The following is a 144,179-nucleotide window of genomic DNA, read 5'->3' as shown; positions in this document are numbered from 1 at the left end:
CAGTGATGCCAATCACTCTGCGCTGTTCAGCAGGTTGGCACACCAAACACGAGCAGTGCCACCTATTCACTGCCAGGCGCCATTCAGCCACTGTCTGAAATCCTGTGCCACCAGGGCAACATAAAACAGTATGCTGCCCTGTGCCCTCTGCCAGTCTGGCACTGTCCTGCACCTGTACCATTCATAGCCCTTTAGACAGTCTGTGCCACCTATTAGGCTCCATGTGCCACTGCTGGGCACCCTGTGCCAGTCAGAATCTATGGCCCCTAGTCAAGCAGCAGGTGTGCCCTGACCCCTGTACACAAGTGTGTGCCACCCTGCTGCCAGTCACTGTCCTGCAGCCTCTGACACCCTAGTGCAGGTTGTCAGAGTGCGGTTGCCAGGGGTGCTCACCAGGTTCTGCTCCTCGCTGTGCTCCAGGTCCACATTGTCTTGGCTCTTACCAAGATCATGTGTCTTTGGCGCATGATCCCGCGAGACCCACCTCTGGAGGTCACTGGTCTCGCGGGATTGCGCGCCCGAAGTCAGGGCCGGTGCAAGGATTTTTGTCAACAGAAGCAAATCTACATTTTGCCCCCCCCATCATTTCACATTTCTGCCCCTCATGATTCATGTCCATTTCTTGCCCCCCCCCCCATCATTTCACATTTCTGCCCCTCATGATTCATGTCCATTTCTTGTCCCCCTATGTGCTAATATCATAGTGCCATCCTCTCCTCCTGCCCCCTAATGTGCCAGTATCAAGTGCCTCTCTCCTCCCCCCTCCATGTGCCAGTATCATGGCGCCAATAGCCCCCCTGCTCCCCGCAGTAAAGTAACAGTCCGGTATTAAAAAAAAAAAAAAACACTTTCAGAAAAGTTTCTCTTGGGATTCAAACTCACTACCTTTCACATCAGAGGCAAGGCATTTACCCTCACAGCTATGAGAGCTGTATAAACAGTTACTTTAAAAAAAAAATAAAAAATAAGACTTCTACTGTAGATAACTTTGATACTTAGTGTACATCCATACACATGACAGCTGCCCCAGTACACTGTGTATGGATGTAGCAGAGCTGGGTGTGTTGGGGCAGCTGACATGTGTATGGATGTACACTAGGTATCAAAGTTACCTACAGCAGAAGTCTTATATATTATTTTTTTTTATTTATTTTTTAAAGCAACTGGCAATACAGCTTTCATAGCTGTGAGGGTAAATGCCTTGCCTCTGATGTGAAAGGTTGTGAGTTTGAATCCCAGGAGAAACTTTTCTGAGATTTAAATACACCAGGGTCTCGTAGCTGTGTGTCAGCTGCGTGCCGCTCTCTCTGCCCGAAGTGAGCAAACTCATGCTCACACTCATCGGAGCGCATCCGTCAAGTACAGGAACAGAAGGAGATGATGTCAGATGGATGACAAGTAGGGGGCGGGGTGCAGGTGGCGGCCTGCGCCCCCAGGCAGAGTGCGCTCTACGTGGTGGCCTACTCTGCTTATGGGTGGCGCCGGCCCTGAATACATTACATGCCCATGTTCTCTGCTGCAATGTCCAGGGCATGTTTTGAGGTCATCATGTGCTTTATGCATTTCGCTGACAATAACACCTGTCATCCAAGAGGCCACCCTGCTTATGACCGGCTCCACAAAATTCGGCCCCTCATAGACCATTTGTCATCCAGATTTGCAGATGCGTATACCCCTAATCAAAACATCTGCATAGTACATTTTACCGGGCGCCTTGGCATAAAACAGTACATCCCCAGCAAGCGCGCCCGGTGTGGGGTCAAACTGTATAAGCTCTGTGAAAGGGCCACAGACTATACATATCGTTTTAGGGTCTATGAGGGAAAAGACTCAAAACTGGAGCCGGTCGGATGTCCTGACTACCTGGGGAGCAGTGGCAAGATTGTCTGGGACTTGGTGTCACCCTTACTCCACAAGGGGTACCACTTATACGTGGACAATTTATACTCAAGCGTGGCCCTCTTTCGGCACTTACATCTAGTCGGAATTCTATCTAGTCGCCGGGGCTTCCCCCACTGGCTCTTTAGTACCCGATTGCACGGGGGGAGAGGGCTGCCTTGTGTGACCAAGAACTGCTCGCGGTGAAGTGGAGGGACAAGAGGGACGTTTACCTTCTGTCCACCATTCACGCAGACACGACTGTCCAAATTGAAAGGGCAACTGGAGTCATTGTGAAACCCCTCTCTGTCCACGACTATAACCTTCACATGGGAGGGGTGGACTTCAATGACCAGATGTTGGCTCCCTATTTAGTTTCCCGACGCACCAGACGCTGGTATAAGAAGGTGTCTGTATATTTGATTCAATTGGCTGTATATAATAGTTTTGTTCTCTACAGTAAGACTGGGAGAACAGGATCCTTCCTAAAATTCCAGGAAGAGATCATTTCGGAAATCCTGTTTCCAGGAGGGTCCGTGCCCCAAGTCCCTGATGTAGTGAGCCGGCTACATGGCAGACACTTCCCATCTGTCTATCCTGGTACCCCAACTCAACGTTCCCCAAGAAAAAGATGTCGTGTCTGTAGCAGGGGTGGAATAAGGCGTGACACCACCATTTTTTGTCCTGACTGTCCTGACCAGCCTGCCCTATGCATAGGGGAGTGTTTCCGCAAGTTCCACACACAGGTACACTATTAGTATAGGGATTGCGTGACGCAGGACAGGCACACAGGGGTCTTAGGGCCCTTTCACACAGAGCTGCCACAAACCTCTCCTTTCACCTGGGACAAAGTGCATAATGTACTTCGCCACATCTCTGGGCGATTTGCGCTATGCATATTGTCCCATGGGGAAGGAGAGGTTTGTCCTCTAAAGGTAAAAAAAAATAAAAAATCACAGGTAAGCAAAAAAATTATTGTTCTGTTTCAAAAGTTTATAAAAGTTAATGTTCAGTTCAAATGTTATATAAAGTTAATGTTAATAAATTTATTGCGTTGCGGCCTGTTTTTTTTTTTTTTTTACCTTCTAGGTGGACCAAGCGATCAAGCAGCTGCAGCAGATTACACGAAAGTCGGTGTATGCGGCGCTGCAAGACGAGATTTCTCCTCTGCAGTAAAAAAGATACGTTTGCCGAGGCTTATGAGCTGAGGGGCGGTGTTCATATGCTTTGGCAAACATTTTTTATAAAAAAAAAATAAAAAATCCTGGCAATGATTTATTCATCCACATCGATTGATGTGAATGGAGAAATCGGGTTTGCCAGGGCATACAAGCTAAGTGGGTTTGGATGTTGGGCGGAGCTCCTATGTCCTGGCAGACGCCTTTCCCCTCCTTTTTTTTTGGCAGAGATTATTTCATCCACATTGATCGATGCGAATGAAGAAATCTGTGCCGTTCATTTTTTCTTTCAGCCCAGTGGCTGAACGAAAAAAAAAAAATCTCATTACCCGTATGCTCAATATAAGGAGAATAGCAGAAACTCCTAATGCTGGCCATACATGTAATGATTGCGGAGACCCTCAAATGCCAGGGCAGTACAAACTCCCCACAAATGACCCTATTTTGGAAAGAAGACACCCCAAGGTATTCGCTGAGGGGCATATTGAGTCCATGAAAGATTGAAATTTTTGTCCCAAGTTAGCGGAAAGGGAGACTTTGAGAGAAAAAAACAAAAAAAAAAACAATTTCTGCTAACTTGTGCCAAAAAAAAAAATCTTCTATGAACTCGCCATGCCCTTCATGGAATACCTTGGGGTGTCTTCTTTTCAAAATGGGGTCACATGTGGGGTATTTATACTGCCCTGGCATTTTAGGGGCCCTAAAGCGTGAGAAGAAGTCTGGAATCCAAATGTCTAAAAATGCCCTCCTAAAAGGAATTTGGGCCCCTTTGCGCACCTAGGCTGCAAAAAAGTGTCAAACATGTGGTGTGGCCATACTCAGGAGAAGTTGGGAAATGTGTTTTGGGGTGTCTTTTTACATATGCCCATGCTGGGTGAGATAAATATCTCTGTCAAATGACAACTTTGTATAAAAAAATGGGAAAAGTTGTCTTTTAGAGAAATATTTCTCTCACCCAGCATGGGCATATGTAAAAAGACACCCCAAAACACATTGCCCAACTTCTCCTGAGTACAGCTATACCACATGTGTGACACTTTTTTGCAGCCTAGGTGGTCAAAGGGCCCAAATTCCAAAGAGCACCTTTAGGATTTTAACAGGGCATTTTTTACACATTTTGATTTCAAACTACTTCTCACGCATTAGGGCCCCTAAAATGCCAGGGCAGTATAACTACCCCACAAGTGACCCCATTTTGGAAAGAAGACACCCCAAGGTATTTTGTGATGGGCATAGTAAGTTCATGGAAGTTTTTATTTTTCGTCACAAGTTAGTGGAATATGAGACTTTGTAAGAAAAATAAAAAAAAATACATCATTTTCTGCTAACTTGTGCCAAAAAAATAAAAATTCTAGGAACTCGCCATACCCCTCACGGAATACCTCAGTGTCTTCTTTCCAAAATGGGGTCACTTGTGGGGTATTTATACTATCCTGGCATTCTAGTACCTCAAGAAACATGACAGGTGCTCAGAAAGACAGAGCTGCTTCAAAATGCGGAAATTCACATTTTTGTACCATAGTTTGTAAACACTATAACTTTTGCGCAAACCAATAAATATACACTTATTGCATTATTTTTTTTATCAAAGACATGTAGAACAATAAATTTAGAGAAAAAATTATATAGAAATGTAGAATTATTTGAAAAATGTAACAACCGAAAGTGAAAAATGTCATTTTTTGGCAAAAATTTTGGTAAATTTCGATTAATAACAAAAAAAGTAAATATGTCAGCAGCAATGAAATACCACCAAATGAAAGCTCTATTAGTGAGAAGAAAAGGAGGTAAAATTCATTTGGGTGGAAGTTGCATGACCGAGCAATAAACCGTTAAAGTTGTGGAGTGACGATTTGTAAAAAAAGGGCCTGGTCACTAGGGGGGTATAAACCTGTAGTCCTTAAGTGGTTAAAGTGAAAAATGGCTATGTCCTGAAATGGTTAAATAGAATATAGACACATATAAACAATTTGTGTAATTATAGTTGATTTTTTCTTTTTTTCCTTTCTTTTTAAACTATGTTTCATCAGAGCTACTTATAAGCAAATTATCTAAAATGTCCCCCCTAAAAAGTACCCCCTTGAAAAAGCTAACGCGAAACGTGCATTGGGGAGTGGACTGGTGGTGGTCGTGTGTGGTATACAAGGCTGGTTGGTCAGTATTTTCTATGTGCCTACTACATTTTGCTGCTTTTTTGCTTCAGTCACTTCTTGTAGTGTGCATTTGTAACATCCTAGAGTATGTTACTAAAAACTCCTTTCTCCCTGCTGCATCATGTCAGGTGTATACACTGCGTGCAGAATTATTACGCAAATGAGTATTTTGACCACATCATCCTCTTTATGCATGTTGTCTTACTCCAAGCTGTATAGGCTCGAAAGCCTACTACCAATTAAGCATATTTGGTGATGTGCATCTCTGTAATGAGAAGGGGTGTGGTCTAATGACATCAACACCCTATATTAGGTGTGCATAATTATTAGGCAACTTCCTTTCCTTTGGCAAAATGGGTCAAAAGAAGGACTTGACAGGCTCAGAAAAGTCAAAAATAGTGAGATATCTTGCAGAGGGATGCAGCACTCTTAAAATTGCAAAGCTTCTGAAGCGTGATCATCGAACAATCAAGCGTTTCATTCAAAATAGTCAACAGGGTCGCAAGAAGCGTGTGGAAAAACCAAGGCGCAAAATAACTGCCCATGAACTGAGAAAAGTCAAGCGTGCAGCTGCCAAGATGCCACTTGCCACCAGTTTGGCCATATTTCAGAGCTGCAACATCACTGGAGTGCCCAAAAGCACAAGGTGTGCAATACTCAGAGACATGGCCAAGGTAAGAAAGGCTGAAAGACGACCACCACTGAACAAGACACACAAGCTGAAACGTCAAGACTGGGCCAAGAAATATCTCAAGACTGATTTTTCTAAGGTTTTATGGACTGATGAAATGAGAGTGAGTCTTGATGGGCCAGATGGATGGGCCCGTGGCTGGATTGGTAAAGGGCAGAGAGCTCCAGTCCGACTCAGACGCCAGCAAGGTGGAGGTGGAGTACTGGTTTGGGCTGGTATCATCAAAGATGAGCTTGTGGGGCCTTTTCGGGTTGAGGATGGAGTCAAGCTCAACTCCCAGTCCTACTGCCAGTTTCTGGAAGACACCTTCTTCAAGCAGTGGTACAGGAAGAAGTCTGCATCCTTCAAGAAAAACATGATTTTCATGCAGGACAATGCTCCATCACACGCGTCCAAGTACTCCACAGCGGCTGGCAAGAAAGGGTATAAAAGAAGAAAATCTAATGACATGGCCTCCTTGTTCACCTGATCTGAACCCCATTGAGAACCTGTGGTCCATCATCAAATGTGAGATTTACAAGGAGGGAAAACAGTATACCTCTCTGAACAGTGTCTGGGAGGCTGTGGTTGCTGCTGCACGCAATGTTGATGGTGAATAGATCAAAACACTGACAGAATCCATGGATGGCAGGCTTTTGAGTGTCCTTGCAAAGAAAGGTGGCTATATTGGTCACTGATTTGTTTTTGTTTTGTTTTTGAATGTCAGAAATGTATATTTGTGAATGTTGAGATGTTATATTGGTTTCACTGGTAAAAATAAATAATTGAAATGGGTATATATTTGTTTTTTGTTAAGTTGCCTAATAATTATGCACAGTAATAGTCACCTGCACACACAGATATCCCCCTAAAATAGCTAAAACTAAAAACAAACTAAAAACTACTTCCAAAAATATTCAGCTTTGATATTAATGAGTTTTTTGGGTTCATTGAGAACATGGTTGTTGTTCAATAATAAAATTAATCCTCAAAAATACAACTTGCCTAATAATTCTGCACTCCCTGTATGTATTGTCATTTTGTGTAATCTAAAAATGCATTTTCCTTTCTAGGCTTGTATAATGTATTTGCTGTAATTTCCATGTACACCAGCAGGTGGCAGCAATTTGTTCAGCAGACCTTAGCCAGTTTAGCATATCTAGACTGGAATAGTTCATTCCAATCTAGCTCCCCCCTCTTTGAGGAGGAGTGGAATGTTCCCACATCCTACCTCATGGGGAGGAGAGGAAGTTCTAGTTAGTGTGTACCAGCCCCCTGCTAGGGGAAGGCTGTGTTGGTAGGAGCTCCCAGAAACAGGGATCCCAACCTAGGATCCAGCCTCGGATGAGGCCAAGGATCATCCTTCCCAGACTGAGCCATCAACCTCAGTGCTGGTGGACAAGCAAGCAGCCACCTCCAGATCTACAGATCTCCAGGAAGCCATTCCCTGCGAGCAGAACTGTGAGTCCAGGAGAAGCCAAATACCTCCTCAGCTAGTCAGGCCCACACCAAGCAGAAGACAGACAGAGCAGAAGATAGATACCTGCCAGATTCACTAGGCATATGATCAGAAGCAAAATATATATTGATTCCTGCCACATATTGCCAATACCTGCTGGGACCCAAGACCTATGCTGTAACTTGTATGGATTTAAGCTGCCATTCAGTAAAGACAAGTTGGATTATATTTCCTGTCTGGATCTCATTCATTCCTCAATTACTCCTACTAACCGCACTCACATTATTGCAAGTGAGCCAGGATCCAGGAGTCCAGCCGTACCAAGGTAGGAGACACCGTTGACACAATACCTACTACACAGAGACATTATCCCCCTTTGGCATTCCTCACCTGGTACGTGAGTTATAACACCTTAAAGGGTTTCTGTCACCCCATTAAACCGTTTTTTTTTTTTTCTTTACTAATAATCACTATAGTGCGATCTCATGATACATAAGCAAATTAATCATTTTGGTTCAGTAGAATTTGCTAAAAATCGATTTTTAAAATATGCTAATTACCTTAGGGCGGCTACTTGCTGGTAGCAGCCGCATCCTCCGATGGTAATGACGCCCCCTCGGCATGCTGATTGACAGGGCCAGGGAAGGGAATCGTTCTCTGCTGGCGCTGTTAGAATTTGAAATCTCGCGCCTGCGCCGTACCTGTCTTCAATCGGCGCAGGCGCACTGAGAGGCGGCCGCTCTCTCGACCGCTCCATCCTCAATGCGCCTGCGTCGATGACGTCATCAAGTACAGCCCAACACCGTGCAGGACGTTTGGCATTTGCCAGAGAACACCAAGATTGGCAAATTCGCCACTGGCGTCCTGTGCTCTTCACAGATGAAAGCAGGTTCACACTGAGCACATGTGACAGACGTGACAGAGTCTTGAGACGCCGTGGAGAACGTTCTGCTGCCTGCAACATCCTCCAGCATTACCGGTTTGGCATTGGGTTAGTAATGGTGTGGGGTGGCATTTCTTTGGAGGGCCGCACAGCCCTCCATGTGCTCGCCAGAGGTAGCCTGACTGCCATTAGGTACCGAGATGAGATCCTCAGACCCCTTGTGAGACCATATGCTGGTGCGGTTGGCCCTGGGTTCCTCCTAATGCAAGACAATGCTAGACCTCATGTGGCTGGAGTGTGTCAGCAGTTCCTGCAAGATGAAGGCATTGATTCTATGAACTGGCCCGCCCGATCCCCCCGACCTGAATCCAATTGAGCACATCTGGGACATCATGTCTCGCTCTATCCACCAGATGCTTTAGTCCAGGTCTGGGAGGAGATCCCTCAGGAGACCGTCCGCCACCTCATCAGGAGAATGCACAGGCGTTGTAGGGAGGTCATACAGGCACGTGGAGGCCACACACACTACTGAGCCTCATTTTGACTTGTTTTAAGGACATTACATCAAAGTTGGATCAGCCTGTAGTGTGTTTTTCCACTCTAATTTTGAGTGTGACTCCAAATCCAGACCTCCACGGGTTGAAAAATTTGATTTCCATTTTTTTATTTTTGTGTGATTTTGTTGTCAGCACATTCAACTATGTAAAGAACAAAGTATTTCAGAAGAATATTTCATTAATTCAGATCTAGGATGTGTTATTTTTGTGTTCCCTTTATTTTTTTGAGCAGTGTATTTCATTTTATAGCTGCAGAAAAAAATCATTGGAAGTCAAAGCCAGGTAGGGATAGATTGTATTACTGACATATTAAACCTATAGTATGACATTTTCAAATTTTTGGTTATAATTTAAGCCTTTTATTTATTTTTTATTCCTAGTTACATAGTAGTCTTTGCAAATATAGAATATAGCAGTATCATTAGATGTGGTTTCAAGGTTTATATAGAAGTAGGGTTAGGTATACAGAGGATTCTTATTTTTAGTTTCTTAAGATGACAGCACATTTTCCTTGAGTGGATGAAGGTGCAAGATCACTAATTGGGTCCGGTTATTGCACATCAGTCAAACATCAAGTTTGTAATTTGCAAAACATGCAAAGCCAGTGTCTGCACCTTTATATTAAATGCTCTAATTGACTGACTCTCATTATCAAGGAAATTTGCTTCCATGCTCCGTGATGCTTTGTTGAAATAGGAGGCGCAGGTAAAGTTCACAAGACTTACTTAGATTGCATTCTAAAGTTTATGTAAAATTATATGCAATATTAAGTATTCAAATGAGCCCTGTCTTGAAAGTTTATTTCAGATTAAGCTGACATTTTATTTATACTCATATTAATATATATATATATATATATATATATATATATATATATATATGTAGGAAAGGCTCTATTGTTGAGCCGAAACGTTGTTTTACCATATGGGAAAATAAAAGGTTTTTACTTTATCCTTGGAACATTGGAGTGCTGTCCGTTTTTCCTTTTATATTGTGGGTAAGTGCATATTCCCATTGGACGCGCACCCATTTATTTACACCAGTCAGTGCTGCCATTTTTCTAATATATATATACTGTATATAGTGGATATAAAAAGTCTACACACCCCTGTTAAAATGTCAGATGTCAGGTTTCTGTGGTGTAAAAAAATGAGACAAAGATAAATCATTTCAGAACATTTTCCACCTTTAATGTGACCTATAAACTGTACCACTCAATTGAAAAACAAACTGAAATCTTTTAGGTGGAGGGAAGAAAACAAAAAAAATTATAATAATGTGGTTGCATAAGTGTGCACACCCTCTTATAACTGGGGATGTAGCTGTGTTCAGAATTAAGCAATAACATTCAAAAACATGTTAAATAAGAGTCAGCATACACCTGCCACCATTTAAAGTGCCTCTGATTAACCCCAAATAAAGTTCAGCTGCTCTAGTTGGTCTTTCCTGAAATTTTCTTAGTCGCATCCCACAGCAAAAGCCATGGTCTACAGAGAGCTTCCAAAGCATCAGAGGGATCTCATTGTTAAACGGTATTGGTCAGGAGAAGGGTACAAAAGAATTTCCAAGGCATTAGATATACCATGGAACACAGTGAAGACAGTCATCATCAAGTGGAGAAAATATGGCACAACAGTGACATTACCAAGAACTGGATGTCCCTCCAAAATTGATGAAAAGACGAGAAGAAAACTGGTCTGGGAGGCTACCAAGAGGCCTACAGCAACATTAAAAGAGCTGCAGGAATATCTGGCAAGTACTGTCTGTGTGGTACATGTGTCAACAATCTCCCGTATTTTTCATATGTCTGGGCTATGGGGTAGAGTGGCAAGACGAAAGCCTTTTCTTACGAAGAAAAACATCCAAGCCAGGCTACATTTTTCAAAAACACATCTGAAGTCTCCCAAAAGCATGTGGGAAAAGATGTTATGGTCTGATGAAACCAAGGTTGAACTTTTTGGCCATAATTCCAAAAGATATGTTTGGCGTCAAAAACAACAATGCACACCACCAAAAGAACACCATAGCCACAGTGAAGCATAGTGGTGGCAGCATCATGCTTTGGGGCTGTTTTTCTTCAGCTAGAACTGGTTAAGCTAGAGGAAATTATGAACAGTTCCAAATACCTGTAAATATTGGCACAAAACCTTCAGGTTTCTGCTAGAAAGCTGAACATGAAGAGGAACTTCATCTTTCAGCATGACAACGACCCAAAGCATACATCCAAATCAACAAAGGAATGGCTTCACCAGAAGAAGATTAAAGTTTTGGAATGGCCCAGCCAGAGCCCAGACCTGAATCCGATTGAAAATCTGAAGAGGGCTGTGCACAGGAGATGCCCTCGCAATCTGACAGATTTGGAGTGTTTTTGCAAAGAAGAGTGGGCAAATCTTGCCAAGTCAAAATGTGCCATGCTCTTTGCCTCATTTTTTTTTACATCACAGAAACCTGACATTTTAACAGGGGTGTGTAGACTTTTTATATCCACTGTGTATATATATATATATATATATATATATATACAGGGAGTGCAGAATTATTAGGCAAGTTGTATTTTTGAGGATTAATTTTATTATTGAACAACAACCATGTTCTCAATGAACCCAAAAAACTCATTAATATCAAAGCTGAATATTTTTGGAAGTAGTTTTTAGTTTGTTTTTAGTTTTAGCTATTTTAGGGGGATATCTGTGTGTGCAGGTGACTATTACTGTGCATAATTATTAGGCAACTTAGCAAAAAACAAATATATACCCATTTCAATTATTTATTTTTACCAGTGAAACCAATATAACATCTCAACATTCACAAATATACATTTCTGACATTCAAAAACAAAACAAAAACAAATCAGTGACCAATATAGCCACCTTTCTTTGCATGGACACTCAAAAGCCTGCCATCCATGCATTCTGTCAGTGTTTTGATCTGTTCACCATCAACATTGCGTGCAGCAGCAACCACAGCCTCCCAGACACTGTTCAGAGAGGTGTACTGTTTTCCCTCCTTGTAAATCTCACATTTGATGATGGACCACAGGTTCTCAATGGGGTTCAGATCAGGTGAAAAAGGAGGCCATGTCATTAGATTTTCTTCTTTTATACCCTTTCTTGCCAGCCACGCTGTGGAGTACTTGGACGCGTGTGATGGAGCATTGTCCTGCATGAAAATCATGTTTTTCTTGAAGGATGCAGACTTCTTCCTGTACCACTGCTTGAAGAAGGTGTCTTCCAGAATCTGGCAGTAGGACTGGGAGTTGAGCTTGACTCCATCCTCAACCCGAAAAGGCCCCACAAGCTCATCTTTGATGATACCAGCCCAAACCAGTACTCCACCTCCACCTTGCTGGCGTCTGAGTCGGACTGGAGCTCTCTGCCCTTTACCAATCCAGCCACGGGCCCATCCATCTGGCCCATCAAGAGTCACTCTCATTTCATCAGTCCATAAAACCTTCGAAAAATCAGTCTTGAGATATTTCTTGGCCCAGTCTTGACGTTTCAGCTTGTGTGTCTTGTTCAGTGGTGGTCGTCTTTCAGCCTTTCTTACCTTGGCCATGTCTCTGAGTATTGCACACCTTGTGCTTTTGGGCACTCCAGTGATGTTGCAGCTCTGAAATATGGCCAAACTGGTGGCAAGTGGCATCTTGGCAGCTGCACGCTTGACTTTTCTCAGTTCATGGGCAGTTATTTTGCGCCTTGGTTTTTCCACAAGCTTCTTGCGACCCTGTTGACTATTTTGAATGAAACGCTTGATTGTTCGATGATCACGCTTCAGAAGCTTTGCAATTTTAAGAGTGCTGCATCCCTCTGCAAGATATCTCACTATTTTTGACTTTTCTGAGCCTGTCAAGTCCTTCTTTTGACCCATTTTGCCAAAGGAAAGGAAGTTGCCTAATAATTATGCACACCTAATATAGGGTGTTGATGTCATTAGACCACACCCCTTCTCATTACAGAGATGCACATCACCTAATATGCTTAATTGGTAGTAGGCTTTCGAGCCTATACAGCTTGGAGTAAGACAACATGCATAAAGAGGATGATGTGGTCAAAATACTCATTTGCCTAATAATTCTGCACGCAGTGTATATATATATATGTATATGTATGTATATATATATATATATATATATATAATTTATCCCTGTCAAGCTTTAAGGGGTTGTCTGGGCACTGAGAAGAAAATATAAAATTGGGGATGGCCAGGCATGTTATGTGACTCACCTTCTCTGGTCATCCCAGTTCCTGTGGCATGTCTCCATCCCCACTGCTTCTGGTCCCAGTGATGTGCTGACTCCCGCACGTCAGCACTACTGGCCAATCAGTGACAAGTGCAGGAATGGCACATGACTGAGGAGCCCATGGACTGTTTTTAGGGGATGCTTTCGAAATCCCCTTTCCGGTTTAACAGTGTCACGTTCGGGTGTGGGAGGGAAACACCACACCGAACATAGGAGGGAAAGGGGTGAGGGAATAAGGCCTGGAAACTAGGGAAAGGAGACACCTCCTAGTAAAACCCTAATCAAAGTCCTGACTAACTACCAGTATGAACAGAGCTCAGAGGTAGGTGAGTTCATACCTCGGAATACCTAGTGTCCTAACTCACCCTATAGGACCCTGGTACTAATGTCAGGACTAAGACAACCTGTTCCTCCAAAAGAAAGATCAAACAGGAGTCTCCCTCAGGCTTTAAAACAAATGACAGGGAAATGCAACACACAAAATAACCCAAACAAAATACAAAAGGGAAAGAAAACACTTAACTTCAAGTGGCTATGGCAGCACCAGGAACTCAACAAAAGCTATAAACCGCATATCATAGTGGGAGAAACAACAATAAATAGAGAAGGGTAAATGACCATAATAGCCACACCTGGGGAAAGAAGGTGTGGCAGGCACCAGAAACAACACAGACGTCATTTGATCCAAACAGAAAACATGTCAGATCAAACCACATGTTGCCAGTCTCACCGATCTCCTGCCACCTGTCGCGGTAACGTCCGTGACAAACAGTGCACATAAAACAGATGATACACGGAGTACAAAAAGTGGACGCAACATGTACAGCGTCTTGGCCACAGTGGAGTATGCATGAGTGAGTGGCTAGATGGGTGTAATAGTTGTTGTACTCACAATTCTGACGCCCCCTGGGCCAGTGTGCAGTGATAAGAAGGGCACACCTTTTCTTCACTCCGGAGCACACTCCGGTTCTGGGGTTCTCCTGCCCGATGACGGTCGAGGTGCCGTAGATTTTGCAGGTTTTTGAGGTGCAAGGCAGGATCCCCCCAGGATGACTCCAACACTTTGCAGTGTAGTAGTAGTAATGCAGAAAGCAATCACAAGGCCATGTTGCAATAGATGCAACAGCTTCACAGTACATTACTGCAACAGTCAATGGTAAAAGGGGTTATCCAAGACTATTAAATGTCCCCCATATGCCCGTCCCCCTCACATTGAATATACTTACCTGGTTCCCCGCTCCCTGCGCCGCTCCTGGTTCCCACACTGCCGCTGCTGCTTCTCGCCGTGCGTGGATGAAAACATCCGGTGTCGGGGAGTGGGGGGGAGCAGCCAATTGCAGGCGGGGACGAGCCTTCCTAGCATCACCCCCAATGTACGGGGACCAGGAGCGGCGCGGAGAACAAAGTAAGTATATTCAGTGTGCATATGGGGGCCATTTAATGGATAACCCATTTAAGTCACACAGACATGGTGTGTACACTGAATGCAGCTTTCACAATTAGTAGGTGCAATTCCCAAAGCTGTGTATGGAGGGCTAGTCTCTTTCTCTACTTGACCCAACAGTGCAATCTTTCCCTTCCCGGCAAAAGAGGTGCAATATAGCTTTCTCTGGATATGCTTAGATACCCCAGTATCCTCAGTGGAATACAGTCTCTAGACAGTGGATCCTTTCTGTCTTGATTGATATGGTGGTAAACTGGAAGTTTCTTAGACTACTTTCACATCTGTGTTGTTAATTACGTTTTTGAGATCCGGCAGAGGATCTCAAAACCGGAATTATACAGATCCGTGCAATTTAATACATCAGGATGCATCCATTTCGGCCATATCCAGTTGTATTAAATCAAAACTGAACAAACCGAATCCGGTGTAAAAATCATTGTAAGTCAATGGGCACCAGATGCGTTTTTTTTTGCTGACAAAAAAACTTGATCCAGCACCATTGACTTACATTGATTTGTTCCGTTTCGCAAACCAGACATAAAACGGCAGGTTTCAGCGGTTTTGTGTCTGGCACCAAAATGCACCATAACTGGTCGCCATGATTTCTTACAACACTGGTTAAAACCAATTGTTCCACCACTATCAGAAATGATATCCCAGATGACACATTACATGTATATGGACAAACTGGACACAGAAACACAAAAAGATAAAAAGACCAGTTTTTTTTTCCATAGATGGAGGACTTTTATTGGCAAACATATACCACAAGCTGACCTTACGTCCCTCATGCAAGCTTTTCAATATACAGAATGGTATTCCAGGTAAGCTTTAAAGGGCCCTCTGGTAAACTATACATGGAGACACATCCTTTTTTTTCTTTTCAAAATTCTTTTTATTGTCATTTTAAGAATATATAGCAGTAACATCAGCAGTAAACAGGTTACCAAATTAAATTACAGTGATAAGATACAAGCATAAGCATTAAAACTAGTACTATCAAGACATCATTGAGCAAAGGCTATAAGCATTCAGCCAATCATCCTTAGGCCTCCTGCACACAACCGTTTTTTTTTTCCGTTTATGGGCCGTTTTTTGTGTTCTGTATACGGTCCGTATATGGAACCATTCATTTCAATGGTTCCGCAAAAAAAAACGGAATGTACTCCGTATGCATTCCGTTTCCGTATTTCCGTTTTTCTGTTCCGTTGAAATATAGAACATGTCCTATTATTGCCCGCAAATCACATTCCGTGGCTCCATTCAAGTCAATGGGTCAGCAAAAAAAAACGGAACACATACGGAAATGCATCCGTATGTCTTCGCTGTATCTGTTCCGTTTTTTACGGAACCATCTATTGAAAATTCTTTGCCCAGCCCAATTTTTTCTATGTAATTACTGTATACTGTATATGCCATACGGAAAAACAAAACGGAAACACAACGGAAACACAACGGAAACAATAAACGGAACAACAAATCTGTGAAAAACGGACCGCAAAACACTGGAAAAGCCATACAGTCGTGTGCAGGAGGCCTTAATGATCAAGTGCAGATAAATGGATAATGACTAAACTCAAGTCATCAGTGAACAATGCTGTAAAGTTATAACTTAACCAATCGCTTACCGACAGTAAACCTTTTTTCCAAAGTAGAAGTAGGAGAGAGGGGAAAGGAAAGGCTAGGAACACAGGGAGGGGTAGGTGTGTGTGTGTGTGTGTGTGGGGGGGGGGGGGGGGGGTGTTGGCTTATCAATATCTCATTATAGTCAGTTTTTTATAGTAAGGCCTCATGCACACGACCGTTGTGTGCATCCGCGTCCATTCCGTCATTTTTCACAGTTTAGCGGAGGTCCCATTCATTTCTATGGAGCTGTGAAAAAAAACTGATAGTCCTCTGTTTTTTCTCTGGATCCGCGATTCCAGTCCGTCAAAAAAATATAACCTGTCCTATTCTTGTCAGTGGAAAACGGAGGACGGACCCATTCAAGTCAATGGGTCCGTCAAAAAAAACGGATGCACAACTGGTATGTCATCCGTGTCCGCATCCGTGTCCATTTTTTTCTACAAGACCTTGGTGCAATAGAATTATACTTTTCATTAACCTTCCTTTTTTTTCCCCCTGTCAGACAAAAAAAAAAGGAAGATACAAGGAAACACAACTGAAGCAAAATCGGACATGGACCACTGAAGCCAAATCACTGACAGTGAAAAAACACTGTCGTGTTCATGAGGCCAAAGATAAATCATTTCAGAACTTTTTTCACCTTTAATGTGACCTATAACCTGTACAACTCAATTGAAAAACAAACTGAAATCTTTTAGGTAGAGGGAAAAAAATATATAAAAATAAAATAATATGGTTGCATAAGTGTGCACACCCTTAAACTAATACTTTGTTGAATCACCTTTTGATTTTATTACAGCACTCAGTCTTTTTTTGGGTATGAGTCTATCAGCATGGCACATTTTGACTTGGCAAGATTTGCCCACTCTTCTTTGCAAAAACACTCCAAATCTGTCAGATTGCGAGGGCATCTCCTGTGCACAGCCCTCTTCAGATCACCCCACAGATTTCCAATCGGATTCAGGTCTGGGCTCTGGCTGGGCCATTCCAAAACTTTAATCTTCTTCTGGTGAAGACATTCCTTTGTTGATTTGGATGTATGCTTTGGGTCATTGTCATGCTGAAAGATGAAGTTCCGCTTCATGTTCAGCTTTCTAGCAGAAGCCTGAAGGTTTTGTGCGAATATTGACTGGTATTTCGAACTGTTCATAATTCCCTCTAGCTTAACTAAGGCCCCAGTTCTAGCTGAAGAAAAACAGTCCCAAAGCATGATGCTGCCACCACCATGCTTCACTGTGGGTATGGTGTTCTTTTGGTGGTGTGCAGTGTTGTTTTTGCGCCAAACATATCTTTTGGAGTTATGGCCAAAAAGTTCAACCTTAGTTTCATCAGACCCTAACATCTTTTCCCACATGCTTTTGGGAGACTTCAGATGTGTTTTTGAAAAATGTAGCCTGGCTTGGATGTTTTTCTTCGTAAGAAAAGGCTTTCGTCTTGCCACTCTACCCCATAGCCCAGACATATGAAGAATATGGTAGGGATATATCAGGATACAAATAAGGCGCAAAAATACACCGGCCAGGACACTCGCATGAAGAGTAAGAATCTTCTTCTTTATTGAGTTTTTTTCTCTTTTCGGGTCAATAAAATAACATAACAAAACAACGTGTTTCGGGGGTGCTAAAGCCCCCTTCCTCAGGTTAAAAAGACTCATTAAGAAAAAAAATCAATAATGAAAAAGATTCTTACTCTTCATGAGAGTGTCCTGGCCGGTGTATTTTTGCGCCTTATTTGTATCCTGATATATCCCTACTATATTGCCTTTGGAGAAGATTGGGCATCCTCTCCGGAACTTTTGGAAACCACAGCAGCATATACCGACAAGTGGACGCACGAGTTTGCATTAATCTAGTAAACCCACAGTAGAGTTGTGCCTATTGATAGCACAACTCTTTAAGGTGAGCCTCCATTTTTTAGTTCTGTCTACCAGTCATATCTAACTGGAACATACTACCCTATGATGCACTTTCTTTATGCTTTTCTAGCCACTGTACGCCAATACATATATGAAGAATACGGGAGATTGTTGTCACATGTACCACACAACCAGTACTTGCCAGATTTTCCTGCAGCTCCTTTAATGTTGCTGTAGGCCTCTTGGTAGCCTCCCAGACCATTTTTCTTCTCGTCTTTTCATCAATTTTGGAGGGACGTCCAGTTCTTGTTAATGTCACTGTTGTGCCATATTTTCTCCACTTGATGATGACTGTCTTCACTGTGTTCCATGGTATATCTAAGGCCTTGGAAATTCATTTGTACCCTTCTCCTGACTAATACCTTTTAACAATGAGATCCCTCTGATGCTTTGTGTGCACCATGGCTTTTGCTTTCGGATGCGACTTAGAAAATGTCAGGAAAGACCAACTAGAGCAGCTGAACTTTATTTGGGGTTAATCAGAGGCACTTTAAATGATGCCAGGTGTACGCTAACTCCTATTTAACATGATTTTGAATGTGATTGCTTAATTCTGAACACAGCTACATCCCCAGTTATAAGAGGGTGTGCACACTTTATGCAACCACATTATTTTTTATTTTTTTCTTCCCTCCACCTAAAATATTTCAGTTTGTTTTTCAATTGATTGGTACAGTTTATAGGTCACATTAAAGAGGACCTTTCACTAGTTTAAAAACTAAAAACTAACTATATCAGTGAGCAGAGTGGCGCCCAGGGGTCCCCCTGCACTTACTAGTATGTCTGGGCGCCGCTCCGTTCGCCCGGTATAGGCTCCGGTGTCTACAGCTCCCTCTTTTGTACGGGGCGGACTTTTTGTATTAGGGTTGTCCCTTGCTGCAGCGCTGGCCAATCGTAGCGCACAGCTCATAGCCTGGGACTCCCAGGCTATGAGCTGTGCGTTACGATTGGCCAGCGCTGCAGCAAGGGACAACCATAATACAAAAACTCTGCCCCGTACAACAGAGGGAGCTGTAGACACCGGAGCCTATACCGGGCGAACGGAGCAGCGCCCAGACATACTAGTAAGTGCAGGGGGACCCCTGGGCGCCGCTCTGCCCACTGATATAGTTAGTTTTTAGTTTTTAAACTAGTGAAAGGTCCTCTTTAAAGGTGGAAAAAGTTCTGAAATGATTTATCTTTGTCTCATTTTTTTACATCACAGAAACCTGACATTTTAAGGGGTGTGTAGACTCTTTATATCCACTGTAAGTGTGTATCACATGAAAAATGTACCCTATAGGAACTCTAGGCCTCAAAGTACCTGTATTTAGCCCAAGGAGACCAAGTATTCTGAAAGAGAATATGCGATCTGGACTCCCATCTTGCCAGTTCTTCTAAACGATATAACTATTTTTTGTAAAGCTTCTTTTGAGAACTTAAGGTCGCACTCTCAGGCTCGGATGAAAGAGTGCTCAGTATCTATGGGTGGAGACAGGAACAGCTTGCAGAGAGTCAAGACTACCTTTCTAGGTGTTTTTAATTGGGCAAAAAGGGATTCAAACTGTGTTGCAGGTGTACATAGGTCTTTAGATAACAGTAGCTGTTTGAAGGAGAGAATGTTATATAGTAGCGGTGATAGAGATGGGCAGTTAAGTAATTTGGTGAGTGTAGTGAGAGAAGGGATTGTGCCATCTAAAATTAGGAGGTCGATAGTGGTATTGTTATTTTTAATCCCGTTCGGTATTGTGTTATTATGCGCACGGTCGGAGCTATATAGTAAGTCTTTAACTTGTAATAATGGGGAAGGGTAAGGGGAGCATATTGAGTGAACTTTGCACAGATTCCATATTCGTCTGTTCTCATTTGTAAGTACGTTCTATGTATTGGTATGTGGAAAGCTAGTTTGATCAGAGAATACACAGTGTCTGAGTGGGAGTCCTGTTATCTCTTCTTCTATACGGACCCAGAGCTTATGAGGGGGACATATGATCCAGTCAACAATTCTATTCAGATGGACTGCTTGGACAAATATTTGTGGGGTGGGTAAGTCAATTCCGCCATACTTCTGTGAAAGTTGGAGTGTAGAGTATTTAATTCTAGGTTTCTTGCAATTCCATATATATTTAGAGAAAATCTTGTTCAATGTGGAATAGAAAGTTTTGGGGATATGTATAGGGAGTGCTTGAAGTAGATATGTTTTTTGTGGCCAGATGAGGCACTTAGCAATATTTTTATGTCTGAACCATGAGATATATGGTGTTGGCCAAGAGGATAAGGTTTTGGAAATCTCCTGTAATAATGGTGGGAAGTTATTTTTGTATAGATTGTTGGGCTCAGATGAGATTCTAATCCCTAGAAACTTGATTGTAGGTTGGGACCAGTCAAAGGGGCAAGTGGTAGATAAAGTGATAGCTTTACATTTGGGTAAGGAGATATTGAGAACTTGAGATTTATTCATGTTCACTTTGAAGTTAAATATTAGCCCAAATTCAAGGAAAAGTCATTCCACAATGGGGAGCGAGTCTGCCGGGTTGGTTAGCATTAGCAGGAGGTCCTCTGCATACGCTGCCGCCTTGTGTTCCCCTCCACTACATGTCATCCTTTGTATACGGCCATCTTGTCTTATTTTTTGTAGTAATGTTTCCATTGTTAGCACAAAGAGTAGGGGAGAAAGTGGGCATCCCTATCGGGTACCGTTAGAAATGGGGAACACAGGAGACAGCACATCATTGACCCTCACTTTGGCGGTGGGATCTGTGTACATGGTGAAGATGGCAGCAATGAACATGGGTGGGATTCCAAAAGCGCCAATGAGGCTTTAAGGTAGGTCCAGTCTACTCGGTCGAATGCCTTTTCGGCGTCAGTACTCAACAGTATTAAATGTTTGGCTGAAGATTTTGCGTGGGCTATGAGCTGTATAACTCTATATATGTTATCTTTCCCTTCTCTACCAGGCAAAAAACCTACTTGATCCAGAGAAATAAGAGAGGGGAGGGTAGTTTGTAATCTTTGGGCTAGAATTTTTGCAAATACAGTAGCTTTAGGTCAATATTGAGTGAAGAAATGGGGCGGTAGTTGCTGCATAGCATTGGGTCTTTGCCTTCTTTTTGAATGATAGAGATTTGCGCTGCGAGAGTCTGTTTATGGAAGGGAACCCCAGATAATGCTGAGTTATATAGCTTGCTAAGGTATGGGAGCAAGGTTTCGGAGACACATCCTTTCTAAAAACACTTTAGGGGTTGCTATACCTTGAACAGTTTTCTTTTTATCCTTTCTTAGTATGAAAGAGGGTGGTGGACCCTACCAGATATCCAGAACAAAATGCAACAATACGGAACGTGTGCATACTTGTGCATCATGATCAGTTTTGTCCCCATTGACAATGAATAGGGACAAAACTAAAGCGTTTAATGCAGTTACCTTTCTCCATAAAGTAGTCGACAAACTCCTTTACTGTGACTGATCAACCTTCTGTAAAAGTCTCTTTCTTTCCAAGGGCTGACACGTAAATTGTCCCTTTTTACTCATTATCCACAGGCAGCTTCCCTGTTGCTCTGCTCCACACTGCCTTATTGCTGCATATAGGTCTGCAGCTCACACTACACTGAATTCTATTATCATTTAGAGAGAAAAAGGTGGTGCCAGCCTAAGCACTAGGAACCTACTATTGAACCCTCTCCATACACAAAATTTGGGACAGATAATACATGAATGCAATGCATGAAATACAGTGACATTAACACTTGCTAAGCTTTGCAATGAGCTGCATATGGACATTGTCAAAGTTTAAATATGGTTGTTTTTCAAGGAGTAAAACAGACACGGATGTGTGAACAGGGCCTAATACTAATGAAATGTAGCACTAAATGCACCTCAGATTTCATGAACTATAGACTGTTCTGAAATTTGGTCTCTGAGTTTAGATTTCAGGGTTTGTGGCTGCAGAGGTGACAGTTTTTTTTGCTCACATGTCTACAATAGCTGTGATTATATATACAGTACATTCTGCTACTGTATATATGTAATGAAAACACATCCTCCCTCTGCAGCTACACTTATAGTGTTCTGTTAACCAGTTCCCGACCGAGAACATTTTCTTTTTCTTTTTTTTTTTTGTGCATGTTTTTTCCATTTGGTGATATAAATCATTTTTCAGACTTTTTTTTCTGTGATACATGGGGCTTTATTTTTAGATTTTATTTTTATACCTGGTAAACTGCAAAAAAAAAGGGGGAAATATTCTGTTTTTCAAATTTTTTTATTATTATTTTTTAACTAGCACAAAGGGCATCTGAATTTATTTTTAAATTATGTCCCCTTTTTTATATAGACAGTGGTGTGGCTTGTGGTGTGTGGTGGCTTTTTCTTCTATTTATTAATTTTATGCTCCATAAGTTCATACAAAACCTTTGGCAGGCATTTAACATTACATTTTTTATTGCTGATTTGTCTTGTAACTTGCGCTGACATATTATCCTCAGTTAGTCCTCATGCACACGGCCGTTGTGCAGCCGTTCCATGCATTGGGGACAGCAATTTGCAGTCCCCAATGCACGGGCAACGTCCATGAGGCGGCCGAGACGGATCGAGACCCATTCAACTTGAGTGGGTCCGTGATCCGTCCGCACCGCAAAAAAATAGAACATGTTCTATTTTTTTGCGGTGTGGAGGCACGGACAGAAACACCACGGAAGCACTCTGTAGTGCTTCCGTGGGGTTCTGTGCCACCTTTCCGCTCCGCAGCTTCGGATTGTGGACCCATTCAAGTGAATGGGTCCGCATCCGTGTTGCGGGGAGCACGCGGCCGGTGCCCGCATATTGCCATGTGCATGAGGCCTTACAGAGGAATTACACCCCCCAGGAGCTTTATAATGCTGTAAAGCCTCACTTCAGAGCTGATCGGAGTCTTCTTAGACCCAGCAGTTTATATCCGGACTGGAGTGATCACATGATCGCTAGTACTGGTGTACAGTCGTGGCCAAAAGTTTCGAGAATTACATAAATATTGGAAATTGGAAAAGTATTTGCTTAAGTTTTTATAATAGCAATTTGCATATACTCCAAAATGTTATGAAGAGTGATCAGATGAATTGCATAGTCCTTCTTTGCCATGAAAATTAACTTAATCCCAAAAAAACTTTCCACTGCATTTCATTGCTGTCATTAAAGGACCTGCTGAGATCATTTCAGTAATCGTCTTGTTAACTCAGGTGAGAATGTTGACGAGCACAAGGCTGGAGATCATTATGTCAGGCTGATTGGGTTAAAATGGCAAACTTGACATGTTAAAAGGAGGGTGATGCTTGAAATCATTGTTCTTCCATTGTTAACCATGGTGACCTGCAAAGAAACGCGTGCAGCCATCATTGCGTTGCATAAAATAGATTCACAGGCAAGGATATTGTGGCTACTAAGATTGCACCTCAATCAACAATTTATAGGATCATCAAGAACTTCAAGGAAAGAGGTTCAATTCTTGTTAAGAAGGCTTCAGGGCATCCAAGAAAGTCCAGCAAGCGCCAGGATCGTCTCCTATAGAGGATTCAGCTGCAGGATGGAAGTGCCATCAGTGCAGAGCTTGCTCAGGAATGGCAGCAGGCAGGTTTGAGCGCATCTGCACGCACAGTGAGGTGAAGACTTTTGGAAGATGGCCTGGTGTCAAGAAGGGCAGAAAAGAAGCCACTTCTCTCCAAAAAAAACATCAGGGACAGATTGATCTTCTGCAGAAAGTATGGGGAATGGACTGCTGAGGACTGGGGCAAAGTTATATTCTCTGATGAAGCCTCTTTCCGATTGTTTGGGGCATCTGGAAAAAGGCTTGTCCGGAGAAGAAAAGGTGAGCGCTATCATTAGTCCTGTGTCATGCCAGAGCATCCTGAGACCATTCATGTGTGGGGTTGCTTCTCATCCAAGGGAGTGGGCTCACTCACAATTTTGTCCAAAAACACAGCCATGAATAAAGAATGGTACCAAAACACCCTCCAACAGCAACTTCTTCCAACAATCCAACAACGGTTTGGTGAAGAACAATGCATTTTCCAGCACAATGGAGCACCGTGCCATAAGGCAAAAGTGATAACTAAGTGGCTAGCTGCCAGAACGTTTAATGTCTATGGGCAGTCCTGAAGCGGTTAAACAATGTTTTATTTGATGTAATTGTAAAATACCTTTAAACAGGGCTCTGTTTTCCAGCTGCAGTGGTGACGTCACATTGCAACCCATGACCCCGGCAGCCAATCACTCACTTGCCTCAGTGGTGCAGTGATTGGCTGCATCTGTCATGTATTGCTGACACGGTCACCACTGCAGCCAGGAAAACAGAGCCCTGCGAGGAGAACTGCAGCTTTGGATCTGTCAGGTGTGAGCTGTCTGGGTTCTTCTTGAAACTAGACAACCCCTTTTAACTTGTGTGTCCAAAATAGAGGTAGTTTTTACATTTTTTTTTTTTTATTGAATATTTATTTTTATTAAAAAAAACACAACACAATATAGATACACAATACATTATAGTGATCAGAGTATAGTGGTCTACAGAGTATAGCCATTATCAACATCCAACACCTGCCCTATAGATGAAGGCAGGCCCTTGTCTAGATGATACAGATCACCATAAATTCAAAGTTAATATAGAAAAGAATAGAATTATACAGTCATCCCCCCCCCATTGGCTGTCGTCAAAACCAAACATAACCACAATAAGAATGTTAGCTGTCGCTAAGCAGTCATGCGTGCCGCTCTCCGTTTCCTTTCAATATCCTCATATATTCTAATTTGTTGAAGATATAGGATCCATTCTTTCATCAAGGGCGGGGAGGCAGAGCCCCAGTGTTTAATCAACATAACTTTTGCCACCATCAGGCCCTTCATCCAAATCAGTCTGACCCTGAGGGGGATTTCCATTTCTGAGGCAAAATCACTGTCAATATCCCCGGGTTATATATCATAGAAGACTCCTTTTTGTAGGGTTATAAAAACCTGCTCCCAGTACTTTTTTAATTTACTACAGTTTCAAAGCAAATAGCCATGATCCGCATTCACAAATCCACATTTAGGGCAGCAGCAGTCCCGGACTTTATTTTGGGGGAATTTCGCTTGCATTTTTGGCGTATAATACAGTCGGTGCAGGATCTTGAATTGGATTAATCTATGAGCATTGGAAACTGTAGCCTTTCTCACGTTCCTATACAGGGTAGACCAATGTAGTGGGGAGCAATTCAACTCTTGCTCCCACTTACTTGGGCTTTTAAAAAGTGTCACAGTTGCCAATGCCGTTCAGAGTTTACCGTATAATCTAGATATCTTCACCTTCTCATCTTTCTGAGCATAACAATAATCAAAAAATAAATTCTCTCGTGGAAATATGTAGCCTTTATTCCTAGAGGCCACATATGTATGTTTTAGGCGTGAATACATAAACACATCTAATGAACTATTAGATATAGTGAACTATTAGTGAGGCCAAATTCCATAAGCGATTTAAAGTGTCCCAAATAAAAAAGGTGGGACACATTCCTAACACCCTTACGTGACCAATATCCAAAATCTGTAATTTTGAAGAATTCTACCAGACCCCTGTTCTCCCACAGAGGGGTGAAGGCAAAAGGGGAAACAACTTTCAAAATCTCCTTAAGCTTATTCCAAACCCTCTGTAGTGACCAAGGGATCAGCAAATCCTTCCTCATTCTCATATAGCCCGTCTCCAAACATGAAAAAATATTGCCTATTGGTTTCTCCATAACTTTTGCCAAATATTGTGGAAGTAAATTCTCTTTCAAGTGACAACAACGCTGAATCTGTGCACATAAATAATACCCTTGAAAAAAAGGAAATGATAACCCACCATCTGACTCCGATAACCATAGATATCTCTGCTTTATACGCACCCTATTCCTTCCCCAGATTAGATCATTAATGAGAGTCTCCAATCTATAAAAGAAAATGTCATCAATCCAGATAGGGGAAGCACACATCGGATACATCACAATAGGCAAAATAATCATCTTAATCAGTGCTATTCGATCTGTCTGTGCCAATATCAATTTCTGCCAAGCACCTATCTTGGACTTGACTTTATTCAAAACCGGGACCAAATTGAGCTCATAAAACCTATTTATGGGAACCCCGATCTTAACCCCCAAATAATCCAACGTATCGTTAGGGGTGAGAACACGTACTCCACTCCCTTCGTCTACGGCTTTACGGTTCAGCGGGAGGAGCGATGACTTTGTCCAGTTGATAAGGTAGCCTGATAATTTACCATAATCCTCTATTGCTTCTATGACATAGGGAAGGATTTTCCACCCCTGATCCAGGAACAGAATCACGTCATCGGCATATAGGCTTATTTTATCGCTCACTCCCGCTACCCGAAGCCGTCTATACGATTATCTAAACGGATCTTACAGGCCAGCGGTTCAATGAATAGGGCAAAGAGAAGGGGGGACAGGGGGCATCCCTGTCTCATCCCTCGCCGCATCATAACAGGAGGAGAACTAATACCATTGATATTAATACAGGCGATCGGCTGTTTATATAGCATTTGAGTCATTTCCATGAATATATTCCCCAGACCAAACTGGGACATAGTAAAGACAGGACGGAGTGGTCTATACTACCCCCAACAGAGAGGTTCAAATACACCCTGTATAGACTCATCTGTATTTGCCGGCCTGGGATAAAACCTGTCTGATTGGGGTGTACCAGAGAAGATATAACCCTCTTCAAGCGATTGGCCAAAATTTTAGCAAATATCTTATAGTCCGTATTTAACAGCGATATGGGTCTATATGACCCCATATCGCACGGATCTTTCTCCTTTTTTAACACCAAGATAATCACTGCCTCTCTAAATGATAGAGGTAATGCGCCAGATAAACAGGATTCATTCAAAACCCGGAGAAGAATCGGAAGAAGCGATTTAGCATGGTATCTATACAATTCAAACGGCAAGCCGTCTGGCCCAGGGGATGAATTGTACTTTAAGAATGGAAGTATCGCTTGCAATTCCTCCAATCGAATAGGGCGATCCAGCATCTCTCTATCCTGAAGAGCTAACTGGGGGAGATCCAATTGTTGAAGATAATGATCCATATCAGAACGACTAAACAGAGAATCCGACTTATAAAGGGTAGAGTAATATTTCACAAACTCATCCCTAATCTCCTCTGAGGACCTCACCCTATTTCCTTGTGCATTCCTAATTTCCCTTATACTGGTAGCCTCTCTCTGATTGGCCACCAATCGTGCAAGGAATTTACCCGTTTTACCCGATTCACAAAAGCGATTTTGACCTTGGAAAAGAAGCTTATGTTGTGCTTTACTATACAAAAGTGTCTTGAGCTGCAAATTAGCCTCCTTTAATTGATTGATATATTGCTCCTTATGGCAAACAATTAATGCAGCGCGTAGATTCCTTATTGAGTCTGTAAGCTGTTGTTCCCTGCGACGAAGTTCAGATCTGAACCTATTAATTTTTTTAAAGTATAAGCCCCTTATATGGGCCTTCAAAGCATCCCATACATAATGTATATGTGTTGAACCTACATTGAAGCCCCAAAATTCCTGTATATCCTGGTCAATTTGGCATTGCTCCCCTATCACATCGAGCCAGTGAGAATTCAATTTAAAGGGTCTACCTGCAACTGGAGCCTCCGCCTCTCTGAACACAATCAGGACTGGAGAGTGATCTGAGATTCCATGAGGTTCATACTTCAAATCGCGGCTTGCAAAAGCCAAGTCAATACGGGACATTGACCCATAGGACTGACTAAAGCAAGAAAATATTTTCTTATTGCCATAGAGGTGGCGCCAGATATCAACCAGCGCCAGCTCCTGGCAAATAATACTTAGAGGCGATCCAGTCCGACCCTGCCCAGAAATGGCAGAGAAACGATCCAACTCAGGATCAAGAACTGAGTGGAAATCTCCTGCCACTAATAATGCACATTGATTTTTTGTGGCTATATATTTTGCTAATTGAGAGAAAACCATTGATTTGTATGGTGGAGGGATATATATAAACACCAATATCATCTCCTGGCTTTCCAAAAACCATGGAGAAAAACATATCTCCCTTCTTTATCTGTCATATTATCTACAGGTCGGAACTCCATCCCTCGATGGATATAGACGCTAACACCTCTTGCATACGAAGAGTAGTAAGCGTGATACTCAAAAGAAGCCCATTTTCTTTTCAGTGTATGGAGCCTATCTACTGTTGCATGGGTTTCTAGTAAGACCACAATAGCCGGCAAATGACGAGCCGCAAGATCAAAAACCACCGTCCTCTTCACTCTGTCTCCCAGCCCTCTCACATTCCAGAATAGAATATTACATGACATAAGCTATATATAAGTATACATCCCATTCCCCTATCTAGGAGAGAGACACGCAGGGCTACAAAACAAATTACGACAGCCAATCCCTCCCTTAAACCCACCCCCAGAAACCCCCCTGCATGGTTGACAAGGCATTTTGCAATACCCATCAACCTCTCTCCTTCCACCAAACCTCCCCCCGCCATCTCCCCTCATTAACCTCCCTCCTTGCCACCTTTCAATGCTATTTCATAGACCCCTTGAATCCAGCCATTGCACCGCATCCGCCTGTGTGGAAAAGAAACAGACAGAATCATTATGTACCACCCTCAATTTGGCGGTATATAGCATTGAATACTTAATCTTGGCTGCAATCAATTTTTTTTTCACATCAAAATAAGATCTTCTTTTACTTTGGGTCTCTCGCGAGAAGTCGGGAAATATTGATATCAGGTTACCATCAAAATATGTTTCTGCTACTTCTCTTTTACGTCTAAGAACCCAGTCCCGATCCTTTGAGGAGGTGTTTTAAAGGGGATTCTGTGAGCCCTTTCCACACAGAAGATAGATGCATCATAATCTGGCCCTAAACTTTCTACCAACCATTTTTGGATAAAATTCGACGGGTTATCCTGTTCTACCCCTTCTGGGAACCCTACTAGCCGCAGGTTATATCTGTGAGACCTATCCTCCAGCTCTACCACTTTCCTTCTTAACCAAGAACGGTCTTCATCTACTTCTTCTAGTCTCTTCTTTACACATTCTCTACAGTGACAGAGTTAACTGCAGATTCCAATTCCTTCACCTTTAGTCTCAGCTTCGTCATTTCGTCTCTTATTATGGTGACGTCCCCTACTGCGAGGGAAGAGGCTAACTCTGCAACCGAAGTACTAGTAGAATTTACTACTGCCAGTATATCCTCAAGTTTTTTATTGATACTCTCAAAGCCTTCACTCTGGGAGGAACTAATCTTTGATGAGCCCTGTTTTTACATTTTAATGGGAGTTTGTTGCCATGCTTATTCTGCCCAATCTAAACACAACATAAACTAGTGAGAGACCCTGATTACACTGCTGAAGCAACTTACTTTTTATGCAGTACTCTTCACAAAATCACACAAGCTGTGCTTGTTTTGCAGACCACAAACTGTGGAACCCTAATGGTAGTGCCACATGATCAATGCCCTGTATATACGGTACTGTCAAACACTCTGTGCCCCCTGTATGTAGTCTCACACACTGTGCCCTCTGTATGTTGTCTAACATGCTCAGTGCCCCCTTTATTTAGTGTCACACACTGTTCCCCTGTATATAGTACCTCTTGCTCTGAACCCCCTGTATTGTAGTCTGTGCCCCTTCTACCACTTATCATGTTTCCTGACCCCCATGGATTTCTGAGAGGCAGATTGGAACAATGGCCGGGACTGGCCCAGATCTGCCATTGCTGAAGTGCCTCATCATGCCAGTGTCGCTGTCTGCCTACCATCATGCTCCGTACAATATGGCTGCTGCTGCCACAGCAGCTGCTACTCACAACTACTATTCCCCCTTCTACCACTACCATTACTTTTATACATTCACAACTACTAGTAATACTACTACCCCACTCAGCTGTACACATATCTAATGTCTTGTCTGTTCCATGTAGTGCTGCTACGGCTACCAGTTATTACCCCTAAACAACTTACCCTTTTCATATCCACACTGTACCGCTGCTGCTCCCAAACAAAAGGGAGAATTTTTCCAGGCTTGTTCAACTTCAGAACAAGCCAATGTTACTTCTGACAATTAACATTTGTGTGTGTATAAATACTGACAGGTATCTGCCCCCATTAGCAGCTTGTGCAGAACAAGCCAAGTTTCTTATGACGTTAAAATGTGTGTGTATAAACAGGGGCAGGGATCTGCCCCAATTAAGGTATAACAATGTGTGTTTAAAGACCATTTTCCCCTGATAAGGGAAATTTTTGGAAGCTTATATGAAAAAGCATAACAAATGCGATAGCGCAGTGTTTTTTAAACACCATGTTTGTTAACACCATCAACCATAGCTATATACAGCCAGGTCCATAAATATTGGGACATCGACACAATTCTAACATTTTTGTCTCTATACACCACCACAATAGATTTGAAATGAAATGAACAAGATGTGCTTTAACTGCAGACTGTCAGCTTTAATTTGAGGGTATTTACATCCAAATCAGGTGAACGGTGTAGGAATTACAACAGTTTGCATATGTGCCTCTCACTTGTTAAGGGACCAAAAGTAATGGGACAGAATAATAATCATAAATTAAACTTTCACTTTTTAATACTTGGTTGCAAATCCTTTGCAGTCAATTACAGCCTGAAGTCTGGAACGCATAGACATCACCAGACACTGGGTTTCATCCCTGGTGATGCTCTACCAGGCCTCTACTGCAACTGTCTTCAGTTCCTGCTTGTTCTTGGGGCATTTCCCCTTCAGTTTTGTCTTCAGCAAGTGAAATGCATGCTCAATCGGATTCAGGTCAGGTGATTGACTTGGCCATTGCATAACATTCCACTTCTTTCCCTTAAAAAACTATTTGTGTGCTTTTGCAGTATGCTTTGGGTCATTGTCCATCTGCACTGTGAAGCGCCGTCCAATGAGTTCTGAAGCATTTGGCTGAATATGAGCATATTGCCCGAAACACTTCAGAATTCATCCTGCTGCTTTTGTCAGCAGTCACATCATCAATAAATACAAGAGAACCAGTTCCATTGGCAGCCATACATGCCCACGCCATGACACTACCACCACCATGCTTCACTGATGAGGTGGTATGGTTAGGATCATGAGCAGTTCCTTTCCTTCTCCATACTCTTCTCTTCCCATCACTCTGGTACAAGTTAATCTTAGTCTTATTTGTCCATAGGATGTTGTTCCAGAACTGTGAAGGCTTTTTTAGATGTCGTTTGGCAAACTCTAATCTGGCCTTCCTGTTTTTGAGGCTCACCAATGGTTTACATCTTGTGGTGAACCCTCTGTATTCACTCTGGTGAAGTCTTCTCTTGATTGTTGACTTTGACACACATACACCTACCTCCTGGAGAGTGTTCTTGTTTGGTCAACTGTTGTGAAGGGTGTTTTCTTCACCAGGGAAAGAATTCTTCGGTCATCCACCACAGTTGTTTTCCCTGGTCTTCCGGGCCTTTTGGTGTTGCTGAGCTCACCGGTGCGTTCCTTCTATTTGAGAATGTACCAAACCGTTGTTTTCGCCACGCTTAATGTTTTTGCTATCTCTATGATGGGTTTGTTTTGTTTTTTCAGCCTAATGATGGCTTGCTTCACTGATAGTGACAGCTCTTTGGATCTCATCTTGAGAGTTGACAGCAACAGATTCCAAATGCAAATAGCACATTTGAAATTAACTCTGGACCTTTTATCTGCTCATTGTAATTGGGATAATGAGGGAATAACACGCACCTGGCCATGGAACAGCTGAGAAGCCAATTGTCCCATTACTTTTGGTCCCTTAACAAGTGGGAGGCACATATGCAAACTGTTGTAATTCCTACACCGTTCACCTGATTTGGATGTAAATACCCTCAAATTAAAGCTGACAGTCTGCAGTTAAAGCACATCTTGTTCGTTTCATTTCAAAATTGTTAGATTTGTGTCGATGTCCCAATATTTATGGACCTGACTGTATGTCAGTGTCACCCTAACACTATTTGCTATTGCTCTCATTGAATTAAAGAGCTTAAAGGTGGGAGGGGGGTAGGTGTAAAAAATAAATAAATAAAGATAACAAAAAGATACATTTTAAAAAAAAATCTGCATCCTAGGACACCTCAAACACCTCAGAGTGTCATATATTAATTTTCAGGCCAATTGGAGCATTTCGTTCATGTAGAACTGATTCGGTCACAAATCAATATATTTTTTTTAAATTGCCAAATTGGACACTAAATTAATTTGCAGAAGTTTGCTCATCTCTTGTTTTAATCCATATGCAAATGAGCAGTTACATAAACCAAGAGCGGGCACTTTTTGCACCCTTGCTCCTCCGCCTTCTTCTTCCATCCACTCCTTCTTGACTGACAGTTTAGGCAACATGACTATGCAAGAGCCTGGCCCTGTCAATCAAGAAAAGGAGGGATGGGCTGGAAGACGAAGCAAGAGGCGTAATGGTGGCTTGTTCCTGCCCTCTGTGCGATTAACTGCATATTTGTATATGGATTAAAAGTACTTTTTCTCCAGAATGAGGCAATGAATGGCTAAGTTAAAAGCATTATTATATTCAGCTAAGGGACTGTGCCTGGCTTAACATTGAATTTCCTGGTGACAAATAAAGAGTTAATTTCATATCAGATTATAGTATAAGCACTTTCCTTCTCTAAGAGCAAATGATCAGACAGAGTACAATACCGACAGTACTGAGCCAGCAAAAAAATGCTGGGGGACTTCAGCTCTGAATCCTATAGCATTTGAAGGGGTTTTCTATGTGTTTAAGGCCTCTTGCACACGAACGTGTGCGCCCCATGATCGTGCTGCGGCCCACAAAATGCTGGCCGCAATGCACGAGCACAGTCCGTGGGGCAGCAGCAGCGGATCGCGGACCCATTCACTTTAATGGGTCCTCGATCCGGCCGTTCCGCAAAAAGATAGGACATGTTCTATCTTTTTGCGGAACAGAAGTACGGGACGAAACCCCACGGAAGCACTCCGTAGTGCTTCCGTAGGGTTCCGTGCTTCCGTTCCGCACCATTCCGCATCTCCGGATTTGCGGACCCATTGAAGTGAATGGATCCGCATCCATGATCCGCAGAGGCCTAATACCGATGACCTATCCTTAGGAATAGCAGCCGTTCTTGGTATTTCATTTCAGCCTATTTCAGCCCTATTCACTTTAATGGGACTGAGAGCTGCACCAAGGCTATGTGACCAATGAATTCTTGACAGCCTCTTCAAACAGCTGGTGAGAGGGGGTGCCAGGGGTTGGACCCCCACTTTTCAGATATTGATGGCCTATTCCTGTGATGGCTAACCTCTGACACTCCAGCTGTGGTAAAACTACGACTCCCAAGATGCACACTTGCTTGGCTGTTCTCAGAACTCCATAGAAATGAATGGAGAATGCTGGGAGTCGTAGTTTCACCACAGCTGGAGTGCCGGAGGTTAGCCATCACTGGCCTATTCTGAGGATAAATCATCAATATTAAACACCTGGAAAACCCCTTGAAAATGTTGCTCATTTAATGTAGATTCATTCATTACACAAGAAGGGCTGAACAGTGTAGGATTCATATCTCCTCAATAATGGCTAGATGTCATGGTTTCAATGTAACAGACACCATCACAGCCATAGTTATTTAAGTCCCAAAAGGTAAGTATAAAAAAATACATACGCTACACATATATAAAGAGCAAGGTCACGACCACATTTGAGTGTTCTCATTATGGAATATTTGCTTCATGGCAGGCATAATGGGACCAGAGTTTTTTGCTTCTATGTTTTTAAAAATGTGAGACAAGCATTGATGTTCTGTAGTGTTTCCTACTGTACCCACTGAACATGATGATCCACAGAAATATGAAATAATATTGATATCAAATATAGGAAAGGTGTAGTTGTAACTAGTGTGGTTATATGGCATATGGACGTTATAGAGGTGGGTGGCTTTCTTGAGATCCCTCTCAATGTGCTGGAACAGATTAGTATCAGCAGCGTTGATTACATGGATTAGCACTAATTTGAATGGCCGTTATCTAATACTACAATGGGTGCTCCTCCTGATCACTGTTGGTCTCAGAAGCTATCCCCGCGGCTAACAACTGATCTCTGTGCTGGCTTCATTTCAATGAGAAAACACCTTTAAGACGGCAGTTACTTTTTCACCCAAGGGACATGAGTGTTAGATAAATCTGTGATATATGTATCATAGTCCATCTAATTTCTTTTATAACTTTTGTGACCCCCTATACAGAAATCATTGTGGCCCCAGGTCCGTACTGCTAACCGTCCTTCTTATATTCTCATTCCCTCCATACCCCCTCTTTTCTCATCGTTCTTCCTTGTCTATTCATGACAAAAGAAATGTTCTTTCTCAACCAAGCAAAGTCTTAATGCAAAAATATAACTTCATTGCTAAATCTTCACAATAAGCAAAGCAGACATTATCAGTCAAAATGAAGAAATTACCACATTGTGGAACGAATTAGGTATTTGAAAGATGTTTTCAAAGCTAGATGGGCAAAATACCATTCTGTGTTGTCTTTTTGGATTACCCTTTAACCTTTTCTGCTAACAATAGAGAGACAGGAGGAGCCAGCAAGTTTGTTATTACTGAGAGATTAGGGTAGTTTTATAGTAGGAGAAATGAGGCGGCATATTTTATCCTTGAATGCATATAAAGCTGGCCTTCCACAAAGCGTATGTAGACCCAACATCTACAAGATATATATATATAAAGCGCTGTTCTATTGTAATTACTGTGTGTATTATATATGCTACATGCAGAAGATACATTGTTGTTGAGATACTGTGTATATTATATTTTATGGACAATGAGGATTTGCACCACCAACTTATTACCAACATTAAAAGTGATATTGCAGTTTTGGCCATGAGCAATAATCTAAGGAACCACAGCTACAGGGAAGACAGTGAGCAATCAATATGCATTCACAAACACATCTACAGTATACACATAGGTTACATGACTATGATAGAGCTCATACAAAATGTGTATGTTACGGTCCCCTCCCCTTATCCATATTTTTGTCATAGAGCTGTATAACAAATTGTAATCAATTGAACTACCAATGGAACTGGAAGTTTGCTGGTAATATCACTGCAAACAGAGGTGGCAGGATGAATCCTGAAATGTATAGAGCTGTACGTCTGCACAAATGCAGTAGCAATGATAGCAAGGGCGTAGCTATAGGGGAAGCAGTGGAAGCGGCTGCTTTGGGGCCCGAACTCAGAGGGGGCACACCCAGGTATTGTCAGGGCCCTTTCAACAGTATTATACAATGACATTGTATACAGAGACACTGTAGGAAACGGACGGAGTAGCTTCTGGGTCTCGTCTGAGAGAGCGATCTTGACTAGCCAAAGGATTGGGTTGTAAAGAAGTTGCTTGGGGGTAGTTGGGTAGGCCTATTCAAAAATTTGCTGTGGGGCCCAGTGATTTCTAGTTACGCCACTGACTGATAGGATGGCACTCCACAGTACAGATGGTTAATGACCAGCTATGATTTTCTAAAAAAAAAAAAAAATGATAAATTAAACGGGACAAATGTTATTAAAAAAACACTACTTACCTCTTGAGTCCCCCGCCAAACCAGTGCAGATGCTTCAGTCTTAGTGACTGTTGTAGCCAATCCCTGACCTCAGCGGTCATGTACTGTACTTCATCATAGCTCCCATTGCCGAGCGGTAATGCGATTAGCATGACAGTTTGTAAGACTAGCGGTGGCCAGTAAAGCATCTACATTGGATCAGGGGACTGAGTAGGTTAGTAGTGTTTTTTGAACTTGTTAACTGCAAAGTATTTGCATCCTGGTATCAAGAATAATGCTTATATTTGTAAAAATGCTAGTTTGTCCAATTGCTTTTGAGCCTGCGAAAAATGGAAGAACTAGGTAAAAAAGGGCTGTAATTCCTAAACAGTAGGTTTGCTTAAACTAACCCCTTACCGACCTCTGCCATATATGTATGGCGGAAATCGGGTCTTTAAAGATGGCAGTCGCTCCAGAGCGGAGCGAGCGCCATTGCTGCCAGGTTTTTGCTGTTTCACACAGAGACACCTAGGTCAGACATTTAACCCCTCAGATGCCATGGTAGGTTGAAGGAGCCGTTCATTCTTTGTGGTAGCCTTGGTCCCTCTAAAAAATCAGAGGCTACCACAGCAATAGTTCCTAAGAAAGTGCTGAATGTCCCATAGGCTGCAATTCATTACAGTCTATGGGACAAGCGGTCTAAGTGATCGCATGTTCAAGTCCCCTATGTGGAAAAAAGTTTTTAAAAATATAAAAATCTTAATCACCCGCTTTCCCCACAATAAAAATAGAATAAAAATTTTATGCATCGCCACATCCCAAAATACTCAAACTATTAAAATATAAATCTAATTGCACCCTACGCTGAATGCCCTAATGAAAAAATATCTAAATGGCCGATTCGTAGTTTTTTTTTTTGTCACTTCACCTATCCCCAAAAAATGTATTAAAAAGTTATCAAAAAGGCGTACACTGAATGCTACACTTTGCAAAAAATGAGCTCCCACACAGCTCCATAGACTTAAATATAAAAAAGGTACGGGGGTCAGAATATGGTGATGAAGAGCAAAAAATTTTTTTTTTTACGTTTTTAATTTTCATAAGTATTAAAACACAATGCAGTATCTTTGTTGTATCTTTGTAATTGTTCTTACTCAGAGAATGAAGGGAACAGGTAAGTTTTTCTGCATAGGAAATGCTCTAAAAACAAAATCTAAAAAACTATGGCAGAATTGCTTTTTTTTTTCTTCCAATATTCGGTGTTAAATGGTTACATTAGAAAGTGCAACTTTTCCCACAAACAACAAGCCCTGATATGGCTATGTGAAGGGAAAAATAAAAAAGTTATGACTGCGGGAAGGCAGGGAGTAAAAAATGTAAATGCAGTATGCTAGGGTCTTAAAAGGGTTAAAGTTACACTTCAATGACATCTTGATGGCTTATTTCAGATCCATTATACTTTTGTATAGAGGCAAAATTATAGCACAATGACTTTTCTTATTGATAAATCTGAGCATAAATACACACCATTAAGGTTATACATAGTATGAAAACCTAGAAACGAATTCCTCACATAAAGCTTAAAACAATGCTGTTAAAGGGGTTCTCCTATCTTGTCATTTCCAAGGGGAAATGGGACAAAGCTCTGGCCCCAGGCAGCTAGGCTTACGGAAACTGTTGAGCAAGCCATTGCTCCGTTGCTTCCGCAGCTCCCATTGCAGTGAATGGGAACTATGTAAATAGCCTAGCATTGCAAGCTAGGTTGTTTCCATAAGTCCGTATGTAGCTCCTACTCACTGCAGTGGGAGTTATGGAAAGAGCAAAGTGCCGGCCTGCTTGGCAGTTTCTGTAAGTCCGGACAGCTGGGGCTAGCACTAGTCGCATCTTGCCATGGGAACAACAAAATGAGACAACTTTTTCAAATGTATGTATAAAGCATATCAAGGCATTTCAGAGTAAAAGACAATCATCGAGAGGGGACTAGTTAAAATACGATGAAATGGAAGAAGAAAACAAGGTGGGAGGATTGGGGGTACGATGAATGAAGACAGAGAAGACTGAGGTCAACCCAGTCACAACCAGTCACATAATTAACTGGTTTCTTCAAACATAATCCAAGACTGCCAGAATTTGTTGTCAAGGCCAGCATCACCAGCAGTCATTTCCTCTATATGCCCAATCTCTTCAAAAGTGTGTAGCCAATCCTTAACTGAGAGCGTTACTGGGAATTTCCAGTGTCTTGGTAGGTGCAAGTGCATGGCTTGAAGGAAGAAGCATAATAAGCCTTTCTTTAACCGCTTAAGGACCCTGCAATTTTTCACCTTAAGGACCAGGCCATTTTTTGCTAATTTTTATGTGGTGATAACTTTAAAACACTTTTACTTATCCAAGCCATTCTGAGATTGTTTTCTCGTCACATATTGTACTTCATGACAGTGGTAAATTTGAGTCAAAATATTTCATTTTTATTTATAAAAAAATATAAAATTCACCAAAAATTTGGAAAAATTCAAAATTTCTATTTCTAAAATAGTTAGTACTTTACATTTTCCATATGTCTACTTTATGTTTGAATCATTTTGCAAATAGCATTTTCTTTTTTGGGGACGTTAGAAGTTTAGAAGCAAATCTTAAAATTTTTAAGAACATTTCCAAAACCCAATTTTTAAGGACCAGTTCAGGTCTGAAGTCACTTTGTGAGGCTTACATAATAGAAACCACCCAAAAATGACCCCATTTTAGAAACTACAACCCTCAAGGTATTCAAAACTGATTTTACAAACCTTGTTAACCCTTTAGGTGTTCCACAAGAATTAAAGGAAAATGTAGATGAAATTTCAGAATTTCACTTTTTTGGCAGATTTTCCATTTTAATAAATTTTTTCCGCTAACAAAGCAAGGGTTAACAGCCAAACAAAACTCAATATTACCCTGATTTTGTAGTTTACATAAAAAACCCATATGTGGTTGTAAACTGCTGTACGGGCACAAGGCAGGGCGCAGAAGGAAAGGAACGCCATATGGTTTTTGGAAGGCAGATTTCACTGGGAAAATTTTAAGTTGCCATTTTGGAAACTACGGGATAAGGTGGCAATTTTGTTGTACTATTTTAGGGTACATAGGATTTTTGGTTGCTCTATATTACACTTTTTGTGAGGCAAGGTAACAAAAAATAGCTGTTTTGGCACCGTTTTTATTTTTTGTTATTTATAATGTTCATCTATTGTACTTTTCCAAGTTGGGCACGTTTATACACTATATGCAAGTTGTTTTATTGTAAGTACAATAAATTATGCCTTTTAAAAAAAAGATTTGGGTATTGCTATATGATCTGTTCCTCTTGAAGGAAGTCGCTTTGCTGGTTGATATCGAGACCATATACCGGGGATGCATCTGTGAAGCTGCGAAATCTCTGTGAAGACTGCCTGTTTGCAAAACACTCCCCATTCAAGTTTGGCGCGGACCCATATGTATGTACTATTTTGGATTTTATTGGAGAATGGACTTACTCCGACGTTTTGGGACTGCTGCTCATTTTATATTCCTGGGATCACACAGAAATTTTATTTGTGTCTTTACAATGTTCATCTGACAGGTTGTTACGGACGCAACAATACCAAATATGACAACTTTTTTGTTGTTGTTTTTCAGTTTTACATAATAAAGCATTTTTGAAAAAAAATATTTTTTTAATGTCTCCATATTCTGAAAGCCATATATTTTTTTTTTTGGGTCACTGTTTTATGTAGGAGGCTAATTTTTTTCGGTATGAGATGATGGTTTGATTGGTACTATTTTAGGGTGCATATGATTTTTTGATCGCTTTGTATTGCACTTTTTGTGATGTAAGGTGACAAAAAATGGCTTTTTTGACACAGTTTTTACATTATTTTTTTTATAGTGTTTACCTGAGCAGCTTCTTACGGACGTAGTGATACCTAATATGTATACTTTTTTTATTTATTTAAGTTTTACGCAATAACAGCATTTTTGAAACAAAATAAATCATGTTTTAGTGTCTCCATATTCTGAGAGCCATAGTTTTTTTTACTTTTTGGGTGATTATCTGAGGTAGGGTCTCATTTTTTGCGGGATGAGATGATGGTTTGATTGGTATGATTTTGGGGTGTGTATGACTTTTTGATCGCTTGGTATTACACTTTTTGTGATGTAAGGTGACAATAAATGGCTTTTTTTACACCGTTTTTATTTAATTTTTTTACGATGTTCACCTGAGGGGTTAGTTCATGTGATATTTTTATACAGCAGGTTCTTATGGACGCGGTGATACCTAATATGTATAATTTTTTGTATTTATTTAAGTTTTACACAATAACAGCATTTTTTAAACAAAAAAAAATCATGTTTTAGTGTCTCCATATTCTGAGAGCAATAGTTTTTTGTTTTTTTTCCCCGATTGTTATATGTAGGGGCTTTTTAATTTTTTGCGGGATGAGATGACTGTTTGGTTGGTACTATTTTGGGGGGCATATGCCTTTTTGATCACTCGGTGTTGCACTTTTTGTGATGTAAAGTGACAAAAAAATGATTGTTTTAGCACAGTTTTTATTTAATTTTTTCTACGGCGTTCAGTTGAGGGGGTGGATCAAGTGATATTTTTGTAGAGCCGGTCGTTACGGACACGGAAATACCCAATATGTCTGGTTTTCTTTTTTTTTCTATTTTTTATTTTACAATTTTATGTGGTTTATTTGGGGAATTTTTTTTTCTTTACTTTTACTTTTATACTTTTACTTTTTACTTTTTTCTTACTTTTTATTTTTGTCCCACTCTGGGAACTTCTGTGGTCTGATCCCCTCTGCAATGCATTACAATACAACCTGTATTGTAATGCATTGGCTGTCAGCTTTTATGCTGACAGCCTGCCTGTAAGACCCAGCCTAAGGGCTGTATCTCATTGGCTTCCGTAGAAGGCAAGCTTGGATGCCTATGGAAGGCATCGAGCTTGCCTTCTCTGCCATCGGGTCCCTGCCACTGCAGCGCGGGGACCCGATGGGGAAGCGGAGGGCACCCGTACCCTCCGTGAACCCTCTGCATGCCGCTGTCATCTTTCTTTGAAAACACCGATTCCGGCGTATGAAGCAGGGGCCTGGCTGTCAGTGACTGCCAGGTCCGTGCTGCTGATCGGGTTCCTGCACCCGCACGATCAGTCCGACGTACATGTACGGCGCTGGTCCTTAAGTCACGTCCACCAGCGCCGTACATTTCCGGCGCAGAGTCGTTAAGGGGTTAAAGACGAGATTTTTTTTATTGGGAGCATGGACAGAATAGCTATATCTAAGGTCCACCTAGTTTGGGAACCTCATACTCTGCCATAAAAGTTATTGATGGAACTCCAAAATGGTTATCTTTTTACACCGCCACCAGATGTGGGCCATGTTCCCATTTTCCTTCCCATTTTCCTTCCCACATCACCAGCATACATCAGTGCAATCTGGATATATATTATGGGGTACTCTCGATGTTCTTAACCATCAGGAGAGACTTTTTAAATTATGTTCCTCTTTGCAGTTTATGGAGGACTTGTATAGAATGGTGAAAGCCTTCAACCCAGCCTCAGAAGTGAACGTCTGGTTCAACTCCTTCTCCCAGGTTGTTCATAGGATAATGGAGGTAAGCCAGAAGCAGTCAGTAGAGAAAGGACCAAAGGCTAAATTATGGAAATTCCGTCACTGCCCAGATACTTCTGGACCAAACTGTATATATATATATGTATGTATGTATGTATGTATCCTTTGACCACAACCACAGTTTCAGTTTTCTGAGAAAAGCAAAGCACACATTTTCTTAGATATTCCAGAATGTTTTAAATAAACCACATACTTTACTGCCGTGTTTCTGACTATTTGTTTGTATTTGTTTTTTTCAGTACAAATATTTTGGGTCTTGTAGCTAAGAGCTTTGTACTTAAAGATGCAGCACCAAGAGTTAAAGAGGTATTCCGGTTATTTCAAGTTATCCACAGATCAGTGGACGTCTGACCACTGGAAACCCCCACTGATTACATAGAAGGGGGCTCCATACACCACAGGGACCCAAAAATGAACAGAAAGGCAGATCGAGCATGCACACTGCTCCTCCATTCACCTCTATGGAACTGTCAAGAGCTGTACTATCTTCAGCAGTCCTATAAAGATGAATGGAGCGGCGGTGTGCATGCCTGACATGGTGCTCTGTTCGTTTCGGGGGCCCTCGTGGGATATGTGATCAGTGTTCTTGTAATGGGTATGGGTCCCAGTGGTTGGACCCCCACCAATCTAATAGTTATACCCTATGCTGTGGGAATGGGGATAACATGTTACAACTGGAATATCCCTTTTAAAACCTCTGTGTTAGGCCTAATATGTGAAAGGAAAGTAAGTTGTTTAACAATCTTCCACTGTGGATTTTGATACAAATCTGCTGCATAATCAGCAAGTCACATATGAATTTTGCTGGGGATATTCCCCTATGAACTGCAAATGGTGACATTCAATAATAATAAAAAAAACTGTGGTAGATTTGAAATTTGCTCTGATTCCCATGGAGATTTTGTCTGCCACATGCGGATGGGGTTTTGGAAACCTATTCACACATACTGTATGCTAATGGTGCATCCATGGCAATTCCTATATTCTGAATGTGAATATAGGAATGGATAAATAATGAATAAAATGATAAATCGAAAGAGTACATAAAAATGTTATATACAGTTATATACCGCGGTGATGGACCATGTGATTGGAGCATGTGATCTGACGTCACCAAAGGTCCTTTAGCCCATAGTTCATATTTTGAGAAGTAAAGAAGAGACCGGGACTTACGCGAACAAACGGAGAAGGTGAGTTAATTTTTTTTATTTTTTTTAACCCTCAACTGATCACTTACTATGCATTCTGTTTTCAGAATGCTATTATTTTCCCTTATAACCATGTTATAAGGGAAAATAATAACATCTACACAACACCGAACCCAACCCTGAACTTCTGTGAAGAAGTTCGGGTCTGGGTACCACAGTCGGTTTTTTATCACGCGCGTGCAAAACACATTGCACACGCACGATAAAAACTGAACATCGGAACGCAATCGCAGTCAAAACTGACTGCAATTGCATTCCTACTCGCGCGGGTTTGCCGCAACACACCGGGACGCATCCGGAACTAATCCGGACACGCTTGTGTGAACCCAGCCTTACAGTGCTCCTCTTAGTGCCCCCAAATAGTAATAGTGTCCCATCAGGCCCCAAACAGTAGCAGCACTCCAATTATTGCCCCCCAAACAGTAATCTTTACCCTTTTTGCCCCCACTTAAAATGCTATGACTAGTGCCCCCCAGGCAGTAAACATCCCTCTTAGTGCCCCCAAATCTCCATAGTGCCCCTTCAGGCCCTAACTTATAGCAGTGGTCCAATTATTGTCCCCGAACAGTAATAGCTTTTGCCCCCATGTAAAATGCTCCTCTTAGTGCCCCACACCCAGATATAGTGTCCCCTTTAGGTCCCACATAGTAACCATGCCGCTCTTAGGGCCCCCAAATATGTAATAATGTCCCTCTTTAGAACACACACAGTAACAGAAGTCCTATTAGTGTCTTATGCATTTGTAAGGTCCCAATGAATATAAAAATAAAATAAAAAAATCCCTGAAACTCATTTCACCCTGTTGCCGCAATGAAAGCCTGAATCCTCATTCTGTTGTCTGCGTCTCAGTGCAGGCAGTGCCATACAGAGATGTCATTGTGCCGCCTGTGTTCCATGTGTTTGATTCTGGTGTTCCATGCCCCGAATGTCAAGTAGTCCACAGATATAAAACAGCTTGCGGCTTACACAAGTAAATAGCATTGGCCGGCACTGATGGCCAGTTCGCCCGCGAACACATGCGGGCCCCCGGCGGCTGTTCTCGGAACTGCCTGCTCCCGGTGACCGCATTTGTTTCAGACCGGATCGTGGCGCAGGCACAAGTAAGGGCTTACCTGTGCCTCGCCGGACTTGTGAGTTAAGATGGCAGCCCGCATGTGTTCTCGGGCGAACACGGCGAACTGTTCATCACTGTTGCCGGGATCACATGGCCCTGGGCTTTACCATATTCAACTTGATTTGCGTCCTAAACACACAGATCCAGCTGAAATCCAAGCTCACGTAGGAATCTGACACCTTGGGCCTCCTTCCCCTCTGGACCACTGATGAGAAATTGTAGATTATGGGTATAACGCATGCGGACCCAGAAATACAGTCGTGTGAATGGACCCTAAATCTGACACATGTGATCATATACATGTGCATGACCATAGTCTACATGTGCAAGAAGGTCAGGACAATGCTGTGCATCACTGTCTAAGAAGACACTTCTCATAAAAATCACTGAACAGTAAAGCATAGGGACCATGGCGTCTCGTATGAAAAATATGTCCTGTTATTGGTTACCCGTCCAAAGTATACTCATGCAGATGTGAAATCTGTTGAGAAATTCACCACTTTTAGGGTCCATTCACACGTCCGTTTTTTCTTTCCTGATCTGTTCCGTTTTATGCGGAACAGATCTGGACCAGTTCTGTACCCATTCATTTTGGGTCCTGGAAAAAATCGGACAGCACAATGTGTGCTGTCCGTTTCCGTTGTTCCGTTCCGCATGTCCGAAAAAATATAAAACTTGTCCTATTCTTTTCCGCAAAAATCGGATCCTGGTACAATACAAAGTCAATGGATCCGCAAAAAACGGAAGACATTCGTATGTCATTACGTATGTCATCCGTTTTATGCGGATTCCGTTCCTGGAAATTAAATTTTTATTTTATAAACTTTTATTCACTTTTTTTTTTTCAATTTTTTTTCAAAGAAATCCAAACAACTTTATTTGCTTATTGAAATTTATACATGATGACATACGGAAACATTTTCAGGAACAACGGATCCGCAAAAAACGGACCGAAAATCGGGATATAGAAAAATACTGACGTGTGAATGTAGCCTTAGGCTACATCTACACAAACGTATTTTGTTTCCGTGTCCGTTCGTTTTTTTTTGCGGTTAGGATGCGGACCCATTCATTTCAATGGGTCTGGAAAAAATGTGGACAGCACACCATGTGCTGTCCGCATCAGTATGTCCGTTCCGTAGCCCCGCAAAAAAATAGAACATGTCCTATTCTTGTCCATTTTAGGCATTGTTACAATGGATCCGCCAAAAAAAGGCGATGGCATATGGATGTCATCTGTTTTTTTTTTTTTGCTGATCTGCAATTTGCGGACCGCAAAACACATACGGTCGTGTGCATGTAGCCTTATGTAGAAGAACATAGAACACACTGGCCAAGATTTACTAATGTATCTGTGCCAAAAAATCTATGTGCAATTTTGGCGCTTTTAGGGTTTCTATGCTTTTTTTTTATTACATGCTTTACAAGGGGTGCGGCTTCACGTGTAAAGGGCTAGGCCTAATATTGGCACCGCATTTCTGGAGTAAAAGTCTGTTCTAAAATAAGCCAACCAATTGGTATAGAGTCAGAGAAGGTGTCGATCCCTGCACCACATTCATCATCCAGCCTGACCACTATAATAAATCTGGTGCAGCTTGCACACACTTTCATCATCTTTAGGATTAGTAAATCTGGGCCACTGTGGTTTTGAAAATCTGCACCCCTTTTGTACCAACTTTTTGGTGTTTACATTAAAATATAACGAGTTCCCTATCGCAATAATCACTATGTAATGTATTTCCCGAGCTGCAGCTGAACGAGCAAGGCTTCTAGTAATGCGAGACTATGGAAGTCTCGCGCATGCGCCATTGCTGTAAGTTGAGGCACATGCCAGACTGTATTAGAGAATGAATCCGAACCTGGATTCATTGATTGCGGCACAATCCGGGTTCAGATTTGTTCTTTAATACTTACAGTAGTGAATACGCTGATTGGCAACTGGTTATATTTATTGCATTGTCATGTGCTGATTTTCCTAACTCTTACCAGTCTGTAGAGCGATGTGTGGCACTAGTATCTATATGGACACTGGATGCTGGTAATTAGCTTGAGCGTATCGAGCTTCAGATCATAGATTAGTTCAAAACGTTAGTTTGAAATGCTGTTTACGTACAGCTTTAAAATGTATTGGCTCCGTGGAAGAAAACTTTGTCTCGGCCCGAAGTTGCGCGAGACTTTGGTTAATAACTTCGGTATTCCTATCTGCGTATTTAAAAACATTTTAAAGGATTTATTAATTGTATCCACTTATATAGCGCTGACATACTCTGCAGCGCTTTACAGACATTAGCATCAAGCTGTCCCTAATGGGGTTCACAATCTAAGGTCCCTATGAGTATGTCTTAGGAATCCAAAGTCGAGTTCGGTACTGGCTGGTACCTCGGTACCAAAGCCCACTTCGGATTCCTATTTGATATTGTTTTTAAGTAAACAGATAGGAATACCAAAGTTATTAACCGAAGTTTCGTGCAACTTTGGGCAAGACAAAGTTTCCCTCCGTGGAGCCAATACTTTTTAATGCTGTATGGAAATGGCATTAAAAACAAAGTTTTTTAATGAATTGACTTTGGATCTATCTATATAAAGCTTGATTCGCTCAAGCCTACTGGTAATACTGGTCTTTGTATAGTGTGTTTTAATCAGTAACAGCACAGTGGTAAACAGTCATTATGTGGTGGTAGAAGGTGGCCATGGTCTGGCGGTATTATTTGGCCCTTATATAGTTGGCCTTGGTATGGTAGGCTTTGGTCAGTAGCAGTATGATGGTAATATATATGGTGATAATATTTCCTGTTTAGCGTCACTTGGTAACTTTCTATCTGTTCAGGCTCCAAAGTGCTGATTTTCATGACATGGGTATATCCGGTAGACTCCCCAGTGCACATTAGATGGTAAGCAATCCTGCTGAAATTGGTGGGTTCTGCCAACATTCTCCAACCTTTAATCATACTGATCATAGCATGACATATGTGACGCTTTTGGCAATATCTACAACACATGTAGTTTAAATGCCACTTGTGATACTGTATAAGGGCCAAGCAGGACTCCTTCACCCAAACCTGGAGCCAGCCCTGTATTTCAACATAATAAATGATACTATTGTAACATTGTGTTGCACTGTACTGTAATGATTGCACCATTTTCCCTGATCATAAGACATGACATAGGAAAACACAGGACCTTTACTCCTTTTCTACCATTCATATTCTGACCACAGAAGGCGAACAGTGCAGTGAAAGGTCCTTCCATGCATGTGTCCAAGCAGGAGAACATGTCTGTATGGAGGATGCATGGCTCAGTGCAGACAGGCCACTGATTTGAATGGCCCTGCTTCTCCAGCTGACTGTACGCTGGGGCTGTGACAACCGGCAGAGTCATGTCAATGAGGAGGATTGGCCAGGATGGAGGAGTGGGCGTGGCAGAGCACAGCTGGAGGCAGACACACTGCTGTGAGCTGAGCAGCTGGAAGGGGGCTGGCTCAGCCTGCAGGGCTCATTGGCTGAGGCTGGGGGCGCCCGCTGCCTGCAATAAAGTGAATGGCACCAGTGAATGGGAGCTAGTCGCCTGGAGCCTCTGCTCTGCATGTGAGATACAAGCTCGGCCGGGGAAGCAGGGGAGGACCTACCTATCCCCGATAAGTCTCTTCTAGCAGCCCAGGACTCTGATCTGCAGGGATTAAGCCGGGAGATCTTCATCACAGCCCTGTAAGTCATTGTCTCTTATTGTACCCTATAGGGGAAAGGCACTGTGCAGAACTCTGAAGAAGCTAGCTACACGTGTGCCTCCAGCATCTAACTTACAGGAATCAGGAGCCTGGGGGACAGCGTACATTGTATCAATCCTGTAGATCGCCTGATTAGATTCTGTATATGATACTTTCATAACATATTAACTCTATCTATATACTCTTTATGTATGTACTGTTTATAAACTATATGTATATATTATATACTTTTTATATATGTACTGTGTACATGTACACTGTATATCTGTCAATCTGTATATTAAAATATTATATATATATATATATATATATATATATATATATATATATACTCTTTATGTATGTACCGTGTACTTCTAAACTGTATATCTGGCAATCTACTGTATATATACAAATACTCTTTATATATATCTATATACTCTTTATGTTTGTACTGTGTACTTCTATACTGTATATATATATATATATACACATATACTCTCTCTCTCTATATATATATATACTCTTTATATATGCACTGTGTACATATATAACATCTGTCAATATACTGTATATATATATATATATATATATATATATATATATACATATACTCTTTATATACTATATGTATGTATTCTCTTTTTATACGTCCTGTGTACATATGTACTATATTTCTGTTAATCTATTGTGTATATATACATATTCTCTTTATAGATATACTATACGTATTATATATACTCTTTATGTATGTACTGTGTACTTATAAACTGTATATCTATCAATTTAAAGTATATATACACATACTGTGTATATATATATATATATATATATATATATATATATATATATATACATACTATATGTATGTATATGTACACTTTATATATGTACTGGGTACATATGTACTATATATCTGTCAATCTATTGTATATATACATATACTGTTTATATACTGTATGTATGTATACTCTTTATATGTGTACTGTGTACATGTACACTGTATATCTCTCAATCTACTGTATATATACATATACTCTTTATCTATACTTTACATATGTACTGTGTACATATATACTATATATCTGTCCATCTAGTTATTTTTTATATATCTATCCATCTATAGATGTATCTACCTGCTGACATACTGGCATCATTCTTTTTATCTGTTACATGGCAGGGTTAACTTATGAACTACTAACAGGATCATAACATGATTTTATTATTTTTTGGATAATAAAAATAAATAATAATAATAATAATGATAATAAGTGATATAATAATGATAAAGTAATCCTTCCAGAAATCTCATATGTAAGAAGAAGCCATAGACCGATGGGGCTTCAGTGAGGGACTGTTGTGTCGGATGATGAGAGTTGCAGCTCCCCAGTAAAGTAGTTGTGTGGCTGTAGACAGCTGCAGGAGGGCTGGTATTTATATAGAGATCTGGCTCTTGTATACACTAGAAGTGAACAATTCTTGGACTGCACAGAAAACTGTTTATGTGGGGACTAGACAGAAAAACTCGAGTTTTCCGGGTGGGAAATGCAGGATCTCAGTGCAAAATGCAGAACAAACTATTCCGAACATACAGAGCAAACTACAAAAATACTGAATGTGGATACAAAACGCTGAGAAAACTGCAAAAATAGTGAATTTTAATACAAAAAGAACAAACTACAAAAATAGTGAATTTTAATACAAAAAGCAGAGCAACCCACAAAAATAGTGAATCTGAATATAAAATGCAGAGCAAACTACAAAAATAGTGGATTTTAATACAAAAAGCAGAGCAAAGTACAAACAATAGTGAATCTTAATCCAAAATGCCCAGCAAGCCCTGTGAACGGTGTACCTGTACCTGGGCCCCGGCTTCTCGGCTGCAGGGCACATTCGGGGACAGAAGTCACTGTGTCACCTCCTTACAATTGTCATTCCTGGAACTCCTTGAGGAATAGGAGGAAGCCTTGTGGAATAAAGCCGCGTTTTACTGTCAGGATTCCTTTTGTATGATACACGGTTTGGTGAGATAATGTAATAGATATAGAGGGTTCTGGTTATTAGAGACGTGTTTACACTACGGGCAGAACAGCTGCAGCAGTGACAGACATCCCGACAGCTGCTGCGCCCGCCATGCCGAGCTGAGAACCCGCAGCCTGCCTCCTCTGAAGTAGATTCAGATATACAAGACAATCTATATAGGTATATATATAGTCATCCATTCGTTTTAGTAGATAGATGTGTATACAGTAAGCGAGTGTGTATTCTATACTAATATTGTTATCGTGATCACATTAAAATCTGTCTATTAATATATTATATACTATGTCTTATCTATTATCCTCTGTTTTGTCTACCCATCTCTTTTAACGGTCTCATATATTCTATCTATCTATCTATCTATCTATCTATCTATCTATCTATCTATCCATCTATATCTATCTATCTATCTATCTATCTATCTATCTATCCACTATCTATCCATCCATCTATATCTATCTATCTATCTATCTATCTATCTATCTATCTATCTATCTATCTATCTATCTATCTATCTATCTATCTATCTATCTATCTATCTATCCATCCATCTATGTATCTCTATCCTTCCATCTATCTCTATCTATCCATCCATCTATATCTATCTATCCATCCATCTATATCTATCTATCTATCCATCTATCTATCTATCCATCCATCTATATCTATCCATCCATCTAACTCTATCTATCCCACGTCTATCAGTGAGGGTAGGAGCAGGTCCTGGTTGGGCTGCAGCTGTGAGTTGGGGGTCCCTGGGGACATCAGGCAAAGAAGTGCAGGTTTGGGGTCAGCATTGTGTGTGCATGGCTGTGGGATTGGGCACACCTGTCACCCAGAAGCCCCTTGGACGATTTATGAATACTCAAGGAAGGAAATGCTGGTAAAATGTACTCTGAGATTTACAGGATTTAACAGGAACCAGACTGTAGCCTGGGATTCCCACCCGTGGACTGCAGGCAGGCCCTGTTCTCAGCCATCAGTCACCAGGACCGTCCATAATGTATCTAGAGTCTCTCCATCATGTAGACTTATTTCTAGTGTTAACCCCTCAGCTCCCGGCCTCGACAAGCTGTGTGGTCCAGAAGAGGCAGGGTTAATGCTTGCAGGGTGTCTCCAGGGGTCACCTCCACCAGCCGTAAATCCCCTCTCTTGTCTCTACACTTTCCTCTGCCTTCCGCTCCTGTTATCATTTTCGGCTATTATAAGGGATTTATCACAGGGTATAATATCTATATGTAGATCACGTGGTGTATGTTTATTTCTTTTATTTATTTATTTATTTATTTATTACTCACATATAGCGCTGACATATTCCCATACTCTGCAGAGCTTTACAGACATTGGCATAACTCTGTCCCCAATGGGGTTCACAATCTAAGGTCCTATCAGTATGTCTTTGGAGTGTGTCTGTATATATAATATATATATATATATATATATATATATATATATATATATATATATATATATAGGAGTCCACATTAGAATAGGCTTTGTGAATGTACAATCTGAATTGTACAGCGTTTTTCTTACCTTCAGTTTGTCAAATTCTAACACTTTTTCCAATATCGGTTGTGAAATTTTAACTTTTAACACCATTGGTGCAGATCTGCCGATCTGGTTCGATTGTGGCAGATCAGATTGTACTGTATGATCTTCACAATCCCACCTAGACATCCCTTCTACCACCCATATAGTAATACATAAGCATGCAGTGCCCCTGCACAGGGAGCAGATATGGGATCTTCTAGAGGTCGGGCAGACTGGGATCTATAATCCGGGTGAGTGGCCCGCTCTCCACCCGCCACAATAGGGACAAAGGCTGCGGGTTCAGCCCTGGTCACACAGGGAGAAGTGACAGCAGCAGGTGCGGCTCTCACCCGGGGGCTGGTGGAAAAAACGCGCTAGCGGTATCCACACTGGACGCGGCTGATCTCAGCTTCTGGTCACAGGACACATCATTTATACAGGGTTATAATATTTCATGTAAATGGGACATAATAATATCAGTCACTACAATACAGCGATCATAATCGCTGGATATCAAACGATCTGGTGATAATACACTAATAACGCTCTAAATGCCAATAATATACCTAATATGGAGGCTGATACCGATACAGGACATTGCCTGCTGCTCCTGAAGAAATAGGGGAGCACACTCCTGCACCTCAAGTACTCCGCACACGCTGACCTTTTACACCTTGTGTGTATATATATATATATATATATATATATATATATTTATTTATATATATCGATTTTGTATTTCTTTTCATGCAATACTAGGGCTGTCCACTTTCTAGATGGAAACAGTGTCACAATGAAAGGATTGGATAGTGGGGGGATCACATTAATGACACAGGGCTGATCCCAATATCTGTTCAGAGGATCTTGTTGCAGGAGGGTGCACTGGGGTTATGCATTTGGAAAGCTGAGTATCATACGGTATAAGAGGCATGCATTCCTCAGTGTTTGTGGGCAGTAGATACTGTAATAACATGTAGACTGGTGTAACATTGCACTGGATGTACCGTACCAGATCTGGTAAAACATTGCACTGGATATTACATATAAAGTAACAGATCTGGTAAAATATTGCACTGGATATTATATAAATAGTAACAGATCTGGTAAAATATTGCACTGTATATTACATATATTGTATTAGATCTGGTAAAACATTGCACTGGATATTATATATATAGTAACAGATCTGGTAAAATATTGCACTGAATATTACATATATATAGTAATAGATCTGGTAAAACATTGCACTGGATATTATATAGTAATAGATCTGGTAAAATATTGCACTGAAATATGACAGATTTGTGTTTGTTCGGATATCATATTGTAGTAGATTCTGGTTAGATATGTGTGGATGGTATAATATTGCACTGAACTGTATTATAATAGGACTTAACATACCACTACATGCGATTGTTTGTGTGGGTGGTATAATACTGCAATGGGTCATATTATAACAAATTTATATATCTGTCTGGATCCTGTTAGAACAGTTGTGTACATTCTATGGTATAGTATAGTTGTAGGGGTGATATACTGCACTAGATATTGCTGTGTGTGCTATAACTATGCAGTTGACAGTAAAAGTGCAATCAATACTAATATAGCAGATTTATATATGTATGTAATAAGGTGCAGCATCTGTCTGTCTATACACACGTGTACATGGTATTCAGTATCAGATGGTTTATATGTGTGTGTTTGGTATTACACTGCAATGACTATGAACCCTGTTATGGCTATTATATTAGTATTCAACAAAACAAATGTTATACTGTGTTGGCCAGTAATAAAGTAACATCTGCAAAATAAAGCAGTATGGGTAAAATATAAACTCAAATTGCTATAACAGGTTTATAGTTATAGATGATACTAGCAAAATATGTATGTGGTATTACATCTCACCAGATTCCATTTCACACATTTACATTTGTATATATGACATTGTATTGGAAGCTATTATGGGGGAAGGGGGTCATTTACCGGTATGGCATAACAATGCACAGGTTTATATATGTGTGTGTGGTATAATGATACTATTAGAGCATTTTTATATGTCTGTTTATATTGTAACAATACATTGGACAGTACAGACAGTACATTAGTGTGTAGCATGATATTTCAATTAGTGCTGTTCTAACAGTTTTTTTCTGTGTATGGTAGGTTTACTTCTGTTGGCATGAAGTAATAGCTTACAGGATGCTTTTATATCAGGTTTATGTTTGTGTGCAGTATATGAAGTAATAACACACTGGGTACTATTATATCTGGTTTAAAACTTTGTATATGAAGTAATAACACACTGGATACTATTATATCGGCTTTATATCTGCTTATATGAAGTAATAACACACTGGATACTATTATATCTGCTTTATATTTGTGTATATGAAGTAATAACACACTGGATACTATTATATCTGCTTTATATTTCTGTATATGAAGTAATAACACACTGGATACTATTATATCTAGTTTATATTTGTGTATATGAAGTAATAACACACTGGATACTATTATATCTGGTTTATATCTGTGTATATGAAGTAATAACACACTGGATACTATTATATTTAGTTTATATTTGTGTATATGAAGTAATAACACACTGGATACTATTATATCTGGTTTATATCTGTGTATATGAAGTAATAACACACTGGATACTATTATATCTAGTTTATATTTGTGTATATGAAGCAATAACACACTGGATACTATTATATCTGGTTTATATCTGTGTATATGAAGTAATAACACACTGGATACTATTATATCTAGTTTATATCTGTGTATATGAAGTAATAACACACTGGATACTATTATATCTAGTTTATATTTGTGTATAGGAAGTAATAACACACTGGATACTATTATATCTGGTTTATATCTGTGTATATGAAGTAATAACACACTGGATACTATTATATCTAGTTTATATTTGTGTATATGAAGTAATATAACACACTGGATACTATTATATCTGGTTTATATGTGTATATGAATTGGATGTTGGATATTGCTATATCTGGTGTATAATAATAATAATAATAATAATAATAATAATAATAATAATAATAATAATTAATGATAATCTTTATATAACACAAACTTATTCCACAACACTTTACAATCGGGGTTCATGTACAAACTGAGTGATAAATAACATAGCAACAAACTGTTAATAGTTAAAACAAAAGGAGTGAGTGCCATGCTCCCAAGAGCTTATGATCTAGGAGTATGTGAAATACTGGATACAATTATATCTCTGCTGTACTCTTGTGTATATGAATTAATAACACACTGGATACTATTATATCAGGTTTATATGTGTATGTACTAAGAACCAATTAACTGGATACTTTTATATCAGGTCTGCATGAAGCATTAATGCGTTAGATACTATATTATATCTGATTTATATGTATGAAGTAACAATGCGCTGGATGCTATTAGATCAGGTTAATATTTGTGTGTATGATGTAACAATGGACTGGATAATAGTATGAGGCTTATATTTGTGTGTATGAAGTAATAGTGAATTGGATAGTATTACATGAGGTTTATATGTGCCTCTATGAGGTAATAGCTCATAGGACACTATTATATAAGGTTTATATTTTATTTATTTTACTGGCTTTTATAGTGCTGACATGTTCTGCAGTGTTTTACAGACATTATCATCATTCTCTGTCCCCAATAAAAACCCAGGCAAACAAGTGGAGTGGAGAACATACAAACTCCATGCAGATGTTGTCCTTGATCAGATCTGAACCTAAGGCCCCAGGGCTGCAAGGCACCAGTGCTAACCACTGAGCCACCTTGTGTACATGAAATAGCAATGCACTTAATATTTGTATGAAATAACACACTGGATAATACTACATCAGGCTTAAATCTGTATGCACTGGGCACAGTTATATCAGGTTTATATTTGCATGAAATGATAACACTGAATGATATCTGCTTTATATTTATGTGTATGATGTAATAACACACTGGATAATATCATATCAGCGTTAGGCTACTTTAACACTGGCGTTTTGGTTTCCGTTTGTGAGACCCGTTCAGGGATATAGTTGTCTGCATGAAATCATAGCTCATTGGATACCATTATATCAGGCTTATATTTGTGTGTATAAAGTAATGACAATAAGCCTTCGTTCACATCACCCTTCAGCCTTTCCGTTCTCGGAAAATGGAAAGGACTGATTCGGCACATAACTGAGCCGAACAGAGCCCACGGGCCCCATAGACTATAATGGGGTCCGTTAGGTTTCCGCTCAGAAGAAGATTTTTGAAGCAGAGACAAAAGTCCTCCATGCACAACTTTTGTCTCCGCTCCAAAATCTTCTTCTGAGCAGAAACCTAACGGACCCCATTATAGTCAATGGGGCCCATAGGCTCCGTTCGGCTCAGTTATGTGCTGAATCCATCCTTTCCGTTTTCCTGCCCCTAAGGCCTCCTGCACACAACCGTTTCCCCCCCCCCCGTTTACTGGCCGTTTTTTGCGTTCCGTATACGGAACCATTCATTTCAATGGTTCCGTAAAAAAAACTGAATGTACTCTGTATGCATTCCGTTTCCGTATTTCCGTTTTTCCGTTCCGTTTAAAGATAGAACATGTCCTATTATTGCCCGCAAATCACTTTCCGTGGCTCCATTCAAGTCAATGGGTCCACAAAAAAACGGAACACATACGGAAATGCATCCGTATGTCTTCCGTTTCTGTTCCGTTTTTTGCGGAACCATCTATTGAAAATGTTATGCCCAGCCCAATTTTATCTATGTAATTACTGTATACTGTATATGCCATACGGAAAAAACGGAACAGAAAAACGGAACAGAAACGATAACACGACGGAAACAAAAAACGGAACAACGGATCTGTGAAAAACAGACGGCAAAACACTGAAAATGCCATACGGTCGTGTGCAGGAGGCCTAAACAGAACAGAAAGGCTGAACGGTAATGTGAACGAAGACATAAGAAGAGGTGTTTATATGTGTATATGAGGTAGTAGCAAACTGGATACTGTTATATCAGATTTATGTATGTGTGTATGAAGTAATAACACACTGGATACTATTATAAGTGGTTTATATCTATGTATATGAACTAATAGCATACTGGATAATATTATAGGAGGTTTATATCTGTGTATGAGCTAATAGCACACTAAATATAAAAAGAGGTGTTTGATACTATTATAGGACGTTTATACTTGTGTATATGAAAGTAATAGCACACTGCATACTATTATAGGAGGTTTATGTCTATGTATATGAAGTAATAGCATACTGCATACTATTATAGGAGGTTTATGTCTATGTATATGAAGTAATAGCATACTGGATACTATTATAGGAGGTTTATGTCTATGTATATGAAGTAATAGCATACTGCATACTATTATAGGAGGTTTATGTCTATGTATATGAAGTAATAGCATACTGGATATTATTATAAGAGGTTTATATCTGTTTATAAAGTAATAGCATGCTGGATACTATTATAGGAGGTTTATATCTGTTTATAAAGTAATAGCATGCTGGATACTATTATAGGAGGTTTATGTTTATGTATATGAAGTAATAGCATACTGCATACTATTATAGGAGATTTATATCTATGTATATGAAGTAATAGCATGCTGGATACTATTATAGGTGGTTTATGTCTATGTATATGAAGTAATAGCATACTGCATACTATTATAGGAGGTTTATGTCTATGTATATGAAGTAATAGCATACTGGATATTATTATGTCAGGTTTATACTCCTGTATATGAAAGTAATAGCATACTGGATACTATTATAAGTGGTTTATGTCTATGTATATGAAGTAATAGCATACTGGATACTATTATAGGAGGTTTATGTCTATGTATATGAAGTAATAGCATACTGCATACTATTATAGGAGGTTTATATCTGTTTATAAAGTAATAGCATGCTGGATACTATTATAGGAGGTTTATGTCTATGTATATGAAGTAATAGCATACTGCATACTATTATAGGAGGTTTATATCTGTTTATAAAGTAATAGCATGCTGGATACTATTATAGGTGGTTTATGTCTATGTATAGGAAGTAATAGCATGCTGGATACTATTATAGGTGGTTTATGTCTATGTATATGAAGTAATAGCATGCTGCATACTATTATAGGAGGTTTATGTCTATGTATAGGAAGTAATAGCATGCTGGATACTATTATGTCAGGTTTATACTCCTGTATATGAAAGTAATAGCATACTGGATACTATTATAAGTGGTTTATGTCTATGTATATGAAGTAATAGCATACTGGATACTATTATAGGAGGTTTATGTCTATGTATATGAAGTAATAGCATGCTGGATACTATTATAGGAGGTTTATGTCTATGTATAGGAAGTAATAACATGCTGGATACTATTATGTCAGGTTTATACTCCTGTATATGAAAGTAATAGCATACTGGATACTATTATAAGTGGTTTATGTCTATGTATATGAAGTAATAGCATGCTGGATACTATTATAGGAGGTTTATGTCTATGTATATGAAGTAATAGCATGCTGGATACTATTATAGGAGGTTTATGTCTATGTATATGAAGTAATAGCATGCTGGATACTATTATAGGTGGTTTATGTCTATGTATAGGAAGTAATAGCATGCTGGATACTATTATAGGTGGTTTATGTCTATGTATAGGAAGTAATAGCATACTGCATACTATTATAGGTGGTTTATGTCTATGTGTATAGGAAATAATAGCATACTGGATACTAATATAAGTGGTTTATGTCTATGTATAGGAAGTAATAGCATGCTGGATACTATTATGTCAGGTTTATACTCCTGCATATGAAAGTAATAGCATACTGGATACTATTATAGGTGGTTTATATCTGTATATGAGGTAATAGCATGCTGGATACTGTTATAAGAGGTTTATATTTTGTGCATATGGTATAACAATGCCATAGATACTATTCTAACAAGTTTATACGTGTGTATATTCAATAGATATCTTATCTGCGTGTATAATGTGGCATTCCATTGAACACTAATAGACTAAAGGCGGTATTACATACATCGATGTAGCAGGCGATTGTCGGGAGGAAAGCTTTCCTTCCCAGCAATCGCCTGCTTGTTAGTGGAGGAGGCCACTGCTTTTACATGCAGGGATCTCCTTCATAGTATGGGAAGGAACGATCGCTAATACCATTACTCGTCCCCATACTGACTAGTTGTTTGCTGTCAGCAGGTTGTGATTAGACAGCATGCTTAAAAATCTGTATTACCTGATGCACGTTAGGAATGATCTGGCAGACTATCTGCCAGTCTAATACAAATACAGGCCTGCTCCACATTTATCAAGTGATCTGGTTCAGTTCGCCTGGAATTGGGGCAGAAAATGCTGGAGGGAAACTGGAGCCAAAACTGAACCCATAATTTTGTATGGGATTGTTCACATACATCATGCGCGTATTCTGGATGTCAAATAGGACTGGATAAAAAATGCTGTATGCTACGTTTTTCTGTCTGACGCTATCAGTCTGTGGAAGCCAGACCTGCGCAGTACACATATATCAGATGTGTCTGGCTCCCGGCCTAAAACAGCTGATATATGTAAAGGAGGCTTTATATCTGTGTGTATGGGTCCACATTGCACTTGATGTGTTTAGAATTGGTGTAACTTAAAGGCGTTTTCCAATATCATAAACAGCCCCCCATGTGCCGGGCCCCTCACGGGTAATATACTTACTCCGCTCCCCGCGCCGCTCCTGGTCCCCGCACACCGCCGCTGCTGCTTTTCCTTGTACATGGATGAAAACAGCCGTTGTCGGGGAGGGGGAGCAGCCAATGGCAGACGAGGATGGGGACGAGCCTCTCTAACATCACCGCGATGCTAGGGAGGCTCGTCCCTGTCCCCGCCTGCCATTGGCTGCTCCCCCGACAACGGATGATTTCATCCGTGTACAAGGAGAAGCAGCAGCGGCGGTGCAGGGAGTGGGGTAAGTATATTACCTGTGAGGGGCCCGGCACTTGGGGGGGCTGTTTATGATATTGGATAACCCTTTTAATATTACACTGCACTGGATACTATTATATCATTATCTCTAATTTAATGAATTACCTGTCCCTTGTATATAATAAAACCATTTTCATGACTATGTAACCCTAACTGCATATGCCTGCTATGTAGAATACAAGAAATGTCAATATACCGTATCTGGATGCCAGTTTTCTATGTCTTGTGTGTATCATGTTTTATTGTATATAATGTTTTTTAGATGTGGAATCAGTGCTATATAATGTTACGTATAGACCATTTCCCTCTGCCATGTAAATGGAGATGTGTTTTATTTAGAATATTGTGTAACATGTATGTAATAACTTATCAGCACCGGACAATCTACTTTAGACGGTAGAGGTTTATTGGAAAAAGAGCGCTTGGTAGTCATAGGATTGCTTATTGGATAACCTTATCTGCTCATGAACATGTGTAATGATTGATTTACTAAGAAATTGAGACTGGGGTACATACGCATTCTCTATTACCAATGTATTATAGTATAAACCAATCCCTAATGCTGATCTGGTTAGTCACACTGCAGCCCTGTATACTATGTGAAAAATACAGTTGCAGGAAAAAGTATGTGAACCCTTTGGAATGATATGGATTTCTGCACAAATTGGTCATAAAATGTGATCTGATCTTCATCTAAAGTCACAACAATAGACAATCACAGTCTGCTTAAAATAATAACACACAAAGAATTAAATGTTAACATGTATTTATTGAACACACCATGTAAGCATTCACAGTGCAGGTGGAAAAAGTATGTGAACCCCTAGACTAATGACATCTCCAAGAGCTAATTGGAGTGAGGTGTCAGTCAAATGGAGTCCAGTCAATGAGATGAGATTGGAGGTGTTGGTTACAGCTGCCCTGCCCTATAAAAAACACACACCAGTTCTGGGTTTGCTTTTCAAAAGAAGCATTGCCTGATGTGAATGATGCCTGGCAGAAAAGAGCTCTCAGAAGACCTACGATTAAGAATTGTTGACTTGCATAAAGCTGGAAAGGGTTATAAAAGTATCTCCAAAAGCCTTGCTGTTCATTAGTCCACGGTAAGACAATTTGTCTATAAATGGAGAAAGTTCAGCACTGCTGCTACTCTCCTTAGGAGTGTCCGTCCTGTAAAGATGACTGCAAGAGCACAGCGCAGACTGCTCAATGAGGTGAAGAAGAATCCTAGAGTGTCAGCTAAAGACTTACAAAAGTCTCTGGCATATGCTAATATCCCTGTTAGCGAATCTACGATACATAAAACACTAAACAAGAATGGATTTCATGGGAGGATACCACAGAGGAAGCCACTGCTGTCCAAAAAAAACATTGCTGCACATTTACAATTTGCACAAGAGCACCTGGATGTTCCACAGCAGTACTGGCAAAATATTCTGTGGACAAATGAAACCAAAGTTGAGTTGTTTGGAAGAAACACACAACACTATGGGGCAGATTTATCATTAGCTCAAGTCAGAATAATGGAGTGAAAAAGTCGCAAATTTTTGCGCAATCGCTAAAACTGCGCACAAATTTGCAACTTTTTTCTGCTCTGCACTATGCTCGCCAGTTTTCAGAAAGTGGGCGTGTTTTCCTATGTAAATTAATCTCTAGACAGATTTACTATTGGGACTATTTAAAAAGTCCAAAAAAAGTCGCAAAAAAAAAGCGCAATTTCACTCCAGTGAGGACCATGCTTATCTTATGAGACTTTTTAATAGAACATGCGACTTTTTCGTAAAGACGTGCGACTTTTGTAAAGATGCTTACTGACAGATAAACTGCTACCGTCAAACAACATTTATTACAGTCTAAAAGGGCCGATCATAAATCTGACTTGGCTAAAACTGACTTTAGCCATATATGAAAGTGGAGTGAGCTGTCAGAGTAATGATAAATCTGGCCCTATGTGTGGAGAAAAAGAGGCACAGCACACCAACATCAAAACCTCATCCCAACTGTGAAGTATGGTGATGGGGGCATCATGGTTTGGGGCTGCTTTGCTGTGTCAGGGCCTGGACGGATCATCGAAGGAAAAATAAATTCCCAAGTTTATCAAGACATTTTTCAGGAGAACTTAAGGCCATCTGTCCACCAGCTGAAGCTCAACAGAAGATGGGTGTTGCAACAGGACAACGACCCAAAGCATAGAAGTAAATCAACAACAGAATGGCTTAAACAGAAGAAAATACACCTTCTGGAGTGGCCCAGTCAGAGTCCTGACCTCAACCCGATTGAGATGCTGTGGCATGACCTTTCCCGGGGTCCGGCCACCACCAAGCGCTCTCCCCATACAAGTGAATGGCAGCACACCGCGCTTGCGAGGCCACAGCTCCCATTCATTTCTATGGGGCCGATGTAAATAGCCGAGCCAGTGATTGGCTATTTTCGACGGCCCCATAGAATTGAATGAAGGGCGGCTGTGCATGCGCAGTGCGCCCTCCGACACCTTTCCCAGCTCTGTTCTCTGAGACCCGCACCTATCAGACAATGGGGCATATCATAGCTATATACCCCCATTGTCTGTGATGGGACAACCCCTTTAAATGTATTATTTACCATACGAGAATATTCTACCATAAAACTACATATCAATCTGCTCAGCTCCTTATGCTCTGTCACATGCTGCCATACACTGCATTTTTAATGGGACAGATTCAGGAGGATCTATCCAAACTTCTGACACGTCTGTTTTAGTAAATTCTTGCTGAATCAATGCTGAACTTCTCCTTCTGTACATAAAGAAATTGAGTTTTCTTGCAGTCACCACTAGAGGAAGTTCAGTGCATGGATTTTGTTACACCTTTCATTGAGTTCAATGGTAGCCTATCAATTTCTATGCACTGAGCTCCGTCTAGTGGTGGCTGCAAGGAGCTATTTTTATAATATAGTCTTTGAAGGGGAAGCAGAGGATTTAGAAGCTATATAGGGAAGAATGATAAAAGCATTTATGCCAGTTGTCCAGTGTAAATACTTTGAGAAATAAGATGTTCAGGACGAATGCCATATTTGAAAAGCACCTCATTTTCCAGCTGCATTTACACTGGTTTCACTGGGGTTTTATGACTTATCTATTGATGAGCTATTGTTAGGACAGGTCGTCACTATCACATCATAGGGAAGTCCAGCTCCCGGCACTCCTGCCGATCAGCTGTTTGGAGAAACTGAACACCCCCTTTCCCCGGGCACCATAGCATAAAAGTAATCTGGCACTGTACATCAGTACCCTAGACACTAGGTCATACAACCTTTGACCTCATAAATTTCTGGACCCCAAACAGCGAGATTGTTCACATCCCCTTCCATCATATCCAGCATCTCAATGGATATACTATACGTCCTTCAATCCCCCACATAGTACAAGACAATCACAGAAATGTACAGTACTGCCCTGATAGCCGTTTGGTTTCTTTGTGAATTAAGTGAACTGTAGCCCTGGCAAATAATATGCATACATTATGTAGACCCGGGATCAGCAACCTTTGGCACTCCAGCTGCTGTGAAACGACAACTCCCAGCATGCAAACTTACTCGGCTGTTGTAACTCCCACAGAAGTGAAAGGAGGATTCTGGGAGTTGTAGTTTCAGAACAGCTGAACTGACATGCACTACACATATACAGTCAGGTCCATAAATATGGGGACATCGACACAATTCTAACATTTTTGGCTCTATACACATACCACAATGGATTTAAAATTAAACGAACAAGATGGGCTTTAACTGCAGACTGTAAGCTTTAATTTGAGGGTATTTACATCCAAATCAGGTGAACGGTGTAGGAATTACAACAGTTTGCATATGTGCCTCCCACTTGTTAAGGGACCAAAAGTATTGGGACAATTGGCTTCTCAGCTGTTCCATGGCCAGGTGTGTGTTATCCCCTCATTATCCTAATTACAATGAGCAGATAAAAGGTCAAGAGTTCATTTGTGCTATTTGCATTTGGAATCTGTTGCTGTCAACTCTCAAGATGAGATCCAAAGAGCTGTCGCTATCAGTGAAGCAAGCCATCATTAGGCTGAAAAAACAAAACAAACCCATCAGAGAGATAGCAAAAACATTAGGCGTGGCTAAAACAACTGTTTGGAACATTCTTAAAAAGAAGGAACGCACCGGTGAGCTCAGCAACACCAAAAGACCCGGAAGACCACAGAAAACAACTGTGGTGGATGACCGAAGAATTCTTTCCCTGGTGAAGAAAACACCCTTCACAACAGTTGGCCAGATCAAGATCACTCTCCAGGAGGTAGGTGTATGTGTGTCAAAGTCAACAATCAAGAGAAGACTTCACCAGAGTGAATACAGAGGGTTCACCACAAGATGTAAACCATTGGTGAGCCTCAAAAACAGGAAGGCCAGATTAGAGTTTGCCAAACGACATCTAAAAAAGCCTTCACAGTTCTGGAACAACATCCTATGGACAGATGAGACCAAGATCAACTTGTACCAGAGTGATGAGAAGAGAAGAGTATGGAGAAGGAAAGGAACTGCTTATGATCCTAAGCATACCACCTCATCAGTGAAGCATTATGGTGGTAGTGTCATGGCGTGGGAATGTATGGCTGCCAATGGAAATGGTTCCCTTGTATTTATTGATGATGTGACTGCTGACAAAAGCGGCAGGATGAATTCTGAAGTGTTTCGGGCAATATTATCTGCTTATATTCAGCCAAATGCTTCAGAACTCATTGGACGGCGCTTCACAATGCAGATGGACAATGATCCAAAGCATACTGCAAAAGCAACTAAAGAGTTTTTTAAGGGAAAGAGCTGGAATGTTATGCAATGGCCAAGTCAATCGTCTGACCTGAATCCGATTGAGTATGCATTTCACTTGCTGAAGACAAAACTGAAGGGAAAATGCCCCAAGAACAAGCAGGAACTGAAGACAGTTGCAGTAGAGGCCTGGCAGAGCATCACCAGGGATGAAACCCAGCGTCTGGTGATGTCTATGCGTTCCAGACTTCAGGCTGTAATTGCCTGCAAAGGATTTGCAACCAAGTATTAAAAAGTGAAAGTTTGATTTATGATTATTATGTCCCATTTCTTTTGGTCCCTTAGCAAGCACATATGCAAACTGTTGTAATTCCTACACCGTTCACCTGATTTGGATGTAAATGCCCTCAAATTAAAGCTTACAGTCTGCAGTTAAAGCACATCTTGTTAGTTTCATTTCAAATCCAATGTGGTGGTGTATAGAGCCAAAAATGTTAGAATTGTGTCGATGTCCCAATATTTATGGACCTGACTGTATAAGTTGTGTCTTGCTACTAGCTTGAAGTAGCTGGCTGGACACAACTGATATATGTGAATGGGGCCTAACACAGAGGTCTTAGTTTTGCAGAAGAGGGCATATTCTGTGTGGCAATAGACTAACTTAAAAGTTAGTGTATGCTTTTATGTTTTTTCATTGTTTTAGTTTACTGGGTTAGTTTACTAGGTTCAACCCTTATACAAACAAAAGAGTACATCCCATGAGGCGGCTATGGGGCCTGTGGAAAGGGGGTTAAACTAAGATTGGGACTAACCCCGGTGTGTTGTAAGAACTGGCAACGGCTTCCCCTCACCACTGGGACTGTATTGGAAAGATCAACCAGCCATATGGCCCTTCTCTCCTACAAAGGCGCAGAGTCCTCCTTTTCTAAGAAAATAAGGTGGAGTTGGTAGCTTCATCAAGCCCTGATAGCTGAAGTTTACTGATAACACTAATAGAATTTAAGAGAATAAAATAATGGCTGACCATTCTAGGAAAAAGAAGCTGACCACACAATGACATTCAGTACAACTGTAGTCATGTCAAACACCAATATTGTTTTCCCATAGAAACCAGTTTCCACCTCTCAGCCATCTGAAAAAATGCACCAACCAAATTGATTGCTGAGGGCAACTGTTCTGCTTTTCTTTTAAAGAGCTACCATCAGCAGAATCAACCAGACACACTGGCTGATAGAGTTGATTCTACTGATTAAAATAATACCTGTCTTATGAAAATCGCTTGTGGTGCTCCTGAAAAAAAAAAAAAGACTCAGAAGCCTCATTCACACGTCAGTTGTAATGGTCACGTACACACACACACACACAGGGGGGAGGATAGTGACCACTGCGCTCCACCCTCACCCCTGGCCCTGCCTACTTGCCTCATGAGTCCTGATGACAGGGGACAACTGAACGGCAGTCCCTAACTTAGTATACGTGTGGGAAGGACAGACAAGACAAATAACGGATAGTGAACGGACCGGGTCAAAACCAAGAGGACAACTCAGTACAGAGGGATAAGCAAAGAAAGGCCAGGAGAAGCCGGGGTCATAAATACTAGGAGAGTCGAGAAGTACCAAAGGAGTCCGCAAAGAATAGTCAGGTGGAAGCAGAGGTCAATATACCAGGAAGGATGCGCAGTACAGGAGGAGCAGGCAAAAGATCATCAGGGAACAGGATCAGGTAAGTACACAGGTATCCAACAACTGCCAGGAACCTAAATTAACAGGCAACCTGTGGCCAGCAGGCTGCCTGTATTTATAGTGGGGAGTGAGGGTCATGTGATGTGGCCAGCGTCACATGACCGACAGACCGACCAGTCGAGCACCGAGTGATCAGCTCGGCGCTCAAGGCAGACCTAGGAGCAGGGAGCCTCCCAGCTAGCAAAGCCGCCCTGGGAACGAGGTCAAACACAGATCCTCGCTCCCGAAGCTAAGCAGCAGGTCTGCGGCTAATGGGAGACCGAGTGTGCCTTCGGCACCCCGTTACATCAGTGTTCAGTCAGTTATTTCCATCAATGATTTTGAGACAAAACCAGGCGCGACTCTCAACACAGGTGAAGATCTTTCCTTTTGGGCTCATGAACGTATTTTCTTTCCATGTCCGTTCCGTTTTTTTCTTGTGGACCGTATGCGGAACCATTCATTTCAATGAGTCTGCAAAAAAAAGCGGAAGGTACTCTGTGTGCATTCAGTTTCCGTATGTCCGTAAAAAAAATAACATGTCCTATTATTGTCCGCATTACAGACAAGGACAGTACTGTTCTATTAGGGGCCAGCTGTTCCGTTCCGCAAAATACGGAATGCACACGGATACTTTATCTCTGTGTAGCCTATACTACTGGTTTTGACCTCACAATCACAGATGGAAATCACTGAGCAAACATTGACGTGTGAATGAGGCTTTATTCTTTGTGTAAATTAGGGTTTTAGTGCAATGGCCCCTCAGTGCACCTCAGCTTTCCAGTGCTGACCATGCCCCTTGGTGCACTAAAGTCTTCATTTACATAAATACTTTTTCTCGGGAACACCACAACTGATTTTCATAAGACAGGTAATATTTTGATCGGCAGGATTAACCCTACCGAGCAGTATGTTTGGTTCAATATTGTCGATCCTACTGACAGGTGCTCTTTAAGTTAACATAAGATAATTAATATAAATTTTGAACATTTGAGATAATAATCTGAAAATGACCTTTTCACAATGTATAAATGGTCATCATGTATTTCATGAGATCGGATCATCATTTTACCTGCATGAAAATTTCCTGGATCAAATCATGGTCATTACTAGAGTGTTATGTTTGGAATATGAAAGGGAAACCCCATTATGGCAACTGTATGGCAATGGATGATGATTTACAGTATTCTGCATGCAAATACTGAACACAGAGTGATGTGTAGATGACTCATTACTTCGATATATGTCTGACTGAAGAGGATCGGTTATAGAACTGATCCTGGTGGAATGCCTTTATAGCTGCCTCTTCCCTGGTTCTGGTGCTGTTTTCGGCAAGTCTTCTTTAAGGGTGTTTTACAGGATTTTTATATTGATGGCCTATCCTCAAGACAGGCCATCATTATCCTATTGTTGGAGGTCTGACACACTGCACCCCCACCGAACAGCTGTTCCCAAGAAGCTCCAGCGCCGGAACTAGACAGCTCCCTCCCCATGTATAGTGATGGAAGCTGGTTTCTGTAAACCTGCTCTCATTCACTTTAAATGGAGCAGTGCTAAAGTAACCAGCTCTATCCACTACACAATGGACAGAGCTGTCTAATACCGCCACTTATTTCTGGCTTTGGAACTACTTAATTACAGCTAATTGGTGTAAATGCGGGGGAGTCGGACCCCACCGATTAAATATTGATGGCCTCTCCTGAGGATAGGCCATCAATATAAAAATCCTTGAATACTCCTTGAGGTCTCATGTACACAGCTATAGCCGTTTTTGCAGTCCGCAAATTGCACATCCGCAAAGCGCGGAGACCGGCATTTTACAGAACGGAACGTCTGTGGCATAATAGAACTGTCCTATCCTTGTCGGCAACACGGACAATAATAGGACATGTTCTATTTTTTTGCTGGTGCCGCAGAACGGACATATGGATGCGGCCAGAACACAATGTGCTGTCCGCAACTTGTGAGGCCGCATTGAAGTGAATAGGTCCACATCCAACCCGCAGAAAATGCTGAACGGATTTGGACAAAAAAATATGTTTGTGGGCATGAGTCCTAAAGGTGAGAATCAGTCTATAAAACTCTTAATGGATAGACTGTCACAGTAAAGAAAAGGGGGTTAGTCAGCACATCCCAATGCGCAGGTGCACGCTGCCATGGCTGAAAACATAGAGAAAAAAGACAATGCAACAGCGCTCTGCAAACCAGATAAAGTATAATAATGCCATAGTCACAAAAAATATTATAGTGCTATATAGTGCTACGCTTATTTATAAAGTGAGATGCTTGGCAAATGCATTTTGTAAAAAACCATTTGAGCCCGTCTGCCGAACGATCTCAGTAAGACGGGTCCTAACACTAAATACTACCTGTTATGCGCCATAATGGCTGCCATAAAGTTCAGGAGGTGTTTGTTCCACATGCATGCTGGGTCCACTCTGCCTTTTACCATTTTTGGTGCCAAAATGGCCTGTCACAGTGTAGGTGAGATATTTGGTGATCGGGATATGCTGCATCACTTGTCATGGAGATGAAAACAATAAATAACCTGTGTTAGTCTACAAATAGTAATATAAATGGTCCAATATTCTGCATATACTGTAGAAATTCTAGGAATGTTTCAGCATAGAAGACCATGGCAAATAAACAGCCCTCCAGTATCTCAATGCAAAAATTCTGTCTTCTCATTCCTGAAACCGATGGTTGAGACATAAAATACCATTGAATGACTTTATAGGGTATCATTCTGTTGTGACATGAATGTTTGCTGACTTGTATCGCTATACTATAATATTTCTGTGACATGAATGTAAAGAAAAGAGCTTGTAGCATATATTATACTGGTAAAAGCATGAATATCATTCTATTGCAAGGTGCAAATGGCCCTTGGGTCTTTACCTGTGCACCAGAATACCTAGCTGGATAGCTGCTGCAGAACGTCTTGTGGGGCTGGGCTTCATAACAGCGGTAGGCTTGCAGACACCGAGCTGCCATTCTTTCTTTGTGAAAATCTAAGCTGTTTTCAAATTGTGCAAATGAAGCTTGGAGGAGGACGTCACCTGTTGTCTTCTTCAGGCACAGGACATTTAAATGGTCATTTGAATATGATGGATTGTGCGTCTAGTAATTTAGTTACAGTGACAGCAGAACCTGATTTGCAGTGCTGACATTGTCACTATACTACTGTAATGTATCCCCTAGTGCCGCATGACCACTGAGGCCAGTGAATGGCTGCAGGGGTGCATGTGCCAACATATGGGACATGCCATGTCTAATCCGCAGGGAACTGGAAGTAGTAGGGGCAAGCCCCCCAGAGCTGGAATGGAATGCCATTGAATAGGTGGGTGGCTTTTTTGTTTATTCTAATCACTTTCAGGGCCATCATTAAAATTGATTTGATGCCTTTAAATGGCACCTAAACCTTTATTCAAAGCACGGATCATGCACTTTGGCTCTGCTCTGCTTTTGCATCATGCGGAGTACGGATCCATGGAAGGTATATAGGATCTGTACTCCGCATGCTGCAAAAGCAGAGCAGAGCCAATGCAAGTCAAAGGTGCAGAGTGCTCTGAAAAGTGCCGCACCAAAAATCACATGTTTTGCTTGTGGTTTTTGTTGCGGATTTCATGCGATTTTGCAGCAGATCTCACCCTTGGATTGCATAGGGTGAAATCTACACACAAAAAAATAGCGGGTTTCTAAATCCGCACGGCAGGAAAAAGCTAAGTGTAAATGAGATTTGTCTAATCTCATACTCTTTACTGGTAGGATATTTTCACCCGCAATGTGTGCAGGTAGCCTAAAAGCAGAGGTCTCGTTCCTGAACCAGCTGCTGGGAGTTCTTGTTTCACAGGTTTATATGCAGTGAATAAGGTTTGTTGGAATATACTTGTATGTACTCCACAATGCTAAAATACTAAACGCAATGGCCCACATTTACTAAACTCCTTGCTCCCGAATTACTTCAGAATTCTGGTGTAAGCTGCACTTTATTTTGTCTTTTTAGCGCAAATCAATTTAGATAAATGTATTATTCACTTGCATCAAAAGGAACACATGTTTGTACCTTTCTAGTATCTAGAAAAAGGAATCTGGTTTTGTCGAGTTGTAAAATGTTCTGATTTATTACTGACATGCACCAGTTTTCTGATGTAGAATAATGAAATGATATCAAATACGGCATGTAAGAGTTAAAGGGGTTGTCTCTCGTCAGAAAGTGGCATTTATTATGAAGATAAAGTTAGTAGAAGGCACTTACTATTCTATTCTGATTCTCCATATTGCCTCCTTTGCTGGCTGGATTCATTTTTCCATCACATTATACACTGCTCGTTTCCATGGTTACGACCACCCTGCAGCGGTGGTCGTGCTTTCACACTATAGAAAAAAGCACCAGCCTATGTGAGCTCCCACTGTCCCGGCCACCGGAGAGGCAGATGCTTTTTTCCTTTAGTGTGCAAGCACGACCGCCACTGCTAGATTGCAGGGGGGTCGTAACCATGGAAACGAGCAGTGTATAATGTAATGGAAAAATGAATCCAGCCGGCAAAGGAGGGAATATGGACAATTACTATACATTAGTAAGTCCCTGGTATTAACTTTATCTACACGATAAATGCCATTTGCTAAAGTGAGACAACCCCTTTAAGAAAAGTGCATAACTTACAGCAAAATGCGCCAAACAGCCATTTTGCATATCTTGTGACTGCTGGTCCTATGTTTATGGTAAATGATTGTTAGCATTACTAAATGTGTAGAGTGGAAAACAACAAAGAGAACGGAATTGTGGGATCCGGCACATAACTAAAACCAACAGAGCCAAATAGACCCCATTGACTAAGTTGGGGTCCATTCAGTTTCCATTCAGGTGTCTGCATGCAGGACTTTCTTGTCCGCTCTGTTTAGCAAAATCTGCAACAGAGGTCCTGAACAGAGCCTGGTTCGAATAGCTAGTTAACCCACTTTTTTATAGTCACAATAATGGGATATTTAGTAAAACAATATTTTAATTATATCATAAAATTGACCTTTTCCATGAATAAATTTGGCTTTATTGCCCCTCTCCTACATCTACACCTTCTGATCATTGTGTGGTTATTCTGACCTTCGTTCATTGTGTGCTGTCCGCATCTTTTTGAAATAAATGGGTCTGTACCTGTTCCGCGAAATTGCGGAACGGATGCGGACTCATTCATACGGTCATGTGAATGTAGTCTAAGGCCTCTTTCACACTACCGTTTTTTTTTTTTTTGTTTTGCGGGCCGTTTTTTGCGTTGCGTATATGGTCCGTATGCGGAACCATTCATTTCAATGGTTCCGCAAAAAAAACGGAATGTACTCCGTATGCATTCCGTTCCCGTATTTCCGCTTTTTCCGTTCCGTTGAAAGATAGAACATGTCCTATTATTGCCTGCAAATCACATTCCATGGCCCCATTCAAGTCAATAGGTCCGCAAAAAAAACAGAACACATACGGAAATGCATCCGTATGTCTTCCGTATCCGTTCCGTTTTTGCGGAACCATCTATTGAAAATGTTATGCCCAGCCCAATTTTTTCTATGTAATTACTGTATACTGTATATGCCATATGGAAAAACGGAATGGAAAAACGGAACGGAAACGGAAACACAACGGAAACAAAAAAACGGAACAACGGATCCGTGAAAAACGGACCGCAAAACACTGAAATAGCCATGCGGTAGTGTGAAAGAGGCCTAACGCTGACATGCACCCTATTAGGCTCTGTGTATGGCAGGTTCTGAAAGATTTACTAAGATGGCAGACCCAGCAGCCTCTTAGTGGTTAACCCCTTAATGATCACACACTGAATTTTGTTGTCATTGTTTTAGAGGCAGCTGAGCTCTTCTATGAGCATTTCTTCTCTACAAAACAGCTGTAACTAACAGCTCTGGTTCTTGGAGCAGCCTTTTGCTCTACAGCCAGGATCGGAGGTAACTCCAATTCCAACTGCTAACCCTTTGATTGCCAAAGTCTATGACCACAGCATGATGATAGGGGATTTCCCCCTCTGATTGGGTGCCGTGATCTGATCGGAGGCTGGGTAAAAGGATTAAAAGTTCAGTAATCCTGCTTTTAGGGCACACTAGTGCTGCCCTAACCACAGCCTGTGCCTTGAGACACAGAGAGTAATGTATTGGCATACAGATGTAGCTGGGCTAAACTTGATGGTGAACGTGTTAAGTAAAGAATGGCAAGAAAAAGATAACTAACTTTTTAGTGGATTTCAATGGCTTTTGTCACCAAGATAACACTGTGCCATGTGTTATTAGAGTCAAGTTTAGCTAGGCTGCATCTGTACATGAGTATGTGAATATATTATAAGTATGTAATAATTTTGTCAGACAGTAAGGCCTCTTTCACACGAATGTAAGGGCTCCGTGCCCGAGCTGCGGACCACATACACTGGTCACCAGCCGTGTGCATTCCTCATCATGGATGCTGACCCATTCACTTGAATGAGTCTGCAAATCCAGAGATGCGGTGCGGAACGGAAGCACGGAACCCCACGGCAGCACTACAGAGTGCTTCTGTGGTGTTCTGTTCCATGCTTCCTTTCCGCAAAAAGATAGAACAAGTGAATGGGTCTGCGATCCACATGAGGCTTCCCCACGGTACATTCGTGGGCAAGAGGCCTAATTCCTTAACGGCATTTTTAAAAAATGTAACGAAAAAATGAAAATAAAAAAGGTCCCTCAAAATAAGAAATAAGGGATTATTTTAAATAAAATACATTTTATTGCACAAATATTATGTAAATAAGAAAAAAGTACGCTTATTAGGTATCCACGTATCTGAATTAACCTGGACAACCCATTTAATAGATTATTTAGTGTGAAATATGTACAATGTAAACAATAAAGCAAAGAAAAGCTATGTCAAAAATAGCTTTTTCTATATTTGTGATACAAAAAAGTATATAAATTACAAAGTAATTTTCATATATCTTCAAATAGCACCACAATGCAATTACGCCCATATAAAACTAGGCCTTATACAGCCATGGCATTGCAAAAAAAAAAAAAAAGTTACAGCTGCTTAAACATGAAGAGGCAAAAACGGAAGAATTAGCTGCGCATTGAGCGGTTGGGAATTAACTCTGATCCTGGCGGGAGCTGTGCTGCTGCTGCACTTTTGGGTAAACCAACAGCACTCGGATTACCATGAAAAAACTTCATGTCACCTACTCATGATGTATATACCGTAATCCTTATGGTCATTGAGAGGTTAAGGGCGGTTTCACACACACACAGAGCTTTTTTAAATTCCACTGCAGTTTCTGATGTCATTTTTTGAACCAAAACCAGAAGTTCGAAATATAAAAGAAGGACTTAGAATTCTCCTTTCTATTGTGTTCACCTCTGGCTTTGCCTTGAAAAACTGCATCAAAAACTGCAGTGTGTGAAACAATCCTTATAATGCTAGTGATGGGAAATAAAAAGACCATATGAAATTTACCAGCAGGGTGAAGGGCTCTGTGGTCTGAAGATTATAATTTGTGCTACACAGACAGTACACAGCCCCATACATACTGCTGCCCTGTATAAGGGCTCATGCACATGGCTGTATCTGTGTTTGTGGCCCGGATCTGAAAAACACGGATACCGACGGCATGCATTCCGCATTTTGTGGAATGGAACATCCAGCCCTCTATAGAACTGTCCAATTCTTGTCCGTAATATTGACAAGTATGGGACATATTCTTTTTTTTTTTGCGGTTGCTGCGGAACGAACATATGGATGTGGACAACCCAAGGTGTGCTATCTGCATCTTTTGGGGTCCCATTGAAATGAATGGATCCGCATCCTGCCCACAAAAATGTGCGTGAGACCTTACACTGTATTATGCAGTACTGTGTTAGAACCACTGGGCCTTATGCAGGCCATGTGCCAGAATTTGCACACTGATTTAATGCTTTGCGAACACTTGGACTAAAGGCTTTTAATTGGTAATACCAGGGGCACATAATAGAGAGATGGGTATCATAAGGGTATCAGTGATCCATTGCCCAGTGAACCAGAACTACTGAGTGGCAGCAGTATATATCTGGGAGAACACATTGTCCCAGGAACAAATGCGAATCTACTAGAGTCGTATTAGGCTGGAAGAAGACACAAGTCCATGACATTGATCCTATTACTACCTTGCTATAATTGACAGTGACATTACCAGTTAAAGGTCAAGGACCCACAGAGATTTTATAATCCATGATTATTGCACTTTCAGACTATGGTATAAGGTAGAGCAATATAGTGCATTATCACTGTAATCACTGCGCCCTCATAGGTCACCACTGTGATGACAACTTAGAGTACTGCACCGCCATAGCAATCACAAAGGGGGTGGAAATTCTCCTTAAAGGAGTTGTCTCATGAAAACAACCCTTTGTCTCCACATAGTCACCTTGGTGATCAACTGATTTCAACAAGCTGATCTTCTGGAACCGTACAGGGGAAATGTAGTATTTTATGGCAGCCATTCAGTAGCACTGTATGAACGGACCGCTTCTGTCAGAGAAGGAGACCCTTTTTGTTAGCAGTTCCTTTCTTTGTATCAGAGCTTCTATCATAGCTTTGTCCTTCTCTTCTTCTGGTATCTGATTTCTACTACCTAAATAATAGCATAGGTTGTAAGGCTGAAAAAAAAAGAAATATGTCCAGTTAACCTATAATGCCTCATTCACACGTCAGTGTTTGGTCAGTGATTTCCTTCAGTGATTTTGAGCCAAAACCAGGTGCGGCTCTAAACACAGAACAGGAGCAGATCTTTCCCTTATACCTTATGTCTGTGAAGTCTCCAATCCTGGTTTTGGCTCACAATCACTGATGGAAATCACTGACCAAAACACTGGTGTGTGAATGAGGCTTATTCTGCAAAGAGGATCCAAGAGGAACAAAAAACATTCCTTAGAAGCCAATTTCCCCCATATTAGGGAGAAAAGAAAAAAAATCAATCCTTGGAAATCTAGCAACTATAGCCTGTAATATTATTACGCTCCAGAAATACATCCAGGCCCCTCTTGAATTCCTTTATTATACTCACCATCACCACCTCCTCAGACAGAGAGTTCCATAGTCTCACTGCTCTTAGGCCTCCTGCACACGACCATATGGCTTTTTCAGTGTTTTGCGGTCCGTTTTTCATGGATCCGTTGTTCCGTTTTTTGTTTCCTTGTGTTTCCGTTTCTGTTCCGTTTTTTCCGTTCCATTTTTCCGTATGGCATATACAGTATACAGTAATTACATAGATAAAATTGGGCTGGGCATAACATTTTCAATAGATGGTTCCGCAAAAAACGGAACGGAAATGGAAGACATACGGATGCATTTCCGTATGTGTTCCGTTTTTTTTTGCGGACCCATTGACTTGAATGGAGCCACGGAACGTGATTTGCGGGCAATAATAGGACATGTTCTATCTTTCAACGGAACGGAAAAACGGAAATACGGAAACAGAATGCATATGGAGAACATTCCGTTTTTTTTGCGGAACCATTGAAATGAATGGTTCCGTATACGGACCGTATACGGAACGCAAAAAACGGCCAGTAAACGGGGGGGAAAAAACGGTCGTGTGCAGGAGGCCTTAGTATGTTGATGTAGAAACCTTCTTTCTTCCAAGAGAAGTGAATGCCCCCTTGGGTATAAAAAAGGTAAAGTAAAGACTTTGTATAAAACAAAATGTGTGTTGGTTTTACACCTTTGATGTGAATCACAAGCTGCTCTAAAACGTGTCCCTGTAGTTTGAAAAAACTTTTGATATATTACAGCGACATATAAAAGGTTTTGATCATGGGGTCAAAGTGCTGAAACTCCCATTAATTGCTAGAGCTAGGAAAGAGAAGCGCTCACAAAGCGCACTCTCTCTTCTCGCTCTAGGAGATGGAATCAAGACGGGCCCATAGACATTCAAATGATCCTGTCATTGGCTGCAAGGAGAAGGCACTCTCTAGTAGCTCTTCTTTCTCCTCGTTCTAGTGATCGGTGAGGGTCTCAGCACTCAGACACCCACCGATTTAAACTTTTGATTTGGCACTATGCAAAGAGTTATCTCCCAGGGAACGAGAACCATCTTCCTAGCACCACCTTCTGGAAGTGGCTCCCTATGAGACTGACTTTTTAACAAGCCTTGGAACATGACAAGGGAAAATGGCCAAGATGGTTCTCTTTCCCTGGGAGATACCTCTTTGCATATTTTTTTCCTATACAGCATTATCGATAAGTCTTCATACCATTGAACACTGCTAAACAGTCTCCATACATAGCTGGTCTCTTTAAGCCTAAGATAAGGCACTATGATAAATCACTTTAAATAGTGATTGTACTATTTATTGTACTATTTATTGTACTATTTTCTCTAGGAGTTTTAGTTATTTCTTTGTGAATCTTATGTCTTTACGGGCTAGTTGTATGTGACGCAGGCTCACTCCTTCTAGCAAGCGTGCATTAGTGTAACAAGAGAGACTGGTATTTTATGAGTGAGGGATTATCCTTGTCCCAGACTGGAGGGTGAGGCTGCAACACTCAGCATTTTCTGGCCAGGACAATAGTCCGCCTGTCACTCCAAACAGTCAAGTGAATAGTTTATTTGACATTTATGGGCGTGTCTTGAGATGAAAACGTGATTCTACCAAACAGGTGATGGATCAGTTCTTCCCAGTCTACGTTCTTTACCCATATTAAGCCACATTAACCTGTTCAGTTCTAGAAGGATTTGTTATCCGTGGCTAAGGCTTTTCTCTAAAAGATTTTCAGATTGGTTTCATGGGTGATTTTCAGGCTTTCTTAGAAAAATGTGCTGAAGTGGATGAAAAGATGAAATGGAATTTTTTTTTGAATGCTTGGGTAAAATTCACGTTCAGTGATAAGCCCTAATGTATGCCCCAGTACATGCAATTGTGTGCCTATATAGTTATGTGCATCTACTATAGACGGCCATTTAAAAAAGTAGTGGGAATTCAGCCTTAGGGCTCGTTCACACTAACATTTTTTGCGTTCCGTATATGGGCCGTTTTTGCATTCCGTATACGGAACCATTCATTTCAGTGGGTCCGCAAAAAATGCGGACAGCACTCCATGTGCTGTCACATCCGTTGCTCCGTTTCGTGACCCCGCAAAAATGATGAGACATGTCCTATTCTTGTCCATTTTGCGGGCAAGAATAGTCATCTCTATAATGGACCTCCTGTTTCGTTCTGCAATTTGCGGAAGGCACACGAGCGTCATCCGTGTTTTGCGGTCGTGTGCATGAGGCCTTAGATTGCTTTTCATTTGAGGGTTTGGGTGGAAATCACATCTGACAACAGTGGGTTTTTATCAATAAACCTACACAGAGCCCCAAAAAACGCATGTGTGAGTGTGTGAACCTGGATGTTTCTGCGTGAGGTAAAGTTCGGGCGACTACTGCTCCTGCATTTTACTTTCCTAAGGGATCATGCACACAAATGATTTTAAACTTGTCCGAATGAATCAGTCAAAAACGAATGATCTTCCTCCGTTTTGCCTCAATGTTTTCTGCAAATCTGTTATTTTTCCATGCGGATATTATCAGTTTTCATGTGTTTTTCGTAAGCATGAAAAAAACTGAAGAATAACATAAAACAAATCCTAGCAAACATCAACGAAAAACGGACTGCCCTTCAGTGTGCGTCATTGTGGTTCAGTTTTCTTTCAGCCACCCCTTTACCTTCAACATGCAAATCATGTGTGAAATGAGCAAAAAAAAATTTCACATAGTCAACGATGATCACTAGGCTTAAAATAAACAGTAAGACCTGTCCATTCAAGTCAATAGACCAGTGAAAAATAACTGTAAAGAAATCGGAAGCACGCTGTAGGATGGTCTGTTTGCCACTGATGGTTGCTAGGAGATGTGTGTTGTTTTTCAGGGTTTTTTCTAAGGTCCGTGAAAAACACATGCAAACTGATGACAGCTTTGCAGAAAACACTGAAGCAAAACTGAGGGAAAACGTAATTTTCTTCTTTATCGACAGACGTTTAAAATCATTCATGTGCATGGGCCATTAAAAACGGATGACACTCACTCATATACACGAGAGATTAGTATCTAACTTCTAGCAATATGAAGAATGTCTCACACCAAATCTATATCTATGTCAGTGTCCACATATTAGAAAACCCAAGTAAATTTGCTCTATTGTGTGTAAGGAGCTGTATTTCCTCTATTAGCTAAAAGCAAATATCTGACTGCTGTGTTACAAAAAATGGATGGAAACACAATGAAATCCTGGTCTGCATGCTGCAGGGCTGAATCTAACCTCTGGTAATGTATGAGCATCAATGTGGGTAGGTAGATAGATAGATAGATCATAGATAGATAGATATGAGATAGATAGATAGATCATAGATAGATAGATAGATAGATAGATAGATAGATAGATAGATAGATCATAGATAGATAGATCATAGATAGATAGATAGATAGATATACAGATGATAGATAGATAGATAGATAGATAGATAGATAGATAGATAGATATACAGATGATAGATAGATAGATAGATAGATAGATAGATAGATAGATCATAGATAGATAGATAGATAGATAGATAGATAGATATACAGATGATAGATAGATAGATATACAGATGATAGATAGATAGATAGATAGATAGATAGATCATAGATAGATAGATAGCTATACAGATTATAGATAGATATACAGATTATAGATAGATATACACATTATAGATAGATATACAGATGATAGATAGATATATAGATAATAGATAGACAGACAGATGATAGACAGATAGATAGATGATAGATATACAGATTATAGATAGATATACAGACGATAGATAGATAGATAGATCATAGATAGATAGATAGATAGATAAATGATAGATAGATCATAGATAGATAGCTATACATATTATAGATAGATATACAGATGATAGATAGATAATAGATAGATAGACAGACAGATAGACAGACAGACGATAAATATACACATTATAGATAAATATACACATTATAGATAAATATACACATTATAGATAGATATACAGATGATAGATATACAGATGATAGATAGGTAATAGAAGAAAGAGGATGGCAGCACTCCAATATTGGAGCAATGTCTCAGCTCTCACATAGGTCTATGAATCTTGTGTAAAATGTAGACAGTGTAAACTTAGGCAGTGGTAGAGTACGGCTACCTGTAGTGGATTTTCCAATGTGGAATTTTTGCAGTGTTTCTGCAGCGGAAATTCCACTGCAGATTTGTTGCAAAATTTGCTGCAGATTTGGTATGGGATTGTAAAGGGTGAAATCCATGATGGATATCCGTAGCATAAATTGACGTACTGTGGATTTCAAAATCGGACCACAAGTCAATTTACGTTGCAGATATTTTCCTCAGAGTTTGCGGTCTGCAAATTGCGGAACAAAACGGACGGCCCTTTATAGAAATGCCTATTCTTGTCTGCAAAACGGACAAGAATAGGACATGACTCATAATTTTTGCAGGGCCATGGAACAGAGCAACGGATGCGGACAGCACACAGAGTGCTGTCCGCATCTTTTGCGGCCCCATTGAAGTAAAAGGGTCCGAGCCCGAGCCGCAAAAAATGCGGCTCGGATGCAGAACCAAACCACGGTCGTGTGAATGAGCCCTTTGCATGACATTTCTTAAGATCTCACTCAATTGCTGATACTTAAAATGCTGTAAAGTCCACAGTGGCAAATCTGCAGTGTATCCAGCCCATGTGGCTATATCTTCAAGATGCGCCACATTTATCAGTCAGGCTGGAGGATAAATTTGCATGGCTAGACTACTTGCCTAACTTTATACCAACTGTTGGTTGGCTTACTTTGTGACAAAATGTTGATGCCCCAATTCCTGTGAAGTCATGCCACACAATGAATTATTCTTTTTGGCTTGCTTTGATGAGATGCATCAAATTGGGCCAAAAATGCAACAAATTTTGACGCAAATTAGGTCAGAATTCAGTTGCAGCCACAGTAGTAAATATGGGCTATTTGGCATTTAACAATTGTATGGAAGTTTTGTAGAAAAACTGTATGCCCTTTTTTGTCTCAACTGGTATTTCAAGTTCATGGATCTTTCAAGAAGATAGAATGTTCTGAGAAAACGTAGTCTTATAGGATAGGAAGCCTACCACTGACAGCTTGATCACTGAGAATTTGTTTTTTGCAAAAACATAGTATTTCTAGCAGCATTTTTCTGTGCTTTTTTTGCTGTGAAAAAGCAGACATGCAAATGTTACAGGACAATAGTAAAATACAAAATGTCCTACAAACATTGGCCCCCGTTTACTAATGTGCATTCACCTAGATTTTGACATAAATGATTCCAAAATGCAGAAATTATTTGTCAAGGGGTCATGGCTTAATGTAAGATGTGGCTTCAGGGAAAGAAGCATGGCCTAGTACGTGCCATTTTGTGCCAAAATTGCAGCACAATTCTGACATAAAGCTCTGTCTTAGCCTACATGCACACGAACGTTTGTGTTTTGCGGTCCGCAAATTGCAGATCCGCCCCAAAAAACGGATGACGTCCGTATGGCATCCTTTTTTTTGCGGTTCCATTGAAACAATGCCTATCCATGTCCACAAAACAGACAAGAATAGGACATGTTCTATTTTTTTGCGCGGCTATGCAACAGAGCAACGGATGCGGACAGCACACGGAGTGCTGTCTGCATCTTTTACGGCCCCATTGAAGTGAAAAAGTCCGCCCCCGAGCCGCAAATAATGCATCTCGGATGCAGAACCAAACCACGTTCGTGTGCATGTAGGCTTAACGAAGCCAACCCATGGTTGGTATAAACTTAGACAGAAGTGTCTATCTCTGCACCAGATATCTCATCCAGCCGAACCACTGTGATAAATCTGTCTAACTTTACACCATCTACAGGATTAGTAAATCTGCCCCACAGAGCAGCCGGATTATTATTAACACCGGTCCTTTCACAAATGTAGCAATTTTTTTAATAAATTTCTCATGCACACAGCCGTCTTCCAGCGTTATTTTGTGTGTAGAGTTAATAGGGCAGCCAAAGAGATGCATATGGCTTTAACTGTATCTCCCTATGCTTCCATCTTCATTGCTGGCCATATCTATGGAGGTATTTTTCCATAAAAGAAGCATAGGTTCTTGTAGTATATTGCTGCATACATATGTTACACGCTCTCGTGGGCTCTGTAGCTCTATACTAGGGAGCCATATGGCCTCCGTGCGCAGCTTTACTGGTGGAGCTGTGTGCACGGGAGCTTACAGGAGTGATTTTAGGGGAGAATATATATCCTTTCAGACTACAGTCACTCAAGTGAAAAACATAAAAAAAATGTTTTTTAAGAACAATGGGGTTATTCACGTGGCAGTTTTTTTTACAGCCAGTGAATAACACGTAAAAAAAATTGAATTTGTTCTATTTTGTCCATGGATCGACAGCCCCCATACAATTGAAGGGGACCGTTTTTAACATCCATTTTTCAGAAAGTCAGCAGTAAAAAAAAAGTCTGTTAAAAACTGACAATTTATCCACTTTCAGCAGACAGGTAAATATAGCCTAATTCTAAGTATACTGCTGCAATTCAGGTAGTACCAGCGGTGGGGCTGTGACAAAAAAATTCTAATCACTGATAGACTTTATAGGTGGATATATAAAGAAAGCAGAAGAATGATATAATTTGGCTAGAGTCATGTTATTTTTTTGGTTAATTTTTTTAAAAACTATTTTATGACACGTATGAACTCCCATGCATCCGTTACAGTTTCCGAGGCTTGACTTTTGGTTTGTCTTGTGTAAAACTGAGTCCATTTTACATCAGCAGGACAAGCCCTATAACAACTGGCACTCATTATGAGGCGCAAATATGTCCGAAATTCAGCTGCTCACTGGATGTCCATTTATAACAATAAAGAGGAGCAAACCCTCAACATCTGCTTCCCAGTGCAGGTAGGTCAGGCGCTGGCTCAGTGAGTTCAATCCATTTATCTTGTGATCAGTCAGTGTTATCTTAACTGCGGCCTGTTCTTGAGGATCACTGAGCTAATGCAGAGTCATCCAGTAACCCCGGGTCAGCAGCCAGATAATCATCTAGACCTGGTGTTTCCAATCCAGTCTCATATTTTTTTTTTTTACCAACTTGGGTGTAATGGAATGACTGGATGATTATCTCACCCGCTGACATCTATGAGAATATTAGCTGGATTATAGAGAGCTCTATAATGGACCCGTGTGCAGCTTTAACCCCTCGCCCCGCACTACTGTGCCCAGTATAAGGACTGGATCCAGGGTGGCTGACAAGTCATGTCAGACATTCAGAAGGCACTGATCATATTATATACAAGAGGCATAACCAGGGAGCGCTTGGAATTACCATACATTTTTGGGCAGGGCTCGCTTTCCAATTTCAGGTTGACAGCTGAATGTTAGACTTACGTAAATGATGCAATTACCGATTGTCACTCTTGTGCTGTGTGGGAAAAAGGAAGATGTCACCACTGTGTAAATGATCATTTCATATTATTGTTGCGTATAATGCAGGACGTACATCATAGCTGTCATCTATGGACAAAGGAATGTGTTGGTGTTGATACAGAAGTATATATCTAAAGAAAAAGCCTACTTTGGCTCACATCCATATACTTGGACGGTGGGCATATGGCTTTTAATAAATTTAGTTGGACTTACTCCAATGCATTCTGGTTCAAGACTGGCATAGGAATTGCCAGTCTTAAAGGGCATCTGTCAGCAGATTTGTACCTATGATGACCTGTTACATGTGCACTTGGCAGCTGAAGACATCTGTGTTGGTCCCATGTACATATGTGCCCGCATTGCTGAGAAAAATGACGTTTTTCAGCCTCTAGGAGCAAGGGAGGTGTTGCCATTACACCTAGAGGCTCCACTCTCTGCCGTATCCTCTCCACTTTGATTGACAGGGCCAGGCAGTGAAAACATTATCACTGCCTGGCCCTATAAAAGTGCAGAGGGTACGGCAGTTGCAGAGAGAGCTGAGCCTCTAGATCAGGGGTGCACAACCTGCGGCCCGGTGGCCACATGCGGCCCTCGATATCATTCTGTGCGGCTCTCAACCATCTAGTGACAGACATGTATGTCTATGTCTTGTGGCTGCTCACATGCATTTTTCATGTATTCTCCCATTAGATGAGAGTCCTGGATGTGTAAGCAGACATTTATGGCGTATACTGTATGTACAATATGCAATAAATACAGTATATCAGTTGGTAATACCCCTTTAACTTTTATTTTCGGCCCATGGGGTTCCTTCAGTCTGACAATGTGGCCCCCAACCAGAAAAGATTGTGTACCCCTGCTCTAGATGTAATAGTAACGCCCCGCTGCTCCAAGAGGCTCATTTCCATATATTAAAACTTCATTTTTCTCAACAATGCAGGCACATATCATCATTGGACCAACACATGATGTCTTCAACTCCACACATGTAACAGGCAGCCAGTTTCATAGGGTACAAATTCAATGACAGACGTCCTTTAAAGGGAACCTGTCACCTAGAAAACCATATTAAACTGCCAGCATTACCTTATAGAAGTCTGTAGATTAATTCCAAAGTTGTTTTTGTCCTGGAAAAAGACTTTAATTCCCCTGCCCACATTATATTAATTAGGGTCTCAACCTCAAGGGGACAGTGGCTTTCTTGCTTGAAGTCAAGCTTGCCATGCCTTCTTTCCTGCCCCTTAGCGTTTGTTTGGTAGAAGTTCTAATTCCTATCATGTCAGACGCAAGATCTAAATCTCACGCATAAACCATGTCCCTGTCATCCCCGCTGCTGTGAGCTATTTTTCAGCGGCTCAGTGCGCAGGCACAGGCTTGGGTGCGCGAGTACGCCACTAACATTCCCGCTCATCTACGTCAAATATGCATGAATGTTTAGTGGTGCGAGCCTGTGACTGCGCACTGAGCCGCTAAAAAGTAGCCCACAATGGCGGAGAACAATAAGCAGGCTCGGTAATGACGTGGACACAGCATACGCGTGAGATTTAGATCTTGCGTCAGACATTATAGGAATGAGAACTTCTATCAATCATTGGGGGCATTTTACTGTGTGGGGACATTCAGGGGGATATAACTACTGTGTGGAGACACTAAGGGAACATTCTACTGTATGGGGGCAATAATAAGGCATAACTATTATGTAGGGGCACTAAGGGGGAATAACTTCTGTGTGTGGGGCACAAAGGAGACTGGCTGTTTACATAGTAAAAACAGGTCAGGAGAGTCCAAACTGAAAAAAGGTAAGCAACTACATGAGGCTATCTGTTAAAAAGCATAGTAATCCCGAGAAGCCCCTTAAATTTGGTTCTTATACCTGTTAGTCCCCCATCTATGGACCCTGTTTGCATCACAATCCTGGTCCCTGGTACACCAACCAGGCTTAGTTCTGTGAATGTCATGAACTGCAGTACCTTTTTCCTATGTCATAATTTTTTTTTAAACTCAATAAAAATATTGTTAACCCCTTAATGACAAGGCCTGAAAAGGCCTTAATAACCAGCAAAATTTGTTTGGCGCTGTTCAGGGATACATATAAATGACAATGTAATTTAGATGATTTTTCCTGTGGTAATATAGAACAAAAACCTATGTTTTTATGTATTTTTTATGCTGTTCATTTTTCAAACTAAGTACCTGATAAATGAAATATTCAGGTCATTACAATCGTGTGGATGTCTAATATGTGTTGTTTTAGTTTTTTATGCACGGTAAAATGTATTTTATAGTTTTTTTATTACATTATTTATAAAAAAAATAATAATTTCTATTTCATACATTTATTTCAAACCTATGTATTAGCATACTCCTGAATGCTTATACAGTATACTCTATAAGCAGACTTACTAAACAGGAAGCCCTGGGGTCCAGCTGACTCTCCCAGTCTCCAGTTGGGTCTTTGATCATACTGTGGTATGGACTGTCACAATCAAAGGGTTAACAGTTAAAATCGGAACTTCCTCTGACCCTGGCTGTGAAGTAGGCACCTGCCCTAAGAACCTGAGCTGTTCATAACAGCTCGTTCTTTGTGCAGGAACACTCCTGATGCCAGAAACCCCCCTCTACTGCAGCAATGCCAAAAAATGTTACTGCATACTGAGGAACTGCACTATCTGCTGTTAAAAAACAGTGGGCAGTCAGTAACAGGTTAAGGGCTGTACTATGACTCTCCTATAGATTTGCTTTAAAATTTGGACCATTTTGTGTCTTTAAAATGATGATAAATTTGATGAATATTGTCGGCTATGTCCTCTCCTGGTTAATCCCATGCTATGTCATGGTATTTGTCATATCATTTTTAATGCATCACCTTGTTTGTTGCCTCTGTTTTGCCCTTGTTTGGCACCTTTTTTTATGTATCTTTATGCTGCCTTCGCACATACTATATATTTTCACTGATTGATTTGTTGCCTATTCAGGCACTTTAGCACACATTATAACATTTACATTGGATTTGTATCTTTTATTATCCTTTTGGGACTTCAGTGTTTCTCCAGATATAATATGGCATACCCTACATGATGATGTACTTGTCCTGATCTGTGAATGTTTTTAATTGTTTGGTCTTTGCTATTAATAATATTAATAATAATCTTTATGCAGCACCACTTTATTCCGCAGCTCTTTACAATTCAGAGGGGCGTTTTACAATACTATTATTAAAGCTTATATTTGATCATAGAGCTTTGGGGTCTTTTACAATGCCCAACTCCTATTGTCATCCTTATGGTTGCTTGTTCTTCGGGCTTTGTTAGTTTGCTTCCTCATACTGTTATTGGTGAAGTCTAATCTTTGCAAACATTATTGCATTCCATAGGCATGTTCAGAGTTTAGGTAGATATGCAACCATGGTGGTAAGCATTTCTTCCTGGCTGTATTATAAATGATTGCATATATCACTTCCTTTGACTAATATATGAACTTTTGCTCTTACTGGTTCGCCTGCATTGAAAATCCACTGCTTTGTCTCACACGATGCCGGGTGACTGCGAAAGATTTGCTCCGACATGGGAGTAGATGGAAGACGCCACTAAGCGAGAACGCTCCTTCACCCCCCTCCTCCACCTCTTTCTGAATATTAATGTCACTTGGCAGATTGGATAATTATGTGACTGGGAATTGAATGAAGCTGGTTATTAGATGCTGCATATCTAGTCTGTGTAAGATGTTAAAGTAAGAGCGGTTCAGGACCTGTTATATGGCTGAGTGTCTATAATGAAATGGTCTCATCGCAAATGTAGCAAAAGTGAAAAAAGAAATGTTTGATGAACGACGGCAGAAGAAATTCTATGATCAAATATTATTTTTGAATATTAACAAAATTAAAAATGATATTGAAAATGGGAGTACACACCTGATCATTTAATTATATATATATATATATATGTGTATATTCTGCAAATTAATATTATAGTGTCCGTATTAGTGGAAGCAATATAAATTTTATTGCAAATTTTACGGTTTAACTTGCCCAATGTCCATGGGCTAAAGTTTATCCGTTCATATAGGCAAACATGACGATAGGACAAGTGGTTACGTTAGACGGTACCTATGGTTCTACATTACTATCATATTTTCCCACTTAATAGAAATAAAGCAGGTACGAGGTCCCTGTCATAAAGGGCTTACTATATAAACCAATTGTTGTGAACATACAGAGGAATATGGGAATAAGCAAATTATGCTGTCATCACTGTTGACAGAGATATGACATAAATCTAGTGGAATGGGACATAATCCGCACAGCAAACAGGGGTGTTTAAGTATGATTTATGGAGTATGATTGATACATAGGAGGCTGAGTGAATTCCATAGGTGGTTTGTAGTAAAGGAGAAAAGATTAAAATGTCAGAGAAGGAGCAATACTATAGAGAGAAGGAGCTCCTGGCTGCATTCACACCAGCATTTGTCTTTTTGATTTGTTTTTTAAACTTGTTTTGTCCTTTTTGATGGATTCTATTAGTTTCTATTTCAAGTAAAAATTTAAAATTTTATATTTTGTATCAGTTCATTCTGGATCTGACTTTGAAAAGAAATCCTACATTGTTGAATCCTGAAAACAGAAGCAGCTCTGGTATTATTTTATACATCGATTGTTCAATCTATTTAGATCGCATGTATAAAAACATACAAACAGAAAAGCACAACGACGCGGGTGTGACTGTGAGTTTAATAACGGATGTATATTCCTGTAACCGTGACATGCATAAGATTGGGCTCACAAATAAAGAGATGGAAGAAGAGGTTATCAATTAAACAGAAAAAATGTAAAACTTCATAAAGGGCATATTGGACAATTTTATAGATATTATTTTTTTTTAGGAAAGACACAGTTCTGTTAAGACTTTTTTAACAGAAAGCTGCATAATTTTATTTATTTTTTTACATTAAATGTTTACCTCATTTAAGTCCTTAGGATAGAACTGACAAATCTGGAGCATGCTATGATGTACAAGAACATAAAGTGCTCCACAAACCTGCAATGTGTGAATTTCATAAATGAAGGCTGCAGTTGACAAAACACATGACACATGAGTTCTATGCAACATGCATACATAACATGATACCCATATTGCAACATTTTATTAAAGGGGTTGTCTCACTCCAGCAAATGGCCTTTATCATGTAGAGAAAGTTAATATAAGCCACTTACTAATGTATTCTGATTGTCCATATTGCCTCCTTTGCTGACTTGATTCATTTTTCCATTGCATTATACACTGCTTGTTTCCAGGGGTTGTGACCACCCTGTAACTACACTATAGTGTGCAAGCACGAGCTCTGCTGCTGGATTGCAGGGTGGTCATAACAATGGAAATAAGAAGCGTATAATGCAATGAAAAAATAAATCAAGCCAGCGAAGGAAGCAATATGGACAAATACATTAGTAACTGCCTTGTATTAACTTTCTCTACATAATTAATACCATTTGCTGAAGTGAGACAACCCCTTTAAGACACACACAGAGGATTATTCTCACCTATTCCTATATCCCTGGGGAAAAGAATGTGCCATGTCCTGTTGCATGCTGTATTATGTAGGTATTCTCTTCAATAAGTTACCACCCTGCCCCACACAGAGTACCTATAGCTCTAAAATATGAACCCGAACCTTAGGCCTCTTGCACACAAATGTATTTTTATTCAGTGTCCGGACTGTATATGGAACCATTCATTTCAATGGGTCCGCAAAAAAACTGGAAGGTACTCCGTGTGCATTCCATTTCTGTATTTCTGTTCCTCAAACAAATAGAACATGTCCTATTATTGTCCACATTACGGACAAGGATAGGACTGTTCTATTAGGGGCCAGCTGTTCCGTTCCGCAAAATAAGAAATTTACACGGATGTCATCCGTATTTTTTGCGGATCCGTTTTTTGCAAGAGGCCTTAAGGCTGGTTTTAGGGTAGTGAACATATAGAAAAATGCATAAAAAAGGAAAATAATCTTTGTTGTCGTGCATTTCCCTATTGACCTACAGCCAACATCTGAAAAAAAAAAACACTGGAAAACACTAAGAAAAATTCTGCAATAAAGTTGTGTGTGAAACCACCCTATGGCCACTTTCACACATTCAGTATTTGTAAATCAAAATGAGGAGCAGATCCGAAAGACATAATTTTTGTCTATAGATTCCACTCCTGCTTTTGGCTTACAAATACTGATGAAAAATACTGACCATGTGAAAGTGGTGAAAGGCCGCCTGACACAAAATAGGTTTGGTGTTTTTTTACTGCTAAAAAAGTTCCACCGTGGCCTCCTCAATCAGCTGATCGGCAGGGGTCCTGGGTGTCGTATCCCCACTTATCAGACACTGATGACCTATTCTGTGGATAGGTCATAAGTATAAAACAATCAGAAAGCCTTTTTAATATATGTGGGTTTAATATGACTTGTCTGTACATTTTACTAATCTTAGTCCTTAAACCTGGAAGAAAGTTTATCTGATAATTCAAAAAGTCTGTTTCCAATGCAGAATGACTTGATAATTTAGAATTTTGAAGAAAACTGAACAGAAAGAACCAAAACTAAATGTTTTAAATTGGGATTTTATCTTCTCTTCCTTTAATCTTACAAATACATTTCTATACTTTTATATGACCATTCAGTGATCCAGAACTCCTGATAATCCAATGAACCCCTGAATTGTATAAATGAAGATTATTATTATCATTATTAATACCCACCATATCCTATTAATGCAGTTAAAATCATAACATTTTCATTTTTTTTGACAGAGCTGCTTGATCTTTTTGGAGTTGTTTTTTTTACTATCTTTATGGGTTACATATACAAGTTAGAAACATAGAAGAATGATGGCAGAAAGAAGACATGGTCTATCTAGTCTGCCCTTATTTTTTTCCTCTGAGGAATTAGTGTCAGAATTTGTAATGCCCTAGATTATCATAAACATTCCGTAATATTTCCTTAAAGGAGTATTCCGGTTAGAATAAGATCCTTTATTCAACTACCGGGACCAAGTTAAGTATGCGCACTGCTATTTCATTCATCTGTAAGGGACTGTTGGAGATAGCAGAGTACAACGCTCAACTATCCCTGGCAGTCCCATAAACTTAGAATGGTGCAGTGGTGCACATGCTTGACCCTCTCTCCATTCAAACGAGAGGACAGTGCACACTCGTTCTTGTGATCGGTAGGAGTCCCAGTGGTCGGATAGGTGATTTTGTTCTAACCAGAGAATACCTATTTAGTGTGGATACATAAACATTGTTTTGCAGTTTTTTCATGGTATTTTTCACACTAGTTTTTCACTGCATTTTTAGGTCAAAAACACAGCGAGCAGATGTTACTTTATAGTCTATAGTAAAATACAGAAAACACTAGATACTAATCACTTTTTGGTTTTTGGTATATTTTTGTTGTTTTAGGGTTTGTGGGTTGTTTTTGAAATGCAGCATGCTCCAGGTATGGTGGATTTCTGGTGTTTTCTCTATAAGTCAGAAAAATCAGATATGAAACATTTGTAAAAAATTGTCTCTTAAACTCTGCATTATTTACAGATGTTTAAAATTGGTAAAATATTACTGGGGTCGTTTATCAAACTGGTATAAAGTGGTGTAAAGTAGAACTGGCTAAGTTGTCCATAGCAACCAATCAGATTCCACCTCTAATGTTTTGACAGATCTTTTGGAAAATGAAAGGTGGAATCTGATTGATTGCTATTGGTTACAACTAAGCCAGTTCTACTTAACACCAGTTTGATAAATGACACCATATGTGTGTGAGTAAAGAGTTCTAAGTTTTTGGTGTTGTTTTTTGATGCAGTTGATTCAGGAAGTAAGGAAAAGTATAAATGAAAACCTGATACTTCTCTCTTTTGTATCTACTCCTGTGTTTGCCTCAAAAACATCAAAAACTGAAGGTGTGAAAACCACAGCAGTTTTTGATGTAGTTTTTTGAGCCAGAAGTGGATCCAGCAGGAAAGAGGAGTATAAGTCTATAACCCTTTCTAATTCCCTTTCCTTTTGAATCCACTTCTGGCTTTGGCCTGCATGAAAAACTCTCATATAATTTATGTGATAAAGGTTAAATTTGATGGACTTATGTCTTTTTTTAACCTATGTAACTATGTAACAATCGGTGCCCCCCAAAAAATAAAAAAAATATAAAAAAATACAACGCCAAATGTGAAACCAACCTATGAAATATTCTACTTTCTATTGTGCTGCAGACCGGTCCTGTTTGGAAAGACTTTGGTCCATGAGGTTCTAAGGTTGGCTTTGAATCACTTTCAGCAGTGGAAAGCAAATAGACGTCTAGGGAAACATCAGGGAATGCAGGCGATAGACCAGGTATCCTGAACGTGGTGTAAAATCAGTCTTGACTTTTGGTGCTTGAGGATCCACGGCTTGCCGTTTGTAGTTAGGTCATGTGTCATAATATTTGCTCATTTGCTTATTAATTATGCAATTGGATGGGAAATGTGTTGAGGATTTATTCTTTATATGTTTTAGGCCAGTTTCACCCGAGCGTGTTCACTGCATGAAACACGCTCCGTGTGGGAACGTGAATTCCCACAGTGAACGTTGCTCCATTGACTGGACCGCACGGCATTATAATGATTTATAATGGTGTGTCTCTGTCTGAACTCCACTATAATTATTTGTACTCACGTAATGATGTCGGGCAGCGACACACAGCATTATAAATCATTAGAATGCCATGCAGTCCGGTCAAAGAAGCAGAGTTCACTACTAGAATTCATGCTCCCACACGAAGTGAATTTCTCACAGTGAGCACGCTCGTCTGAAATTGACCTAACTCAAAAAAGGAAGAGTAAAGTAGTCAGCATGGAAATATTGTGAATTTAGCTCAGAAGCATCCACCAATGTAATGCGTGCAGAGCATTTTCTTTAATCCACTATCAATCCGCATTCAGCGCATGTGAATGGGATTTCTGTAACCCCATTCACCTGCACTGGGCAGAAAACCCTGTTGATTTTTGTCCACGCCGCGGAAAACTAATTCCATGAGAATAAGTAACGTGTGGATTAAAGGGATATTCAACCTTCTCAGTCATTTATGACTGGGATTAGAATACTAGTGTTCCTGGCAGCGACGAGGATCATTGAACTTCTGGAAGCTGGCTGTGCTATGTTGTTTCCATAACTCCCATAGAAGTGAATGCGAGCGACAGAGCATTCAGGTTTACTCATACAAAACATGCTGGTGCAGTACTACTGTGAGCAGGGGCGTAGCTATAGGGGAAGTGGCTGCTTTGGGGCCTGAACTCAGAAGGGACCCACCCCGGAGGAGGACTGAAAGATTATATTGTCAGGGCCCTCTCAACAGTATTATAAAATTACATTATATACAGAGACATTGTAGAAAAACGGATGGAACAGGTGCGAACCTTGTCTGAGAGAGTGATCTTGGGGGAGGGGGGGCATTGAAAAAATTTGCTGTGGGGCCCATTCAGTTCTAGTTATGCCACTGACTATGAGCACATAATCAGGCTATGGCCTCGTGTCTAGATTATTTTGGTGCTCAAACTAGGTATTGTACCAGTGTACTCGCTGTGAAGATACTGTGTGTGTGTCCGCTTGCAAGTAGTGAGCCTCCTTGCTGGCCATGTATACAAGACAAAAAAATCATCCATATCTGCCTATACATTGGCTGATGATTTGATATGTATGCCGACTTTGCCCTGATGGTAGATGTCAGGGTAAAGAGGGATTAGATATGTTCGTTTTCCTTTTCCTCCTTAAAATATGCACACTGTCCAAGCGGAGCGTGTATGCTCATGGTGGAGCCAGGAAAAATAGCTGTCGGCTGCACTAGCATCTAATGTCTAGGGCTGGCTTCAAGCCTTGGCAAAATCTTTTGATACTTCATGACTTTAGGGTGTCAAACTCCACGTCCACACAAAAGCAGGAAACCTCCATGATGCGGGGATACAATTCTGTTCGGTATGTTATTGTTTTAATGCAGTAAACTGTTTAAGCATCATTTTCATCTTGAAGAGTGAATTATGCCGTTATAATGATCCTACGGGGATGTTTTATCTCAGACACACTTAATACTGTTTGAACATCTCCTGGAATCACTGTAGGGAATCAATTTTTATTTCTTCTTAAATCTGGACCACAGCTCACTCCTAAAGGAAAGAAATTGTGCTTGACAGATGCAAACATATGCAAATGGCTGTAGAAGAGGTGAAATTATCATCTGCAAACATTAGGCCGAAATTCCATCTGCCACCTCCTGAAGAGGGGCTCTTAATAAATTCTAAGACAGCAAAGTGACACACATCTTAATCAAGACTTAATCCTAGGAATTAATTCTGTGTGAGTTTATGCATAATTCTAGCAGCTCTGCTTAAAAAAAAAAACAACCCATGGCAGTTTTAGTGGCAGATGGACTCTCTGGACTTCATGCAAAGGCATTAAAAGAAGATAGAGATGGGGACCCCTGAAATGTCAGACCCTGTGCACAAATACCGGGCACTGTGAAACCTTCAGCGTCTATTGCTGACTTCAAAGGTTGGACTTCCAATTATGCTGAACATGGGAACAGCATACAAATGAATGTAAAACATCAGGCAATGTCTCTGGAAAAGTCAAATCTGTAAAAAGCGAAAAGAAAATCCTTGTGTGTGTATGAGGCCTGGCCAGTGCTATGGAGAAGTTAAGAGTGGGCTTTTCGTATGGAAATCATTTCACATTTGTGAGAATAAAGGGGCAAGTTTTCTTTTTCTTTGGGGTCACTTTATAAAAACGAGTGTTTGCAGAAATGTATATGCAGTACACGGAATTACCGAAGAACCTTAAAGAGTCTTTCTCTTATGAAAGATTCCCCTTATGGCTCCATGTATAGGAGCATGTTGGCTCAGTTTGCAAAGTGGAATGGCATTGTGACTGCTTGGATTAGAGTGACGCTGTGTTCAGACCTGAGCGTACGGGATGGAGCGCTCTGTATGCGCGATTTTATGCGAGTTTACAGACGCGGCTCCGGAACAAGCGAACGCCAATTGTCGCACTTTCCCGGAAGTCTATGTACGGGAACGCGCGACAAGACGCCCCAAAGAAGCTCCTGTACTTCTTGGGGCGTCGGGCGTTTTACAGCGCGATCGTACGCGCTGTGAAACGCTCAGGTGAGAACCATTCCCATAGGGAAACATTCGTTCTTGCCTGTTGAGCGTTTTACAGCGCGTAGGAACGCGCTGTAAAACGCTCAGGTCTGGACCCAGCCTGAGGGTCTGATTCACAGACTGAGGTTTCCTCTAGGACAACTTAATTCAGCTTCTAGTGGAGAGATCGTCTCATGTACTGCATGTAACATGCTGCAGTACTTTTTATTATAATACTCCAGTTGTGTTTACCCCTTATGTCAGTATGCATTTCTTCAATAAGAGATATGGATCCAAAAGACACTCTTGTTGTGAGCGCAAGAAATATGGGATGTGGTTGAAAATATAGTATTTGGCTGGAAATATTTCCATTACACACGTATAACCTCTAGCGTCCATGGGTGTAGCTATAGCCATAGCAGCCGCAGCACTTGTTATGGGGCCCAGAAGTTTGGCCGGGTAGTGGTGGTGGTGGTGGGGGGGGCTAATAGATGCCAAAATATTGTACCTTTTTATGGGGAATAGCAATATGGTGTCTCTTTGCTACAATGTGGTTTTCCAGATATATTGTACTATTATACATATCTTAAATTTTTGCTTCTTATCCTGTGGTTTTCATTTTCTTACACTAGGTGGGGGGGCCCCATCTTATTTGCCCTATGAATTATATTTATGCCTCGGCTAACATATGTTATCAAAAGCTAAGTCCAATACTAAGCTTTATAAAGCCTCCTGCACATGACCGTATTTTTGGTCTGTGTACGATCTGGAAAAAAAATGCCATTCATTTCTATGGGGCAACAAAAAATGCAGACAGCACACTTATGTGTTCCATGTGCTGTTCACATCTGTGTGGCTGTGCCGCAAATGATAGAAAATGTTCTATTCCTGTCTATTTTGCGGATAAGAATAGGCATTTTTACAATACGGGCTGAGGAAAGTGTGGGATGCACACTGCCAGTATCTGTATGTTGCGGATCTGCTGTTTGCAGACTAAGACAAATGGAATGCATTGATTAATGGGAATCCGTGACCAGGACAGTCCTCTTTAGGGCTTATGCACATGGCAGAGGCCATATCCCTCCCCTGCATGCCCTCCATGGACAGTTGTACAGACTCTTTTAGGCTCTGTATGTAGGGCGATATTCTACCCTAAGAGCAATGCCTCTAGGGGAGTGCATTGCTACATATGACATCTGATTGAACATGCCACAATCTTTTTTACAGATTTCAATAAAATTCATCAGAAAAAAAATTCTATATGCCTTTGTATGAAATAAAAGTCATACAGTGCTGTAAAGCCCCATACACCTGTATGGATGCTGTATTACAGCTATCTGCAAATTGTTGCCTCTATACAATTTATTAGATTTTCTGCACAAAGTGTATCATTAAAGGGGTTGTCCGGGTTCAGAGCTGAACCCGGACATACCCTTATTTTCACCCAGACAGCCTCCCTGAGGCTAGCATCGGAGCATGCTCCGATGCGCTCCCTTGCCCTGCGCTAACTCGCGCAGGGCACAGGCTTTTTTGTTTATCATAACACACTGCCGGGCAGAAACTTCCTCCCGGCAGTGTGTTCGGTGACTTCACCGGCTCTGATGGGCGGGCTTTAGCGCTGCCCTAGCCGTTTTACTGGCTAGGGCAGCGCTAAAGCCCGCCCATCAGTGCCGGTGACGTCACCGGGTTCCTGTCAGCCCCATGGAGAGCCCCGGTACGTCACCTGAACTCCTAAAAATGCCTTTGCCTGCACGATTTAGCGTAGGGAAAAGTAGAGCATCGGAGCTTGAACTGCTCCAATGCTCAAGTCAGGGGGGCTGCCTGGGTGAAAATGGGGGTATATCCGGGTTCAGCTCTGAACCCGGACAACCCCTTTAATACTGTACCCTGCTGAATGGCGCTCCAAATCCAGTCAGTATTTCTTACACCATGTTAGTTTTAAAGATTTAAAGTATGCCCTATATGTGCATTAATAGGCCTCATAGCAAAAAAGTGAAATGCTTTCCATACCAGTGATACATTGCTTTTTAACCCACATCCCTTTAAAGGTGCAGTGTGAGGACATTATAAAATAACAACTTGAATGTCCTCAAGTGCACCAGTAAAGTTCCTGACCTTCATTCCTTGCACTGCTCAATCTTTGGCATGCTCTGACATCTGAAATTAATAGACAGTATCCAAGCAACTTAGATAGACTGAAAAATACTAGTAAACTGTCCGAAAACAGAACAAACTAGACAAAATAGAGAGAAATTAATGTATTAAAGAAGTTGTATAGGAGTGAATGTATGGTAATGCCACACTGGCCCAAGCCTGAGACCATAGAGATGCCCAGGCTAATCCTCATAAGGCCTCATGCACACGGCCGTTGCCCAGCAGGTCCGCAATATGTGGGCACCGGCCACGTTCTCCCCGCATCACGGATGCGGACCCATTCACTTGAATGGGTCCGCAATCCTGAGCTGCGGAATGGAGGCACGGAACCCCACGGAACATGTTCTATTTTTTGGGGGTGCGGACGAATCACTGATCCATTCAAGTTGAATGGGTCTTGATCCATCCCTGCCGCTGCATGGATGTTGCCCGTGCATTGAGGACCGCGGTCGCCAATGCATGGAACGGCCACACAACGGCCGTGTGCATGAGGCCTAAGGGCTCATTCACATGGCTGTTGCTGTATTGCGGCACAGGGCACCGGCCATGTGAATGCTGCATCACGGATGTGGACCCATTCACTTGAATGGGCACGCAAATCCGGAGATGTGGAACAGAAGCACGGAACGGAACCCTACGGAAGTACTACAGAGTGCTTTCGTAGAGTTCCTTTCCACAAAAAGATAGAACTTGTCCTATCTTTTTGCGGAGCGGACGGATCTCGGACGCCATTCAAGTGAATGGGGTCGCGATCCGCATGTGGCATCCCCACGGTCGGTGCCTGTGCATTACGGACCGCAGCACGGGCACGGACAGAACACGTTCATATGCAAGAGGCCTAAGTCTGTGGAAGGAGTCAATCCTACCTTAAAATGTGCTAAATACTATGGGGGTAATTTATCATGAGAGGAATATTTTTTGCAGTTTTGCATGAGTCTGAGTTGGCATACTTTATGCCACATTTATCAAATGTCTCATGTTTGATAAATTTGTTTTACCCTTAAACTTAACACTTTTGAATAGAACTGCAACTTTTTTTGCAACTTTTTAAAAAGTCTCAGTGATAAATCTAATATGAAACTCATTAACATAGCTAACCACGCCCACTTTCCCCACCACTAACTGGAGTAAGTAGTGTAAAATAATCATACATCTTATGCTCAAGTGATTCCAAAAAGTTGCAAAAGCCCCATTTTGTGAATTTTTGAAGCCAGAATTCTGGCACAAAGACAGGATAAATGAGGGTCTATATGTTGGAACTATTTATTTTCCAGTACCAGTGCAGCACTCTCCATACCCCTCTCTTTCAAATGCACTGGTTTGCATCCGCAGCTTATTTTGTAGGAGGACCAGGGGACAGCAGCAGCTTAAACCCACTCATTCTACACACCTTTACTAGATTGCACAACCCCGCCAGGTGAGCAGTTCCATCACCACAGTTCACTCTATGGTGTGTTGCTCTAGGTCAACCAAAATAATGATTCAACCAAAAGAATCATTCTTTTGATTTAACCCCTTAAAGGAGTCCACAGATCAGGTGTTTTGCAGTAGCTCTAGTGCTGGAAGTAGGTGTGCATTGTATAGTGGATGGAGCTAGTTACTGCAGTGCTGCCCCCATTTACTTCAGTGTGAGCAGCGCTGCAGTACCTGGCACCGTCCACAACAATGGACAGAGATATTCCTGAACAGCTGATAGGTGCAGGTGAGGTGTGTTGGACCCTTGCTGATCAGATATTGATGACCTCTGCTAGCCACAGACGGTCAATATAAAAGGAATGGACAAACCCTTTAATGAACAGGCCTGTTTATGCCTTGATGCCAGTTTTATTTATTTTTTATTTTTTTGAATTTTTTTTTCAGTATTTTAGCATCCAGGACTTTTTCTTTTTTGTCATTGACTTTTTAAGTCCTTATATATGTAATTTTTTGTGATGTGAATATAAAAAAAGCAATTATTGTAATTTTTTTTAATTATTCACGTTTTACTCTTAGCAACTATTTTAATAGATTTTTTCAGGTTATTGTGGTTGCATGGATGCCTAATATGGGTAGGTTTTTTCTTTTTATGTAATGAATTAAAGGGATTCTGTCACCAGGATTAACGATATGTAGATATTTATATGTGACCATTAGTCTTCATGCAGGGTTTACAATGATCCCTCTGTTTATGCTCTGTGTGCCTTATATTCTTATAAAAAGCGATCTTATTCATATGTAAATCACCTCTGTCAGGAGCCCAAGGGGTTGTCCCACGATCTCCTGGAGCCCAGCCGCGCCCATCGATCCGGAGCGCAGCACCGCCTACTACTTAATTTATTCACTCCACTATCCCTGACGTCAGTTCTTCTCAGTGCCGTAATCTCGCGCAGGCGCAGTGGACACGAGTCAACTGCGCATGCGCCGGCTCCCTCTGCATGAGATTACGGCACTGAGAAGAACTGCCTACCACTTAATTTATTCTCTCCACTATCCCTGATGTCAGTTCTTCTCAGTGCCGTAATCTCACGCAGAGGGAGCCGGCGCATGCGCAGTTGACTCGTTGAAGCCAGTGGCAGTAGTCCGCATGGGCGCAGACTACAGTGTCCACTGCGCCTGCGCGAGATTACGGCACTGAGAAGAACTGACGTCAGGGATAGTGGAGTGAATAAATTAAGTGGTAGGCGGTGCTGGGCCCCAGATCGATGGGCGCGGCTGGGCTCCAGGAGATCATGGGACAACCCCTTCGGCTCCTGACAGAGGTGATTTACATATGAATAAGATCGCTTTTTATAAGAATATAAGGCACACTGAGCATAAACAGAGGGATCATTGTAAACACTGCATGAAGTCTGATGGGCACATATAAATATCTACATATCGTTAATCCTGGTGACAGAATCCCTTTACCAAGATAATTTACTTTATAACTAAATAGATGTAATTTTTTGCAAACATTTTAACATTTTTTAATTAAATGTTTTATTACATTTCTGTTTTATCACATTACTGCATTTCTGTTTTATATATTTATTTTTAATGTATTAACATACTTCTGCATGCTAATGTATTATGTTTAGTATAAAAACAGTACTGAGTTTTTTCTAGGTCACCAAGGCTGACTGTTTAGGGGTTCTCCAGTCTCAGTTCACTTCACTAGGAAATCCGGTGACCTGTTAAAATTGGGGAGTCCCCTTTGATCATGCTGCAGTTACTCTCGACTAAACGGCTAAACCTCTGATCTTGACTGTTAGAGCAGGGGCTTTGCTGACAATAGACAGGTGCACACCCATTCTAGGGTAGCACATGGTACCTGTACACAGTGTTATAGAATGAGACCCCTTAGTGACTACTGTTTAAAGGTATATTGGCAGTCATTATATGAGTTTTCCCATCTCAACATTTGTGGCATATCAATAACATATGCCTGAAATTTCAGATAGGTATTGGTACCATCCCTGGGACCCCCTCCCATCTCCAGAAAGGGCTCCCTGAAGTGAAGGGAAGCACACAACGCATGAGCAGCGTCTTCTCTATTCAATGCTATGAGAATTCTGAAAAAAGTTGAGCGAGAGTCCTTAGTTATTTTCAGAAGTCCCATATCACTGAATGGAGAGAAAGCTGTGCAAGTGCGGCCACCTCTCCATTCACCTGTATGGGACTGCCAGAAATAGCTGAGCTAGTACTCGGCTATTTTTGTAACTCCCATAGTGGTGAATAGAGCGTGGCCCTTTGAAAGGGTTGATAAACTGTTAAATAACCTGATGCCATCAGCATCCCATACCGTACTCCAGTTCTATGGAATAATGTTGCCAGATGGTAGCTTAAAAGTCAGATACCTAAGGGAACCAAACAGAATGATGTTCAGGTATGTCGTGATGTGCCTTATATTTCTTCATGCATTAAACACACCATAATATGTTGTTGGTTGGTGGGAAAATAAAACTCTTAGGCACCCAAAGAATCCTACACCAGTTAGCAGGAACACTATTTTCTGCTGGGAAGAGGCCGTCTGACCAGTTCCCAGCCAATCACAGGTTGGGCTTCCTGGTCTCCTGTTAGACACTCTAGGCCAGAGATCTGCTGGTATGGACCTACATTCTGTTATGGCAACCAGTAGAAGACTAGATGTAACTAGTATTTCATAGCTGGAAAAATAAATAGAAAAAAGTTGTTATGATATGTATCTAGTAAACATTACATTGTAGGTCTACACCTGTTTTTATTTTACCATGATGCTAATATACTACTGACTTTATATAAGATAACTGATTGGTGATGTCTTTGTGTAGAGGGAAGGCATGAACAGGCTGTTTTGCATGTTGTAAAGCAATATTTTCAACTAAAAAGTTACCTGATATTAAAGCAATTATGAAATATTCAGGGTTTTTTCTCTATGAAGAGAGGATATTTATGAAGAAACAAGAAAAAAAAACTTCTAGATCAAGTCTGGTTATTCCATATAGTAGCTTTGTTGTGGTGAAGGTGGAAAACCTAGATCTTGACAAGAAGGATGGATGAGAAATGAGATCCTAGTGCTTTGGAGAGGTGTTAACTGCCCTTGGATAAAGACATAGCCGCATCTTCAGATCTCCGTTACATATTTTGCTGATAATGTTGCTATTTCAGTCTGAATGTCACCTATAAAAGAAGAGGCCTTGCTCTCCCGGGAGAGCTCTAAATAGAAGCCCTGCTAGATAATCTTTGATTTATAGGCTAGAGAGGCTCAGGGTTTAGAGTGAGTCTGCAATCTGCCAGGGGGGTTTCCAAGCCAAAAAACCATGCACAGGGTTGGCAGTACATTGGGGAATTTATGTGTCCAGTAGCCGGGTGGAGCACAGCATTTAATAATAGTGTCTATAAATTCTTACAATTATTAGCATCTTAAATACTTGGATAATAATAATGAGCACAAGTGGATGAATTATTAAAGAATTTGCAAATATCAACAATGCAAAATGTATTCAGTAATAATATCAATAAATAAAATGTTTATCTAAAATAAAATCTGTCTGTCTATCTATCTATCTATCTATCTATCTATCTATCTATCTATCTATCTATCTATCTATCTATCTGTCTAATTTATCCGTCTGTCTATGTCACATATTTACTCTTCTCTTTCTTTTATTTCTTACTATTCTTTATTTTTAATACATTTGCATGTTGTCATTGAGTCGCAGCCAAAAATGCAGTTTGCAGAACATACCTACCAGCTCACCTTAGCTGCGCTCTTGAGTTTAAGGCACAGATACAGTATTACTATATATGTATCTATATATATATATATATACACACACACACATTTTGTTATGTTGCTGCCTTCTGCTAAAATATAAATAAATCTAAATTCAGGTTTTCCAGGTTCATTCTGCACTTAGTTCCCCATAATGACAAAGTGAAAACAGAATGTTCGAAATCTAAAAATATAATCTTGTATTATTATTATTATTACTGTTATTGTTATTTACTGGAAAGCATCATCAATCATTTATTAATCTAAAAATATTGGCAAGTATTAAAAAATTTGGTGAAATAAATTAAAATAAATAATCCAGGGGAACATGATCTTCACTTGATCTGAAGACCCTTATTGCAGTACTTAGTTGAAGCACATTTGGCAGTGATTACAGTCTCCAGTCTTCTTGGTATGATGCCACAAGGTTTGCAACCTGGATTTGGGGATTTTCTGCCATTCTTCCCTGCAGATTCTCTCAAGCTCTGTCAGGTTAGATGGGGACCGTCTGTGGACAGCCATTTTCAGATCTCTCCAGAGATGTTCGATTGGGTTCAAGTCAGGACTCTGGCTATGCCACACAAGGACATTCACATAGTTGTCCCTAAGCCACTTCTGTATTGTCTTGTGTGCTAAAAGTCACTGTCTTGTTCAAAGGTGAACCTTCAGCCCAGACAGCGGTCCAGAGCACTCTGGATCACATTTTCTTTAAGAATATCTCTGTACTTTGCTCTTTTCAACATTCCCTCAACTTTGACCAGTGTCTCTGCCCCAGGCACTGAAAAAACACCCCAACAGCATGATGCGGTCACCACCATGCTTCACTGTAGGGAAGGTATTGGGCAGTGCCTTGTTTCCTCCAGACATAACTATTAGAATTAAGAGTTCAATCCTGGTTTAATCAGACCAGAGAATCTTGTTATTCACAGTCTGAAAATCCTTTAGGTATTTTTTTTTTATTTGCAAACTCCAGGTGGGCTTTCAAGCATCTTTCACTTCTTTCTGGCCACTTTGTCCATAAATCCCAGATTAGTGGAGTGCTGCAGTGATGGTTGACCTTTTGGAAGTTTGTCAGATCTGAACTCAGGATATTTAGCCTAGCTGGAGTGACCATTGGGTTCTTGGGTCACCTCTCTTAACGATTACTTAGTTTGGAGGGGAGGCCAGCTCTATGAAAAAGTCCTAGTTGTTCCAAAATTCTTCGATTTAAGAACTATGGAGGCCACTGTGCTCTTGGGAACTTCTCCTGACCTGTGCCTCCACACAAGCATGTCTCTGCACTCTACATGAAGTTCTTTCCTCCTCATAGATCGGGTGCAGATTGATGGGGGGGGGGGGGGGGGGGGAATGGCTTTATGTATTTAATTTAGAATAAGGCTGCAACATAACAAAATGAAAAAAGTAAAACAGTCTGAAAACATGCTCACTGGCATAATGGTGGTTGCTGCTCTTCTATTATATTTTCTGCTTTATATTATCACAGTAGTAGCTTATGGTTTCAGTGAAGTTGGCAGGTAGAAGGCTTACACTTCATTTGTTTGGCATTGCTAGTTTGACTCAGTTATGTGTTATCCACTTATTACACCGATGCTCTGTTTTTTTTCAGTTGTCACTTTGTGCTCCTCATGGATTTCAACCTTCTGACTGACTCAGAGGCTCGTAGTCCTGCCCTCTCTCTCTCTGATTCTGGAACGCCACAACATGATCACAGCTGCAAAGGGCAGGAGCACAGTGGTGAGTACACTCATGGAATCTAGTGCTGTCAATTATATTCTATTATGTAAGGACATGGACATTTTGTCTGAACTGTTCTTGATCATGGCATACCCTATATAACATCCATTGTGTATATTCCATTCTGGAAGACATCATCACTGAAAAGGTGGTTCATGAGGTGAGTTGTTTGTGACATTAGTTCACAAGTAATGCTAGGAAGACTCGTCCCCGTCGCGACCTGCTATTGGTTGCCCCCACCCCTACCCTGTCGCCGGATTTTTGATCCGTGCAGCAGGGAGATGCAGTGGCAGCCATGCGGGCATCAGGAGTAATGCCGGTGCCGGGGAGCGGGGTAAGTATAACCTGTATGAGGTGCCCAGCCATTTTGGGGGGCATTATAGGGGTTGGATAACCTAGAAAACCAAGATATCGCCAAAAGGAACATAACCCTGTCACTCATGTGTGGACACATAAAAGCCACTCTACCAAATCACATAGACCACACATGTAATATAACAAAACATCATTTTATTGAAACACAATATGACAATGACAATAAACACATATATAAAATCATGCGGATAAGTACTGTGATAGAGACCCCCCTTGGCCAGTAAAGTGCCTCCAATATAGATAAAGTGACCAGTGCAAAATGGCAAGAACCAGGAATTACTGTAGGGAAAAAGAAAACTCAGACTACCAACTGAGTGAAAGATTGAACCCACATTAGTTGGCCCATATGGGTATCAAAGTTGAAATAGTGATCAATACAGTCTACTGGTACAGCCATAATCAATGAATAAGTACAAAAGTAAACATAAATTGATGCGCCATACTGACCCGGGCGGGGGGGTGGCAGAAGCAGTTTCCCTGACGCACATTTCGCCTCACCAAGCTTTTTCAAAGGGATACATATCTCTAGAAATCAACGTCCTATATACCCCCCACCCAGCTGAAGGTAATCGCCCCACCTGTATAACCACCAATCGCTATCCAGGGGGCGGGGTATCCTATATAGGATCCAATTGTATCACACTGCAAGCAAAGTATCTGCCGAGGCACATACACAGTCCGCGGGACCTTCAGTATCATCATAATCACGTGGATGCTCACATGACTGAGATACCGGTCATGTGACCAAAACACATGATCGAAAGAAGGACACATATACTGTACATCATTCTTAGGGGTGCAAATGAGCAATTGTTCAAAAGATAGGACCAGTTGGAATCCAGGGGGCGAGAACTACTGCAAATAAGATGTCAGCTCTGACATATAAATAAATAAGCAGCAGGACCTTCAATGTAATCATGGTCACGTGGATGCTCATATGACTGTATTCAGGTCACGTGACCATCCCACCTGATCAGAAGAACCCACCCACATCCTTCTCAGGAATGCAAATAAACACATGTTATGCATATTATCATCCATTAACCCTTGTGTCACCCCATCCCAGGGGCATGAATACCACTGTATAATTCCCTGAGTAGAGGGGCAATCTAATACCAATAAGGAATACTTTAAATAAAAAATGAATGAGAAAATATCCACAGAGGGCTATAATATATAAATATATAAATATATATATATATATTAACCGATTATAGAATCCATGTTTAAAGCCCGGACAAATAATTGCGGTAGCAACAGTCATAATGCATAGAGGATTCAGTGTTGAATAATAATTATCAAGATTATCAGAAAAGACACACATAAAGTGATGTGAGAAAGTGCCAAAAATACAAAGTAGGTGCATGTGTGAAGTGCCCAGTGAAAGCGAAACACGCGTAAAAAAAAAAGAAAAATTAGTATATTTAAATATTCATAGACGTGTATACAAGGACCGATCCACCATCCATCGAATCTACTAAGTATTCCACTATCTAGATGATTTCCCCATCTCTCAGCATTAATACTTAAAATATTTCTAAAAAACAATAATAAATATTTTGCCCCCTGACGTACAGTATATAAGTGACACAATGTCCAATTATAGTAAGTCCGTATTGTATATTTTTCGACCAGTACTCATCGGCATGATTTTATATATGTGTTTATCGTCATTCTCATATTGTGTTTCAATAAAATGATGTTTTGTTATATTACATGTGTGGTCTATGTGATTTGGTAGAGAGGGTTGGATAACCTCTTTAATGTCTACTGAATGAACCACCAGCTAATCCTATGAAAGCCTCCTGAAAACAGAAATCCAGGCAGAGAAGGGTCATACAGTTGGAGTTTAACATGCCTGATCAAGTTGCTTTGGGGACATAAGCCAATGCCAGAGGTGTTGGCCAAGCTGAACGTTTATGGTAAAGGTTGGGGAGTGACTAGGAGATAGCTGCCGGGTGAATGTATGGTCAGATTTACACAGCTCAACCACTTCATCCTAATCTTTTATTCTCAGCAATGAGATTGGGGTCTTGGGGACTAAATATGTTTTTTTTTGACTGGACTTTACTTGTATCACCTACTGAATCTGGCTACCTAATGTGCTCAGACTCTTGAATTCCAGATGTCAGTGTACCAGATTTGCAGAGATAGTATTAGGAATCTGCTGTATTGATACAAGATTTTTCACATTTATCAGTTAAAAAGAACAACATTTTATTCTACAATGCTCATTTGGATTCCCGACACTAATGAAATAGGTGGCCAGTGTGAATCCACCCTAATAAATCTGGTGCATATAGAATTTTCTATTTTAGTCTCTTTTTACACCCGCTATGAGCAATTACAGTATACTTTTACATCACAATTTGCAACTTTTTAACATTTCCCTTTCTTCACACATGCAGCAATTTCCGGTCCGGCGCTATCAGTGTACAGATGTCGGATCTGTACACTGAAGTGCAGTACACATACATCAGTTGTATCCAGCTCCCAGCCTGAAGAAGCTGGCCGGACACAACTGATATATGTGAAGGGGGCCTAACATCTGTCCAGGGGGCCCAAGTAAATTCTTGCCCAGGGTCCAATCAATATTAAAGACGGCCCTGATCTGTCATGGATCTGCACAGACGGATCCATTCAGATAATACAAACGTCTGCATCCGTTCAGAACGGATCTGCTTGTATTATCTTTAACATAGCCACGACGGATCCGTCTTAAAACACATTATTGAAAGTCAATGGAGGACGGATCCGTTTTCTATTGTGCCAGATTGTGTCAGTGAAAACGGATCCGTCCCCATTGACTTACATTGTGTGTCAGAACGGATCCATTTGGCTCAGTTTCGTCAGACGGACACCAAAACACTGCAAGCAGCGTTTTGGTGTCCGCCTCCAGAGCGGAATGGAGACTGAACGGAGCCAAACTGATGCATTCTGAGCAGATCCTTTTCCATTCAGAATGCATTAGGGCAAAACTGATCCGTTTTGGACCGCTTGTGAGAGCCCTGAACGGATCTCGAAAACGGAAAGCCAAAACGCCAGTGTGAAAGTAGCCTAAAATGCAATGTGTGTAAGTGGGCTTTAATAAAACCCCATACACATGCCACAGAAAAAGCTGTCCTGACTTGAAGGCATGCTGCGGATTTCTAGTATAGTGAGGCTCGTCTGTAGAGTAAATTGTGAAGGTGACTGTGTCTAAAGACTAAATAGCAAAATTATTTGTCATGTAGTGTTCAGCACAGTGTCCACAAAATGTTTATTCCCTAGAACTCCATTTTAACATTTTTTATTACACTTACATGAGATAATAAAAATCAAGGTTGCATTTCTTAAATAGCTGTCTTATGTAACTTGGAAGATATCAGTGCGTCTGTTCTTTTGCTTTCAATATTTTCCGTAGCTTAGTCAGTGATATTATTACAGTGCCATCTAGTGGTTCGATAAAAAAAATGCAGATAAATAGATAGTGTCCAGGATTGCTTGGGTGTAGTTGGTATTTATTGTAATGCGGCAAAGAAACACTTTGTGTGACGTTTCGGCACAAATGCCTTTTTCAAACACATGCCGCTCTGGAGGAAGGAGCCAGATGATGCTGCGCTGAATAGGGGTATAGCATGCAACTGCATGCAATTGATATAAGCGCAATTGCATGCAGTTGCATGCTATACCCCTTCTCAGCGCAGCATCATCTGGCTCCTTCCTCCAGAGCGGCATGTGTTTGAAAAAGGCATTTGTGCCGAAACGTCACACAAAGTGTTTCTTTGCCGCATTACAATAAATACCAACTACACCCAAGCAATCTCGCTGGAGTTTATTTTAACATATAGACGGGGTGGGATCCCGACTCCACGCTTCATCACCAAGTGTGCCACACTGGTCTACTATTGCATTAGTGTCCAGGATTCTCATCGCATGTCCAGAGTGGAGAGTGGTTGCAAAGAATGCCCGGCTGCCCACACAGTAATGGTGTCCGCTGGGAAAACCCTAAACCGCAATGCCTCTCTTTGTGCCCCCACAAAAGAATAATGCCCCCCTTTGTGCCCCACTATTATAATAAGGTCCCTCATATCTGTCCCCACAATATACTAATGTGCCCCTACAATAAAATAATGTCCAGATTTGTGCCCCCACAATATGCACCCCCTTTTGTTCCCTCACAATATAATAATGTTCCTTTATGTGCCCCCACAATCAGAGGCGTAGCTAAAGGCTATTGGGCCCTGGTGCAAGGGTTCAACTTGGGCCCCCCTTCCCTCAGTGCTTTGTGGCCAGGGGCAGGGAAGAACATTGCCTTCATGCTGCTTGAGGTAAAAATTGAAACGGCACCCCCCCATGCCAAATTCTTGACCTAACCCCTTCCCTCCAGCCAGAAATGTAACTTGAAAAGCATGCACTTTCTATAAAACTGGTGTTTTCTTATGTGGCACAAGGGTCTTTGGGCCCCCTCAGGCTCCTGGTCTCGGTAGCGACTGCTACCTCTGCACCCCCTATAGCTACGCCCCTGCCGACAATATGAGAATGTCACCCATGTGTGACCCACAATATAACACTGTCTACCTTTTTGTGCCCCACAAGATAGTGCCCCCTATTTGTATCTTACATTGTAATAAAAGTTATAATATCCAGCCACCCCACACTGTTGTAATGTCCCCATTTTGTACCATAATTTTTATAAATCTGTCCCTACATAGTTATAATGTCTCCCCCACATTGTTATAATGTCCCCTTTTGTGCTAATGAAAATTAAAAAAAAATCTCACTTAATCTCACCTCTCTCCCTGTTTTCACGCCAAGCAGCTGGATCTTCTTCTTACTGACCATCAGTATTCTGATGCAGGCACCACAATGGCCTCACTACATTGCGCCTCCTGCAGTGGGTACTGACATCATTGGACTGCTCCCGGCCTCTACTAGGCCACAACCCAAAGCAGCCTGTGACTTACTAGAGTAAATGGTGGGTCAGGGAACCAGTGGTTCTCTGCTTTGCCATAGTCTTCAAGAGGATCTGCATCCTAAGAATGCTGATCCAGTTGAAAAAGGCACTGGACACCGGCAGGCCCCCTTCTCTTTCAGGCCCGGTCATGGCCACATTCCCTGTTACTGCTATAGTTATGCCACTATTGCAACTCATCACTGGGGATCCCAGCAGTGATATAATATTGATGGCCTAGCCTAAGGGTCATTTTTGAAAGGAAGAATAACCCTTTTAACATCAACATGTGTAACGTGCCTACTAAGCACCTGGGGTATCCCTTGCCCCTGAAGAGATTTTTACAATATATGTCCCTCTGATAGAGGAAGTTGTGACGCCAGTTGCATTTAAGGGGACATGGAGTGTAGTGATGTTGATACCCAGATGTAGGAATGCCAGAGTAGTATGAGGGTTGACTATAGTGTCCCTTAAGTGTGGCTTTAGCACTTTGTCACGGTGCTCCTACCTGGCTATCCGGAACCCCAAGCGTTGTAGTCCGAGGCAGTGCAAATAGGGTTGTGGATAAGGCGGGTTAATAAAGGAATTGAGTCCAGACTTGGATTGAATTAATCAAACGCAGCTTTACTTGGCAAACTTTCATTAAGGAACAATTTTCCAACTTTATCTTGGTTACCGGCAGATTTTGGCTTAAGTTCTTGCAGGCGCTTACTCTCAGCTCTGCTATATCTGAACTCTTTCGGCTCTGCTATGTTAGCTGGCTTAGATAGGTACTTTTGCTTCTGCTTTCTGCTGCAACTTAACTCAATGTAGTCTGACTCTATCTTTGTCTTGTCCAGGGAAACTTTTCTCCTGGCTTCGGAGGCTTGAAGCTGGGTTTGCTAGGCTGGAACACAGCCATCCCCTTACAGGGGCCGCTCTCAACTGCTTCCTAACTAACTAACTAACTAACTAACTCGTCCCTCTCTAGAGAGGGGAATAGAATGGAAGAAGGGTCCCATTCTATCTAACACAGCTCTGCCAGAAATGCTGCCATCTGCTGGTGAAACAGGTACATTACATGTTAAAGGGATTCTGTCACCAGGTTTCACCCCTGTCAGCTAAACATATGCTGATGTTCAGGGCCTCATCAGGATTCCTAATGTGGGCTTCTAAATGTGATCCGTATCCTTATTTTGCTAAAAAACAGGTTTTACTAACCTGTCACTCAAAGAAATAAGGTGCCCAAGGGGATGTCAAGGGATGCAAGGTCCCGGCTGCACCCACCGCTGTTCGTGCCCAGCGCCGCCTTTCCAGACTTCTGCACCGCCTCCTAATCCTCTGTGCCGCCTCTCGCTCTCCCTCCCTCCCCCTCCTCCTGCTGTAAGATATCGCGCGTGCGCACAGGGCTCTGAGAGGCTGGCGCCAGAGTGCAGGTCATACCTGGGTTGAGCGAAGTGCCGGCGCATGCGCACTTTGCCTTAAGAAGCCAAATCGAGAAGTCCGCATCAGGCAGAGCCCTGTGCGCATGCGCGAGATCTTACAGCAGGAGGAGGGAGGAGGGGGGATGGAGGGAGAGCGAGAGGCGGCACAGAGGATTAGGAGGCGGTGCAGAAGTCTGGAAAGGCGGCGCTGGGCAAGAACGGCGGTGGGTGCGGCCGGCACCTTGCATCTTGGCTGACATCTTAGCAGAACCTGACAGTCCCCATTATAGGTCAATAGGGTCTGACGGCTGTTTTTATTATAAATGCAGACGTGGAAAGAGCTTTATTTAACTATGTCAGCATGCAATAGCACTGAATGTAAGAGATGCCTGATGCGAAAACTGAAAAGGCCATAATTCTCTGCCAGAATGCACTATGTGGTAACAGTGCCCCCAATAGTAATAATGTCCCTCATTTTGCCCCCAGAAGTAATAATGCCCTCATAGTGCCCATACTAGTAATCATTTTCCCCGTAGTCCCCCTGTAGTAATAAAGCCCACCATAATGCTTTCAGTAGTAATTATTCCTCCTATAATGTGTGCCTGTACAAAAAATACCTCCATATAATGTGTCAGTACAAAAAAATGGCCCCTTATAATGGTTGCCAGTAAAATAATTCCCCTAACAATGTGTGCCAGTACAAAAATTCTATCTTATAATGTGTGCCAGTACAAAAATGCCCCCTTATGTGTGCCAATACAAATAATGCTCCCTTATAACATTTGCCAGAATAAAAAAATAACCCCTTTTAATGCCCCCAGTAGAATGAATGCCCCATAGTGGCCCCCCTAGAATGTGTGCTACTACAAAAAAGGAGGAGGTATTCCTTATAATCTGTGCCAGTACAAACATGCTCCCTTATGTGGCAGTAGAAAAAATGTTCCCTTATAACTTGTCGGTACAAAAAATTACCCCATGTTAGTGCCCCCAGTAGAATGAATATCCCAATAGTGGTCCCCTCATAATGTGTGCCAGTAAAAAAAAATGCTCCTTTTTAGAGCCCCCAATATCCCCATAGTGATTCCCCCATTGTGGCCCAACAACATGCTGCCAAATAAAAATATTAAACTCAAATCTTTACCTCCATTCTGTCAGCGATGCAGTGCAAGACACAGACCTGTTCCAGTCTGTGACCTGAGCTGTATGCAGCTTGGCTAGGCAGTGCGATGATGATAACATTGGCCTTTGGTAGGCTACATGAACTAGGACTAAAGCCTATTAGAGGGAATGGTGGGGCAGGGAGACATTGCTCTCATGTTCCGCCACAGCATTTCACTGTAACAGTAATTGTTTCCACAATGGAAGTGCTCATGGCCTTTCCGCTGTCGCCCACTTGACCCAACCTTGCACCGCCTGAAGCAATCGCCTCACCTTGCCTCATTGGCAGTGCCCCCCTGCTGGGACCCCTAGCAATCAGTTGTAATCTGTGGTGGAGCCCAATAGTAAGTGTTTAGTTTCCTTCTAGTGCTACTATAGGGAACATTTAACTTTACACATTTCACATTTAAATCAATCGGACTGTCTGTAATGCATGGATGTGTCTGGTACCTATTGACAAGACAAATTATTTGTAGCGGCTCTCTGCTCTAGCTATGGGGTGAGATTTCTGAATAGCGGAATTCCCTATATTAACTCAGAATTCCTTAATAGAGTATTTTTAAATGGCCACACAATCCCTTTAAGTAATTGGGAATTCCATTTAATGATGGTTACATAGCAGTGTTATTACGTACTCACAGGTAAATAAGAACTATATTGTTCTATGCTGTACATAGTTATAAAAGTGACAAAGCAATATCATATATTATATGATATAAAATAGTATACAGATTCATAACCAGGTCAAAACCATTATCCAAACATGATAATGATTTGCAAAGACTTGCACCAAGCTCTGATTTTGAAAAGAGTAATGTTAATATGGTATAAAATCATCAGCTCAGTAATACTGATCAGGAACAGACATTGATAAAACTCATAGCATACAATTAGGCTATCATAAGTAGTCAGGGGTTTACCTTTTCTAACAGGTTGTCTTATTTAATACTAGTCTTAAATATGATTTACAGTGCCAGAAAATGTAATCCATTCAAGGGGAATACTTAAAAAAATAGGGCAGTATGGGTTAAAGATAACAAATAGTATTACTTATCTCACTGATACCCTGGTGCCGCTGTTCTAATGCTGCTTTGGTCCTCACTGCTCTACCCTTCCTGATCCTGAGCTTGACACACAGGAAATGGCTTAGACCTCCTGTTCAGCCAATCACAGGCTGAGGATGGTAACTACTGCAACCCTTGATTGGCTGAGCATGAAGTCCAAGCCATTTCCTGAGTGTCGAGCTCAGGGCCTGGAAGTGGAGAGCAGCGGTGACCGAAGCAGCATTAGAACAGAGGCATTAGGGATTAGGTGAGGTAAGTAATGCCTATTTGTTAATTGTAAATCATACTGCCCTATTTTTTAAAGAAAGGCTGTCCTGGAAAAATCCCTTTAATTGTACATTTGATGCATTAGCATGTTAACCTGTTTTTTTAAAATTTTATTTACTGCTTGCTTAATCCCTCTCTTAGAGATACCAGACTCATCCTTCTTCATTTCAGGCACACCCTGTGGCCTTACTCAGCCTCTGAATTTACGCTTTTATATTTTGCATTCTAAATTATCACTGGGCAGGACCTTAATTATGTGTGTGAATCAGTTCTATGACCTGTAGTTTAGTATTTCATTAATGATGTACTTTTTTTTAATGACATTATTGCCTACAGAATGAATATTATTACTATAATAAAATGAAGTGGAAATAGGAGATTTGTAAGAAAATGTGTGTTAATTATATATTAAGTAATATTAGTTATTACTTTATTTACTTGTCATAATTTATATAATTTGTACATAACTGGCCTTAGGGGTATGCAGTCTGTGTGGCCACACAGGGACCGTCAGCTTCCCTAGCTGAAGGGGAATATTGTACAGCAATATTGCTAAGACAATGTACTTTATAACACTGTTAAATTATTTTATATTATATACAGTATGAAACTGTTATGTGGTCACTGAATTATTTGAACACTGTATAGTGGTATTCACAATGTGCAGCACCGCTACTTAGGTACTCAGCAGCACATTACAGTGTATAATAATGTAAGATAATGATCAACATACTCATATTAGCTCTCCCCCAGAAGCAAGGAAACTGTCATTCTAAAGCCACCCCAAGGTACAATAGAAATCAATGCCTGACCCATAAAAGAGCCTTGGAACATGATTAGGGATCTTAGCCAAGCCGGAGTCACCTCCAAAAGCAAGAGACGTCCAACTGTAGGCAGCTGTTTTGGGGTTTTCTTCTGGATTAATGCTAATTTGCAATGATCATTGTCTGTAAGACTCCCTATGCTTACTGGTGGTCTCTGCAAGGGAACACAGTACTTAGCCAAGAGCTTATCCACTTATGACACTGTATGATAATACACCTTATGGGGTGGGGGCAATGGAAGGTACTGCGCAGGGCACCATCCAACATAAGGTGTTCCCTAGTCCCATGTCCCCAGTGATGCTCACATCCTTGATCCTTGACTATTGACCTGTAAATATTTTTTTTGCTATATATTTCCATATACGTATCAGTTCAAACCACTAAACGAATGGTTATAAAGACTTAAACATTGATGAAATTGAACTTAACCCTCCCTTTTAGTAGCATAAAAAAGAAGAAAATAGTATAAAGACTCCGAGGCATTTACTCTGTATACATCAAAGTCAATAGGTCTTTATTTATCATGAATGAATTCAACAATCGATCAAAGCAATTTTCTCCTGTTATTTCACTCCAGCTAGTACGACATGATTACATCCAGATTAAGTGACAACATTTCGGTCGGACTGACCTTTGTCAAGAGTCAGACGTATCAGAGAAGAAGCAATACCTCTTCATGCCTCATGTCACCTCCTCCAGATACGATTTAACAAAGGTCACTCTGAACGAAGCATCCAGAGCAAGATTTTTGTACCTAGGCCACAGACCCCTTGATAAAGGTCGTTTCCGACCGAAATGTTGGGACTATTTTCATGGACTCTTATATTGATATAGATTCTGGATGGAATGTACAAAATGATGTGAAATTGCACATTATGTATTAAAGCATCACTTGAAAAGAATTCTTTGGTGTGTCATAGATTTCTCCATTTGACACAGACTGACATTTGTCTTCTATGAGCACCCACCATTGAAGGGTGTGCAGGTCTCTTCCTCTCCAAATATTAATCTGGATGTAATTATGTCTTACTTGCTGGAGTGAAATAAAAGAAGAAAATAGATTTGATCGATTGTTGAATTAATTCACTATAAATAAAGACCTATTGAATTTGATGTATAAAAATGGAGTGCCCTGGATTCTTTACACCATTGACTACTTGGTTGAAGAACCCGTCCAGTGGCACACCCTAATTTATCTACCCATAAAAAGGAGAAAAAACGAAGAGGGGCAGAAAAAGGGAAGGACAATGGGTGCCAAAGAGAACAGTAGTAAAAATGAGGAGCTAAGTACCTTCTTAGTATAGATAAATGTCAGATGAGATAAATGTCTGGGCAGCTGCACTTCATAACATCGGTATTGGTGGGTTGTCCTACACTGCATTAAACAGGAAGGATATTGAAGAAAAAAATTGTTGTATCAAAGGCGCTTGGCCATACAATAAAAACAGCTACTTGAGAGAGGAGGGGGAGCACATAACCTGCCTTAGCTTTTCTCAGAAGTCACCAAAGTCACCGGTAGATATTACTCACACACAAGGACGGGCCGACACAGAGGGCGGCAGGCAGGCCACTGACCACGTCGCTGCTGCTGCCGCGCCTGCCGGGCTGCCGGCCGCGCTGGAGGATGGAGGAAGTAGTGAGCACTTGGCACTGACTTACGTGCTCCCTCCCCGCTCCGCCTCCTGGCTCGGCCGCTCCACTGCTCTGGTCTCTGCTCAGTCGCTTGCCTGACTGGCTGCATACAGCGCGCACTTTGACCTGACACGCTGTACGCAGTCAGGTCACATGTGCGCCCTCTGGAGACCAGGAGCAGCGCGGGCAGCAGCACAGCACTGTGTCACAACCCAGCCCAGGCCCCAGCAGGGATAGAGCATGAGAGTCTTCCCTGAAGTGAAGTAAGATAGTTCTTAAATAAAGATAATATTCTTTTCCGTCTGATCTGAGGTCTGATGGGGTTCTGGATGGGGTAAAATTGGATGTCTGATTAATAACAAACATACAGATCTAAATGGCGGGAGGGGGGGGGGGGGGCGCACTTGGGCAGCTCAGCCTCTGTTGGTGGTGGACCTTGTCCCAGCCCTGCTCACACAACCTGCCCTAAGATGGATCCCGGACTCCAGACATTGTGGATATGTTTTATTACAAACCCTATTACAACTATGCGTTTCAGGGAATGACAAAAATTATACTAAGAATAATATAATTGTACATTATGGTAGAACATTGGATACCTACCATAACTCCTAGGATGATAACTAGTTGACACAGTTTTATACAACTTGCCATTTTTAATTTTCTGAAATTCCATTAAAGCAACTTTTACATTTTCCCCTACAGGTTAAATACAGTGGTGACAATTAGCTAATAATAATTGCTGCAGCTACAAGCAGGTTACATACAAGTAAACTGCTGATGAAATCTTTTATTTCCACCAGCCCTTAAAACAAACCAAACGACTACTGCTCAAAAGGCTAAAACCTGTTTTAAGGGAACAGTAATTGCTACTGATGCCAATAAATCTTCAGACTAATGCAAGCTCATTTAAAGTCGGTCTTTTTATTAGCATTAGGAGTAATGGTTGTTCGTTATAGACAGACGCCTTTAGGCTTAGAATTAATGTTCATTTAGTGAAATAAACTCACAGAACATAATGGAATTATATTTCTATATATGAACTTAATAGAGCAATTCCAGTCACAGCTAAAATTAACAATTTTGGTACAGTACTCCATTTGTTTTAATTATCTCTGTTTCTTTTATTATAAATTCTACTCCTTTTAACGCTTTCATCTTTTTAACCTGGGAGATGCTTTCTCCGATATTCATCGCCCCCCTTTCTGGTCAGTGCTCTGTGGAGTGGGGAAGAAAACTGACAAGAGGGTTGTGCCTCTTTAGAGAGTGTCATAGAGGATGTATGGTGGATTGTTCTATGGGGAGGGGGTCTATCTGTCACCATATTGTAATACATATGTCAATACTTTTAGGGGAGCATGTCACAATTTTTTTTTGTTTCTGATCCAAATGGAAACCTACAGGGAAAAAAACTCCATGTGTGTCTGTATGAAATCACATTTTAGGACTGCATAAACCCTCAATCCATTTTTCATATCCTATCATCATCAGAGCCTCCATGTTTATAAATTGTGGCAAATGCTGAATCATCAAGGCTGTAGCTTATAGCGGCTGAAAAGGTAGCAGTCAAAATTCCACCTGGTGTCCCCAAAAAATGGCACATGGTACATGCAAAGCAAAGTGAAATATTTTCTTTAGGGTTCAAGAGCTTCTAGTTATTTCTTTGCGATGTACCTTCATATAGATTCATGGTGCAAACTGAGCTGGCCAGAGATGTAGTAAAGACCACCACCCCATCTCCAGTAACTATTATGATGAATGGCAATTCTGCCTTGTTCTTAGGAATATGGAAATGGGTTGACAAGCTCTTTGGAAGATGCCCATTGTCATGCCTATTGTCACCCAGCTATTTCGTAAGGATTTAACATGAGTAAACAGCTATACTGTCATTCAAGTCAATAAATTCATTCTTAATAAGTTGCTTTGTTATTGGCAGAGAAGAAGAAATCGGATAAATCTTTTCAATAAGATTGGTGCATGACTGTATCCCCTTGTGGTGAATCAAATGCAATAGAGACATAGAACTTCAAACCAGACACTGCCCCATGTCCTGTATCATTACTTACACTACAAAATGATGTGAAACTTGATTACCGCCATTCAGCACCAGCTTACTCTCTACTCTTTTCTTTTCCAAGCAGCTTTGTGTTAGTTTGTAATCTCCCATAAGATAAAAATAACTTTTATTTCTGCATGAGTGTTCTTCTTTAAAAGAAGCCAAATGCTAATAACACCGCAATGACTATATGACCGGGCCAGACGCACCAGCCAAGTATTTTTATATTATCCCCAGTACTTAATAAGGATAATTTGCCCAAATAATTTCCATTGCATTTTTAGTAAAGGTCATCAAATGAATGATTAATGATACAAAGAAGTGTTTTATACCATTGTGTGAGCTACCATTTCTTGTGGTGGGCCCAAAGCAGAATCTGGTTTACCAAAAGTAATTTTTTACAGAATGGTATTTTGTACTGTCTTTATGGTTCCATGCACAATGCTTAACACTTGAGTGCTATAATGCACCTCTTTGTATTTGTTATATCTAATCAGAGACACCTTACCAAAGAAAGGTATGATGGATATAGTGCTCCCACATAAAGTCATATCATAGCAGTCTGAATAAAGCCTAACCTTTTTTGGCTAATTCAGGTGAAGGCATGGTACATAAGCAACCACAAATTAACTCTGTAAAATCATGAAAATCAGGAAAATTGTTTTCCATTTTGGAGTCCATTTTGAAACCACTTGACCATAACTACATGCTATTATGCATTGAGTAGGCATCACATGATTCATTGGAATAGGTCCCATTTCTTGTCTGCACTGAGGCTTACGATAATTTATTTTTATCTTAACCACTTGCAAAAGCATAGGCAGTTAAAGCAGTGGTCTCACTTCAGCAAATAGCATTTATCATGTAGAGAAAGTTAATACAAGGCATTTACTAATGTATTGTGATTGTCCATGTTGCCTCCTTTGCTGGCTGGATTCATTTTTCCATCACATTATACACTGCTCGTTTCCATGGTTACGACCACCCTGCAGTCCAGCAGTGGTGGTTTGTGCTTGTACACTATAGAAAAAAAGCTCCAGCCTAAGCGCACTCCCGCAGTCCCAGCCACCAGAGAGACTGGCCCATTTTCCTATAGTGTGCAAGCATGACCACCGCTGCTGGATTGCATGGTGGTCATAACCTGGATACAAGCAGTGTATAATGTGATGGAAATATGAATCAAGCCAGCAAAGGGTGCAATGTGGACAATCACAATACATTAGTAAGTGCCTTGTATTTGTTTACATGATAAATGCCATTTGCTGAAGTGAAAAAAAAACTTTAAGCTAAACGTATTTTTGTAAGTTTGGGAGGGTAGATGAAGCTATTATGTAGGGTGTATTAAAGGGGTTGTCCTGCCATTTACATTGATGATCTATTACATTGCCCATTGTCTTAGACGTTATGGTGGTGCACTGTAATGACAAGTACTCGCTCCATTCACCTGAATAGAGGCAGTACTTGTAATTATAATTCACAATAGGTAGGTTACCACAATTAAAACGTACCATTTAATAAATCATTCATTAAAAGGTGTAGGCCCGTGTACATTGATTTCAGAGGCTTGTAGGTCGCACCAAAAAACTCCACTGATTAGCATGCCATAGTATAAGGTATACTAAAGTAAAGACAACAGAGGATAGAGGAGGATAGGATAGTGATATATATGGGACAACGAATACTGGGTCTCTGACCCTATACGTCCCTATATCTATCTACTAATTCCCCTCTTACTAAATGTCCCTCAGTGTCCCTCTTCAAAGGCAACAGTGACTGCCCAGCTTCGTCAACCAGCTCTGAAAAAGAAAAAGAAGAGAGAACACATAGTCCGCTCAAAACAGAGGTCCCGACGCGTTTCATTGGCCTCCACCAAATCCCCACGGGACCATTATACAGGATGGTATTGTAGTGTTCAAAAGTCAGAATCAATACTTTAAAAATGTATACAGAGCGATGATCAGTCGCTATCAATGTCCACTTAGCTGTCCATTAGTTCACCGGCACAGATCAGCAATAGGTATTAATATGGCATCCTGCGTGTGGCAGCAATTATGTGATCGGAGGACATCGGCGAGGGAGCACGTCCATCAAATGTGGACCTGCCCCCTTGTGCGATGTCAGAGCTGGGGGGGTACATGGGCAGAGATGCGGGAGGCGATTGGGCCCAATTCGCCTACTCCTACATGCCCGCCCTTCTATCAGTGTTGTAATACGTCGAGCGTGACCAACTGTAAAAGTGTCCGCTCCAGGCACTGAGGTTTAATTAGACTTAAACAGGTTCTAGGTTCAAACACAAGTGAAGATATGTACAGTGGCTTAAATTGATACAGAAAGTGATTCAAGATGACAGAGGTGATTAATGCCAGTAATACAGATTAAACGCACTAGAGAGGGCTCAATATAATGTAATGTAAAAAGGCTCAAATGAGCTAGTAAATCAATACCCATATGCAAATAAATAGATGTATCCTTAATTCATACATATGGGTATGTGAAAAGACACATGTATAGGCCCACTATATGTGCGCAAGTTAGCAATTATATATCTATGCAAATATATGGAGTAGTAGACTGGACATGGCCTATTAAGAGAAAAACACACAAAGTGGGTCTATTTGTGTAAAGATGGAATTTCTTATAATTAAAAGTAACAGCCAAACAGTAGTTGTTCATTTAGACCCCTAGGGTGGGCTGTTTTAAGTTCGAAAATCCACCAAGCTTCTCTTTGCAGGGGTCCCAATCTCCCCCTCTCTTAAGTGGTTGAAAAGCCTCAATGCCCATAAATCTAAGTTTAGAGAAGTCTCCCCCGTAATCCGTTTCAATATGATTGGCCAGAGGGGTATCTTTTTTTTTTTTTTTTGTGTCTCAAGTCGCCCAGGTGTTCTCCAATTTGCCTACGTAGCTCTCGCTTGGTCTTCCCAATATATTCGAGGCCACATCCACAAGTCGCTTTATAGATAACCCCTTTTGTTCTACAATTTATGAAGTGTCAGATGGTGTATTCCTTGCCCATAGCTCTGCTGGTAAAGAGGCGTCCCTGGGTAATAAATGTACAGCCGCTGCAGCGAAAGCACCCCACAATAGGTTGAAGCCAAGTATGCGGCCTGAGTGCTGCCTCGTCAAAGTGGCTGTGCACTAAGCGATCATGTAGAGTGTGACCCCTGCGGTAGGTGACTTGAGGTGTTTCTGAGATCACCTTTTTGATGTCCGGATCCAATTGCAAAATACCCCAATATTTTGCTGCTGTATCATAGGTACCTATTAGCCGTATTTTGTTAGTCTCAAGGTTTTGGGGTGCAGTAATTCTATCCTATTGCTTTCGCAGGCTCTCCTATAAGCTGTCTTGAGTATAGGGTCAGGGTATTCTTTTTCAAGAAACCTGTTTCGCAAGTCATCGGCTTGTTCCTTAAAATCCCTAATTGTGGAACAGTTTCTTCTCATCCTGAGGTATTGTCCAACTGGAATCCCTCGTTTTAGGGATAAAGGATTCAATCCTTAGAGAATTACATTAAACATCACATTGTCCTAAGGGGCTTGAGAATAACCCTAACTCCAGCTAGGAGATGCAGGAATACGGCATTAATGAGTAAATGGGAGCAGGAAGCCACGCAAAGCTCATTACGTTTCTTGCATATCCTGCTGGAGGAGGAGAAAAAGAATCCTGCTACACTGGATAACAAACTAAGGGAACAGATTGCGTTGACACAAACATTTAAGCAAGAAACTGATTTCCCTAATAAGGAACTCCAACTCAAAAGTACTCAAGATAAATTCCAGTTTCATCTAAAAGAGTGTAAGCATCGTCAATTTAACAGAGACCTTCAGGACTTTAAAGAAAACCGTGTATATACTAGTATAGAACGTGGGACATTACATAATAAACCACACGAGTCAGGCATTACATCAAGTGATACGGAGACTTCCGAAGTAGAAAAGGAGGGGGGACAGATAAATCGAGGAAGGGGTAGAATACGTCAGAGAGGTAGAGGTGCATGGGGGGTGGGGGTGGGGCGTGACATAATTTTTTTAGAATCAAGCGGACCGTACCAACTACGAAAAACGCAACCAACAAAAATCACCTCCCTCGACCAACATACCCCAGAACAACATGGGCAGATAGTTAATCTCTCCAATAAATATTTGAAGCAAACAGAAATAGCCTTTTCTTTGTTCCCACCTCCACATTTAATTTGTTCAAGTGGATTAAAGACATCAACTTCTTTGCGAGAAAATTGGAGATGGCACAAACACTTTACATTAAGAACCAAGCGGGAAAGTAAGGAGCTGGGGATTTTATCCGACATATTGCAAGATGTCCAGTTACTTTACAGCTTAAGTGAAAGCAGACCGCAGAAGGGCAATGGCCCCTTCACTAATTAGAAAAATAAAAGTATAAGATGCCTCCTTTGAGTGACCACACGTGTATAGATGCTTTTGTCATCCAGGTCTCTCAGGAATTGGAGGCAATAACAATAAAGAAGCCATGTTTTAATTGTTCAAAATTGGATTTTAAAGCACTCACCAATTTGGAACAGGACCATTATATTACAATAAAACCCTACGATAAGGGGGCAATATTGTTATTATGGAGACTTCTCAATATAGAAAAATGTGTCTGGACCTGTTAAAAGACAAAAATACATATGATAAACTCTTATCTGACCCCACGACCCTTTATCAGAAAAAATTACTTGACATTTTGCGCCTGGCTAGATCGGACGGTCTTATATCAGAGAAAGAATTTGTGTAAATAGTCTTAGCCAAAATGTAGGAATCTATGTTTACTAAATCCTTGCACCATTCATCAAAACTCTGCCCTCTTATATTAGAGACACCAGTGATCTTTTAGGCCGACTTGAAGGGGTCTCAGTGGAGAAGGGGATGGCACTTGCATCGATAGATGTAGAGGTGATGTACTCCTCTATACCGTACCATCTGGGACTGAGGGCTGTTGAAGTATTTCTTACTATGAAAGGTTGTCAATATCAAGCCCACAACAAACTGGTACTGCAGCTGCTTGACTTCACCCTAACATCTACTTTGTCTTCAATGGTGCCTTCTACCACCAGATCAGAGGCACGGTGATAGGGAGCTCGTGTGCCCCATCGTACGCCAACCTGTTCCTGGGCTGGTGGGAGAGGACTATCGTTTTTGGAGACATACCAAGTGTACACACTACCAACTTACTGACTTGGAATAGGTTTATTGATGATACCTTCCTGATTTGGAAGGGCAACAAACATGACTTTGCTGAGTTTGTGCGGGAACTGAACATTAACGAGATTGGTATGAGATTCACCTTTGACTTTAAGATGGATGCTCTCCCATTTCTTGATATTGAGATTGCCAGGGGCGCAAGGTGGGAGATTAGGACCAAGACGTTTCGCAAACCAACGGCTACTAATTCGCTTTTAAACTGGAGGAGCTATCATCCTTTATCCCTTAAACAAGGGATTCTGGTTGTACAATAGGATGAAGAAACTGTTCCACAATTAGGGATTTTAAGGAACAAGCCTTATTCTTGAAAAAGAATACCCTGACCCTATACTCAAGAGAGCTTATAGGAGAGCCCGCGAAAGCAATAGGACGGAATTACTGCACCCCAAAACCGACAAAATGGAGACAAACAAAATCTGGCTAATAGGTACCTATGATACAGCAGCAAAAGAAGTGAAATCGGTTCTAAATAAATATTGGGGTATCTCAAAAAGGTGATCTCAGAAACACCTCAAGTCATCTACCGCAGGGGTCACAGTGTACATGATCGCTTAGTGCACAGCCACTTTGACGAGGCAGCACTCAGGCCGCATACTTGGCTTCAACCTTTTGTGGGGTGCTTTCGCTGCCGGGGCTGTGTAGCCTGTACATTTATTGCCCAGGAACACCTCTTTACCAGCAGAGCTACGGGCAAGAAATACACCATCAGACACTTCATAAATTGTAGAACAAAAGGGGTTATCTATAAAGCGACTTGTGGATGTGGCCTCGAATATATTGGGGCTGTTCAGCCACTTAAGAGAGAGGGAGACTGGGACAGAAAGTACTGCAAAGAGAAACTTGGTGGATTTTCGAACTTAAAACAGTCCACCCTAGGGGTCTAAATGAACAACTACTGTTTGGCTGTTACATTTAAATTTATATGAAATTCCATCTTTACACAAAAAGACCAACTTTGTGTGTTTTTCTCTTAATAGACCATGTCCAGTCTACTACTCCATATATCTGCATAGATATATAATTGCTAACTTGCGCACATATAGTGGGCCTATACATGTGTCTTTTCACATACCCATATGTATGAATTAAGGATACATATATTTATTCGCATATGGGTATTGATTTACTAGCTCATTTGAGCCTTTATACATTACATTATATTGGGCCCTCTCTAGTGCGTTTAATCTGTATTACCAAAAACCAAAATCTGTATGGGAATTAGTAGATAGATATAGGGACATATAGGGTCAGAGACCCAGTATCCGTTGTCCCATATATATCCCTATCCTATCCTCCTCTATCCTCTGTTGTCTTTACTTTAGTATACCTTATACTATGGCATGCTAATCAGCGGTTGCATCTTTTTTTTTTTGGTGCGACCTTTGTGTATACAAACCTCTGAAATCAATGTACACGGGCCTACACCGTTTAATTAATTATTTATTAAATGTTAAGTTTTAATTGTGGTAACCTACCTATTGTGGATTATTATTTTGAATATGGTCACCAATGAGAATATAAGGCTTTGACTATAGCAACTTGGTTGTATGATTTTCTAGTACTTGTAATTACACTACGCCACCACTCCACAGGAGGTGACGTGTAGTGTAGTAAAGAGGATGAAGCGCCACCTCCTCCTTAAACATCTTATCGGCAGGGGTTCCAGGTATTGGACCCCCGCCGATCAGATATTGATGACCTATCCTGACGATAGGTCATCAATATTAGTGGCAGGACAACCCCTTTAACATGATTCGTTGTTGTATTTTCCATAATAATGGCAAAACCCTGAAATTTATGAAAAATCTTGTGCAGTGTTGCTGCAATAATGAGGATTGTGGCAAAAGACTCTCCAATACTGTCACAAAATCCACTCATATAAATGCACCCTAATTCAGTAGGTTTCCATTTGTTAATGCAAACTACCAAGTCACTCTCTATAGTAAGGTGGACCATACAGTTTACATGTTTGGTTGACATCTATCCTTCCTGACTCCCCCCATAGACATGAGTGTGTTTCTGAATGGGGAGAAAGTAGCAAACTGCTGTCAGACACCTCTGTCATTGGATTATTCCTCCTGAGAGCAAAAGGATCAGGCATGTTGAAGTCCAACAGCCTGATCCTTCTTTTCCCTGACATCTGCCATAAGGGAAATATCAGGAGCTGCTCTTACACATTAGATGGTTTGCCAGTCCTGCCTAAATTGACGGGTTCAGCCCACATTGATCTAATGTGTATGTCCAGCTTTTGTTTTTATCAACAACTTATCCACCCATATTTATAGCTTACTATATGGCACATGACATACAGCTGTACTAAAGGGAATGTGTCATCAGAAAATGACCTATTGTTTAAATCAAGTTTTTATGTTAAATATATTTTTGAAGGATTTTGGGTGGTTATTTTTAATTTTCCTTGTCACTATCTATATTTAAAAGAAAATCCTAAGAGGCCACTAAGCCGAATAATAGACACCACTTCTTGGTCTGTACAGATCACTTTTTAACATTATCATCATAGGCGGGTTTACAATGACAAATATCACCTATATATAGATAACACAGGATCCACCTTTCACAATAGGTGATATCACAGCTTATCTACTCCCTCTTGACCTCTGCACAGACCTAGAAAACTGTCCCATGGACATCAGAGCCCCCTCCAGTGTATTGTGACTATTGTAAAGCATAGTTCTAAATGCTGTTGGCAACAGCTCAGGCAAGATGGCCACCCCCATAATGATATTCAGGAAATGGAACAAAAAATTCTAAAACTCGAAAATAAAAACAAATAAAAAATGGGTCACTTTGGTTTTAACTGGCAGAAAAATATGTGACACATTCCCTTTAACAGAGTAGCTGTTGACCCTAGCCACTGTGTATAAAGATAAACTAATCCCCCCCCCCCTCCAGAAAATATCTAAGTATTAAAATCATTGCCTGAGGATTAAGAAAACAAATTAGGCTAGGTTGACATCTGTGGCACGTAACTCCAGTAGTGTATACCAGCAGAGGAGTTACCATATCCAGCACTGTCACACACTGCCAGTCATCATCAGATTCCTATTGACTAGTCCGGTAGTCTGCTCTTCTGCTGGAACAGACTACCAGAGTTACCTGCCAGAGATGTGAACATAGCCTTAGGGTGCATTCACACGACCGTAAGCCTCCGTGCCTATATGCACTCAGTATTGCGGATGCGGATTCATTGACTTGAATGGGTCCGCAATCCGCAAGTTACGGTGAAAAATAGGACATGTCCTATCTTTTGCGGAGCAAAGGCATGGATCAGGAGCCCACAGAAACACTGGGAAATGCTTCCGTAGGCTTTCTGGTCCCATGCCTCATGTCCTATTTTTTGCGGTATCTTGTGGATTGTGGACCTGTTCAAGTCAATGGGTCCGCACCGCAATACAGGATTCACACGGTTGGTGTCTGTGCATTGCGGACCGCTATTTGCAGTCCGCAGCACGGGCATGGAGCCCTTACATCCCTGTGAATGGACCCTTTGCAAGTCTCACTACCTCATTATCTTTACAGCACTGCATTGTTATTTTGCAGTAGAAAGCATTGTAAATTATGGACAATTGGGGATAGAGAGGTACCAGTCACCCTAAAAGCCACCTATGAAGACATCAGCAATAAATAGCACACGTTAGATTGGGGCCCTGTGACAGATTTTGCATTTGGCCTTGGAGCTTCAAGTTACTCATCTAGTGAAAGATCCAACATAGAAAGTGTTTTATTTTTATAATAGTAATTAGAATAATAATAATAATAATAATAATACAGTGGTATAATGTAACACAGGCATACATAACATGGTCGTATTTCTTATCATTTCTCTTTATTCCCAAATTCGGAGATTGTCTTTTCCGCCACCTTGACACTAGTTATTGATATATCATGGTGTTAGAAGGCGGTGCAGACATAATTCTCTAAAGCACACACCATTAAATATTCAGAGGCTAATGTGTGAGCGTATGTCTGTGGAAACATTGGCACATTGGGTTGATTTTTGTTATTCTTTTAACATATTAACAAAGTTTGTTGATTTTGAAACTCATCAGATGGATTTCAGTTGTACGATGACATTGCTCATGGTCACTTTCCTATGCACGCAACAAGGTTAGGGTGAGGAGGGCTTAAAAGAACCAAAAAGCCCCAATAATACTGCACAGAGCATGAATGAGATTTAATTGCTAAACAGACTGGTGGAGCTGAGAACCAAGGCCATGGTGTGGAGCAGTGTTAAAGGAAATGTGTAATCAGAAAATGACCTATTGTCTAAAACCTGTTTTTATGTTTAACATATTTTTAAATAATTTAATTTTTGTCAATATTTATATTTAAACAAAAAACATAAAATCCTGCAGTTTTCGCACTGGCCACTAAGAATAATAATTGGCACCAGTTCTTGGTCTGTACACGACACATTACTGCAGTTACCTACTTATCTATTCACTGAGGTGATATAATTACTGGCAGGATTAGAGTGACAGATAAGACAAGATCAACCATTCACAACAGGTGATTGTCAAAGCTTATCTATTCCTTCGTTGTACAATGACCTCTTCACAGATCACAGAGCATGCCTAGAAAACTGTCCCATAAAAGTCAATGAAGTCCCCTCCAAACCATTCTCACTGTTTACCGCCGGCCCACTGACGTCATGACTAGTATCAACTAGCGTGGGCGGGGCTAAGCTCTGTTCACTTGAATGGAGCTTAGCCGCACCCACGCTAGTTGATACTAGTCGTGACGTCACTGGGCCGGCGGTAAACAGTGAGAAGGCCGCGGCACTACTGCCGGCTCTGCTGTCTTCTCAAACAGCTGATCGGCGGGGGTCCCGGTTGTCGGACTCCCGCCGATCAGAAGCTGATGATCTATCCAGAGGACAGATCATCAGTTAAAACAAAGTGCAGAACCCCTTTAAAGATATACAATATACAGAATATACAATTTACAGAACATAGGTTAAAAAAAAATCACCTTGAAGGAAACAATATGGTACACATACAGTGAAGCATTATTAGTACAAATCTCCAGATATTTTAATAGGCAGACATCACTCACATAAAAAGTGTATGAAAGTTTTTAATGATAACTGATGTCACAATTACAACCAGAATTCAGTAATGTTAATGGAGATTGAATTTTTTTCCATATGTCAAATAATCTCCACTGTTAAAACATATTGTTTATTACTGTACATGTATTTAGCTGAAATCTGATTGTAATGTTTAATAGCAGCTGAGAAAAAATGTACATGGATCAGTGGAACAAATTTCAATCAGTACGAACCATGTTAAATAGCATTCTTATGGTCCATGTTAAAGGTTGTCTGGTTTAAAAAAAAATGATTAGAGATGTATAAATGGAGAATGTTCCTGAACTATAAGACAGGCAGGATCCTCAAATACCTTCTCTCACTCTGAGATTTCAATGAGAACTGTGCAATGCATCATTTCACCTGTGGTGGAGCTGCAGGGTAACTCAACACTTCCTGCCAGGTCACTGTATAGAAGATTGCTGTGGTCCAACTCTATGATCAAGACACCCTGTAATCATCTTATTGTCGCGTAAACCTTCTAGGAAAAAATGGTTTTCCGATATGGATAAACCCTTTAATGATCATAGTTCGGTCTGTGCATATCTACAAAACAAATAACTCATAATTTTTTATTAAACAATATTTTGCAGATACAGAAAAATCCCAACAGAACCAAACGGATGACTCAAACCCCGAAGATGGTTCATTAAAGAAGAAACAAAGGAGACAAAGGACACATTTTACAAGCCAGCAGCTGCAAGAACTGGAGGCTACTTTCCAGAGGAACCGATATCCAGACATGAGCACCAGGGAGGAGATTGCAGTGTGGACCAACCTCACTGAGGCCAGAGTCAGAGTAAGTACAAAATATATTCACTGTTCTCAAGAGGTCTATTATTTAATCTAGTTTTATATGTCAGGAAATTGTAAAAAAAAAAAAATAATGGCTTAACAGTATACAGTAGTCCATTAGGCTCCATTCACACGTCCGCAAATGGGTCCGCATTCGTTCCGTAATTTTGCGTAACGGGTGCGGACCCATTCATTTTCTATGGGGACGGAATGGATGCGGACAGCACGCATTTGCGGAGCGCGGCCCCGATCTTCAGGTCCGCATCTCCGCAAAAGATAGAACATGTTCTATTCTTGTCCGCAGCTTGCGGACAAGAATAGGCATTTCTTTAGGGGTGCCGGGCTTGCAGCGTTTTGGTGTCTGTCTGACGAAACTGATCTAAACGGATCTGTCCTGACACACAATGTAAGTCAATGGGAACGGATCCGTTTTTAATGACACAATCTGGCACAATAGAGAACGGGTCCGTCCTCCATTGACTTTCAATGGTGTTCAAGACAGATATGGCTATGTTAAAGATAATACAAATGGATCCGTTTTAAACGGATGCAGACGTTTGTATTATCTGAACGGATCCGTCTGTGCAGATCCATGACGGATCCGCACCAAACGCGAAAGTTACAAATATTAATTGTAAGTTATTTCTTACTCTATGAAAAACGAATACTTTGTTCCAAATCCCGAAAATAAAGAAAGAAAATAAAGATGAAAAAACGAAAGAAAATTTTAATATAAGCATAGACAGATAAAACGAGTCCTTACATATAACAGTCAGTAATAGCTGCTGGAAGCTTTCTATGATGATGACAGGAGTTTCTTCAGGGCCTTGTACAGTACATGCAGTGCATAAGAAAAATAACAGGGAGCTGCCCTCTCCTGGTTCCCAAAGAATCTTGTATCAGAATATTGTATTCTGAGTAGAGATGACTCATCAACAAGAGTCCTTCACCTTCGAGGGGCTGTCCCTGCTGCTGCATGATTGACAGGGCTGTACATCTCGCTCAGCCCTGACAATTTCTGCTCCAAGTAGTGGCACAAGCACAGAGGTTTTGCTCCCTCTACCGTTGCAGAGACTGTGCATACACCGCTACACTTCCAGTTAGCGATGCGTGAACATTCACTGCTTCCGAAACAGAGGCTCCGCACTTGCACAGCTATTTGGAGCAGCAGCACATGTGCAAGATTGTCAGGACCAGGTGAGATTTCTGGCACTGTCAATCAAGTGACAGAGAGGCGCTTCTTCAGCAAAATGGACACCCCCCTGACAGCTGAAGAACTCATGTTGATGAGACTAATCAATTTGTAGAAATCGATTCGCTCATCTCTTATCGTGAGGCCGTTTTTAACCTGAGGGATTCCTTTATGGAGTTGTCAGAAATCCATGTCAAAACGTGTCTACAGCAAATGCTGAAAAAAATCTGTAACAGATTGGACATTCAGTAAATTTAAGGAAACTTCACATACATAACATTTCTGCAACTGAAAATCAGCTCCATTCATTGGACTGTAGCCAGGGGTGCACCTAGCCTTTCTGCTGCCTGAGACAAAACTGAAACGGCGCCCCGAAACCCCCAATGCCAATTTCTTAGTCTAAACCCTTCCCTCCAGCCTTACTGTAAAAGACATACTTGGAAAAGATTACATACAGAGCTACAAAACATACAGGGTAATACAGCACCGCATACTGTGCCCACTGTGCTTCCCAATACTATACTGCAGAAACAGATAATCCCCCTTCTGCTGCCCCCGTCTTGCCCCTACCTGGTGCTGCCTGAGGCAATCGCCTCACCCCGCCTCATTGGTGGTGCACCCCTGACCGTAGCTTTCAGAAATACACGTGCTTACAAAAAAAAAAAGCTATTAGATAAATTGAACTAATTTTCAGTTGCAGAACTTTTCTGTAACCAAATCTGCTGTCTGTGAAGGCACCCTAAACACCCATAGCATGTCTTCAGCAGATGTATTCTTCTGTATTCTGTAGTCATTGACTTTCAGTATGGATCTAATTTGCGCACTGCATGTGCATATTGCCTGTTCTAATATGAACAGGATGTTTAGGATGCCTGCCACAAGTACAGGAACTCTCAGTCAGGTGTGAAAATTGATATCCATTCCTACTGTAAAATGAAGTAATATGTAATACATTTTATATATAATAGGAATGCTGCTAAAGATGTAGCTATTAACATTGTATGATCTATGTTTCTTATGTATAGGTTTGGTTCAAAAATCGGAGAGCCAAGTGGAGGAAACGAGAAAGGAATCAGCAAGCTGAACTTTGCAAAAATAGCTTTGGAGCCCAATTTAATGGACTCATGCAGCCCTATGACGATATGTATTCTGGATACTCCTATAACAACTGGGCCACCAAAGGCCTTGCAACTAGCCCCCTCTCTGCCAAGAGTTTTCCTTTTTTTAACTCCATGAACGTTAGTCCTCTTTCATCCCAACCAATGTTCTCTCCACCCAACTCAATTGCTTCAATGACCATGCCTTCATCTATGGTTCCTTCAGCAGTGACTGGAGTTCCAGGCTCTAGCCTTAACAATTTGGGAAACATTAATAACCTTAATAGTCCCAGCCTCAATTCAGCTGTTTCAGCCAGTGCCTGCCCCTATGCCTCTGCCGCCAGTCCCTACATGTACAGGGACACTTGCAATTCAAGCTTGGCAAGTTTGAGGTTGAAGGCTAAGCAACATGCCAACTTCACATACCCAGCAGTACAGACTCCGGCTTCCAACCTGAGCCCTTGTCAGTATGCTGTGGACCGGCCAGTATGAAGGATCACGCCATGCCAAAGACTTGATGGTAGCTATAATGCGGAAGACCCAATTGCCCTGCAGGAGATGCCTTTAAGAAATGGGCATGACAATTTCTCTGAGAAATCCTTTCCATTTTCAAAGTGAGAGATTAAACTGCAGACTCTACTTTGTTTTTGGTTCAACAGGACATTCGATATGCTTACATTGGGAAGACAGTATTTCCAATCCAAAGAAAACAGAATTCCATGACCATGAGTAGTCTTGCTTTTATAATGCAAGCTGTTTAATTGTTGTGGTTTTTATTGAGGCTCCCGATCTTTGTACAGTTGACTAAACCCAGAGACATATAATATGTATAGGTCACTTAAATGCAAAGAAGATCTCCAGATACTTATTTATCATAAGGATGACCCAAATATATACAAATCAGAGAACTATACTGCAGACATGTGCATGACCGTGAACATTGTCCAACCAGCTGCCACACATGTAATCTAAGGAAATAGGATGTATATATATTATAAAAATATAAAATTAAACTTTTTTCTTGTTTTGTATGTTGAATAATCTATAAAATAGAATTTAAACAAGGCTTGTCCCAGGTGGCGTAGAGTGCAAGGCCACAGACCATATTTTCTGCTTCAAGCCTGCTTGGGATTACTTTGAAGGTGTAACTTTTAACAATGGTCATTTCTTTTTCAACAAATGTCAGCGCCCCTGTCCCCTTTCTTCTTTCCCAATTCCATTTGAAAGACAAAAAATAAAATAAACGTTGAATCATTTGACTTCTAGATGTCTTCTTATTAAGGTTATTTTAACCCCAGATGACTCTCACATGCTATCTTTTCATATGTACCCCTGATATATACAGAGCCTTGAAAAAGTATTCATACCACTTGAACTTTTACACATTTTTTCACGTTACATCCACAGACTTAAATTTATTTTATTAGGATTCTATGTGATAGACCAGCACAAAGTAGCAAGTATGTGTGAAGCAAAAAGAAAATGATACATGGTTTTCAAAATTTTAAATAAATAAAAATCTGAAAAGTGTGGCATGCATTTGTACTCTGTACTCTGATAACCTAAATAAAATCCAGTGTGACCAACTGCCTTCAGAAGTCACCTAATTAGTAAACAGAGTCCACCTGCATGAAATGTATTCTCAATATAACTACAGCTGTTCTGTGAAGGCCTCAGAGCTTTGTTAGAGAATATTAGTGATCAAACAGCATCATGAAAATCAAGGAACACATCAGAGAGGTCAGGAATAAAGTTGTGGAGAACTGTAAAGCTTGTATAGGTTATAAAAAAAATATCCCAAGCTCTGAACATCTCACAAAGCACTGTTCAATCCATCATCCAAAAATGGAAGGAGTGTGGGACAACTGCAAGCCTACCAAGTCCATCTAAACTGACAGCCCAGGCAAGGAGAGCACTAATTAGAGAAGCAGCCAAGAGGCCCATGGTCACTCTGGAGGAGCTGCAGAGGTCCACAGCTCAGGTGGGAAAATCTGTCCACAGAAAAACTATTAGTCGTGTACTCCACATGACTATGGAAGAGTGGCAAGAAGAAAGTCATTTTTGAAAGCAAGCTTTACAAAGTCCGTTTACAGTTTTCTCCAAGCCATGTAGGGGAAACAGCAAACATGTGGAAGAAAGTGCTATGGTCAAATGAGACCAAAGTTGAACTTTCTGGCCTAAATGCAAAACGCCATGTGGGGCGGAAAACTATCACTGCACATCACCCTGAACACACCATCACCCACAGTAAAATATGGTGGTGGCAGCATCATGCTGTGGGGATGCTTTTCTTCAGCAGGGACAGGGAAGCTGATCAAAGTTGATGGGAAGATGGATGGAGCTAAATACAGGGCAATCCTGGAGGAAAACCTGGTAGAGGCTGCAATAGACTTGAGGTTCACCTTCCAGCAGGACAGCGACCCTAAACATACAGCCAGAGCTACAATGGAGTGGTTTAGATCAAAGCATATTCATGTGTTAGAATGGTCAAGTCAAAGTCCTGACCTAAATCCCATTGATAATATGTGGCAAGACTTGAAAATTTCTATTCACAGATGCTCTCCATCCAGCCAGACTGAGCTTGAGCTATTTTCAACCTCTAGATGTGCAAAGCTGGTAGAGACATACCTCAAAATACTTGCAGCTATAATTGCAATGAAAGGTGGTCCAACAAAGTATTGACTAAGGGGGGGCGCTGATTTTTATTTATAAAAAGTTTTGAAAACTGTATCATTTCATTTCACTTCACACATACTACTTTGTGTCTATCACATAAAATCCCAATAAAATACATGTTTGTGGTTGTAATGTGAAAAATGTGCCTTTACTCAAGGCACTATATATATATATATATATATATATATATATATATTTTACATTTTTTTGAGGATTCTATTTTCTGAAAATACAAGCCATGGTGTTACCTTTAATATAGGCTTTAAGAAGGCTGTGTCTGACACAGGGATTCCTTTTTTCTCTTTAAATTACTATGACATGCATCGACCCTCAGGCACAACACAATGGGCAAGTTTTGTCCAGTGGGTTCCCTTCATACTGTGGAGGAGATTGTTGCATCAGCATTTATCAGTCTTCATTAGTATTGTCATAGTATTTTCTTTTTCTTTGTGGGATAATGTTTTTTGTTCATTGAAGCCTGAAGTAAAAAAAAAAAAATTATGGCAATTTGTCATTAATTTATAATCAGTTTTGGGCAGTAAAAGTAAATATACAGTACTTCAAAATATAAATGCACCTTGAAGGGGTTGTCCCATCCCACTGGATCCATGGTGAGATGTGACTAAGAACCAGCTGTACACTACCATGGAAGCTGCTTTTTCTAAGTCCAGTCACCTTGGGCAGGCGCTTAGTCCCATCTGGCTGTGGAAATGTCAAGATTGGACAACCCCTTTAACTCCACTAGTGTTATAATTCTCCTCCGCTGTCCATATACTAATGTGTAATTTAAACATTTTTACATTTGAACACAAGTGTTATTATCGCGCATTATATAAGGTACCACAATTCAATCAGTGTATTGTTAAAATGTAATGTCGTTTCGAATGACTTTTCAGAATAAGACATCATGTGCGTGTACATGAGGAGTAACACCATTTCTGGCCATGGCTTGTATATGGCATTTATCAGCAGAATCCATCTCTATTTTCTAGCATTTGCCGATCTCAGCATTGTGGCTAGAATGTACGGGCTCCTAGGAGACTCCAGCCCCAACCTTAAAGGGGTTGTCTCATGATCGACAATGGAGGCATATCGCTAGGATATGCCCCCATTGTCTTATAGGTGCGGGTCCCACCGCTGGGACCCACACCTATATCGAGAATGGAGCCCAGCAAGGTGGTAGCTGGAGGATTCCGGTCCAGCCACTACCAAGCCGGCTCCCCATAGAAGTAAATGGGAGCTTACCGCGCTTGCGTGGCCCCCGCTGTCATTAATTTCTATGGGGCCGACGGAAATAGCCGACCCCATAGAAAATGAATGTAGGGCGGCTGCGCATGCGCAGTGTGCCCTCCTTCACTTGCGGGCCTCTGTTATCGATATAGGTGCGGGTCCCACAGCTGGGACCTAGCGATATGCCCCTATTGTCCATGATGAGACAACCCCTTTAAATGATTCTCAGAAACCATATCTACTACCCCAATAACCCTGATCCTACACCTGACCCTAACACTCCTGAATATGCACAGAGGTTCTCAATATGCAGCGCTACTTTTCATTACCACCTGTCTCAGTGTCATGGGACCTCGTCACATGCCCTCCCAGGAGCCCATACACTCTAGGATTTACCCTGAGCTCCAGAGTGAGCAGAAAGTAGCTACTATGATGTCTTCCATACAGTCCACAGCGGCAAGAGGAAATCCTGCCCCCCTATCTCTAGCTCTTACATACACAGAAGCAGGAGCAGCATGGAGGACATTGCACAGTAGTAAAGAGAAGTTTCTCTGTCACTCTTACTGCAGGCACTTCCTACTCCTCCCACTCTCTCCATAGGCTTTTATAAGCGGCGATTGTAATCTGATCCCTCAGTGAGTTGATCAATTTCTTCTGAGGTGCGCTGAGATTAATTGATCAGTGCAAGAGAACGGAAGGAGGTTTAGAGGGGGAAGAGTCTGATAAGTGGAGAAAAATATTTTTTTCTGTAATTAGCTATATTACATGGTTTATTAATGCTTTTATTATTGCTCTATGGAGAAAAATGAAATCAAAGTTACTCTTTAAACTCTTAAAGACATGCACTGTATATGTACAGCACAACTTGTCTCTTTAAAGATGGCGCCTGCTCCCACAAAGAAGTGGAAGGCGGCCCTATCAGTAATTGACAGCTATCTCTGTGTACACAGTCAGAGGGAAGGCTGTCATCGCTGATAGGACCGCCTCCTTGACTTCAAAGCCGAGAATGAGCAGGAATTTAAATGAATGATAATAATGCAAGTTATACTGAACCTTTTGCTATAAAACTATATATTAATTTGCTCAGCTCCTCCTGGTCTATAGCATGCTGTCCGCAGCTCAAACACCATGTTCAATGTGACAGGTTCCATTTAACTTCACTGATTGCAACAGGTTATAAGAACAGTACATATGTTTAGCTCACAGGTTTGGTAGACTGGATACAATTGTAGAAAACTCTCAGCTGTGAGATGTCTTGAGTCTGTACAAGTTTTAAGTCTGTAGATGCAAACAACAATGCTCCTATTTACTGATAACAAATATAGATAATATTACAGGGAGTGCAGAATTATTAGGCAAGTTGTATTTTTGAGGATTAATTTTATTATTGAACAACAACCATGTTCTCAATGAACCCAAAAAACTCATTAATATCAAAGCTGAATATTTTTGGAAGTAGTTTTTAGTTTGTTTTTAGTTTTAGCTATTTTAGGGGGATATCTGTGTGTGCAGGTGACTATTACAGTGCATAATTATTAGGCAACTTAACAAAAAACAAATATATACCCATTTCAATTATTTATTTTTACCAGTGAAACCAATATAACATCTCAACATTCACAAATATACATTTCTGACATTCAAAAACCAAACAAAAACAAATCAGTGACCAATATAGCCACCTTTCTTTGCAAGGACACTCAAAAGCCTGCCATCCATGGATTCTGTCAGTGTTTTGATCTGTTCACCATCAACATTGCGTGCAGCAGCAACCACAGCCTCCCAGACACTGTTCAGAGAGGTGTACTGTTTTCCCTCCTTGTAAATCTCACATTTGATGATGGACCACAGGTTCTCAATGGGGTTCAGATCAGGTGAACAAGGAGGCCATGTCATTAGATTTTCTTCTTTTATACCCTTTCTTGCCAGCCACGCTGTGGAGTACTTGGACGCGTGTGATGGAGCATTGTCCTGCATGAAAATCATGTTTTTCTTGAAGGATGCAGACTTCTTCCTGTACCACTGCTTGAAGAAGGTGTCTTCCAGAAACTGGCAGTAGGACTGGGAGTTGAGCTTGACTCCATCCTCAACCCGAAAAGGCCCCACAAGCTCATCTTTGATGATACCAGCCCAAACCAGTACTCCACCTCCACCTTGCTGGCGTCTGAGTCGGACTGGAGCTCTCTGCCCTTTACCAATCCAGCCACGGGCCCATCCATCTGGCCCATCAAGACTCACTCTCATTTCATCAGTCCATAAAACCTTAGAAAAATCAGTCTTAAGATATTTCTTGGCCTAGTCTTGACGTTTCAGCTTGTGTGTCTTGTTCAGTGGTGGTCGTCTTTCAGCCTTTCTTACCTTGGCCATGTCTCTGAGTATTGCACACCTTGTGCTTTTGGGCACTCCAGTGATGTTGCAGCTCTGAAATATGGCCAAACTGGTGGCAAGTGGCATCTTGGCAGCTGCACGCTTGACTTTTCTCAGTTCATGGGCAGTTATTTTGCGCCTTGGTTTTTCCACACGCTTCTTGCGACCCTGTTGACTATTTTGAATGAAACGCTTGATTGTTCGATGATCACGCTTCAGAAGCTTTGCAATTTTAAGAGTGCTGCATCCCTCTGCAAGATATCTCACTATTTTTGACTTTTCTGAGCCTGTCAAGTCCTTCTTTTGACCCATTTTGCCAAAGGAAAGGAAATTGCCTAATAATTATGCACACCTAATATAGGGTGTTGATGTCATTAGACCACACCCCTTCTTATTACAGAGATGCACATCACCTAATATGAGTAAGACAACATGCATAAAGAGGATGATGTGGTCAAAATACTCATTTGCCTAATAATTCTGCACGCAGTGTATAGAGCAGGAGGAGCTGAGCAGATTGATACATAGTTTTGTGGAATAAAGATTCAGTATAACTTGTATTTCATTCATTTAAATTCTTTCTCATTTTGGGATTTAGAGTCAAGGAGGCGATCCTATCAGTGATTGACAGCCCCCCCCCCCCTTATGACTGTGTATACAGAGATAGCTGTCACTGATAGGACCGCCTCCTTGAAATCAAAGCCCGGAATAAGCAGATATTTAAATAAATAAAATACACATTATACTGAATCTTTTCCCACAAAACTATATAACAATCTGCTCAGCTCCTCCTGCTCTATAACATGCTGCCTGCAGCTCAAACACCATGTTCAATGTGACAGGTTCCCTTTAAGCATAAAGTATATTCAAAAGTTGCATACTGTAATTATTCATTGTTCAGTGATTAAGATTTATTGTCAAAAAAGGTAAAGCCCTTTCAGTGTCTCCAAACATCAACCCAGATTTTTGCTTAATTAAGGCCCATAGTATAGGAAGAGCGCAGAAGTGGGCCACATTGTTCTCCTTTTACAATTAGGGGATCCTATAAGAGGGATCAAATGCCTTCAAGTACGCTGAACATGAGTAACATACTGTAGATTTCAGGTAGAGGCTTGGATCTTATTATACTGGATTGAAATTGAAGACCCCACTGGAGGTAAAAAGAGCTTGTCTATGGGAGTGCACTTTTCTCTCTCTTATCTTATAGAAATAGCTGTAAGCTCCAGTTAAGTCAAATTTAAATGATAGACGATTAAAGGGGTTGTCTGGGAGTTTAAAAAATTAAGCTAGCAACAGAAAATGCTACAAAATAAATAAAAAAACTATTACAATATGCTTCACTGGTCCCCTGCCTGTACATCCGCATGACTGCCACAAGCAATCGCCCCTGACGAAGCTGGACTGGCGAAACCCGGGTCGGGTGGATCTGTGATGAAAAAGACTTGTTTTTATGACTGAGATTTTAGACCTTTTTGTAAGTAGAATAAAACCTGCTGATTGCGTTAAATACCTGGTGGAACTTCACTATTTGTACTAATACTTCCCTCTAGGGTGCAGGTGTACGTGAGTGCACCTAGCCTCTGGTAACCGTTTGTGTGGCTACAAAGTGAAATCAACCTGAGCATTGGAGAAAAAAGAGGGTTTGGGATTGGAACTTTTGCACTCAGAAAGGCAGCGTGATCAACAAACTTGTGGACATATTAACTGTGAAGCGACCTATACTCACATCGCTTGGTGGATCTGCAGCGCCGATAAGTACACCAAAAATTGGAGATTGTTTTTATATTGTTTACAAGCAATCACTGGCTTTGGTGGTCTCATGCATACAGGCTAGCATCATTTATTGGTACTTTTTTTTTACATGAGTTTGCAACATATAAATTGTATGCTATGAGAAACCTAGGAAAACCTTACCCCAACTTTTATATGTCTGACTCTGACCCAGGGGCATAGCTGAAGGCTCATGGGCCCTCGTGCAAGATTTCAGCTTTGGCCCCCCCTTCCCTCAGTGCTTTGTGGCCAGGGAGGCAAAAATTGAAAAATTGAAATCGCACCCCCAACTCCCCCCCATGCCAAATTCTTGACCTAACCCCTTCCCTCCAGCCAGGGGTGTAACTTGACCAGCATGCACTTTCCATAATACCGGTGTCTTCTTATGTGGCACAAGGGTCTTTGGGCCCCCTCAGGCTCCTGGGCCCGGTAGCGACTGCTACCTCTGCACCCTCTATAGCTACGCCCCTTCTCTGACCCCATCCTATCTGCTGATACCTCAACCCTAAAAGTATCTGTCTGTACACGAAAACCTTACACACATGAGCATATACCACTATGAAAGGCAGATCCCCTTAAGTGTCAGCCTTTACATGTAGATGACTGCTAGGTTAAGTACCAATATTTGTCACAACTCTACAAGGGAGAATTAGCCAGTACAATTACACCACAGATTTTATTGTTTTTGTTGCCCTACTATTTTTAATTTTTATTTAAATTTTCTTTGCATCATAATTTTCTGACAGCCATAGCTTTTTTATTTCCATCTACAGAGCTGTGTAATATCTCTTCTTTTGTGGGGCAAGCTGTAGTTGTTATTAATACCATTTTGAGATATTGATGTCATTTTGATCACTTTTTATTACATTTTTGGATAGGCAAAGCAACATAAGCTATTTCCTGCCTGGATAAATGCTGTTAGATCTTAATAGTTTGGGCATTTTCAGACATTGTGGTATTAATTTTTCATTTTTTTTTTTTATGTTGATAGGGGTGATTTGAATTTTGAATTTCTCAGCCAACACGGCATATCATAGGCAGAATCTGAGATTTTATCCTGTTTTATGTTTACTGATTTTATACCTTTGTGAATATAATAAAATCAATTATCATCGGGAACATTGGTGGACCTTCACTATGTGCCTTAACCTTTATATCTACAGAAGGGTGGTTTTGTGACAAAGATTATCCTCCTGTGGATCTTCGTTGTTTGGCATCACCAAAAAGCTGTTGTATCCTATCCTGATCAGGACTCGTGAAATATAGCCAAAGTGAGGCAGCGCGACTCCTTTTTTGAATTGACTTGTTGAATGTGAAAAAGCCTGCTTCACATGGTGGTCTGCGACGCCAAAAGAGAAGAAAACACAGTGGTGAACTTTTTTACTTTTCTATATTTTTTTTTAATATATTTTTTTTATTTGTTTTATTTTATGCTATTTTCATTTTTTTGATTGAAGAGAATTGGAACATTACCATCTATTGCAGAGAAGTGTAGTGTGCAGTGAGACCCCACCCCCTCACCCTCTAGACAGCTCTGCAAGTGAAGGCAACCAGTCCTTCTCACATTCCAGGACAGGCTTTTGAGGAGAGAAGAAAAGAGCGATATGGGCAGGACGGTCGTGCTAAATGGGTGGAGGCACAGTGAGTGGCCACTCAATTAGCACTGGTGTGCTGACCGCACAACATCTCTAAATGCATATCAGATTACAAAACCTAGAGTGCTGCTCTCTGTCCCCCCCCCCCCATGCCTGTAAATACATTAAAGGGTTTCTGTCACCTGAAAAATGGGTATTAAGCTGGCTGACATTAGCGATGTGCAAATGTGAACTGAACATAACTATATTAGTGCCATTTCCCTGCCTGCCGCCGTTATTGAGAAAAATGAACTTTTATAATATGCTAATTAGCCTCTAGGAGCGAGGGGGGGAGCGTTGCACCTGCTCCTAGAGGCTCCGTTTGTCCACCTCTTTTCACGCCCTTCTTCTCTTGATTGACAGGGCCAGGGCAGCACTGCTCTCCTCCCGCCGGCCGTATCTGCAGTGTAAACGGCACAGGCGCAGTGAGGAAGCCAGCAGCTGCCGAGCGTCCTTACCTCATTGCACCTGCGCACCTTATATTTTATGGTTTCTGGTTCATTTCTTCTCTTATTATTTGTTGGAAAAACATATGCAGACATATAAAGCACCTACTGCAGACAGCCTATAAAGGTTAACAATCAATCACCAGCATTCAGCCACAGATTAGAGGTGTCTGACTTATGATACAACTAGTCAGACTATTCCCAATGGTTGCCAACTAAAAAAAAAATTCTAGATGGACTCCTATCTCTTAATCTTGCATACAGTCAATGTTTCCAAGGATTTGAGAGAACTGAATGGCACATGTCTAAACAAGCATAGAGTAACACAGCCTATTGTAAGTAATCCCTGACTGTGTTGTACGTGAATACCTCTGGCATCAAGAGTCTAAAGAATCTTTAATAATAAAGTTTTTTTCTTAAATTCCTCAAACATTTGGTAAGCCTTTATCTTCTGAGGGCTGTTTGTACGTGACTCGTGATATTCAATAAAACTGGTTAATTCCTTATGAAGCATCTAATGTACATGATCTAATGTCTATAGATGGCAACTTATTTTAAAATGAGTGATTAGTTGATTCATGATCCTATCACAATTAGACTGCTACAATAGTTATATCTCTGGCTTCACCTGCAACAACTGTAAAATCAGACTGTTTTAAGATACATTTAGTACAGAAAATTTAAGGAATTGCATTAGAGTGGCACTCTTCTTCCCAGAAGAGTGCCACCTTTGTCCATTGGCTGTATCTGCTATAGCATCTCAGTCCAATTCACTTGTTTGAAGCTGAGCTGCGGCAGTGTTTCTGGAACAAGGCAGTATGTTTTCCTAATCTCATATAAATCCTTACATTTTTTGTACTACGGGTAAATGTATTTTAAAATAGTCTTGATTTTCCACTGGATTTACGATCAACACATAATCTGAAATCCATCTCGGCAATCACAGAATATAAATATATATATATTTTTTTTTTTGGAAGTCTAAAGAGTAGTGTTGATCGAGCACCGTAGTGCTCGGGGGCTCGGGCCGAACACATCGTGATATTCGGGTGCTCGAAGCACCCAAATATAATGGAAGTCAATGGGAGAACCCGAGCATTAAACCAGGTACCCCCTGCTCTGAAGAGGGGAGGGTGCCTGATTCATAAGAAAATGTCAGAAATTGTTGGTAATACCACCAAAATGGTTATGTAACAGCATGGGGAGGATGTATGGATACATCTTTGAATCGCTGGTCGCTGCTTGGAACTATGTTGTCCGAATAGTACGCCACTTTTACATAATGACAATAATACGCACAAAACCAAGGGGAAAAAAAAATCGATTTTAGAGGAAAAATTGATAGAAAACATTCTTTCCTGAATATTTACTTGCATATAAAGTGCAAGTGCTGCCAAAAATTACAAGGAAGAGGCACTCTGATACACCCTTAGTTACACATAAAGAAAGGCATCATACACACCCTTTAAAAATGATGATTGATGGCCTGCTGGTGACCCTCAAAAACATTTGGAGCAAGGGCCTGCTGATCTGACCATCTAAAACATTACGGGCGGTGGCCTGCTGCCGCTTTGGTGACTCTAGTTAACCTGGGGCCGATGGCACGTCCCCGTGACGGCAACGATCCATTCGGATGTCTGGCCTATCAACTTTCAATGTAATTGTCAGCTCAAAACCATTGTAAACTACGGGTAACCGGGAATCAGTGTTTGATTCCGGAGATGGAGCCTGAGAAACAGCTAACACATCCAAGGAAGACAAGCGGGTGTTGCACAAATCACACACTCCCGACTCGTGGGAATGTCACAACAGAATTTTGCATGAGAAAACGTTATACAGGAGAGGCCTTGCTGCCGCTTTGTTGACTCTAGATAACTTCTGCCTGATCGCACATCCCCGTGACGTCCACGATCCATTTTGATATCTTCCCTATCAACTTTCGATGTTCTTTTATGCGCCTAAGTTACCGCTGGTGACCACCGGTAACTGGAAATCATTGTTCGATTTCGGAGAAGGAGCCTGATAAATGGCTATGGCTACTACTTCAAAGCAAGGCAGCATGAGCTGCAGGTGAGCTGACCCTGTAAAAGATTTTAGTTGCGGGCCTGCTGGTGAGCTGACCCTGAAAAACATTATATGCGAGTGCCTGCGGCTGAGCTGACCCTGTAAAACATTATATGCGGGGGGCCTGCAGCTGAGCTGACCCTGTAAAAGATTTGAGTTGCGGGCCTGCATGTGAGCTGACCCTGTAAAAGATTTGAGTTGCGGGACTGCTGGTGAGCTGAGGTGGAACCGACAAACCCAACTTGATTTTGATGGCTGCATTAATCTGCAGGTGACCGTCATACAGCTCTACAGATTTGTTTCCATCTGCATCTTTCTCAACAATCTGTGGCCTCAATCTTTTATCCAGACTCTGTCATTGTGCCTCTATGTGGCCTCATTATGCTGCCATCTCCACACCATGTTACCTTGCCACTCATTTTTATCACCATGCTGCTGCTGATGCTGCTTAAAAGCCCTTAAACTGATCACCAGGCCCACAATTTAATAAAGGCTTTAAGCACAAAACCAAAGTAAAAGAATCGATTTTATAGGAAAAATTTATTGAAAACATTCTTTCCTTTATATTTACTTGTATATAAAGTGCAAGTGCTGCCAAAAATTACAAGGAAGAGGCACTCCGATACAACCTGTATGTCACATAAAGGAGGGCATCATTCACATTGAGTTGCGGGCCTGCAGGTGAGCTGACCCTGTAAAAGATTTGAGTTGCGGGCCTGCAGGTGAGCTGACCCTGTAAAAGATTTGATTTGCGGGCCTGCAGATGATCTGAGCCTGTAAAAGATTTGAGTTGCGGGCCTGCAGATGAGCTGACCCTGTAAAAAATTTGATGTGAGGGCCTGCTGGTGAGCGGACCCTGTAAAAAATTATATGTGAGGGCCTGCTGGTGAGCGGACCCTGTAAAAAATTATATGTGAGGGCCTGCTGACGAGTGAACCCTGTAAAAAATTATATGTGAGGGCCTGCTGGTGAGCAGACCCTCTAAAAAAATATATGTGAGGGCCTGCTGGTGAGAAGACCCTGTAAAAAAATTAGATGTGAAGGCCTGCTGGTGAGCGGACCCTCTAAAAAATTATATGTGAGGGCCTGCTGGTGAGCGGACCCTTTAAAAAAAATTATATTCGAAGGCCATATATGCGAGGGCATTATATGTAAAGAATAAGCAATGCACGTTGATACTGTATGACAGAAGAGGAGAAGGATGATGAGAAAAGGAAGATTCAACCATGTTTGTGGTGAAAGAAGTGCATGGGAATACAGTCTATTAACTACATTAAAAACAACACATGTAAAGTGCCTTTATGTTCATCAGCATTCCTCTGGTGGAGTCGAGTAGTCATGGTCAATCCAGTCAACCTGTCAGCATTTTCAGTTGACAGGCGGATAATCTTATCTGTTATAATGCCACCAGCAGCACTAAATACCTGCTCAGACAAAACACTGGCGGCAGGGCAGGCCAGATCCTCCAAAGCGTAGAGCGCCAGTTCGTGCCACGTGTCCAGCTTGGACACCCAGTAGTTGTAAGGCACTGAGGGATCATTGAGGACTCTGAGACGGTCTGCTATGTACTCCTTCACCATCTTCCAAAATGTTTCCCTCCTTGTGGCAGTAGGCTGCACATCAAGGTGAGGGTGCTGGCGGGGTGTCATGAAACTGTCCCAGGCTTTGGAGAGTGTTGCCCTGACTCTGTTGCAACTGCTGTGTGTTCCCCTTGTCTCCCCTCCTTGGTTGACCAAGGAAGTACAGACTCTGCCGCTAGCGTTGTCAGATGGAAAATTTTGGAGCAATTTTCCAACAAGGATCTTCTGGTATTGCACCATAAGATAACTTCTGCCTGATCGCACATCCCCGTGACGTCCACGATCCATTTTGATATCTTCCCTATCAACTTTCGATGTTCTTTTATGCGCCTAAGTTACCGCTGGTGACCACCGGTAACTGGAAATCATTGTTCGATTTCGGAGAGGGAGCCTGATAAACGGCTATGGCTACTACTTCAAAGCAAGGCAGCATGAGTTGCGGGCCTGCTGGTGAGCTGACCCTGAATAACATTATATGCGAGTGCCTGCGGCTGAGCTGACCCTGTAAAACATTATATGCGGGGGGCCTGCAGCTGAGCTGACCCTGTAAAAGATTTGAGTTGCGGGCCTGCATGTGAGCTGACCCTGTAAAAGATTTGAGTTGCGGGCCTGCTGGTGAGCTGAGGTGGAACCGACAAACCCAACTTGATTTTGATGGCTGCATTAATCTGCAGGTGACCGTCATACAGCTCTACAGATTTGTTTCCATCTGCATCTTTCTCAACAATCTGTGGCCTCAATCTTTTATCCAGACTCTGTCATTGTGCCTCTATGTGGCCTCATTATGCTGCCATCTCCACACCATGTTACCTTGCCACTCATTTTTATCACCATGCTGCTGCTGATGCTGCTTAAAAGCCCTTAAACTGATCACCAGGCCCACAATTTAATTAAGGCTTTAAGCACAAAACCAAAGTAAAAGAATCGATTTTATAGGAAAAATTTATTGATAACATTCTTTCCTTTATTTTTACTTGTATATAAAGTGCAAGTGCTGCCAAAAATTACAAGGAAGAGGCACTCCGATACAACCTGTATGTCACATAAAGGAGGGCATCATTCACATTGAGTTGCGGGCCTGCAGGTGAGCTGACCCTGTAAAAGATTTGAGTTGCGGGCCTGCAGGTGAGCTGACCCTGTAAAAGATTTGATTTGCGGGCCTGCAGATGATCTGAGCCTGTAAAAGATTTGAGTTGCGGGCCTGCAGGTGCGCTGACCCTGTAAAATATTTTAGG

The 144,179-nt window shown here is 41.0% G+C and overlaps 1 protein-coding gene across 1 annotated transcript; it reads left to right on the top strand.

Moving 5' to 3' along the window:
- The first annotated feature begins 47,096 nt into the window (after nucleotides 1-47,096).
- On the top strand, nucleotides 47,097-130,431 carry LOC121004017 (pituitary homeobox 3). Its single transcript, XM_040436043.1, has 4 exons — nucleotides 47,097-47,229; nucleotides 101,927-102,054; nucleotides 126,687-126,892; nucleotides 129,106-130,431. Exons 2-4 carry the CDS (start codon nucleotides 101,946-101,948, stop codon nucleotides 129,667-129,669), a joined length of 879 nt encoding a protein of 292 aa, XP_040291977.1. The 5' UTR covers nucleotides 47,097-47,229; nucleotides 101,927-101,945; the 3' UTR covers nucleotides 129,670-130,431.
- Nucleotides 130,432-144,179: the final 13,748 nt, after the last annotated feature.

Source organism: Bufo bufo, chromosome 6 (genome assembly GCF_905171765.1).
Source record: "Bufo bufo chromosome 6, aBufBuf1.1, whole genome shotgun sequence".
Taxonomy (NCBI): domain Eukaryota; kingdom Metazoa; phylum Chordata; class Amphibia; order Anura; family Bufonidae; genus Bufo; species Bufo bufo.
Note: the sequence above shows the minus strand (reverse complement) of the source record. Positions and strands in the feature narration are given on the sequence as shown.

Coding starts and splice junctions, on each gene's coding strand:
- LOC121004017 (XM_040436043.1), top strand. CDS start 101,946: ATGGATTTCAACCTTCTGACTGACTCAGAGGCTCGTAGTCCTGCCCTC. Junction 102,055..126,686: donor CAAAGGGCAGGAGCACAGTG/GTGAGTACACTC, acceptor AATATTTTGCAG/ATACAGAAAAATCCCAACAG. Junction 126,893..129,105: donor TCACTGAGGCCAGAGTCAGA/GTAAGTACAAAA, acceptor TCTTATGTATAG/GTTTGGTTCAAAAATCGGAG.